Below are 124,081 nucleotides of genomic sequence, written 5' to 3' on the forward strand. Positions count from 1 at the left end.
TCTAGATATAGATGCTGCATGCTAACATAGCTCTTGCTTAGCTGCTACTGTATACATTTTAGTTTCTTATCTTATACTCTATGCATTGAAGTGGCACAAAATCACTGTAGTTCAGTTGTCATACTGTAGTTGTAAATGTAGCCAAGTCCCAAGCCTCTCTAGGCCTAATGGTGACCTCCAGAGTTGGGGACAGCTGACATCCTTCTGTGTAGAGTGGGTTACGAGGCATGGTGGGTGCAATGTAACGTAGATTAATGGGCGCCAGACACTTCTTGAATGCAAAGAGATTTATTTTTTCTTAAACACAACTGTGGGAGAGAGGGTTAAGACCAGGACACCCTTTAGTAGATGCAATGTTAATTGGCATACTCCGAGACTTCTACAGGTAGACAGCCATGCAGGGAAAGGCACCTAGCCGGACACCAAATCTGCATGTGTAGACAAGCTGTCTCGTATGGCAACAATCTTGAGCAGTTTCTAACAAAGGTTGCAATTAATTCTTTCACTTCCTCCACACACTCCTCTTTTGATCTGCACTCAACTGAGCTCCCAGTCTATCACCTAGACCCACTGATCCACTGCCACTGGATCTCCTGAGCTCTTCCAATCTTCTCACTAAGTATCTTCTTCAAGTGTCACTACCGCGTCCCTGCTGGGTCCCTAGATTGGCACTCAGATACTCCTCAAGCGTCACCCCACTGGCTTGCTTGGTCCCTGGCTTGACACACAAGACTGCTCTGCAAGCATCACCTTCGCTGGCTGGGTCCCTGGCTTAACAGCTGCCGAAGTTTCCCAATTCTTTACTATCCCTGGTTGATGAGAATGCTGCTCTGGTACTTGCTTCAGCTACTCATGATGGTCCCTGGTATCAAAGTGGATGGTCCCTTAGTGGCGACAGCTTCCCCTCTACCTTCGACCACCAACTTCTGGTTGGACTGCAAGCTGCAGTCCCAACCCTACGCTGCTCTCTTGCTTCTGGATAGGCCCTCAGACAGCCTAGCAGCCAGATGTCCCTGGGATAGGCCTCAGGCTCTGGTCTAGCAGCCCAGGGCAGTACTACACACGTCCACCCAGACAGCCGTCCAGGTGGCACAGACCCCAATCACCTGACCTCATCCAAATAAATAGGCTCTCCCAGCAGACCAAGGGACCCAAAAAGATCCCTGCCCATTGGCTGAGATACCTCATCTATTCCTAACCTGTCCTTGCAATGCCCTTGTCTTATCTAATGTCACCAGATACCCGGCCATCTAGTGACAGAAGAGAGAAGTGCAGCAATTCCAGAATTATGGTGGAATCAATTGATCTCCTATCAATTTTCCAAGGCAACTATACCTGGCAGGTAAATTTACTAGCAACCTTGCCTAAACATCAGAGTGCTACATCAATGCCTGTTATTAATATGTATATAAGGATGCTGCACAATACCACAGTTCTGGTTCTCAGTGTTTGAGCCTAGGCTCACACTGAGTGCGGGAATGAAATGGTGCTTAACTCGTACCATTTCATTCCTGTATGTCAGCCCCGATTTTGGCGGCGATTTCAGAGACATCTGTGTGGGTTTCTGCACAGATGTCAATGGAAATCGCACCCCTAAATGTTAAAAAGTAGTACAGAAACTACTTTTTGAAATCGGTGTGGCTCTGCAAATGCAGTGTTGCACCGATTAGGACAGTGCCATCGCCGGTAATTGCCTGACGATTTGAGATGTCAAATCACACCAATGTGAACCAGGGCTGAATGCTGCACAATATCCTCTTCCCTAGTTGTGTTGCCCTGGTGTAATTCTCAGTGTTTGCTTTTACTCTCCATGTATGGATTATTTACACTACCACTTCTCTAATTCTGTTACCATAATGCTCAGCATTTTTTTCTTATCTTTGAATGAACACAGCACAATCAGAGTTCTCCTGTTTTGTTGCCATAGTGTAATTCTCAGTGTTTGCATCCATTCTCCATGTATGGATTCTTTACACTACCCCTTCATTAGTTTGGTTGCCATGGTGCATTTCTCAGGGTCTTACTCGCTATGTATGGATGCTGCACAGTGCAACTTCTCATGTTTTGTTACCATGGTATGATGGTCAGCATGTTTTCCTTTTATCTATGTATGGATGGGGCACAATACTAGTTCTCTTCCTCTGTTGCCATGGTGTAATTCTCAGTTTTGGTTCAACTAGTTCAACCAAGAAAAAAATAAATAAATAGAAAACTACCGTTTACATTTACAAACATTCTACTCATTTACAAACTGAATTTTCTAAAGCCGAACATACATGCAATACAAGGCAATGGTGGTGCATTCCTGGCAATGGTGGGTGGGTGCATTCCTGGTAATGGTGAGTTCTGCATTCCTGGCAATGGTGGGTTCTGCATTCCTGGCAATGGTGGGTTCTGCATTCCTGGCAATGGTGGGTTCTGCATTCCTGGCAATGGTGGGTTCTGCATTCCTGGCCAGGGCCACCATCAGGGGGGTACAGGAAGTACTCCTGTAAGGGGCCCCAGTGTCCCAAGGGGCCCGGTCGGCCAGGCCCGCTCCTCCTTCAGCAACACATGAAATGAAATGGTAATGCACCGGCCAGGCCCGTGCGGCCTCCGCTATAGAGGAGGAGAGAGGAGCCTTGCTATAGGGAAGGAGAAGGGAGCTTAGTAGTCAGAGCCACTGCCGCCTTTCACTAGCTGCAACCCCCTCCCCCCTTCCACCAGTAAAGCAGGCTCTTTTCCTTAGCTCAGTCTGCCCAGTGAATACAAGCAGTGCTGTGAGAAGGGAGAGAGGCGAGCTGCAGGATGTCAGTGCATCTCTCCCGCTTGCCCCCTCCTTTCTCCTGTCAGCAGTGGAGAAGAGAGAGCGGCTCTCACCTGGTTCACCGCTTAGCTTGTTGCCCGGTCTGTTTCTCTTCCCATTGGCCACAGCAGAGCCAATCAGAAGAGACTAGGGTCTAGGGGAGCATCATGGGACATGAAGTCCCAGAAGATTGACTGCCCCATTGATGTACACAGGCAGCAGACTTCAGCCCCCAGCATGCACTCTGCTGGGGGAGAGAGAGAGTCTGGAACCCAGGAAGAAGCTGAGGGAGTGATTGCTACAGGACACAGGAAAAAGAGAGGACTGTGCTGGGGAAAGTCAGAGAGGGAGCCACGCTATATCATTGCCATCAGAGAGGGAGCCACGCTGTGCCCGTTCCATCGGAGAGGGAGCCACGCTGTGCCCGTGCCATCAGAGAGGGAGCCATGCTGTGCCCGTGCCATCAGAGAGGGAGCCACACTGTGCCCATGCCATCAGGGAGGGAGTCACGCTGTGCCCATGCCATCAGAGGGGGAGCCACGCTGTGCCCGTGCCATCAGAGAGGGAGCCACACTGTGCCTGTGTCATCAGAGACGAAAGCCACGCTGTACCATTGCCATCAGAGAGGGAGCCATGCTGTACCCATGCCATCAGAGAGGGAGCCACGCTGCCAAGCACCTCCAGAGAGGGAGAAAGACTGAGCCACTGCCATGGTACAGACATGCTACACTACTGACCAGAGTTGGCCTGGGAAACCCTGAGTTAGCAAATGTCCAGCCAGAGGGATCTCTGCTGCAGTTTCGCTGGGTCTGGTAAGAGGGCCTGTTGGCCATTATCCATTACTGCTCCTGGGGTATCTCTCCACAATGTATCTCCATCCACGCCCAGCATCACCCATCTTTCTCCAGGATGCTGGCCGTGGATGGGGATAAAGGTATTGTGCTTTAGTCCGTCAAGAGTTGTTATATTGATTTATTCATGTATCACACCACACCGAAGGACTGGAAAGACCTCCCAATTATTTATCACTGTCCCAGCCACCTTCTGAATGCCTCCTACCAAGGATTGGCTACAGCTTGATCAATATTCATACTGGTCATTTGACTCTCCCTGTCCTATATTCTGGAAGCTTCTTCCAAAATGGGTTGAGAGAAATCAACCACCCAGCTAGGAAACCCTGACCAGACCAAAAAAATAGATTTCTGCTCTGACTCCAGTGAAGCCAAAAGACTAAATTTAGCCCAGCAGCCTAACTAGAGGAGGGTACTACACAGTGAAGGTATTAGCATACAAATTGACTGTAAGTTACTTACCTTAAATGCAGCGTGCCAACACATAAATTACACATCCTCTTTCTGCATACATTCATTGCTGCCAAGCCAAAGGCACAGTATAAATCCTGTCTAAATATCTTGGCATGGCCCTTAGCAGCCTGAGTATGCCCTTCTTTAGGTGGGTAGTCAGGCAAGGTAAAACAACGTCTGAACTGCCCGGATTTCATCCTCCCCTGTCAGCCTATATGAACAAGCCCTTAAAAAGATTATAAGATGTATTCCATTGTCTCCAAGACAGTCTTTATTGACAACAATCAACTCATGGAAGTCCCTACATACAATTCTTTACAGCAGATGGCACAAATAGTATAAAACCAGTAATAATGTTAGAAATTTTGTATTATTGTATCTATTGTTTTTGATTGTATTTGAACTGAGTATTGCGCCTTACATCCACATGGGGTCAGCACTGTTCTCTTCTCTAGTTTCGGTTTAAGAAAAAAGAAAAATGTAATCGCCACAGAGGCTATGTTGTACCCTAATAAGATGAATTATGCTCCCTTGGTGAACTCCTTTCTTAAGGCTAGGATCTCGCTATCTTTTACAGTAAAACATAGCGTTTTACTGTGCAGGCTAATGTTGGCGTCAGCTCCAGCAGCATATCGCACTGCTTACTTTGTTTTTTTTAACTTGATCTGCTATGTGACACTTCATTCATGTACGTTGCATTGTGCTTCAGTGTAGTGACATCCAGTGCACTGTGGGAAAATGCAGACATTCTGCTATTTCCCACAGCTCACCGCATCACACCAGTGTTGTGGTGTAGACGGGACACATTTGTTTTCTATTTGTTCTTACAGTGACCTGTGTTTACCCAATGCAGAAAAACAAAAACAAAATAGTGTTATCACCTTTTTTATCTTTTTTTTACATCTTCGTGCTAGCTTCATGCACTAGCTTGAGACCTGAGACCAACAACCCAAAGTCCCAGCATGTCAGAGGACATGGTCACACCAAGCCCAGTGGTAGCTGCCTTGGTTAACAGGCAAGAATTCCCATGCCAGATTGACACTGTTCAGAAGTCATGGAATATGAGTTCTATGTGCAGAGATTTGGAGCAAGCGAGCAGATAGACCGCCTGGCTATCCCTCAGAATGGCCAATAAACTACCCATTCTGGTCAAGGGCATCACCTGGGTGAGGATCCAAATCGAAGGCCAAATGTTGGAGCGGGTGACCCATGACCCAGTCAACCCAGCAGTGCCTGTCGTGCTGGGCATGAATGTTTTGAAAAACCTGGACTTACCCAACCTGTTGGCCAAATATGAACATTCGGGCTGGTGGGCACGTGGCTGTGGCCTGCGGGCTGTGTGGCTCTGAGTACTCCAGGGCTACGAAGCCTAGTACAGGGCAAACAAGAAGCAACCAGAGCAAGTAGGAGTGGTTCGTACACCCCCAAGCAGAGGTTATTCTTTGCATTCTTAAAATAAATGGTCTGGTCACTCCCTGTGGGGGGGCCCACAAAAAATTACAGGGGGCCACCATTATGGTCGAACTCCGCAAGGACCCAGTGATGTCAGGAGAGTGGCAAGGTTCATCGAGGAAGGATCTTGGTGAAACTTGTCAACCTGGGAACCACACCAATATCATTGCCCAGACACCCCATCTTGGCTCATCTCTATGAGGTGCCTCACCACTGCATCTCCGAGGCCCAGCCAGTGGTAGAATTGATCTGTGCCCCTCTACAGGCAGCCATAGTCTCTTGGGATGAAACCCAATACAGGCCCCTACTAGAGCAGCTGGACATTCCCTTTAAAGACTTTTCCCTACTCCAACAGATTGCTTCATCAGCTGCTGGAAAAACACCCGTCACTAATCCAGAGGGCTATGGGTTCACCGAAGCCATCAACTACCCCATACATATGAGGGACGCACCTCCCATCCAGGAGCAGTTCTGTCAAACCCCCCCCCCCCCCCCCCCCCAGCATTGTGCTAAGAGGTTAAATAGTTACTCTGTAACATGCTCCAGAGTGGAGTGATCAAGGAAAGCCTCAGTCCTTGGGCCGCTCCTGTTGTCCTGGGGCGAAAGAAGGATGGAAGTCTACGGTTCTGTGTGGACTACCGTAAGTTCAGTGCATGCACCCACTGAGATGCCTACCCACTTCCTCGGGCTGAGGAATTTTCTGATGGCCCTGGGACAAGACAAGTTCTTCTCCACCCTGGATCTGGCCAGCGGCTACTGGCAGATCCCGGTGCTGGACCAAGATCCAGAGAAACAAAGACTTGGGGGGCACACCCTAACTATGCATCACACTAAAGATGGTGCTGCCATACAAACAGAACAAAAGATTATTGCGCACACATACTAAAATGTCGTTTAAATCCTACAAGGCTATTTAAAGCACCTGAACACAATAAGCAAATAAGCAGAAATGGGGATTTGATCACACAATATGGCCATACAGTGCTTAAGCCCACCACTGCCTTTCCACTGGGTTATTTGTGAACTGTCTTTGCATTAATTTAATACAAGTTCTTCCATAGCACTGGGACTGTGATATTGCCTCCGCACCACAAAGTACCCCACCTACAGCTATAAAATCCCCTAAAGTCGACCATACATGGATCGAAATCCAGCTGGTTCAGCAGGGACTGGCCAAATTTTCATCCATGTATGGGCAGGCTGGTTGTACACAGATCGATCTGTCTATCGATTATTGAACAGCTGCTCTGTTTGATTTTCCCAGCTCGATCAGCACCACAGACTATAGTCGGCAGCACTGACCAGTTTAATCTGATGGCGGGGGAAATCTCCCTGCTGAGAGAATTCCCCCCGTTCACATCGAGTGTGTGAATAAGGGAATCAAGTCTTCTTTTCTTTTTTTTATGTAACCTGCTGACTAATCTATGGGTTGCTTAAAGTGGTTGTAAACCCTGTTACAACACTGTTACCTACAGGTAAGCCTATAATAAGGCTTACCTGTAGGTACCGTGAATATCTCCTTAACAGTTTAGGAGATATTCACTGTATCCGCATGTGCCGACGTGATCGGCACATGCGCACTGAAGAAACGGCCCGCTCGTCCTGTTTCTTCAGTAGCCGTGCCGTGACCGGCAGCTCTTGCGCTCATGCTCGGGAGACATGTTGCCAGTAACAGCGGCGTGCGGGGACCCCTCCAACAGCTTTGATCTAAGGAAAGTATTTCATAATGAGCTAGCTCATTATGCCTCTGCAGGTTTTTTTATTGTTTGTTTTTTTTCTGAGTTTACAACCACTTTAAAGTGGTTGTAAACCCTAAAAAAAAAAAAAAAAAAAAACCTGCAAGATAAAGACATAATGAGCTAGTATGCATAGCATACTAGCTCATTATGAATTACTTACCTGAGATCAAAGCCCCTGCAGCGGTCCTCGTTCACCGCTCCATTAGCCGACATCTCTCCCAGGGGTCACTTCTGGGTATCGCGGCTCCGGCACTGTGATTGGCCGGAGCCGGGATGAGGTCACTTCCGCGATGATGGCACAGTCTAACTGAAGCAACGGCACGTACAGCACTTGCTTCAGTTTGCTTAAGTGCGCATGTGCCGATGACGCTGGCACATGCAAATACAGGGATATCTCCTAAACCGCGCAGGTTTAAGAGATATCCAGTGTAGCTACAGGAAAGCCTTATTATAGGGTTGCATTGTAGTAAAAAGTGGTTGTAAAGGGTTTACAACCACTTTAACAATTACACATCACTTTTACATTTTCATTATACTAACCACATTCCAGGTTATCCATTTCAATTTGCAGATATATATTTAATACATTATTGTTTTTCCTCTAATTCCTTACAAAGACCTTCTATAATCCATGGTATTGTTGTTATCTTGTGTTTCGTCCAGTACTGAAATAGTGCAATGTTAGATGGGAAACAGTAGCAGCGAGTATCATAACAAGCGTGTATAGACAAAACTATACTGAAAGGATGCAAAAGATTGGGGAAAGGTTCAAGGGTTTGCAAAGAATGCATGTAATACTCTCCACCCCCACCACTCACATTCCAGCTGCCTGCTGTGATGTCATCTGAGTCACAGGAAACAGCAGAGCAGGAAGGGGGAGGGGGGGCTCTTTAAATCCTGAATAATAAAAAATAAAATCCTGTCACATCGCAGACAGATGAAAGACGGTAAATTACCCATCCTTTTCTACTCTTAGTACCTAAGATAGGGTAAATGATGTCTGTGGGTGCTTGTAAATATGTACTGAGCAATGTATGTGAAGGTTCAAGATGTCTGTGTGTGTGGATGTACAGACTCCTTGCTGTAAACATCATAGGAAGTGTGCAGAAGTTTCAGCTCCTTCATGTATTTGTCTGCCTGTCTTGTGTGATTGTATGGGAAAAAAGCGACCATCTCTACCGAGACAGCAGAAAAGAGAAATAATGCTTGAGGATGTTAGTGCTTTGTTTACATGTTTATTTACAAGGATGTGTTGCTCTGTTAGGACTTTTTGAACAACCAGAATTGTGAGGATGGTGGGATTAAAATATGAAATAGTCAATTTCATAGAGAAATGTAATATTGCATCTGTTGTAGCATATGTCTGAGATGGATTTATGTTGTTCTTCGATTCGGGAGACCGTGTATTAACCATATGCTGATATTTACTTGGTATTAGTTACATTATTTCAGTAAACTAGTCAGTCTTGTGTGTGTGTGTGTGTATATGCGTGTATATATATATATATATATATATATATATATATATATATATATATATATATATATATATATATACACACGTTATGAAAAGCCAGCATCCGTATGTCAATGCCATACCTCTCCTGGGACCTTAGAATAGTGACTACAGCCAGGATTGGTAATCGACTGAATGATCAGACAGGGATTGAGACTGGCCATACATTATACAATTTTCTTGTTCAATTTTCCTTTAGATTTACCAAAACCATGTAATATGAGGTCAAACCTAAACCCTTTTAATTTGCATGCAATCAGACAGGTCCTTGTACTACATAGTGTAACATGCATCTAAAGGAAATTGAATAAGAAAATTGTATCTCTCTCTCCTCTTTCAATTTACTCTTTATATAGTTCTGGTAGCAGAACTTTTATTTCCTTGGTTTTCATTATACCAATTGTACATAGTTCCAACATGTAGTATAAGATTTTGGATTCTATAATAAATTATTTCTTTTTTTTTTCTATTTTTATTTAAAAACTATACTCTTGATAATAATTAAAACCTTTTTTTTTTTAATCTGAGGTCATCTTATATTAACCAGGTCTAAGTTGGTTTTATCCCCTCTTATACAATGTATGGCACAATCTTTTGAGTAGTTAGATCCATGCTAAAATTGTTTTAGTTAAACTACTTTTAGTTTATGTTGGAACTAAAACTCAATATTACCATATATGTGATCTTTTCTTTTGCTGCCAACATATTTACTTATGTATACTAACTGTTAAAATTAAACAATAAACAATAAACAAATTTGACAAGGAAAAAAAAAAAAAGAAAATTGTATAATGTATGACCAGCTTTACTGTAACTTTCAGTTTACTAAACAGGTGCAAAGTTGGAAGCAATAATTTAAAGCAGTGTCTGGATGGCAAGAACATACACCGCAACATAATAGTAGCAGAGAATAGACATTGCTTAATTTTCATTAGTCATCGATTAATGCAGAAAGTTCGGAATACAGCGGAACCTTGGATTACGAGCATAATCCGTTCCACGAGAATGCTTGAAATCCAAAGCACTCGCATATCAAAGCGAGTTGCCCCATAGAAGTCAATGGAAACAAAGAGAATTACCGGTAGTTCCGCATTGACTTCTATTGCACGTAATACTGCTTGTGGCCAGAGGAAATACTCGGGGACAGCTCGTCTGAACTCGGAAAGGCTCGGAAACAGTCGGGAACAGAGTATTTTTTTATCATTTACCAAGCTGTGGAGCAACTGCAAAGTGCACAGTCTCTTTGCCCTTAGTAAATCAACCCCATAGTCTCTATAAGAATCTAAAGGCTGAAAACCACTACTTTAGTAAAACAATAAAGAACACAGCTAAGAGCAATTATCCTCATAGAAAACATCCCTCACAGTGAAGTCAAAGGTAGCTCTGTTAACACAGATAAAGAGCCGGAAGGATCCAAGGAGAAAGGGCCACCCCAATGGAATTTGAGTACTCTGGTAGCAATTGGGGAGGTGCTCCTCAGAGTAGCTGAGTCTTCTAAACAATGTGTGAGCTATTAGGCTCCTGCCTGGCTGTCTGCATGCTGGTTCTGCCAGTGGAGGGCCACTCACCTGGCTGCAGATCACTTGCTACCTCAGTCTTATGAGGTGTGGCCTCTCTAAGCTGCTGAGGGAGTGAAGCAGAGGAATTTATACTTCCAGGGCATGTCCCGGAAACCAAGGAGTTGTGGTAAATGGCATTAAAGGGGCTTGCGCCTGCATATGAGTATGGTTTAGGAGGCCACAAAGCATGTTATCTGGGGAGTAGTTTGGCTTGACTGTGTGTGTTTGGTATGTCGCTGCCTCTCCGTGGCGCCGGCATTGCAAGTGTGGACACCCGGCTGTAACAGCTTTACAGCCGGGTGAGCACTGCGCATTCACGTGTCACACTGTGCTCTCTTAGTGGCTAAGCAATCTTCTGGGACCTGTGACGTGACCCAGAAGTAGGGATGAGCCGAACAACCCCCCCGGTTTGGTTCACATCCAGAACATGCGAACAGGCAAAAAATTTGTTCGAACACGCGAACACCGTTAAAGTCTATGGGACACGAACATGCATAATCAAAAGTGCTCATTTTAAAGGCTTATATGCAAGTTATTGTCATAAAAAGTGTTTGGGGACCTGGGTCTTCCCCCAGGGGACATGTATCAATGCAAAAAGAAGTTTTAGAAATGGACGTTTTTTCAGGAGCAGTGATTTTAATAATGCTTAAAGTGAAACAATAAAAGTGTAATATCCCTTTAAATTTCGTACCTGGTGGGTGTCCATAGTATGCCTGTAAAGGGGCGCATGTTTCCCGTGTTTAGAACAGTCTGAGAGCAAAATGACATTTCTAAAGGAAAAAAAGTCATGTAAAACTACTATCGCTACTATCACTACTAACTACTGTAAAACTACTATCTCTAGCGCCGGCTATAATAAATTGTAGGTTCGGCAATACACATAAAAGTTCATTGATAAAAACGGCATGGGATTCCCCCACAGGGGAACCCCGAACCAAAATTAAAAAAAAAAAGCGATTGAGACAAAACAAACTGAAACCAAACTTCTTTTGAGATGAAGGTTTTACATAAATAAATAAAAGCTGGTCATTGTAAGCATCCCTGCCAGTATTAAATGGTTTTTCTCATCCCTGTAACTGATACATTTGCAAGAGAGCTTGTCTTTTTGAAAAACAACAGACTTACTGGCTGGATCACCAGAGGAAAATAGATGAAAGAAAGCCTAAAAAAGAAAACAAATGCAGCCATCACATCTATGAATTGGTAAGCTGCAATATAATACAGGTTTGCTTTTGGGTTTAATATTGCTTTAAAGTTGTTGTAAAGGTGGAAGGTTTTTTTCTTAAAGTGGAGCTCCACCCAAAAGGGGAAGTTCTGCTATAAAGACTCGTTTCCGCTCCTCTTGAACAATTGCCACTTTTGGGGGGGAGCAGGTACCCGACTTTGACAGGTACCCACTTCCATTCTGACCGCTCCTCTCTCCCTCCTGCAAGTCTTCTGGGACACTGATGGGGTCCCAGAAGACTGCATCCAGCATTCACAATTTGCAGCATAAAGAATTTATACTCAACGCTGCCTCTGTGAACCACTAAACTACATATACATGCATCAAATATGTGTCATATAACAACATGTATAATAAAGTGCTTAGTGTCAATATAGTGCAAATAAAGTGCAATCAATAAAGTTCAACAGATGTGCAAAGTAAAGTGCAATCAATAAAGTTCATCAAGTGTGGGGTACAGGGTTGGTGACATGTTGATATAATCTTGGTGACTTTCTGTGCTCCCCTCCTGCGTCACCACTCACCAAATAAAGATGACAAATGCGCCTGTGTTATATATCAAGATGGTGCCTCCCGTCCAACGAATAGGTTGGTTGATCGTGCCTCAGAGAATGGGATCTCCTTTCCTCCACCACTTAGGATGTAAGTCCTACACACTTTACTCAGTCAAAGGACACAGATAATCTGCGAAGGCTGTTTGGATGCCAAGGCGTCAATTTTGCGCGTTTGTAAAGATTCTGATGTAGGTGTAATGATTTTAAACCTTTTAATAAATCTTGCAGTATTACACTATATGTTCCCTTTCCTTAATTTGTGCAAACTTTACTATCCTGACCATCCTTTGACTGAGTAAAGTGTGTAGAACTTACATCATGTGGTGGAGGAAAGGAGATCCCACTCTCTGAGGCATGATCAACCAACCTATTCGTTGGACGGGAGGCACCATCTTGATATATAACACAGGAGCATTTGTCATCTTTATCTGGTGAGTGGGGACCCAGGAGGGGAGCACAGGAAGCCACCAAGATTATATCAACGTGTCACCAACCCTGTACCCCACACTTGATGAACTTTATTGATTGCACTTTATTTGCACTATATTGACACTAAGCATTTTATTATACATGTTGTTATATGACACATATTTGATGCATGTATATGTATATTAGTGGTTCATAGAGGCAGCGCTGAGTATAAATTCTTTTTGTTACTTTTTTGGGGTACTTACCTTGCACTACAGCGGCAACCCAATCACATATATATGTATATGTAAACATATATATATATATATATATATATATATATATATATATATATATATATATATTTTTTTTTTTTTTCACTTTTTTCCACGACGCGGGTTTCATTTTCATTTTTACAATGTGCAGTATTACTCGCACATGCGCAGTGGGCACCCAGCTGTGAAGACGCAAGCTGTCACAGCCGGGTGCCCATGGGGACCAGAGACAGTGGGTGAGATCGACTGGGGTAACCATACCGCTGGATCGTGGGACAGGTAAGTGGCTGTTTATTAAAAGTCAGTAGCTACAGTTTTTGTAGCTGCTTACTTTTATTTTTTCCACAGGTGACTGGAACTCCGCTTTAATGCATCCTCTGCATTAGGCTACTTTCACACTGAGGCAGTTTTCGGGCATTTTGGTGCTAAAAGCCTGTAAAGCGCTTGAAAACTCTGCCTCTCGTGCCTCCTCAGTGTGAAAGTGCTCGGACGGTGCGCTTGCAGGACGGGAAAAAAAGTCCTGCAAGCAGCATCTATGGGGTGGTGTAGAAGCGCTGTATACAGCGCTCCTACACCGCCCCTGCCCATTGGAATAAAAAGGGATTCGGAAGCGCCACAACACGGGCGCTTGTAACCCCTTCCTTAACCCCTTCTTGGGGGTTAAAAGAGCCCCTCTAGTGGCCAAAAAGCGCCACTTAAACAGCGGCAAAAAAAACCTTCTATGTTCAATTCCCTCCTTACCCAGCCCTCCCTAAATACTTACCTGAGCCCGGTCTCTATCCAGCACTGTATCAAAGAGCAGCGGTTCTCTCTTCTCACTGAAGATCGAGGTAGCAGTGGGAGCGCTGTCAACCACAGCCCACAGCCAGTGAGGAGACAGAGCCATGCCCAGGGCCACGTCTATGGACACACAAAGCCTGGCTCAGCATCAAACCTGCACAAGTGCCCCCATATTTCAGAGACTATGGTCTTACAGAAGTGACCCAATGGGATCTTCATAGTATTAAGTCCACTTTGGACAATACCTAACTCTAAAGCCTCATACACACGATCAGACTTTATACAAACTTTCCCGTGGATTTCTATACAAAGGACGTTGGCCGTGAACTTGTTAAGCATACACATGACAGGACTTTTTAGGCAACAAACACGAACGTAGTGACGTTTCAACGTACTGACGACACTTCAAAAGAGGACGTTCAATTTTCTTCGGCGCCACCCTTTGGTCAACTTCTGTATTGTTGTCTGATCTTTTGCATTGGTTCTGAGCATGCGTGTTTGTACTTTGTACTAAAGTCCGATGGTTTTGTTCACACAATCGGACTTGCCGACGTCGGACTTTTGTTGCCGCCAAGTTTGTCTGTTCGCACCGAAAAAGTTTGTCCGATGGAGCGTACACACAGTCGGATGTTGCCTTAAAACAGCTAATTTGCATGTTTGAAAGTCTGACCGTGTGTATGCTCCATCGAACATTTGTTGTCGGACTTTCCACCAACAAAAGTTGGCTAGCAGGTTCTCAAATTTTCGGACAAAAGTCCACACATGCTCGGAACCAAGTACGAGCCGGAAGCGCTCAGTCTTGTAAAACTAGCATTCGTAATGGAGATATCACATGACTATTGAACTTCCTTTTTCTCGGCTCGTCGTATGTCTTGTATGTTACCACGTTCCCACGTTCGTAATTGTTGGCCAACATTTGAGTGACCGTGTGTATGCAAGACAAGTTGGTGCCAACAACCTTCGGACAAAAATCCACGGTTTTGTTGTCGGAAAGTCCGATTGAGTGTACGGGGCATTACTCTTAATATAAAACACAGGGTTTGTGCAATCTTTTAATGGTCTTGCTGTTTAATTATAATTAGAGGGTTACCATGCAAATATTTCAGCATATTTTCATGGTAACCCTCTAATTTTAATTAAACAGACCATTAAAAGATTAAACAAACCCTGTAATTTATATTAAATAGATTCTCGCCCAAGTGCTGTACAAAGACTCACATTCTATTGGAGTACTGCTGGATTAATGAAAGAGTTTTAAAATGTCACATTCTTTGTTGGTTGTGGCATTAGCAGGTAATCTGAATGCATTTCTCTTTAAAAATCCAGTGGAATCCCAATTTTGACATCTCTGAAGGTCATAAGGATATAAATAACGTTGTCATGCATTCTGTATAGTAGCCAGTATTGGGAAGATACCTATCTCCAAGCTTTGGTCCTAAGGTTGTTTATGAATTGGAGAGATACCAAACATTCAGAAACAGAAGGAATTGTTAGAGTAGTAAGCAATATTAATAAATGCAAGCTTACACAAAATCCATTGTGAGGAAATTAATACATGCCAAAAGTTGTCACCTAAAGCATGTAATATCCTCCATCCCATGAGATTGTTATATTTAAGGGATTTTTCTCTGACATCAGCAGGGACATAACTAAAAATTACAGGGCTTTGCTGTGTCTGTTCTATGTAAGAAGAATGGCCCCTCTTTCAGCCCTTGTTCACATTGAACGCGGCTTTGTAATCGTGCAATAGTGCCACTTGAAAGACACATGTACAGATGTCTATTGAAGTCGCACCCGAAGTTGCCAAAAGTAGTGCAGGAACTACTTTTGCAAATTGGGGGGGGCGCGCTGCAAAGTCAGCAGTAAACTGATTGGACCGGCGTAATTGCCGGCAATAGGATGCGACTTCTCATGCGATTTGACCTGTCAAATCACATGACAAATTGCTCCAATGTAAACGAGGGATTGTGGTCAGAAAGAAACTGGCTCAGGTGGTCTAATTAATACACAGAAAAGTAATCTGGGCATTTTAGTCCCTGAGCCAAAAATCACAGACGTTTTTAAAGCGAAATTCCGCTTAAAAAAAAAAAGAGAATTAAAAGTCAGCAGCTACAAATACTGCAGCTGCTGACTTTTAATAATCGGACACTTACCTGTCCCAGGGTCCAGCGATGCGGGGGATCGAAGCCCCACTCGTCTCCCCCTCCCTCGTATTGTAACTTCACAGCCGGCACCCACTGCGCATGCGCGAGCCACGCCACGCCCCGTGACTGGCCGTGCAATCATCTGGGACCTGTGACGTGTCCCAGATGATTGCCTAGAGGGGGGGGGCAGAGCTGATCTCCCTTCCGGCGTTGAGGGAAGTGACGTAAGGAGCCGAGGTGAGTAAGGAGGCAGATTAGCCCCCTAGCAACAGGCATTAAGAGGTGATTAATTTTTCAGTAGGTGAGTGTTTTTTTTTTAATTTATTTAATGAAATTTTTTTTTTTTTGGGTGAAACTCCACTTTAAAGTATGAAAAGAGGCAAAACTCTTTTTTTTGGTTTTAGATAAAGTGGAGATAGATTATGTTCTGACTCAACTACAAGGCCATAAGCTTTATCTCCAGCGATAAATAGAGCTTATACAACCTGGTGATCTATTTATCTCCTGCATCGATTCAGAGAGTTTAACTCGATGAATAAACTCACATGTTGAAGAAATCAGACAATGAAAGCCTTTCGAATGTACCGTTTAACCACTTGCTGACCGCTGCACGTTGATATACGTCGGCACAATGGCAGCGGTGGGCAAGCCGCATACAGCGTGACCATGCCCGCGAGACCCACGGGCTCGATGTCGGCCGGTCTCCCGGCGATCGTGTCACAGAGCCACAAAACGGGGATGTGCCTATGTAAACAAGGCATTTCCCCATTCTGCCTTGTGAAATGACATCGGGAGCAGTGATCGCTGTCACATGAGTGGAAGCCCATCCCCCCCACAGTTAGAATCACTCCCTAGGACACACTTAACCCCTTCATCACCCCCCTAGTGGTTAACCCTATCCCTGACAGTGTCATTTATACAGTAATCAGTGCATTTTTATAGCACTGATCGCTGTATAAATGACAGTGGTCCCAAAATAGTGTCAAAAGTGTCCGATGTGTCGGCCATAATGTCGCAGTCATGATAAAAATTGCAGATCGCCACTATAACCCTCCTTTACTAAAAAAAAAAAAAAAAATTAATAATAAAAATGCCATAAAACTATCCCCTATTTTGTAGACGCTATAACTTTTGCGCAAACCAATCAATATACACCTATTGCAAACTATTTTACCAAAATCGCTCTTTTTGTTTATAGCGCAAAAAAAAAAAAAATCGCAGAGGTGATCAAATACCACCAAAAGAAAGCTCTATTTGTGGGAAAAAAAGGATGTCAATTTTGTTTGGGTGTAACGTCGCACGGCCGCGCAATTGTCAGTTAAAACGACGCAGTGCCGAATCGCAAAAAGTGCTCTGGTCGGGAAGGGGGTAAAATCTTCTGGGGCTGGAACGGTAAATGGAGCATACTCATAGGTAGAAAAACGTTCATGTTGCAAGCCACATGGAAAGATGTCTACACCATGACAGGAAACAGTGGAATGATTCCAGAGAGTGTGAGGGGGCGGAGTATACCCCGTTAGGGAGATTTACCCTTTCTATTTGTCCTGGTTACCATTATCATTGAAGGTGAAAGTAAAAGATAACGCCAAATTTTGGGTTATCCCCAGAAAAGTAATGGAGGGGAAATCTTCCAATGGGAACACTAGTTCTGTGACCTGGGGGTCCCCAAGAAATTCCCTTAATTTGCAGGGATTTCATCTAACTTCCTGTTTGACTGTAGGACAGGAAGTGAAGGGACATCTCCACAATGGGACATAGATGGTGGAAAAAAATTTGACAGAGGCTATAACCCTCCCTTACTCTATCCAAAATAAGAAAAAAAGTTTTGCCTATACAGTGCCTTGAAAAAGAATTCATACCCCTTGAAATTTTACACATTTTGTCATGTTACAACCACAAATGTAAATGTATTTTATTGGGATTTTATGTGATAGACCAACACAAAGTGGCACATAATTGTGAAGTGGAAGGAAATGATAAATGGTTTTCATAATGCTTTACATATAAATATGTGAAAAGTGTGGCGTGCATTTTTTTCAGCTCCCCTGAGTCAATACTTTGTAAAACCACCTTTCACTGCAATTACAGCTGCAAGTATTTTTGGGTATATCTCCTCCAGCTTTGCATATCTAGAGAGTGAAATTTTTGCCCACTCTTCCTTGCAAAATAGCAAGAGTTCTGTCAGATTGGATAGAGAGTGTGTGTGAACTGACATTTTCAAGTCTTGCCACAGATTCTCAATTGGATTTAGGTCTGGACTTTGACTGGGCCATTCTAACATGAATATGTTTTGATCCAAACCATTCCATTGTAGCTCTGGCTGTATGTTTAGGGTCGTTGTCCTGCTGGAAGGTGAACCTCCACCCCAGTCTCAAGTCTTTTGCAGACTCTAATGTCGCGTACACATGGCCGGACTTGCCAACGGGCTAACCTCCATCGACATTTCCGACGGAAAGATTAGAACATGTTCTATATCTGAGTCCATCGGAAATGCCGACAGAAAAAGTCTGATGGGGCATACACACGGTCGGAATGTCTGACCGAATGCTCCCATTGGACTTTTTCTGTTGGGAAGTCCGGCCGTGTGTACGCGGCATAACAGGTTTTCTTCCAAGATTGTCCTGTATTTGGCTCCATCTATCTTCCCATCAACTCTGACCAGCTTCCCTGCTGAAGAAAAGCATCCCCACAACATGATGCTGCCACCACCATGTTTCATGGTGGGGATATTGTGTTCAGGGTGATGTGCAGTGTTAGTTTTCCGCTACACATAGCATTTTTCTTTTAGACCAAAAAGTTCAAATTTGGTCTTATCTGACCAGAGCACCTTCTTCCACATATTTGCTGTGTCCCCCACATGGCTTCTCGCAAACTGCAAACTGGACTTCTTATGGCTTTCTTTCAACAGTGGATTTCTTCTTGCCACTTTTCAATTAAGGCCAGATTTGTGGAGTGCACAACTAATAGTTGTCCTGTGGACAGATTCTCCTACCTTAGCTGTGGATCTCTGCAGCTCCCCCAGAGTTTCCATACACCTCTTGGCAGCTTCTCTGATTAATGCTCTCCTTGCCCAGCCTGTCAGTTTAGGTGGATGTCTATTTCTTGGTAGGTTTGCAGTTGTGCCATACTCTTTCCATTTTGGGATGATGGATTGAACAGTGCTCCGTGAGATGTTCAAAGCTTGGGATATTTTTTTTATAACCTAACCCTGCTTTTAACTTCTCCACAACTTTATCCCTGAGCTGTCAGGTGTGTTCCTTGGCCTTCATGATGCTGTTTGTTCACTAAGGTTCTCTAATAAACCTCTGACGGCTTCACAGAACAGCTGTATTTATACTGAGATTAAATTACACACAGGTGGGCTTTATTTACTAATTAGATGACTTATGAAGGCAATTGGTTCCACTAGATTTTAGTTAGGGTTATCAGAGTAAAGGGGCTGAATACAAATGCGCACCACACTTTTCAGATATTTATTTGTAAAAAAAAAATTGAAAACCATTTATCATTTTCCTTCTACTTCACAATTATGTGCCACTTTGTGTTGGTCTATCACATAAATGCCCAATAAAATTTTTACTTTTTTGGTTGTAAGAAGGCAAAATGTGGAACATTTCAAGGGGTAGGATTAATTTTTCAAGGCACTGTAGTTCTACTTAAAGGCTACAATCACATGAGAGTTCATGTGTGGCAAAGGGCGGTCACCTGCAAGAGTCAGTGGATTCTTGCCGGCGGTTGTAAACACATTTGCACACACTGTATGCGAACAGCTGTATGGTCAGGGGCAGCTGTCAGGTTTGTACTAATTCATGGCAGGTGCTGCTGATGTTCGCATGTAACCGATTGTTTGAATACTGACCCTGGACGTAGCCAGTGTGCATCTAGGGTGAGGGTCGGTTCACACTGAGGCAGCATGACTTACAGCGCGACTGCCTCAGGCGACCTGGACACGACTGAGCGGCGACTTGCAAAACAACTTCTGTATAGAAGTCAATGCAAGTCGCCCCCAAAGTCGTACAGGAACCTTTTTGTAAGTCGGAGCGACGACCATTGCAGAGAACGGGACACTACTCGTCAGGCGACTAGGTCGCCTGACAAGTCGTCCCAGTGTGAACCGAGGCTTAGTGTTTCTGTGGAATTTTGTTGGCAGACAAACTGGCCCCAGATAATTGGCCAGTTTGTATGTGGCCATAGCACAGAGTGTTACCGCATCCAGACATGGCATCTATCCACCTCTGAATGCATCAAACTAGCCACACATGAACTCCCATTTTAACCACTTCTGGACCGCTGCACGCAAATATACTGCAGCAGGGCGGTCCTCCTGTGCGAAATCACATACCTGTACGTGATTTCGTGCACTGGGTGTGGGGCGTGTGCAGGCGCTGCTCATGCTGTGATTGGACACATCCGAAGCCAATCGGTGGGTTTGGTGGACCCGATGTTCACCGGCACAACACGATCATTCTGAGGAGAGGCAGAATGGCAGTCTGCCTATGTAAACAAGGCAGACCGCTGTTCTTTGAGAGGGGAAGCTAGAGATCTTGTGTACCTGCTAAGCGGAAACACAGATCTCTGTCTTCCCCCAGTCAAAACACCTCCCACACAGTTAGAAAGCACTCCCTAGGAGCACATTTAACCCTTTGATCACCCCTTCCCTGCCAGTGTCATTAGTACAGTGACAGTCCATTTTTTTAGCACTGATCACAGTACTGGTGTCACTGGTCCCAAAAAAGTGTCACTTAGTGTCAGATTTGTCCGGACCAATGTTGCAGTCCTGCTAAAAATCGATGATCGCCGCCATTACTAGTAAAAACAATTAAAAAAAAAAATTCCATAAATATATCCCATAGTTTGTAGACAGTATAACTTTTGCACAAACCAATCAATATACGCTTATTGGGATTTTTTTTACCAAAAATATGTAGCAGAATACCTGTTGGCCTAAACTGATGAATACATTTTATTTTTAATTTTTTTTTTATTGAATATCTTTTATTGCAGAAAGTAAAAAATATTGTTTTTTGTTTCAAAGTTGTTTTTTGTTTATAGCGCAAAATATAAAAATCGCAAAGGTGATCAAATACTACCAAAAGAAAGCTCTAAAGCTCTATTTGTGGGAAAAAAGGACGTCAATTTTATTTGGGTACAGCGTCGCACAACCGCGCAATTGTCAGTTAAAGCATCAGAGTGCCATAATGCAAAAAATGACCTGATCATGAAGGGGCTAAACTTTCTGGGGCCGAAGAGGTTAAGGTAGCCTAAGAGGGGAAAACTGATTAAAGCTGGACATACACCATTCAGCCCGCAGGCTGAATGAAAGAAAACTAACAGATTTTTCCATCCACACAAACTGCCTGGATGGACAAATCCCTACTGCCAGGCTATTACATTTTAACAGCCATGAGTTCCGGCTGTCAGAATACATGAACAGTGCCTGCAGCCGATTGGCTACTGGTACTGTTCAGTGGTCAGTCAACAATTATAGGGCTGGCTACTTCAACAAATGTCAATTCAGCACTTGACTTTTGTCGAGGCTGCAATGCCACCTACTGTAAAGAAGCCCAAAAATATGCCATTTTTTTTGTTTATCCAAAAATGAAAAAAATGACTTAATTCTCCCCTATCCACATATTCCAGGGGGGTGGGGGAATCCTCCCTACTAAGCTATTGTATTCTGACAGCAGGGAGACTTTGCTGCTGTCAGAAGACACAGATCAGCATGTAAACAGGTTTAAATAACCAGATAGATGCTGTCCCGGCTGGGAGGGTAGGAGTTATTGCCTTCTCAGGTTCTCTGGTCTTTTGGCAGGTTCTTCTCAGAGTCCAGCCCACTCATCCTGTGGCAGTGTTAATTTTAGTCTTAGGACTAAAATGGCACTTTAGTTTTAGTCCCATTTTAGTCTTCTGCAATTGTTTTAGTTTTAGTTGTATTTAGTCGACTAAATCTCCAGTACATTTTAGTCGACTAAATCTCCACTACATTTTAGTCGACTAAAATCTCCAGTACATTTCAGTAATTGCAATTTAGTTTTAGTCATAGTCTTTTGACTAAAATGGCATTTTAATTTTAGTCTCATTTTAGTCTTTTGACTAAAATGGCTTATAGTTTTAGTCGTATTTTAGTCATCTCAATTGTTTTAGTTTTAGTCGTATTTTAGTCGACTAAAATAGTATTCATTTAGTCGACTAAAATGTTTTAGTCATTTTAGTCGACTAAAATGTTTTAGTCGTTTTAGTCGACTAAATTAACACTGTCCTGTAGTATATAAATATGGGAGAATGGCCCATTAAGAGAGTTCTGGGGTCCGAATTTAGTTGAATTAAGTTCTGACTGGGGGGACAGAGAGTTCAGGGAGTCGTAGCCCCCCCCCGTGGAGAGCCAAAGGGAGAGAAATAGCTGTAACTTCCGTCCATAAGGGAGAGAGGTGGAGAATGTTACCCACCAGGAGCAGAAGGAGGTCATCTATCACCATCTGAAGTCATCTGAACCTGGGGTTTGCCCTGAAGACACCAGCACTGGAGTATGCCTCTGAAGGACTTACATCTGCGTGAGAGTGTCTCTGAAGCACTGTAATTGTTTGGACTTCACCTTTTCAAGTATGCCGGAGCAGCACAGGCCTGCTGTTAGGAGTAGGGACATAGGAAAAACCTTGCACTTGTATGTTAGACTTTGGAATGTTCATGTTTCACTTTTCCCAAGTAAAGTATTTGAAATGTTGTTCTTGCATGGTCTGAAGTTGCTAAAGAGGTGTATTCCAAGTAACCCGCACACATAGTTCACCAAGTGGGTCTTATACACATTGGTGTACAAAGACATCGGAGTAGTGTGGAGTAGTGTAAAGACACGAGTGGTTACCTAGAGTAACGAAGTTTGACAAGCAGTCTATCGATAGCGTGTACCGTTTATAGGTCGAACGGCCTCTAGCAGCAAGGGGGATGCTGTCGGCACTCCTGCCAGCGATCTGTCTCCCAGAGCAATGAGAGCGGATTTGCACTGCATAGGTTCCCATCCTGTACAGAGGTACGGAGGCTCAAGTTAAGTGCACACGTGGAGCCCACTCTGCTACTGGGGAATGGTAGTGGAAAATGCTGGACAGGTGGATATGGACAGGGCTCAGCATGCCCCTCCTAAATGCAAGTCACAGAGAGGGTGTACATTGTCATGGGCCCTGAGAGGTAACTGGAGAACAGTTGCAGTGCAAGTGTACATGGTGTACGCTCATCTCTGAGAGTAGAGGCCCGCCTTAAGGTTGAGTATTCCCCGACAGCAGCCTCAGCCTTGTCCTAGGGCATTGGTGAAAACGGCACAAAGCAGAGGTACTCCATGTGTAGTAAAGTGACCCTGTACAAGGTACCTAGCATAGCCCAGAAGAACCCACCCTGGGGTAGGCCTTCCATGTGACCCTTGCTTGGCGCCCAGCTAGGAGGGAAACATGAAGGTCGTTACAAACAACTACCTACCTATACCCCTTCTTACAAGCCCTGCTGGCCTTGGTCTGTGACACTGTTCAAGCAGGGAAAATCAGATTTGCCCTCACTATTTGTCATGTTTACAGTTATCACCGAGAATGAATGCGAAAGAAAATCCCACATTTTGAGTTATCCGATCATGAAAAGATTGGAGATCTTCCAATGGGGGTCACTAGTTCTGGTGACAACCAGAGATTCCCTCACTTTGAGGGATTTCTTCTTACTTCCTGTTTTGGCTATGGGACAGGAAGTGAAAGGAAAATCTCCCCAATGGGATGCAGGTGGCAAAAAAAAAAAAATAAATCTGACAGGAGTTTTAACCTTCCATTACTTCATCCAAAATTTAAAGTGGTGTTCCGGCCGAAATTATACTTTTTAAATAAAAATACCCCTATAATACACAAGCTTAATGTATTCTAGTAAAGTTAGTCTGTAAACTAAGGTCTGTTTTGTTAGTTTATAGCAGTAGTTTGTTATTTTATAAACTTACAGCAGGCCGTGGCCATCTTAAGTCTGGGCATCTGAAGCCAGACTGTATTTCTTCCTGGATCTCATTCTTGCAGATCTCGCACATGCTCAGTGCAGCACAAGCAGTGTAATAGGTTTCAGGTCAGGTTTCCATAGCAACTACAGTGTCAGAGGAAGTTGCCGCCCCTTCCCAGAAGGCATTGCAAACAGGAAATGATGCGATGGGCCGCGGCCAGGGAGGAGAAAGTGAAAAATGAATACAGCAGATATACAGTAAGTGCTGAGAAAAAAAAAATTAAAAATATCCAATTCGTTTACAGTGCACAGTTTAGTGAGGGATGCTGAAGAGTTGTAAAAGTGGATGGAACTCCACTTTAAAAAAAAACTTGCTACATTAATATGAAAACTTTTAATATTTTATTTTGTAATGGTAATTCTAGGACTGTCACATTTTATAAACCTACTGTACTTGTACTGTACAGTATGTTGAGAGGCCAAAAGAGATGTGCAGTTCCCAATAGACTACTAATATGCTATATAATGTAATGTAGTGTAATGCATATGTTAAATTTGTTTTTTATTCCATAACATGACTGTGAATGTTGCTGTTTCTTCATTATTTTGTGTGTATTTTGCGTGTACAAAAGCACTTCTGTATAATAATGCAGCAGTTCTCAGCTGATGTTATCATGTGGTGTTTTGCAATGTTTGAAAGGCATTGTTAAATAATATGTGTATGTCGTGCTTGTCTACACCAATTTATACCACTTCCTTTATATTCTATGGTTGAAACTTTTTGGTTTTCACTTTAGTCTGTCTCATGTTGCTACCCGTCTGGCATCTGTAGCTGACAAGGAAGGATCTCTTGATCTATTGCTTCATCATTTACCATGTCTTTTTTTGAAAAATAAGCCGATAGTACATAGTATTGGGTGATTGAAGCACAGTGAGTAGAGAGACTATTCTGCAGTGCCAAATTTTCCACTATTCACTGATATTTGGTGATAGGGAGAAATGACACTGCTTCTCTTCTTCTTCTGGCCACTCTCAAAGGGACAAATTGATATAATTAGGGATTGATTTCATAGGTGTGCACAGCCTATTGGATTAGGCCTCAAAGCTCTAACACACACACACACACACATGCCCTTCTCTGCAGCCTCAGCTGCATGGGGCAGTGAATGAATTTGAAGTGCTCTGTGCTGAGTGGCTTCTTGGTCATTCACAAACTGAAGCATAGTAAACACAGTTTACTAGTCTTCAAATATGAATGGACACAGTAAACGAGTGTGTTCACTGTGTTCATTTAGAAAAGGAAGGGGCTGGTAAATTACATATTTACTAGCCTCTTCCCCTGCTCTCCATCCTGAAACATCCAGGGGAGAGAGGAAAAGAGGGAAGCCAGCAGCACTGCGAGGCAAACACGGTGGGAAGCCCAGGCAGAAGGAGGAATCGGCACTGCAGGTAGGGATTAGGGTGTACCCAGGCACATCTGGCTCACCACCTGCGCACACCTATGATTAATTTATAGGTGAATGGATATCACTAATCACTTTCCATTTGTCACAGTTTGCTTTCTTCAGAACTAACCAGTGTCACTGTTCGCAGTTGTTCTTGCTGCAGCTGAGTCTCTGCAGGATCAATCTGATGTTTTGCCCCTAGGTCCCATACTTAATTCCTGTTAGGCCCCATACATTTTTTTTGGCCTTTATCCCTGGCACATGAGACTCTGTTGTTTAGGTGCGGGTGTCTCATACATCAGAGCTAACTGGCCAATGTGCATGAGGCCTAAATCTTTGCATGTGTATTTATCTCTCTGCATCTGTCTATCTAGTGGTGCTAACGAAAAGTGCTACTAGACACTTCCTATGATGTCATGTCTACAAAAGCTATTTAAAGTCAAACTCTTGACACAGCTTTTTTTACAGTTTTTTTTTTCATCTCTAATTATACCATTACAGGTGTCTTTAATTTAGGAGCTCTAAAAACTCCATTGAGCATTGCCGCTATACAGTGAAACTTCTGGCTCCCCGCTGCTTTGGAACGATGTCTGTGAAGGACACCAGTTCCATGTTGTGCCTTCACGCCATCGCCCTGCAGTGCCAGTCTCAGAGCAAAGCACAAACGTTACCTTTGTGCTATGCTTTGTGAATAATATAGCAGAGGGGTGCAGAAGCCCTTCGTTCGTTCATAGACACTGTTCCGATGCAGTAGGGAGCTCCTGTTGTATAGCAGCAGTTTAGAAGGAACTCTGAAGGGAATAAAAATAATGACACTTTTGAGAATTGAAGATAAAAAAAAAAGTAGAAATAGCTGTGCCTTGAGTTGCCTATTCAGTTCACTTGGAATTTGCCCAAGCAAGACCACTCTGAGTATCTGTTCCCAGGCTCCTGCACTGAACATGATCTCTGTTCCATTTATGATAAACGCTTATGACCGCTGCCTGTTCCTTGTTATCCTCCTGCCTTGACATTTTGCCTGTTTGACCAAGACTTTGCCTGCTGATTTCATACCACACTTTATTTCTGCCTGTTTTCAGCTATTTCTGCTCTGAGTGTAGCTGAGAGACGCTTCCTGGAAGCCTTCTCCAGCAAAGCCCATTATCCTTTGTGTGATTCTCTGGTGAACATCGGGCACCTCCTTAGACCCTGCACCATGGCCCTCTTTAAGGCCTACTTTTGCCTGGTGGAACAGAAAGTCCACTACCTCTGTGACACCATTATACTCTGCAGTATTACTTAGAGCCCTTTCACACTGCCAGCGTCGGCAATTTTAGCTGCGCTTTGCGGGCACTAGCGGGGCGCTTTTACCCCCACTAGCGGCCGAATAAAGGGTTAAAAGCACCCGCAAAGCACCGCTGCTGAGGCGCTTTACAGGCGCTTCGGCGGCGCTGCCCATTGATTTCAAAGAAGCTGCTTGCAGGACTTTTTTTGACATCCTGCCAGCGTAGCGCCCCAGTGTAAAAGCACTCGGCCTTCACACTGGGATTGCAGATAAGGCTTTTTTCAGGCACTCTACATGTGCTATTTTTAGCGCTAAAGAGCCTGAAAAACACCTCCAGAGTGAAAGGGGTCTTAAAACGGTAGTAAACTGCTGGGTTATTTTTTTTTCTGACCTGAAAGGTCATGTCATAATGTGCTAGTATGCATTGCATACTAGCACATTATGTGAAACTTACTAAATAATAAAAGATCTTGCGAGCTACCATAAATATATACTGATTTTTTATCTAGACAGCTGCTAGCACTGATCACGTCCCAAATGACCGTGAAAACGTATAGAATCCAGAGGAAAGTGCTGCGCTATCTTAATCTTGGCATGTGATAACCATACTAAATTTCTATTTCCATATGTATTTCCACAAATCACTGTAAATTATATACTTAAATATTACAAATATACCCAATACATAAAGTGCCCTAGTGACAATAAAGTGACTCTGTGCAACAATATAAAGCAAGGTGAAACTCATATCATCATATATAATAAGAAAAACCTTATTTAAGTGCTCAAATACTATAACAAGGAAGTGTTCCAGTGCACTGAAGTGCAATGTGCAAAGTTCTATGTTGAAAAATTATTGTGAAGACATGCGTTGATAAAAAAATAATAAATATAAAGTCCATTCCAAAAATCAATAATCTGATCCAAAAAATAGTGGTGATAACAAGCGTGTTCCTGTGTACACTCTGGTGCTCCCCCCTTCAGTGTATGCGCTCACCTTAGAGCGTGTGACCTTGCCGTTAGGCTCGGTGAAAGCACGCATATGAACCTCTTTTGGGTTCAGTGTCTGTGATGGGATCCTGGGCTGATTGCTGGTACGTTTTCCACATATAAGTATAACAGAGGAAACTAGATAGTGTGATAGCACTCTCACCTAGCAGCAATAGGGTCGCTGGTTCAAATCCTGACCACGACACCATCTGCCTGGAGTTTGCATGTTCTCCCTGTGCCTGCGTGGGTTTCCTCCGGGTACTCCGGGTTCCTCCCACACTCCAAAGGCATGCTGGTAGGTTAATCAGATCCTGTCTATAAATTGGCCCTAGTATGTGTATGTGTTTCTAAGCGCGTCGGGACCCTGCGGGGTAAAGGACCGCGCTATATCAAGATGCAACTCAATATCGTTTAGACTATTTTTATTAATACAAAACACTAGCCCCTTTAATAGGGTACTCACATTTAGTAGGTGCTTCAGTGCACCACTCTTTACAGACCAAACAAAAGACTCTGTGACCGCTGAACTAGTGTGTCCTCCAGGAGACAGTAGATCGGGCTCAGCGCGGAAAGGACACACCAGTTCAGCGGTCACAGCTTTTTTCATTTGGTCTGTAAAGAGTGGTGCACGGAAGCACCTACTAAATGTGAGTATCCTATTAAAGAGGAAGTAAACCCTGATGGGTTTTACTTCCTCTTTATTTCCTTGCAAAGGTAAAGCGTAATGGGCTACTATGCATCGTATAGTAGCCCAATTTGTGTCACTTACCTGACACCGAAGCCCGCGTTGTCGCCATTGTCCCCATGAGCAGGGAGCTTCCATCTTCGCCCCTCATCCTTCCGGGGCAGCGAACTCCAGCTCTGTGACTGGCTAGAGTCGCGTGACGTCACTCCCGCGCATGCGCCGTAGTCATCGGCGCTTGTCTTTTTAGTTAATATCTCCTAAACCGTGGAGGTTTAGGAGATATTTCAAGCACCTACAGGTAAGCCTTAATATAGACTTACCTGTAGGTAAAAGTGGTTGTACAGGGTGTACAACCACTTTAAAGGGGCTGGTGTTTTGTATTAATAAAAATAGTTTAAACAATATCACACTTCTAGTTTCCTCTGTTATACTTATATGTGGAAAATGTACCAGCAATCAGCCCAGGATCCCATCACAGACACTTGACTGCTGGGAAGCATAGGCTCATTTATGACCAACTAATAAACCAATACCTTGCCCCCCAAAAAGACTCAGAAGCTGATTAAGTTGGAAATAGGGCAAGGCCACAGCTTTATTGAACTTTTCAAAAGTGCAACTTTCCAAATGTACCAAACAATGGCAGTCACAGTATACCATGAGCACCCATAAACTCACATAGTCTAAGAGGCTTGTCCTTACCATCAGTGCCAGACAGGCATTAGACTGACCCCAGAATTTACTAAACAACATGCCAGTCATAGTATACCTTGTGCACCCATAAACATAAACTCACATAGTCTAAGAGGCCTGTCCTTACCATCAGTGCCAGACAGGCATTAGACTAATCCCATAATTTAACTTGAGGGCATAGCCCATAGAGCAACATCAATTGCTGGCAAGGTCAAAACCGCCACACACAAGTCAGTGGTACACGGACGAGCGCCCCACAGCAGCCAGCACTTGCTCGACACCAAATTGTAGGCCGAGGTGAACATATTTAGGCCAATCATTTAAATTAACCCCATCAGGTCTTAATAAATACTGTTATCTCCCTCAAGACCCCAGCGGCAGACAACAATGCCACCAATCCTGTGGACAAATTTGAAAACCTAGGCATTCCCCTTGCGGCGAAACAGCTCCAAACAAGAACTAGAAACAAAAACAAAGTATGTGACGGGCCGAAACCAGAAAAGGGGGAACAATGTTGGATCAAACAATAGATAGGTAAAACTGGCACAACACGGAGCAATACCATACCTAATAGAGGAGGTGGAATCTACAGGCCGCTAATGCCCTACGTTATTATCCCATACATGAATGATAAGAATGAAGGGGCCTAAAACAAATTGTCACTGGTAATACCAGCAGCCAGTGTAGGCCATGAAAACTGCAACAACAAATTCTGCCAACTGCAAAGGAACATTCTCCCCACAGTATCAAAATTCGACATGGCAAGAGGCCCAATAAACGAAGGAGTCAGCGATGATCCAAAATTATTCTGGGGAGAGACATGAAATCAGACGAAGGTATAGCTATCAGGAACCATGAATCAGACCGAGACAGAAGTAAAGTTAAATCACACTTGTTTAATAATAATAATAATAAGGTAAACAGAGTAAGCATAGACAAAACAAGCCAGAGTTCAGTAACCGGATCGGGTAGTCAGCCAAGCAAATGTCAAGAGAGCCATAGATAAACGTAGTAGTACAGCAAGCAGGATCAGAAGCCAGAAGGAATGTCAGCCGAGCAAGTCTTCAACAGGAACGCAAGATAAAGTCTCTGTGATGTTGACAAAGGCGAAGGCAGAGATCAAGTGAGCTGGACGACTTTAAGTAGGCAGGACTGACAAGCAGAATCAACAACAGCTGGGTAACTGTGGAGAAAGATGGGAGCCTGCAATTAGCCAACAGATGAGCGGCCAGCTCAGAGAAGGAAGGGCTGAGGCCAGCCCTGACAGTACCCCCTCCTCAACGACCCCTCCCCCGGAGGGGAAAATGTCTATGGAAATCATGGAGGAGGACAGGGGCATGTACGTCCGAGGATGAGACCCAAAACCGTTCCTCCGGACCGTACCCCTTCCAATGCACCAGGTACTGTATGTGCCACAGAACCTACGGGAGTCAACAATGGATTGTACTTCATACTTCTCATGGTTCTCAACCTGTATAGGGTGAGGACATGGCACCGAGGTGGTAAAGCGATTGCAGACCAAAGGTTTCAATAAGGAGACATGAAACACATTTGAGATGTGCATACTAGGAGGAAGGTCCAAGGCATAAGCCACTGGGTTAATCCTGCGAAGGATACGGAAAGGCCCAATAAAACGAGGTGCGAACTTCAAAGAAGGAACACGAAGTCGGAGGTTGCGAGACTACAGCCAGACTCCCCAACCTGGTAGGAAGGTGCAGGCAGGTGTCTGCGGGTCAGCATGGAGTCTGTACCTATCGTTAGCATGTTGCAAAGCCTCCTGAACTTGTGCCCAAGTGGAACGAAGACCACGGAGATGCTCCTCTAACGCAGGAATACTCTGCGGAACAAACGAGTCAGGCAACATGGAAGGTTGGAAGCCATAATTCGCCGTAAACAGGGACAAATGGGAAGCAGATTCAAGGCACTGTTGTGAGCAAACTCTGCCCACGGTAATAGGTCTGACCAGTTGTTATGATGGTCAGAAATATAGCAATGTAAGAATTGCTCCAAGGACTGGTTGGCTTGTTCTGCGGCCCCATTAGACTGCGGGTGATACGCAGAGGAGAAAGCAAGCTGAATTCCCAACTGTGCACAAAAGGCTCGCCAGAACCGGGAGACAAACTAACTACCCCTATCTGAAACAATCACCTTGGGTAGTCTATGTAAGTGACAACCAATCCTTCAACGTGATGGCATAAAAACCATATGTGGGAAAAGGAAGGAGGAGTAAACCTCATAGGAAAAAAATGGAATTCATAATCAAATAAATGTCCATCAATTTAAACGACATGTGTTCTCCGGTGTCAAAAAAAAGGAGATAAGATGTGCATCATGGGTGCAATGTGAATCGCAAGAGTGATCTTCCTATGCAAATACGCTTACCGGAAAAGGTGGACACGTTCGCCGTATGGCTAGGTGTCATTCAGGCTTGTGGATTAGCCGATTCAGATGGGTGCTTGCGAAGAAGCGTGTGTGGCGGGTTCAAATGGTTCCTTTCAAACGACCATAGGCAACCTGGGGACTTCTGATGTTCAGGGTGTAGATGTAATCACCTTCCCGGCGAGTGGATGGCTGGAAAGTGTGGCTTTCACTCAGCCAATGTGGGGACATGAAAAAGGAGGAGAAGACTCTACATAGTGCTTGAATCCATAGGAACAGGTTTATTATAAACCGAAAAAAACAGGTACAAATATGAACAGCAACAGCGGTAGTTAAAAAGTGATCACAATTGGAATAAAACGGCGTGGTACCAGAGGACAGATAGCTATTGGCAACCCGACATGTTTCGGACAAAGGGTCCTTCTCAGGGCTTTTTTTCGCAAACAATAGGTTCTGGAACTCAACCACGAACTCCCAAAACCGCTCCCCTACACACACCTTCCAAATCATATCAAATAGTGGGTGTGGTCAGTCAAATTTTACAAACAGTAGGAGGGTCTTAAAGGTCATTAAATACCAGGATTGCATCACACACAGAGTGCAGAGCTGTCACTTGTAAACACAGAAACTGGACTTTTGTGTTTACAAGTGACAGTGGTGGGCAGGGAGCAGAGGGTCTGCGCCAGAGGTGGTGGAACTTAGTTCCACCAAGTTCCCCCTGAAAAAAAGCCCTGGTCCTTCTACTGGGGCATATAGCCTATTGTCCGGTATCACACTTACATATATAGACACATTAATTGTTTAAAATAATTATCAGCTGTGAACACCGCTGTAGAGTGGACTTCACAGCCAATGAGGAACCAGCAATGTGTGTTTGTCCTGCATCGCTGTCGCATGTGACCTAACCGACCAATCATGGCCCCTGATGCCAGGTCACATGTCGACGTCGTCCGGGATGACGTAATTGCGCGCTGACCCATGTGCTCCAAGTCTCGATTCCATATCAGGAAGAGGCAGATATGGTTACATGGTGTGGGACGGAGTAACTCCACCCCAAAACCAGATGACAGCGTCATTGCACAGTTGGGCCAGACACTCGTATCCCGGCAGCTTCCTGTGTCACCGGAAGTGCCGAAGAAGGACGCGGATATTCCGGCAGAGCGGGACAAGGAACAAATATGTTATGAAAGAATATTTAAATAAAAAATTTTTAAAAACCAGGGCATCGGGCAAAGAACTCCCCACAGGGATATATATAATAAGGAACCTGAATGTGCATAAACATCTCCAATGACAAATGTGCAAGGCACACAGGTATCATCACCTGGGGACATGTAAGGTTAACTGTGGCAAACATGTCACAAAATCATACAGAAAATCAGTCCTGTAAGAAATATTCATATAAAAAAGACATCTAAAAAAGCATAAAAAATACTGAAAAAAAAGAGGAATGGGCCAAGGTAACTGGGCATGCGGCTATTAGAACATTCATGTTATGAGCACATAGGTGGTAGTATATAGTGTTCTAACTATTCCAACTGTATTTAATCTAAATGCATTTGAGGGAATATCATGGCAAAAGACAACACCGGTGGATCGAATGTGAAGAAGGGGGCCAAATCAACAATAGATTATGATTTGTTGATAAACGCGTTTAGGTCCCATTCAACATTCAACCCATGGGGGAAATAACTCTTTAGTTGGAAAAAACAGTTGAACCCGCCACACACGCTTCTTCGCAAGCACCCATCTGGATCGGCTGATCCACAAGCCTGAATGACACCTAGCCATACGGCGAACGTGTCCACCTTTTCCGGTAAGCGTATTTGCTCCTTCTACTTTCACCTGTGGATGCCCAACATAGGAAGATCACTCTTGCGATTCACATTGCACCTATGATGCACATCTTATCTCCTTTTTTTTGACACCGGAGAACACATGTCGTTTAAATTGATGGACATTTATTTGATTATGAATTCCAATTTTTTCCTATGAGGTTTACTCCTCCTTCCTTTTCCCACATATGGTTTTTATGCCATCACGTTGAAGGATTGGTTGTCACATATATGTATTGTGGTAGCTAATATTGGTATTTGTGTTTAGCGCTGCATTTTTAGATATATTTAGGTTCTCTTCACATTGTCACTACACTGTTGATGCTGGCTGCTACTCTTATTTTCTGTTTTTTATAGTAGCGCAACAATATTTTGTTTATTTTTGAGTCCATGTAAGTGAAAGATCTCCCAAGCAAAAATGGAAGCCAGTTCCTTAGAAGTGGGTAGCTTCTTAAGTGGAATACCATGACACATCTTTGAGAACCGGTCAACCACCATAAGGATAACAGTGTTGCCTTGGGAGTTGGCTAACTCTACAATGAAATCCATAGAAAGGTGAGTCCAGGGCCTCTCTCCATTGGGTATGGGTTGTAGGAGGCCCACTGGAAGGTGTCGTGGAGTCTTACACGGAACAGGCAGCTACGATGGCAGTTACATCAGCTCGTAGACTAGGCCACCAGAATTGTTGGGAAATAGCCCAAACGAGTTGATTCTTCCCAGGGTGGCCAGCTACCTTGGGAGAATAGTAAGTCTGGAGCAGGGCAGTACGGAGACTCTCTGGGACAAAGCAGCGGTCACAAGGTTTCTCAGGAGGAGCATGGACCTGAGCAGCAAGAATTTTGTCACCCAAAGGAGAAGTAAGACTGGTGTGAGCCGTAGCCAGGATACAATCAGGAGGAATCACAGGAACCGGAACGGACTCCAACTTGGAAGTGGAGGAAAATTGTCGTGACAAGGCGTCAGCCCTTACATTCTTAGTACCGGGTAAGAATAAGACAATATAATTAAAACTCGACAAGAAAACAGCCCATCGAAAACAGCCCTTCTGGGAGCCTCAGACAAAAATGTGAGATTCTTATGGTCAGTAAGAATGAGAACCGGCACAGTGGTACCTTCAAGGAGATGTCTCCATTCTTTCAGGGCTAAAATGATCGCCAACAGCTCTCTGTCACCAATCTCATAATTGCATTCTGCAGGTGACAATTTCTTGGAAAAGTAGCCACACGATGCACAGCGCTCTCAGAGTTAGGACGTTGAGACAGAAGGGCACCAACTCTAGTCTCAGAAGAATCAACTTCTAGGATAAAAGGCAACGTAGGATCAGGATGTGCCAACACAGGAGCAGAAACAAAGGCAGCCTTGAGACTCTCAAAGGCTTTAATGGACTCCGGAGACCAACTCTGTGGGTTACCGTCCTTTCTGGTCATGTCAGTCAGGGGCTTGACCAGAGACAGGAAGTTACGAATAAACTTCCGATAATAGTTGGCAAAGCCCAGGAAACACTGCAGAGGACGTAAACCCACGGGTCGGGGCCACTGTAGGACTGCCAAAAGTTTCTCTGGGTCCATCGAAAAACCAGCAGTGGAAATGACATAGCCCAGGAATTTAACCTGTTCATGATGGAACTCGCACTTCTCTAGTTTACAATAGAGATTGTTTTCTCTTAGTTTCTGAAGCACACGACAGACATCTGTGTGGTGGCTCTCCAGGGACTTGGAAAATATGAGGATATCATCGAGATAAACCACCACACATAACTGCAACAAATCTCGGAGGACATCATTAATAAATTCCTGGAAAACTGCTGGGGTGTTGCAAAGGCCAAAAGGCATTACGAGGTACTCATAATGGCCTGTTCTGGTATTAAACGCAGTTTTCCACTCGTCGCCCTCCTTAATCCGCACAAGATTGTATGCCCCTCTCAAATCAAGCTTTGTGAATACCGTTGCTCCCTTGAGGCGGTCAAATAACTCTGTAATCAACGGAATCGGGTAAGCATTCTTAACGATTGAGACCCCTATAATCAATACAAGGTCTCAGTTCACCGCTCTTGTTCCTCACAAAGAAGAAACCAGCACCAGCAGGAGACGAGGATTTGCAGATGAAACCTTGAGAAAGTGCATCTGCAACATACTCCTCCATGACCTTATCCTCCAAGACCGACAAAGGGTAAACCCGGTCACGAGGGGGTATGGCACCAGGTTGAAGGTTAATTGCGCAATCATATGACCGGTGTGGAGGCAAACTACCGGCTTGACCTTTGTCAGAGACATTGCTAAAATCGCGATACTCCTCCGGCAGGGAGGAGAGTGAAGAGGTGCACAGGACCTTGGCTACCTTCTTGAAGCATGTCTTACTGCATTGTGGCGACCAAGAGAGAACCTTAGCACGGAGCCAAGGATAACCAATAACCAGCTGAAACTTAGGTGAGGAAATAACTTGGAATTGGATTATCTCATGGTGAAGAGCCCCTATGGCCATGGACAACGGAACAGTCTCATGAGTCTGTAGAGGTCTCGTCAAGAGCCTCAATGGCAAGTGGAGTGTCACGCAGCTGCAGCAGAATCAAGTGCTTCGATATAAAGGCAGCATCAATGAACAGGCCTGCAGCCCCAGAGTCAATTAGAGCCTGTATCTCGACGGACGACTCTCCCCAAGAAAGGGTAACCAAAACCAGGGGCTTATCCTTCTGGATAACTGAGGATGAAACAACGCCACCTAAGGTCTGTCCGTGACAGGACCTCAAGGTTCGGGCGTTCCCTGGACGGGTAGGACAAGACTTCGAAAAGTGACCTGCGTGGCGACAATAAAGGCACAATCTCTCCCTCCTCCTAAGGGTTCTCTCATCCGCAGAGAGATGCGTGAAGCCCAAGTGCATGGGTTCATCTTCACAGATCGACTCGGTACCAGGAGGCATGGAAGGTGAGGGAGGCAAGGGTGGGACTGCAAATTTCGGAGACAAATGTACAGAAGGCTTCCGCAAGCGCTTCTTAAAAGGGAGTCTTTCTCTTAGTCTGAAGTAAATGAGGATGGCAAACGTGATCAACTTCTCCAGGTCAGTGGGTATATCTCGGGCTGCTATCTCATCTTTGATGGTACCTGAGAGACCATGAGAAAAAGCAGCCACGAGGGCCTCATTGTTCCAAGCAATCTCTGCTGCCGGAGTATGGAATTGAATGGCATAATCAGCAACAGTTCTCGTACTCTGTTTGATGGACATGAGGCACTTGGCAGCAGAAGCGGAGCGTGCGTGAACGTCAAATATTCTTTTAAAAGGAGCCACAAACTCAGGGTAACTCAAGACAACAGGTTTTTGGGTCTCCCATAGAGGGTTTGCCCAGGCCAAGGCTCCCTCAGAAAGTAAAGATATCATGAAACCTACTTAGCTTCTGTCTGTGGGAAATGCCTGGGGCAGCATCTCAAAGTATATCTCAACCTAGTTGAGAAACCCTTTGCATTGGACTGGATCGCCCCCCAAATCACTGGGGAAGCAGAGCGGAACCAGACATACCACTTATTGAGGTAATATTCGAGGCAGGTGCCTGCACAGAGACTGGAGCAGCAGCAGGGATGGCCTGCAACACAGGTTGTACCAGAGCAGCCACAGTGAGAGATTCCAGGTGAGCCGCGCGACTCAGGAGCATTTGGAACACTATGGCAAACTGATCCACGTGCTGATCCTGCTCATCCAATCTGGAAATTATATTACCAACAAGTGGATTGACTGCATCTTCTGAATTCATGGCCTTCGCCTACTGTCAGAAACCATGAATCAGACTGAGACCGAAGTACAGTTAAATCACACTTGTTTAATAATAATAACAAAATGGTAAACATAGTCAAAACATAGCCAGAGTTCTGGAACTGGAACGGACAGTCAGACAAGCCAAAACATCAGGGAGCCAGAGAGGAGCGTAGTAGAACAGCAAGCAGGATCTGGAGCCAGAAGGAATGTCAGCCAAGCAATTCTTTAACAGGAACACAGGAGAGCGTCTCTAGAGATGTGACTAAGGTGAAGGCAGAGATCATCTGGACTGGACGGCTTAAGTGGGCAGGACTGACAAGCAGGATATCATCAACAGGTGAGTCACTGTTGAGAGATAGGAGCTGGCAATTAGCCGACAGCTGAGTGGCCAGCTTTGAGAAGAAAGGGCTGAGCCCAGCCCTGACATTTACATGTGATAGCTGCTAGATAGATTACATACGCCCGGGACCCCGCTGCGGTTCTTGCATGTAATCGCAGGTAGGGTGCATTCGCAAGTGCGAATGCACCCTTATGAGGTAAGAATCTACCCCAACATGATTACACCACTTAAATAGTTGGACACAAGAGGGTGTCCCCTAAATGGACTTTTAAGGACATAGATTACATGGACATAGATTAATAGAAAAAAGTGTGATTTATTAAACGTATACAAAATAAAAACGAAATATATTAGAATGAATACAGTTGCTGTGTACAAAATACAAAATCACCACAGAGATTGCACCTGAAATTCTCATAATTTATCCAACGCATTTCAGAGTATGAATGTCTCTTTTTTCAGGGGTGTAATGAGGAGGTCAATCATAAATCTACAATATAGTGGTTGCAAACAGTCAATGAAGTATATATATGTATAACAATCAACAATATATCATACATGCATCTCTAAATTAAATGTAAGTTGGGCAAACTCACATACAGTATATTGTAGTGGAATATTCCAATAGAACTATATTAAAAACAAATACCATAAGCAGAACTGTGTCTCCAAAATCTGCCTGATTTAGGTAGCTGGTCTTCACAGTATGCACTGATATTACAAAAACAGATGGTATTTGAATAATACAGAGCTTTCCCAGAGGGCATGTGGACAGCTGAAGACACTGAAGCCAAAGAGAGGGTACGGCTCTGTAACTGAAGGTAGTACAAGGTATAAAAAGAGGGGTTGTTCGTGTATATATGTATTGTGTAGATTGAAAAAATGGTTTTAAACATATAAGAACATATATATGTATACATATATATGTATCTATATATACATGTATCTCTCCTACCTGTACCAGGTGGACGCAGACTACTGGTGCGGGAATAGCTCAAAAACTGTTCAGCTGAAGTATACTGAAAAGTGATGAATACGTGACAGTGGGTCAGTTATGTATGTATGCATATTGGTATCTAAATTTTAATTACCCGTATTTATCGACGTATAACACGCACAGGTGTATAACACGAACATTAATTTTAAGAGGGAAGTTTCAAGAAAAAAAAATTAAATTTTAAATAAGGAACTTTGAAGCAAAATAAGGGTCAGTGCCCATCTGCAGCCTCACCATTGCCACCAATGCAGCCTCATCAATGCCCATCTGCAGCTTCACAAGTGCCATCAATACAACCTCATCAGTCCACATCATTGCAGTAACCTCACCATTGCCATCAATGCAGCAGCCTCACCATTGCCATCAATGCAGCAGCCTCACCATTGCCATCAATGCAGCAGCCTCACCATTGCCATCAGTGCAGCCTGATCGATGCCCATCTGCAGCCTAGAGGGGACAGGGAGGGGGGCGGCCCAGGAGATGGGACTTCCCTTTACAGAGGCCGCCAAGTAAACAGGAGATTCTCACTCTATGTAATCTGAGAGCACTCATCCCGCCCCCCTCCCTGTCCCCTCCGAGGCATCTAAAATTTAAGCATTGGCGTATAACACGCACGTGCTATTTGCACCCAATTTTTAGGGTGAAAAAGTGAGTGTTATACGCCCATAAATACAGTATTAATTCCATATGATGATTATCTTTATTTAATCATTTTAAAAAGGTCAAAAAAATCCTGAACATAATGAGATATCATATATATATTAAATGTGTATAGAACAAATGATATATATCAGCACCTATATATTAGTTATTAGTCTAATCTGTGTATACAATTAAGGCATGTCTATATAGGCAACCTGCTAAATGATATGGCTGTCCCAGAAAAGTAATAGAGGGGAAATAATAGAGGGGAAATCTTTCAATGGCGACTCTAGATCTGGTGACCTGGGGGTCCCCCAAAAATTCCCCTAATTTGCAAGGAATCTGTTTGACTATAGGACAAGAAGTGAAATGAAATATCCCCAATGGGACACAAATGGCAACAAAAAAATCTGACAGGGGTTATAACCCTCCCTTGCTCTGTCCAAAATTTAAAAAAAGCTTTGGGATGATTCTTTAGACAAGGCTCTGTCCAATATTTGCAAGCAATTGTTTAAGAATACCGGCAGGGTCCTTTCATCTTGCAGAGTAGCTTGGGAGGGGGTGTTCTTTCAGTTAGATGGGATGACTGGAATGATCTTTGGGATAATAATTTTTCCAGACTGGTTTCGGCTAGAGACCATCTCATTTAATACAAAATCCTGCATTGGATATACCTTACTCCAGCCAGATTGGCTAGAATTTTTACCTCCCAGTCGTCCTGCTTCTGGTGGTGCACCTCACCTAGGGCAGATTTTATACACATTTTTGGGGACTGTGTGGCTATATAGAAGTTTTGGCTAGAGGTCACTGAATATATTGAAGAAGTTACTACTCTGTGTTAGACTTACTGTAAAAGTGTGTCTCCTGGGACTAGTTGATGCCCTGGCCCCTAAGAGAGTAACATGTACACCTTTGACATTATTATTTTACTATGCTAGAAAGCTGATAGTTCTCACTTGCAAAAAGTCTACACTTCTTGTTGCTTCAGCCTGGAAGGCACTTATCAATAAAGCCCTTACCTTCTATGAAGCCACATATACTAGTAGGGGAATACCCAATAAATTTGATAAAGTGTGGGGTGGGTGGACTAATAGTGTGTCTACAGTGTCTGACTAAGTGGACATCATATACTGACTCCTGGTAATCATCATATTATATATCTGTGGAGTTTGCTATGGATATTTTGGCACTGTGTGTAGTGCATTCCTTAATCTGAGTTGGGTCCTTAACTGCTTGCCGCCCGCCCACCCTCAAATGACAGCGGGGCGGTGCGGCTCTCGTTCTGGGACGCCGTCATATGACGGCGTTCCAGAACGGCCGCTCTTGCGGACCCGCGCAGGTGCACAGCACGGTCGATTGTGGCCGAGCCGTGTTGCTAGGACACGGTGTGACCCCGATCACTGTAAAGAGCCGCATCCGGGGCTTTTTAACCATGTGATCAGCTGTGTCCAATCACAGCCGGTCACATGTAAACACGGAGATGCCGGTAATCGGCTCTCCTCGCCTCACACTGACAGAGTGTGTGGCGAGGAGAGCCGATCAGCGGCATCTCCACGCAGGGAGACATATAGGAATGTAATCAGGGCACTGATGATCAGTGCCCTGATTACAATATAGAGATACAGTGTCACCAATCAGTGCTCACCATTGCCCACCAATGCCAGCAATCACTGCCCACCAGTGGCAGCAATCAGTGCCCACAAGTGCCACCAATCAGTGCCCATTAGCGATGCCAGTCAGAGCTGGCAATCAGTGCCGCCTATCAGTGCTGCCCATCAATGCCCATCACTGCTGTCGATCAATGCCCATCAGTAATGCCCATCAGTGCCACCTTTTAATGCCCATCAGTACCGCCTATCCGTGCCGCCTATCAGTGCCCACCACTGCCGCCTATCAGTGCCCACCAGTGCCACCTAACAGTGCTCATCAGTGCCGCCTATCAGTGCTCATCAGTGCCACATATCAATGCCACCTATCAGTGCCCTTAAGTGCGGCATATTAGTGCCTCCTCATCAGTGCCACTAAATCAGTGCCCATAAGTGCCACCTCATCAGTGCCCATAAGTGCCACCTCATCAATGCCCACAGGTCAGCCTATCAGTGCCCATCAGTGCCGCCTCATCAACGCACATCAGTGAAGGCGAAAAATTACTTAGTTACAAAATTTACTGACAGAAAAAAAGTAAAAAACTTTTTTTTTCAAAATTTTTGGTCTTTTTTTGTAAAAAATAAAAAACCCAGCAGTGATTAAATACCTCCAAAAGAAAGCTCTATTTGTGTGAAGAAAATGATAAAAAATGTGTTTGGGTACAGTGTAGCACGACCGTGCAATTGTCATTCAAAGTGCGACAGCGCTGAAAAATGGCTTGGACAGGAAGGGGGTGTAAGTGCCCGGTAGGCAAGTGGTTAAGTATGTAATATCCCCAGGATATGCTGTTTATTCCTACAGATCCATAGACTGAAACCTGAATTGGTAAACAATAAAGGTCCTTTTATAAAACTTTAATTTTGGGGTTAAACTGAAATGGAAGTACTGTGCCACAGCTACAGTATCTATTAGCATTTGAGCTATACAGTTGGCCTTGTGCTGAGGTCTTGTTTGTAAGTGTTGCCTGGTTGATAGGCTGTTCAGTCTGTTAAGGCCTCATGCACACGAGACGCCGGTGCAAACTCTGCTGAACACATGTTTTTAAAAGCTGAAACCGGCGTTTAGAAATGCCCATCTTGCCTCGTTTAGCCGCGTTTAGGCGCGTTTGCATCTAGAAGCGTCTGCAGAGCAGAGAATGACATTTTGCGACCCAAATTTGGGGCCCCGTATCTCGGGGTCACTTGGTGTTAGCACACCAGATTTGGGGTTCCTAGCACACAGTGGCCCCGAGATATGGGGCCCCAAAGTCGGGTTGCAAAATGTCAAGCACTTTTCTGCAGCAGAGAATGACATTTTGTGACCCGATTTTGGGGCCCCATATCTTGGGGTCACTTTGTGCTAGGAACCCCAAATTAGGATATGTTATAGTGTTAGTCCAACTGTGTTAACACACCAAATTTGAGGTTCCTAGCAATAAGTGACCCCGGGATATGGGGCCCCAAATTTGGGTTGCAAAATGTCAAGCACTTCTGCAGCAGAGAATGACATTTTGTGGCCTGATTTTGGGGCCCCATATCTTGGGGTCACTTTGTGCTAGGAACCCCAAATTAGGATATGTTATAGTGTTAGTCCAACTGTGTTAACACACCAAATTTGGGGTTCCTAGCAATAAGTGACCCTGGGATATGGGGCCCCAAATTCGGGTCACAAAATGTCAAGCACTTTTCTGCAGCAGAGAATGACATTTTGTGACTCGAATTTGGGGCCCCATAGCTTGGGGTCACTTTGTGCTAGGAACCCCAAATTTGTATATGTTGTAGTGTGGTAGTGTAGTTCCACTGTGTTTGCATACCAAATTTTGGGTTCCTAGCACCAAGTGGCCCCGAGATATGGGGCCCCAAAGTCGGGTTGTAAAAAACACTTATAAATGCAAACGCGGCTAAACGAGGTACAGGCGTTTAGCTGCGTTTAGCCACGTTTGGCGTCTGAAATGTGGAAAACTTTTGCGTCTGAACCCATTTTTTTTTGCTTCTGGAAAAACGAGGTTAAACGCAACTGCCTAAAAACGCCAAAAAACGAGACTGTGTACATGGACACATAGGATAACATTGAATGGGTTCAGGGGCAGTTGAAAAAAGTGTCCAACTGCCTCTGAACACGAGTTTAACAGTGTCTCGTGTGCATGAGGCCTAAGTGTGTATATGTTTTCTTTATCTGTATTGTTAAGAAAACTTTAATAAAAAGAAAAAAAAAGTTTTGCCTATAGTTCTACTTTAATAGATCTGTGCATTACATGATCAGCTGTAATCTACTCATAATATACGCATATCACTGTGTCACTCTGCTACATATGCTTCCTTGTGATTTCTATAAAACTGCTACGTTCTATGAAGTAATTTTACTTCGTTTTTAATTATCATTTTGCAAATATTGATTCTGGCCTAAGTTTGTTACGTGAGATGCATTTCCATAGAACTGAATTGGCAAGCCTAAATGCAGAAATTGTTTACCACATGCAACTATGTCTTGTTCATTATTGCAGAAAGCCCACCTCGATCTCCATCTTCAGATGAGCAGAATTCAGGAACCCAACAATCTCAGGATACTGTGCATACTGTGGACTGCAAAATTTGTGGTGACATAGCATCTGGTTTCCATTATGGGGTACACGCATGTGAAGGCTGCAAGGTAACACATATCTTTTTTTTTCCCCTTAAAAAATGGACCAGTCATGGAAAATCTGTTTTGCTAAAGGGCAGTCATTCTAAAAATGAAATACTAAAAATAATTGTCGGGGCTCAGGGAACCCCTGCTAAAATTAATGCATCTGACGTCAGCAGGAGGCAAAATGCCCCTCAAATTGATGGTCAGTGTAAAGAAAGCCCCCTTACAGTGGTGGTTAGAATGGCACCCTTACAGATAGCTAAAAGATCATTGGTGTTGAAGCGCTACCCCCTTAAGGGTCGCTGTTTTTGTGGGTCCTCCCTTACTCACATAGTCAAGCAACAGGAAATTTTCAACACTTGCACAGACTTCAGGAACCAATCCAGGGTGTTTTTATTTTGGTTTGGTTTATTGGGGATGAACTTGGAAGGGGAAGTATAGGATGCCCAGAACTGTAACTTGAATACAAACTGAGGACTTGATGCTGTTTCTGGCTACTGAAAGTCACTATGCTGTCCTCCCATAGGATTGGCAAACCAGCTCAACTGGTAACAAAAAGTTGCAAACACTCCGCGCAGATGCAGCTTCCGTAGATAATAAAGGTTGGCTTTACAGGCTTTGTGAGCGTATTTGTTGTGAGGGTATTGCACCTTGCTGCTTCTCCCCTATCAGGCTCTGGGGTGTAGAGGTTGATGTTACTCACGCGGTCCTTTTGATGAACCTCAAAGCTCAAGTGACTGCTGCATAGGCCTCCTGCTGAACAGGTCCTGATCTTGGCTTCCAGGATGGCTTCAGCTACGCATAGCTGAAGCTGAAAGGGTGTGAGGCTTTAGCTCCCTCTGGTCTTTCTCTCTCTCTATGGTTCTCCTTCTCTGTCTTCTGCCTAGGGGCAGAGAGCCCCCCCCAGCACAGGCAACTGGACTCTGTACTTGCTGTCAGGCTCCAGGACATTTATGGCCTATCCCCCCACCTTATGAGCCATACCCACCCAGCGACGGGGGGGGGGGGGGGGGGAGACTCCATAAATATTCAGGCCTAATCTCTGTTCTTCCACCCTCTAAGTTCTAGAACCCTCCAGCCTTTTCCAGAAGCCAGGGGGAGGTAACAGAGACTCAGCCCTTGGAGCTCTGAAAGGCACAACAACAATTAACCCTAGCTCCTCTGCCTTCAACTAGAACTGCATTTTCCTACTCTGTACACCTGAGGATGCTACAGTGTCATAAAGATGGCTCTGCCAAGTAGTTTAAGAACTATACAGGTACCATCAGATAGGAGCCAAAACTCCTGGAACCCCCTAGAAACCTCTAGAGGAACCCTGGTTGAGCATGGCTGCTATAGTTTTTTTTTTTAACATACTTTTTAAAAATATTTTTTTCCAAAAATAATAGCAATTGTACAACCAAAGGAATACAAACTTGTCTAAAAGGCATATAGTATAATGCTATAGGATACTATTACAAGATAAGTGATAAGATCAGGAGCAGAGGGTGCTTTCCTGTACTAATATTAGCCCATCTCAGATGAGCTTCCCTGAGATAGTTTCTAATAGTTTACGCAGAAATTCTTTGGTTATGCAAACCGATTGTAGCAGCAGCTGTCCGGGTGGCTGGTCTCAGACTATCTTGGAGGTTAAGATGCTGGATGTGGAGGTCCTGGGCTGGTGTGGTTACACGTGGTCTGCGGTTGTGAGGCTGGTTGGATGTACTGCCAAATTCTCTCTTCAGTACTCTTCAGTCTACTGAATTCTCTCTTCAGTAGAGAAATGAACATTCAATTAAAGGGCAACAGCTCTGGTGGACATTCCTGCAGTCAGCATGCCAATTGCATGCTCCCTCAAAACTTGCGACATTAGTGGCATTGTACTGTGTGATAAAACTGCACAGTTTAGAGTGGCCTTTTATTGTGGCCAGCCTAAGGCACACTTGTGCAATAATCATGCTATCTAATCAGTATCTTGATATGCCACACCTGTGCGGTGGATGGATTATCTCGGCAAAGGAGAAGTGCTCACAAACATGGATTTAGACAGATTTGTGAACAATATTTGAGAGAAATAGGCCTTTTGTGTACATAGAAAAAGTCACTCAGCTCACGATAAATAGGGGCAAACACAAAAGTGTTGCATTTATAATTTTGCTCAGTGTAAAAGTAACATGCCATTGCTCAAGGCTGATTGATAAATGTTTCCTTCCGTGGATTCTGTGTCCTTCCCAAAGGTTTTATACTACTTCCTGAGCTTACGAACATAGTGGTGTAAAAGAAACTGCAATTCATCAGCCTAGGCTATGTTTTTCCCTGCCTCAGCAGCCCAGTGCTGTATTACCTAAGCCCACTGCAGATGCTTTTGAAATTTATCATGGCTAGGAGAGCTACCCAGCAGGCTATTCCACCAGGAATGCAATGCCTAGTATATTGTGATATAAATTGTTGTATCTTGGTATGGCTAGTTGCCAGTGTACCCTAGGTCAAACAATACAGTATCATATTCATCCACCAAATGTTGCCTCCCATGGAGCATAGATGAGGATGATACATTTTGAGTTTTGGTTTATCCAATGAGCACCTTCCAGACTGCCACGTTTATTAAGCCTAAAAATGTTTTAAATATTTAAACATACCCTTTTGACACCACTGTTCTTCCCATTTGAAAAGCAAGCTATATTTGTTTTCATTCTTTTTAATTTTAGTTTTTAGTTTATATTTTTTATGATGTTTTATATCAGAATTTTCTGCTTTCTTTGCTTTACAAACAAAAACATTGTATTCTGATTCTAAAGCCAATTTTTTTTTACCTTAATGCATTCCATTTAGGCATCGATTTTGGCCCCTCCCCGCTCCCTCTTTATATTTATCTGAGCCCTCATTCGATCTAGCGCTGCACACATCTGTAGCTCTTCTATCCCCTCACTTCTGGGTCTCACTAGCTTTGCTGGGGCACCTGGAGCCATTGGCTCCCAATGCAGTCACTCAAAGCCAGTGACGAGGGAGTGGGGGGGTGGGGCCGAGTGCCGCCGTCTGTGTCAATGGACGCAGCAGCAGGGTCTGGGAGCGAGCATGCACAAGTGCCCCCATGGGAAGCGGCTTCCTGTGGGGGCACTGGGAAGAGAGGAGGAGCCATGATGTTGTGTGAGATGTTCTGATAAACTTGGCAGGCTGCCTGTTTTTTTTTTTTGTGACAGCTGTCGGCTTGAGCAGATAACTCTCTGCAATTGAATCGAGTCTGATACACCGCAACACCGATCTCAGAAAAGAGCCTCTGACGTAGGCTCTTTACCATGTAATCAGCCGTGTCCAATCACGGCTGATCACAGTGTAAACAGGAAGAGCTGTTTATCAGCTTTTCCTCACTCGCGTCCCACAGACGCGAGTAGAGGAGAGACGATCAGCTGCTCTTCTGACAGGGTGGGTCTGTGCTGATTGTTTATCACCGCAGCCCCCCCTCCGATGCCCGCCCAGGGATGCTGCCAGGACCACCAGGGATGCCCACAATGGACGCCCACCAGGTATGCCACCCTGGACCACCAGGCATATGCCAATCAGTGCCCATCAGCAATGCCTGCCAGTGGCAGTGCCATCAGTGATGCCTATTAGTGCCATCTATCAGTGCCACCCATCAGTGCCCATCAGTGCCGCATATCAGTACCCATCAGTGTCGCCTATCAGTGCCCTTCAAAACCCATCAGTGCCGCCTATCAGTGCCACTCATAAGTACCCAGCAGTGCAGCCTTTCAGTGCCCATCAGTGTCGCCTATAAGTGCCCACCAGTGCTACCTATGTGTGCCCATCAGTGCCGTCTGTCAATGCCCATCAGTGCTGCATATCAGTGCCGCCTATCAGTGACCATCAGTGCCCCCTCATCAGTGCCACCTTATCGGTGCCGCCTTATCAGTGCCCGTCAGTGCAGCCTCATCAATGCATATCAGTGAAGGAGAAAACTAACTTATTTACAAAATTTTATAACAGAAACAAAGAAAAAAATTTTTTTTTCAAAATTTGTGGTCTTTTTTTTATTTGTTTAGCAAAAAATAAAAACCGCAGAGGTGATCAAATACCACCAAAAGAAAGCTCTATTTGTGGGAACAAAATTATAAAAATTTTGTTTGGGTACAGTGTAGCATGACCGCAATTGTCATTTAAAAGGCGACAGCGCTGAAAGCTGAAAATTGGGTAGGAAGGGGGGAAAGTGTCTGGTTATGAAGTGGTTAAAGATTAACCGTGCAGTGATTTTGCCATGATTTTTAGTACGATTATGTAGTGCGACTCTGATGCAACTTTGATGTAGCTCGGCTGCGTTATTTTCATACTCTATGGGGCCAAGTTGCATTGTAAATCGCAACAAAGTAGCACAGGAACCTTTTTTAAAACTTTTTTTTAAACTGTGCTGAGTCGCCTTAATGAGAATGGGCACCATTGAATATAATGTGATTTCCCTTGTCATGCGACTGAAGTTGCATCAGAAGTCACACCAGTGTGAACCAGCACTTGATGCACGACAAAGAATAGCTGTTGCTTAGATAAAGAGACAGTACACATTAGTTATCTCTATGCAGACAGGATCTCTCTCACTAAAACTTCACAATAAGATCTTTCATTAGGGGACAAGTCACTGTTCTAAGTCATTTAGTTTGCACAAGTTTTATTGATCTACGTATGTAAGCAACAGCTTTTATACTACATGTGGTAGATAAAGAGCACAATCTGAAAATAAGCTTAGTGTTCGATCCCATGGCTGGATATTAATGTTAATATTAATGTGCATTATTTTTTATTTACATGCCAATTTTTTAATTTTATTTTACTTTTTAAGAAGAAAAGATGTAATACATGCAGTGCCTTTTTTTTGTACCCGTGTGATATGGATCATCTCATTATCCTGTATTGCATAGCACCTATCTATTACACTCCATGCTCAATGGCTCTCCATTATGTGTTGTACCTCACTGCTGTTGATTTAGAAGCAGTGCTTCAAAATTCTGTTACCCGCAGTGCCCCATGCCACTCTGCCCCATGCCACTCTATTGCACAGAGGGCCTCATTTCTCTCAGCTGCATGCAGTGTTTTATTCCTTTTGTGTCACAACTTATGCCTGTCATATCCAGGCCTCAGCTTCCCCTGCTGGCAGGATGTAAGAATTCAAAATATTCATATGCAGTGTTTCAAACAGAATATTGTATTTAGTACTGACCACAATAAATACATAAATAATATATTTATTTATATAAGCCAGTAGGCATTACCTTCTCCCCCCTCTCAGCCATAAACCTTTCCCCTGTTATACCGTTGTCAAATGCCAGAGAGTTTCTTGCCCACTTAAAGCAAATCCATTTGACAGTTAAATGACAGGGGCATGGTTTAAAGCTGAAAGGGGCCAGACAATAATATCCAATTTGGAAGATGTCCTGATTGCATGTACAGTCTGGTGTAAAGTGTATCTTAAGCTAAAACTTTTTTGTCAGTTTTGTAAATAGTATGGAAAAGTTAAACCATCTGCCAAGCACAAAGAAACACAAAGAGCGCAACTAAGTGTAGTATTAGGTGCTATTATTAATTACTTGCCTACTGGGTCAATTTTTACACTTCTCTGATATATGTAAAATTCTGTGGTTTTTTGCTAGAAAATTACTTAAAAGAAGCCCCAGACATTTTATATATATATATATATATATATATATATATATATATATATATTTAGCAGAAGCCCTAGAGAATAAAATAGCAGTCGTTGCAATTTTTCTTGTCATACGGTATTTGCGCAGTGATTATTCATACACATTTTTTGGGGAAAAAAATACACTTTAATGAATTAGAAAAAAAAACAAAAACACAATGTATAACCCAATTGTTTTGTAAAATATGAAATATAATGTTACGCCAAGTAAATAGTTACCCAGTACGTTGTGCTTTAAAATTGTGCACGCTAGTGGAATGTGCCAAACTACAGTACCTAAAAATCTCCATAGACGACACTTAAAAAAGATTCTACAGTTTAGAGTTATAGAGAAGATCCAGTGCTAGAATTATTGCTCTTGTTCTGACGTTTGTGGTGATACCTCACATGCGTGATTTGAACACTGTTTACATATGTGGACGTGATCTTTGTATGCATTCATCACTGCACAGGGGGATGGGGGTACTTTAAAAAAAAAAAGAAAATGATTTATTTTATTACATTTTTTTATTTATTTTTACACTGTCCCTTAAATAAAAAAATAGTACTTTAATTCCACAAAGAAATGTAAACATCCCTTGTGATGGAAATAAGGAGTGGCAGGTGCTCTTTATGGAGAGATCCTGGATCAATAAGACCCCACACATTAGATCAAATAAAAATACTGGTCTAATGCTTTAAAAACAAAAAAACAAAACACTACTCCGTTCCTCTTAGATTGTAGAGATAAGCAGAGGCCATCTTTTCCCGGTCGCTCTGCTATTACGATCCAAGGCTACAGTGGGAGGAGCCAAGATCTCCCTCTGACATCGGCCGGGAGTCACGTGACCACTGTGCTGGCCGCTCCACACGGGAGCTGACAGGCAGGGAGGGAGGGGGGTGAGGAGGACAGAGGAGAAAGCAGATGACGGAGGCGCGTAAGCTGTCCACTCTAGTCAAGGCTCAGCAGCCATGATTATCGTGGTCAGCTCACAAAGGTGGACACAGGAAGTGGCAGGATCAGCCAAGTTTTTTATAGTTTAGAGAGGGGCAGATTAGACAGCACAAGCACTGTGCTGTTTAATCTGCTATACGGGAACAGGATCTCTTTTTTTTTTCTTTTAGGGTTACAAACACTTTAAAACATTTTTCCACAGAAAATTGGAGAATTTACTTTTGTAAACAACATCAAAGTGGCTAGCATTCAAACAGATTATTGACCATTATTCAATACTTATATGTCACAGTGCATGATTGCCATTGAATAAGACACAGTTCATTGAGGGAACCATGACTGCAAACATGTACTGTGACATACTGCATGATCCCCTCCCTTCGGAGACTGGGCCGCAGGGCAGTATTCCAACATGATAATGACCCCAAACACACCTCTGCTGACTACTGCCTTGCCTTCTTTAGAAGCTGAGAGTAAAGGTGATGGACTGGTCAAGCATGTCTCCAAACCTAAATCCTATTGAGCATCTGTGGGGCATCCTCAAACGGAAGGTGGAGGAGCGCAAGGTCTCTTCTAACATCCACCAGCTCCGTGATGTCATCATGGAGGAGTGAAAGAGGACTCCAGTGGCAACCTGTGAAGCTCTGGTGAACTCCATGCCCAAGAGGGTTAAGGCAGTGCTGGAAAATAATGGTGGCCACACAAAATATTGACACTTTGGGCCCAATTTGGACATTTTCACTTAGGGGTTTACTCACTTTTGTTGCCAGTGGTTTAGACATTAATGGCTGTGTGTTAAGTTATTTTGAGGGGACAGCAAATTTACACTGTTATAAAAGCTGTACACTCACTACTTTACATTGTAGTAAAGTGTCATTTCTTCAGTGTTGTCACATGAAAAGATAGAATAAAAATTTACAAAAATGTGAGGAGTGTACTCACTTTTGTGAGATACTGTATATGTAGGATCCTATGGAAGCTGGAAACCAGTGATTGCCACTGGCTTCGGGGTCCCATACCGAACGACTGATCAATCGCTCGGCACAGGTGCTATTCAGGTAAAACTTTGCATTTCCTAAATGAATATAAAGCATTCTGTGATTGGAGGAGGGGGAGAGGTGACGTGGTGAAGTAACAATCTCCACCTCGTCCAATCAGAGAACACTTTACATTCATTAACCGCTTGAATGAATACAAAGCATTCTGTGATTGGAGGAGGGGGAGAGGTGACGTGGTGAAATAACAATCTCCACCTCGTCCAATCAGAGAACACTTTGCATTCATTAACCGCTTGAGCCCCGAAAGATTTTACCCTCTTCCTGACCAGAGCACTTTTTGCGATTTAGCACTGCGTTGCTTTAACTGACAATTTTGCGGTCGTGTGATGTTGCACCCAAACAAAATTTAAGTCTTTTTTTTCCCACAAATAGAGCTTTCTTTTGGTGGTATTTGATCACCTCTGCGGTTTTTATTTTTTGCGCTATAAACAAAAAAAGAGCAACAATTTTGAAAAAAACGCAATATTTTTTACTTTTTGCTATAATAAATATCCCCCAAAAATATATTAAAAAACTATTTTTTTCCTCAGTTTAGGCCGATATGTATACTACATATATTTGGTAGAAAAAATTGCAATAAGCGTCTACAAAATACGGGATAGTTTTATGGAATTTTTATTATTAATGTTTTTTTACTAGTAATGGCAGCGATCTGCGATTTTTATCAGGACTGCGCCATTATGGCGGACACGTTGGACAATTTTGAGGACCATTGGCACTTATACAGCGATCAGTGCTATAAAAATGCAATGATTACTGTAAAAATGTCACTGGCAGGGAAGGGGTTAACACTAGGGGGCGATCAAGGGGTTAATTGTGTTCCCTAATGTGTGTTCTAACTGAAGGGGGGAGGGGACTGTGTAGGGGAGATAACAGATCGCTGTTCATACTCTGTATGAACAGACGATCTGTCTCTTCTCCCCTCAGAGAACTGGAAACTTTGTGTTTAGTGTGCCCCGAGCGATCGCGGAGCCTGGCGGTGATCGCGACCGCTGGGCACTCGCATCGGCTCCGTGGGTGAGCAGGGGGTGTGCGCCCCTACTGGCCAAAAAAAGGAAGCAACATAACATAAAGGCGATTCGCACAGCTGAGCCATGTTGCCGCAGTGCAACTACTGGTCAGCAAGCGGTTAAGAAAATGGAAAGTATTCTCTGAATGACACACGTGCCGAGCAGGCAACTTCCTGTGTTCATTAAGCAGCAGTGCAGCCTATCGGCACGGGACCCGAGAAATAGTAGCACAAAACCGGTCCCGTCGGCTCCTGCTACCTCACAGTCTTGTGCGGTGGAGTGTTGCTGATGTCATAATGCCCCTAGACCGGGTCTGGACGTAAAGACGTTAGCAACAGTCCACCACTGGACGTGGGGGAGCACGATTTTCTGGAGGATCAAAGGATGGGGCGAATATAGGTTCTGTGTTCACCCCTAGACAAAATGAGCAGTTAATCCATGCAGTGCAGGCACAACCCCACTGCATTGGAAAAAAAGTTGAGCTGATGTTTTTGAGATGTTCAGGGTTATGAAAGAGTGCCACTAAACACCAAAGCTGCCAAAACCTAGTATCCGTCTTTTAACTTTTACAGGGTTTCTTTCGCCGAACATTGCGGATGAGGCTTCAGTATGAATACTGTAATCGCAACTGCAAGATACAGAAGAAGAATCGAAACAAATGTCAGTACTGTCGATTTCACAAGTGTCTAAACCTTGGCATGTCCCATAATGGTAAGTAATGTGTACATGTTGCTAAGCATTATGTTCTCTGAAAGGTTTCCATTTATATATTTTCATAATCACAATGAAAGTCTGCATTTGGGCATCAAAGCATTTTCTATACACTGGAACAAATGGCTTGATTTTTGATATAACGAAATATCACATGTTTAAACATTCTCCAGTTGTTCACTAACCACCCTATATACCATGCTTCTCACACTTCTGTATGCTTTCCTGACTCCAAAATTACTTGATTTGTAATTAGCTATTGTAGAGCCAGTTGTTGGAAATAAGTATCCTATGCGGGTTCATGGCCCCTTTTTTGTGACAAAAGGGAAGGCAGCACAGGAGCCTTGAAGCAGCACTAGGAACACTTTGCACCTGGTACTTACAGTGCCTATTATGCTCATGTATGCTCTCTACAGTGTGAGTCTGTGTCTGCACAGTGCTGATTGGTGCTGTGCCAGTCATATGACTAAAAAACTGTTTTAGAAGAGAAATTTGAAATACATTATAAATATAAAAAAATGTTTTACAACTCCTTATAAATCTTTATTGAGCATTAAATGTGTATATTTTGTGCATTAATATGGTGTAGGCAGAGTCAGATGATTGACACTAGCTTTCAATTTGTTCAGACAGCATCTGCATCCAAGGCTCTATTTTTCTTTTTGCTTTACATGTATTAGCAGTTACATTTGATATATTTATAACCAATTTATATTAAACCACTTCAGCCGGAAGGATTTACCCACTTCCTGACCAGGCCATTTTTTGCGATTTGGCACTGCTTCGCTTTAACTGACAATTTTGCGGTTGTGCGACACTGTACGCAAACAAAATTTACATCCTTTTTTTTCCCACTAATAGAGCTTTCTTTTGGTGGTATTTGATTACCTCTGTGGTTTTTATTTTTGCGCTATAAACAAAAATAGAGTGACAATTTTGAAAAAAAAAACTTTCTTTTTTAATTTCTGCTATAATAAATATCCCAAAAAATATTTAAAAAAAAACTATTTATTCATCAGTTTAGGCCAATATATATTCTTCTAAATATTTTTGGTTAAAAAAATCGCAATAGGCGTATATTGATTGGTTTGGCAAAAGTTATCGCGTCTACAAACTATGGAATAAGTTTGATCTACTGGTAATGGCAGCGATCTGCGATTTTTAGGGGGACTGCGACATTGCGGTGAACAAATTACACTTTTTGGGGACCAGTGACATTATTACATTGATCAGTGCTAAAAAATGCACTATCAATAAAAAAATGACACTGGCAATGAAGGGGTTAACACTAGGGTGCGATCAAGGGGTTAAGTGTGTTCCCTCAGCATGTTCTAACTGTAGGGGGATGGGCTGCCAGGGACATGACAGAGATCACTGTTCCCGATCACTGGGAACAGAAGATCTCTGACATGTCATCTGGCAGAATGGGGATGCGCCTTGTTTACACTGGCAGATCCCCGTTCTGCCTCTGTACACTGCGATCAAGTCAGCTGGACCCATGGCGCGCAGCTATCTCCCATGCACGGACCGCCATACAGCTACGGCAGTTCACGCAGGAGAGCCAACCTGCCACAGTATAATGACGGCGGCTGGTGGGCAAGCGGTAAAAGTGTTTTTGTGAGTTTCTTAGTAAATGTATTCAATTAGAATACTATATTCCACTCTATAGTGTTTAGTAATAGGAGGGCAAGGAGTGGGAGTGTCATTTACCACTGCGTATACACCCACATGTGTCACTATAGTAATGTGGGCTGTACAGATAAGAAAAAGACGGAACTAAGGAGCTTAGAAGGGAACTGAAATTGAGCATGCTCAGTAAAGGAAACCCACTGGTCTACACAATCTCAGTCTGGAGTGGGGACCCAGAGAAGATGGGAGGGACAGCTGAATGCAGGATCAACCAGGTATGCTTCACTCTACACAAAACAAAAGCTTTAGTGGCTTTGTGAGTATGAACACTCTGTTATATAACATGTAATGAGAGTTTACCCATAGTCTGGGTTTAATGACACGTCATTGCGTCAAACGTCAAACCCGAAAAAAAAAAAAAGTCAAACCTGAAAAAAAAACCTGTAAGACAAAGGCATAATGAGCTAGTATGCATCGCTCTTTTGCTGGGTCTTCTCTGCTGTCTTCTCGCTCTGTTCTTCTTCCGATGTTGACTTGACACTCTCTACCACTCTAATGCTGGGTGCGCAGTGTGCCGATACTTATATTGGTATTAGAGGTCGACCGATATGGGTTTTTCTCTGGCCGATGCCGATATTTAGAAATCGCGGTGGCCGATGGCCGATATATGATGCCGATTTTTTTGGGCTGATATATTAGGCCGATTTTTTTTTTTTCTTTTTTTTTTTTTTTTTCCCCTTCATCTTATAAAATCTAACAGTTAGACCCCTTTCACACTGGGGTGTTTTTCAGGCGCTTTTGGGCTAAAAATAGCGCCTGTAAAGTGCCTGTAAAACGGCTTCCCTGCAGAATGTGTGAACGCTCGAGTGCTTTCACACTGAGGCGATGCGCTGGCAGGATGTTAAAAAAAAAGTCCTGCAAGCGGCATCTTTGGAGCGGTGTATACCGCTGCTCCACCACTCCTGCCCATTGAAATGAATGCGCACCGCTGCCGAAGTGCCTACAAAGTGTTTCTGCAGCAGCGCTTCAGGGGCGCATTTAACTCCTTCCTCGGCCGCTAGCTGGGTTATAAGCGCCCCGCTAGCAGCCGAATAGCGCCGCTAAAATGGCGGTAAAGCGCCGCTAAAACTAACAGCGTTTTACTGTCAACGCATGCCCGCTCCAGTGTGAAAGCAGCCTTAAGTAATAAGTGATACAGAAAATTTTTTACATTTAAACATTTATTAAACAAAACAAACCTCCAGTCAGTTCACTTGTATGTATAATTTAGATTAAAAAAAATAACTATATCTCAAATATTAAATACACAAAAACAGGTAATCAAAACTTTCGGACGAAAAAAAATGGGCTAACTTTACTGCTTTTTTTTTTTTTTTTCATTAGTGTATTTTTTTTTTTTTTAATTGCGTTTGAAAGACCGCTGTGCAAATACCGTGTGACATAAAATATTGCAACAACCGCTATTTTATTCCCTAGGGTCTCTGCTAAAAAAAATATATATATAATGTTTGGGGGTTCTAAGTGATTTTCTAGCAGAAAATGCAGGATTTTTACTTGTAAGCAACAAATGTCAGAAAAGATTTAGTCTTTAAATGGTTAAACGGAGAACTTCTACACACGGAGTTCAGTCTATTGATAAAAAAAAACCTGAAGAGATACAATGTTTCTTCTTATCAGATTTGGCAGGCTGCCCAGGGAGGAGAGAAGAAAACTTCAGACAACTTGCACTGACTTCTATTACAGAAGTCACTTGCAAGTCCCGCTGAAGTTATAATCGGCTTTTTTTATCAGCACAATCTGCCGATGCCGATTAAGTAAAAAAAGCCAAATATCGGCCGATATATCGGTTGACCTCTAATTGGTATAGGGCGGGGTCCGGTGATGTCTGGGGCAGTGATGTCATAAGGGGAGGGCCTTCGGATGACATCACACGGTGACCCCGCCCCATGCCAATATAAGTAGTGGCACACCGCGCACCCGACATTAGAGCGGGAGAGAGCGTTGAGTCAACATCGGAAGAAGAACGTTTTTTCGGCATGGGGGTTCCCCTTAAAATTCATATCAGACCAAAGGGCCTGGTATGCTCTTGGGAGGGGAAACCCATGGCGTTTTTCTTAATTTGGCGTGGAGTTCCCCTTCAAGATCATCAGAGCACAATTTGCATGCCAAAGTCGGATCAATTAAGACTGCGATCCAAATTTGTCCCTACTTCAGTGATATTCAGTGGGCTGAATTAGAATCAAAGTTGGACCAAAGTAGTGCAGGGAGCATTTTCAAAGTCGGACCGAACTTGTGTCGGACCAGTTAAGATGGCTCATATAGGGAAACATTGATTTTCACACGTCATGCGACATGAGCTCCCAATGTCGGAGCATTTGTCGTACCAGTGTGAACCCGGCCAAAACGATAAAATCCAAAAACAGAAAGCTGCTGTCCTAATTTTGATGAGTAATCAAATCCTAATGATGTAAGAAAATAAACAGCGCTACTCCATATATACCTATTTGTAATGTGTTACCACCTTACCACATTAAAACAAATATCCAATTGATGCAATGTGCAAAAATAAAAGAAATAAATATGCAAACAAAAAATTATAATTATACTAAGAAATTCATAAAGAATAAAGTGCTACTGCTATAAACTGTGCAATCAAATATGTTTACATAAATGTGCAAAAATACATGCATCCAGAAAACTATGTGCAAAAGAAGAAAAGTCCATATATTTCATACAAAAAGATGTCCCAAAAAGTGTAGTCTTAGATGTGATTCAGTTCTTCCAAAACAATTCCTTTCCAGTGTGCATCAAACACCCAGTGCAATCCTCCACCATTATCACTAGGTCAACTCACCAGAAATAAATGTTGGTCAAATTATAAACCAGCTACTGCCTTTCCCCCATAAACTCTGCGGCTGCTGATTCTACTTCAACAAGGCTCTTAACAATATTCAGTATCATGTACTCCACCAACACATGCAAGAGGAGGACAAAAAAAAGGAAGCTCCCAAAGTGTAAAATCATTTAAAAACAATGCAACGGAATGGATCTAGGGTACAAGGAACACACATACCAAAGGAATGATTGTTTTCAGCGGGAATTGCAAGGACGTCCCCCAAGAGGTTTTTTAAACCACAGGACACCCTACCATCAGAGAAGAGGGTACAGTGTCATCACATGCCGTACAGTGTCATCACATGCCTTACAGAGTCATTACATGCCGTACAGAGTCATCATATGCTGTAAAGTTTCATCACATGTTGTACAGAGCCATCGCTGCACATGCAGCAAAATGCCTTATTTGATGGGAGGCATTATTCAACAGGACACCTACAGTTGGCTACCAACTGTAAGTGGTACGCAAAAGTTTGCGTGTCCTACGTCGGCACATTTATTTATTTTTAAATAAGTTTATTAAGTATATAAATTGAGAACCCTTAATCCGCAATATGAGTGAATTTTGGTATTTTTACGTTTTTAAAAGTGATTGGAGATTGAATGTTTTGAAATGATTGAGAGATGGGGCCAGATGCCCTCTATAAAGATAGCATTGTTGCATTTGTACGTCCTTCTTCTCCTCGAAAACGTTGTATGACGAAATGCGAATGTGGGGACCAGGACACTGAGGTCACCACGCACACTGACATCACACTCACGGCTTGGAGCTCCAGCCGGAAGCGATAGAGCTATATGATGAAGCTGCTATACCAGTGTCGGGTAGGCACCTTAAAATGTGAGTGAATTATATATGTTTTAAATAAAGAGCATTGTTTTTAAATGATTTTACACTATGGGAGCTTCATTTTTTTGTCCTCCTACTGCATGTGATGTTGGAGTACATGAGACTGAATAAGAGCCTCGTTGGAGTGGAATCAGCAGCCACAGAATTTATGGGGGAAAGCGCAGTAGCTGGTTTATAATTTGATAAGCATTTATTTCTGGTGAGTTGACCTAGTGATAATGGTGGAGGATTGCACTGGGTGTTTGATGTACATTGGAAAGGAATTGTTTTGGAAGAACTGAATTACGTCCAAGACTACACTATTGGGAAAATCTCAGGATCTGTGATCTAAACCTCATATACCACTCATCCTACCATTGCGCCACATTAAATGGTCTAGAATCCGAGTTGAATTCAAATGAGCTATGAACAAGATATGCTAGACTACAATATTTCTACTATATGCCTGTTTGTATTGAAAAATTGTGAGTTAATAGTTGAAGATTTTTCTTAATAAATCAGAGCTCTACCTTTCTTTTTACACGTGAAAGACTTGTGATTCACTTCTAATGGCTGGAGATTGTTGTTGATGTCCTTGACCCTGAGGGGTACATTGCCTACTTTGCCAAACATGAGAATGTGAGGCAAATTAATTTGGTGAGTTTAAACCGAATGGGGAAGTGGTTGCACAGTCTCACATGGTGTGGTGTGAAGATATTCTAAAGACACATCTACCGAATGTTACAGATCATCAGTTTCACTGGGTGTGATTTCAGTCTACTTTTCATTTATTTTGAGAATATATAATATTTGTTTATTGTGTTCCATTTATGTTTAGGTGAGGGTGAGATCACTCTTTCACTTTGTAGTGCCGTTATTTACCTCACGTTTTAGGTGATTTTGGTTGCAAGACTACACTATTATTGGTCTTTTTGTATGAAATATATGGCCTTTTTTTCTTTTACACATAGTTTTCTGGATGCATATATTTTTTGCAAATTTATATAAACATATATGATTGCACAGTTTATTGCACTAGCACTTTATTGCATATGAATCTTTTAGTAGAATTAGTATTCTTTTGCATATTTATTGCTCTTATTTTTACACATTGGATTAGCTGGATATTTTAATGCGGTAAGGTTACAAATAGGTATATATGAAGTAGTGCTGTTCATTTTCTTACCCCATTTTTTAATTAGGAATAAAAGAGTTGCACTCGCAAAACTATTAGCAGGCGGGCAATAGATCCATCATAACTGATTTTTCATACTACACTATGAGCCCTGTGCTGGTTTTCTTTGTACTATATAAACATGTTCCTGAAGCTCCCCCTTCTGGCAACCTAGCAGCATTGATTCCCAGTTACTTTTGGAGAGATGCTTCTGTATACTGTAGTGTAGAGCAGTGGTTTTCAACCTCAGTCCTCGAGTACCCCCAACAAGCAATGTTTGTAGGTTTTCCTTTATCTTGCACAGGTGCTTTAAATCAGAGTCAATGGCTTGGTATTTTGGACAGCTATTTTATCTAAGGGAAATTCCCAAAACATGGCCTGCTGGGGGTACTTGAGGACTGAGGTTGAGAACCACTGCTATAAAGTATGGGTTACCCGTGACCTAGTGTGATCACTTTGCATTTATTGATTTCCTTTTAACTTCACTTATTGAATCATTGATTTATGAATCCACACACTAGTGTTCCTGTTCCTACATCATCACATATAAGTCAGGGCTGAGCGCTTGGTGAAGTTTTTGTTTGTTACATTCTCCATTAGGGGCCTTTCACACGTGTGGATCCGTTTTTACTCCTCCGCTTGCTCAGTGGAGATCGCTCCATTTATACCCGCTGAGCCGGCGGATGACAAGTCCGTCTCTGCACTCTGTGCAGGGACGAACCTGTCAGAGCGCCACTCTCCCCTATGGGGGGATCGGATGATTATGGACCACCTGTCCGTTTTCATCCGATTCGATCCTCAGATGGATGGAAAAATAGGGTTTTCCTCCGTCACACTTTTTCGGATCAGAGCGGATCGGATGTCAGAGGACCTGTCACCACTGACATCCGTCGCTCCATAGAGGTCTATGGAGCGCCCGTTCAGGTCCGCCTAAAAAACTGACAAGTGGACCCGACTGGTCCGCAGGTGTGAAAGGGCCCTTACATGTTAAACTCAAGTCCAAGGACGAGCCACAAAGGAGGTTGCACTTTTATCCATGGTCTGTTTTTTAACAGATAAATATGTTTTTTGGAAACCTTTAATATGAACTTTGGATTACCCACATTCGCAGAACAGCTTAAATTCACTGCACCTCTTTATGAGCAGTAATACAACTTCTATTGTTTTATTATATCAACTAATAGTTACAGTTCACTGACAGTAAATAGTTTATTCAACTTCTATTCTGGTTGGAGGGGGGGGTGCCTTGTAAACAGGGCCAGGACAGGTGGGGGGCAGGAATCATGAGAGGTGGGGGGGGGGCGCCACTTGGAGAGTTCCTGCCGCTACAAGCTAACGACAGCAGCATCACTACTCCTGTCAGATTAGCGGGGAAGTCACAAGCAGCTTGGCGTGGGATGTCACAAACAGTTTAGCTCGGGATGTCTCAAGCAGCACTGTCACAAGCCAAATCTGGAGAGCAGAAGAGAGTTAGGAGGTGAGTGATGTGCTCTCTCTGCCCTCCAGCTCCTCCACCTTCTGATCGCTCCTGCATCAAGATTGTGCAGGGTTTGCAAACCTGTAAAGTCTTGATCTGACAGTCAGGGGTGTCCCCGGCCACAATTCCATACCCCGCAGGAGCATCTCTCCCCACTAGCTGCCTGGCAGAAGTGTTGAATGTCCACTTGCCCTAGGCTACTCCTAAACTCTGGTGTGGCAAGATGAGGAGGAACCTGGGGGGTAGGGCATCACACAGCCATCTGCTGCACTGAATCTGAGGTCTGTGTGTTTGAAGGAGGGGAGAATTGCACTGGGGACAAGGGAGGAGGGGGGCAAAGTAAGAAAGTTGTGATAACAGTGTGCTAGGAAGGGGAGTTGGGGAGAGAGGATTTGTGTAGGGGGTGATTTGGGGGGAAGGGGTTGCTAGGAAGGGTACGTTGGGAGGGGTATTTGTGTTAGGAGGGAAAATTGGGGGGGGGGGGGTTGTGCTAGGAGGGGGGATTTGTGCTCATGGGGAAATTTGGGGAGGGGGGTGATTTGTGCTAGGAGGGGGGATTTTGGGGGAGGTGCCTTGTGCTAGGAAGGGAAATGTTTTGGCAGGGATTTGTGTTAGAAAGGGGCTTTTGAGGGGATTTGTGATGGGTAAGGATTTGTGCACATGAGGAAATTCGGTGGGGGGGGGGGTTGTGCTAGGAGGGGGGATTTGTCAGCTCTGGGGAAATTTGCAAGTTGTGTCACCAGTGGCTGCCATCCCCAGGCCCAAACATGGAATTAAGTTTGGCCAATTATTTTGGAAAATCCCTGAAATTTGATTCGAGTATGACCAGCTTATGTCTGCATGTCTAGTAACTCAAGTGCAGAAATCTCACCAATAAAGTCCCTGGGTGATAAAAAACTGTCAGGTAGTTCAACATCTTTCAAAACTGAAATATAAATTCTGGGTTTACTAACCCTTTATCATTAGACTATATATTCATCCAATTTTGTTATTCTTAGTCTTAGTTTTTACATTTCTCTGTTACTCTCTTTCAGCAATTAGATTTGGTCGAATGCCTGAAGCAGAGAAGAGGCGCCTGGTACAGACATCAGCAGTGGATTCGGAAACAACTGACTCCCAGGTGTCAGATCTGCTGGCACTATCACAGCAAATCCATTCTTCTTACATGAACACTTTCACTATGACAAAGAAAAGAGCACGGGACATTCTAACTGGCAGGAGTAGCATATCGGTGAGGACGAGAGAAATTTCCTGACTAAAAAGAAAATGCAAACTAACCTACTAACCATGGGGCAAGGTATTTACATAAATCAATAGTTGCATTGCTTAATTAATATATGAAAAACACCACTTCACTAGAATATATTTCTCTGTCTAGTTTAGTTTTTGTGTTCTTCAAATTGTCAGGGCACACAGAAGATTGGCAATTGGCAATTCTCAAACTGTGAAATCTGAAAGGCTTTCCATTTTACAACTTTGGTATTTTTATTATCTAGCCTTTATTACATGGTCTTTATTCTCTTTTCATTTTATAATGCATGTAATTCATAGTAACATGTAGTGTCACCTTTTGCCTTAGTTTAATTAGCTTTCACAAATGATGTTCAAGATAGAAGAGATCATCTGTGAGAGATTGGTGAGGCCCAGATGCAGATGTTTTCCATAAGAGATAGGTGAGGCTCAAGTGTCTTCTTTGATAGATAGGTGATGCCCAGATATCTTCTCTGAGAGATAGGTGAGGCCCTGGCGTCTTCTGTAAGAGACTGATGAGGCCCAGATGTCTTCCGTAAGACATAGTAGAGGTCCAAATATCTTCTAAGACAGATAGATGAGAGCCATGTCTGAAAGACTGGTAAGGCCCAGGTGTCGTTCATATGAGATAAGTGAGACCAAAGTGTCTTCTTTGTGAGGCTTGAGAGGCCCAAGTGTCTTCCTTAAGACATAGCTGAGGCCCAAAAATCTTCTGTAGAAGATAGGTGAGTCCTGGGTGTCCTCTGTTAGAGACTGATAAAGTTTATGAATCTTCCATAAGAAATAGGTGAGCCCCAAATGTTTTCTGTGAGAGAAAGGTGAGGCCCAGGAGTCATCTATTACAAGCATGAAACAATCTATTACAAGCATGAAAAGCCTTGTGAATTTTTTTAAGAAATGCTGTAGTAGATGACAATTCTGTCTATGGACATTTGAGTACTGAAACAAGATTGTTACATAAACTACATTTATTTTTTTTCAGCCCTTTGTAATACATGACATGGAGACCCTGTGGCAGGCTGAACGAGGGGCAGTGTGGGAGCAGTTACCAATGCAGGATCCTCCTGGAACAGAAATTGGAGTTCATGTATTTTATCGCTGCCAATGTACTTCAGTGGAGACTGTGCGTGCACTTACTGACTTTGCAAAAAATGTTCCAGGCTTCAGCTCTCTCTACCTCAATGATCAAGTCACACTACTAAAATACGGAGTCCATGAAGCAATATTTTGCATGATAGCCTCCCTTATGAACAAGGATGGGCTACTGGTAGCTGGAGGCCGTGGCTTTGTCACTCGTGAATTTCTACGCAGTCTACGTCTTCCGTTCTGCCATATAATGGAACCCAAATTTCACTTTGCCTCCAAGTTCAATGCACTGGAACTTAACGACAGTGATCTGGCACTCTTCGTAGCTGCTATCATCTTATGTGGTGGTTAGAACCCTCCCATTATTTAATCGTGTCCTAATGTTGTATTCCTCCCTCTATGTCATGTCTGTTTTCATCATATAAACAAAAAAAGGGTAAACCTATAGGATAGAAACTATTGGTTGTGATATATCATGTCAGTTTGCTGCATCTCAAAATGCTGACACCTGTGGAAATGCAGGTAATTTTAGTTTTGTGGCTTTCCAGTGAAAAGATGTAACAAGAGCAATATGTTTGTTTAACTGGTTTCCGGACATCCTTCCGCACTGTGGCAAGGCGGCCTGGCTACGCAAAACAATGTACCTGTACGTCGCTTTGTGCAGTAGCTTTGGGGGATCGTGCATGCTACTGGAGGTGCAATCGCGCGCTGATTGGCTAAAGGGGGGCCAATCAGTGGGTCCCCACCGGCAACCCGCAATCGTTCCCAGAAGAGGCAGAACACTGTTCTGCCTATGTAAACAAGGCAGATTGCCGTTCTGTCAGAGAGAAAAGAGAGAGATCTTGTGTTTTTGATAAGCAGGAACACAGATCTATTTCTTTCCCCTGTCAAACCATCCCCCACACAGTTAGAAAGCACTCCCTAAGGACACACTTAACCCTTTGATCACCCCTGGTGTTAACCCCTTCTCTGTCAGTGTCATTAGTACAGTAACAGTGCATATTTTTAGCACTGATCACTCTATTAGTGTCACTGGTCCCCAAAAAAGTGTCAAAAGTGTCATTTAGGGGTCCGATTTGTCCGCGGCAATGTCGCAGTCCAGCCAAAAATCGCTGATCACTGCCATTACTAGTAAAAAGGATAAATAAATAAAAATTCCAAAAAAATCCCATAGTTTGTAGACACAATAACTTTTGCTCAAACCAATCGATATACACATATTGGGATTTTTTTTACCAAAAATATGTAGCAGAATACATATTGACCTAAACTGATGAAGAAATTCGTGGTTATTTTTACATTTTTCTATTGGATATCTATTATAACTGAAAGTAAAAAATATTGTTTTTTTTTTTCAAAATTGTCGCTCTTTATTGGTTTATAAAGCAAAAAATAAAACCTGCAGAGATGATCAAATACCACCAAAAGAAAGCTTGATTTGTAGGGAAAAAAGGACATCAATTTAATTTGGGTACAGTGTCGCACAACCACGCAATTGTCAGTTAAAATAATGCAGTGCCAAAAATGGCCTGGTCATGAAGGTCATGAAGAGGGTAAAACCTTCCGGGACTGAAGTGGTTAAAACAGGTACTCAAAAGTTTGGTATTGTGCTTTATTGTTAATGATTTTTGTTTGCAACTGAATTGGGGGCATCCAGTTGCAGTTAATAAGAATTGCATGCTTGTGGCAATAGGTGCCCTACCACCTCCACAGACATAAACATGTACATTCTGTAAATCTGAATTTGCATGTTAATTCACAGCCTTGAAAATGTCCAGACCCTTTAATACCCTAAACCCGTGTACACACGGGCGGACTTTTCAGCATCAAGCGTCCGACGGTCTTTCCGACGGACTTTCGACGGAGTTATGACAGACTTTCGAACGACCGGACTTGCCCACACACGAATGGACTAAAGCCTGTTTGAAAGTCCGTTGGACTGAACGTGATGACGTACGAAGGGACTAGAATAAGGAAGTTCATAGCCAGTAGCCAATAGCTGCCCTAGCGTCCTTTTTTGCACGTCGGACTAGCATACAGACAAACTGATTTTTCGACTGGACTCGTCAGAAAGATTTGAAACATGTTCCAAATCTAAAGTCCATCTGATTTTCGACAGGAAAAGTGCCCTGCCCTAGCCCTAGTGCTGCCCTAGCGTCCTTTTTTGCACGTCGGACTAGCATACAGACGAACTGATTTTTCGACTGGACTTGTCAGAAAGATTTGAAACATGTTCCAAATCTAAAGTCCATCTGATTTTCGACAGAAAAAGTCCGCTGAAGGTCCGATGAAGCCCACACACGGTTGGATTCGTTCAGACCAGTCCGGTCGAAAAGTCCGCCCGTTTGTACGCGGCTTAAGTCAGCTTAGAATGAACCAGTCAGTGGCTCGGTTCTGTAGAACAGAAGGCACAAGATCCATTTGGTAAATTACTCATAATTACTAATGAAAGGTAAACCCTTATGAAATGCAAGCAAGAAAAGCAAACAACTGGCATTGAAACATTCATAAGAAAGTACCAATTAGTTAGAAGTCGTGAGGTACCAGACTGTTCTAGCCATACAAGAGTAGAATTATGCAACAAAATGTTCACTTTCAGAACATTTTTTTTTTCGATTTTCCACTTGTTGGGGGAGTCAAATTGACCTTAATTTTCCTCTGCAGTGACAGGAAAATTTTAAAAGAGCAAGATGGAAAACTTTTCTCAATTAATTAATTTCCTAACAGTGAAAGTGATTTTCACTCTGGAAAGTCCATGTATTCCAAAATGGAATGTTAAAAGCAAAAAAAACATTGTGAAGTACTTTCCAAATGACATTTGTTATGCACCAATCAGAATTTTCATATAAATGTTCGTGCAAACATTTGTTCTGAAATCTATTAGTGTATGGCAAGCTTTAGACTGCATGGCTGGAAGCAAAGAAAGAGAAATGTACCATTTTAAACATGAATAAAATATTAAAAGTATTTTCAGTGATACTTTTAGGTTTAGTTCACATAGGTGATAACCACAGAGTATGTCTGGCCCATGCTGAGTAACCCTAACTGATTTTTTTTTTTTGAATAGTGCAGTACACACCTAATGTAGTACTTTATTCTAAAAAACAAAGATGGGCGAACAGGCTGGATTTTTAATTCAGAAGAGACATGCTTTATCTCTTCTGTATTAAAGTTACTTACCTGCCTGTCTGCCCCAAATTCGGCAATGCTGCAGGCACGGTTGTGATGTCATCTCAGCTCAGCCAATGACAGAGGCCGACCAACAAGACCCGGAAGCTGGCGGTTACCTGAAGATCGCTGGACTGAAGGTAAGTATAGTTCTGCCTTATTAAACTTAATACTGTACTGTGCAACCAGTTTGGGTGTTATTTGCTGCAGAAACGAATCAGAATGGATTCTGTTAAAGTCAGGCCAGCACAAGATAGATTCAGATTTGTTACAATGATTACTAAATGCACCTAAAGTGTAAGTAAAACCACAGCTTTGTTTTCTTTTAAGTTATGGTACACTGAAGACATATTAGAACCCCTGTCAGGTTTTTAATGTTGAACTCTTTCAACCAGAAAACCTGTTTTGTTGACAAATATCTAAAAGAGGAATTGGAGAGATTGCCTCATAGTTTCTGTTGAGTCTCTGGGACAAGAAGTAAAGAATAACATCTGCAACCAGACTCAAGCAGTAAAACAAAACCCGACAGAAGTCTTTACCAATCCCTAATCTATCTAAATTTAAAAAAATATTTTTCTTTACATAAACTTTAAAGCTACACTCATGATAAATATTAAAAGAGAAGTATGTTTTGTTTTTCCCCATCATACTTACCTAGGTGGACGCAGCATCTGTCCCCTGGCACCTCTATACTGAGAACCGAGCCATCGAACACTGCCGATGGCTCAGTTCACTCGGCTGCCCGAGCAGAGAGCTGCTGCCTGTCAGTGAGCCCCTCCCCGCCCTTTACGCCCCCCCCCCCCCCCCCCGTGCATGCTCACTGGAGCGATAAACTGTGGAGGGATAGGGAGCGGCCGTCTCAGGCACTCAGCGGCTCACTGAGAGGGGTGTCAGTCCAGGCACCTGGGGGATCTAGATTTTATTGTCGTGATGACACGGTGCCTGGACTGATCTGATTCCTGTGATATCAGCAGAGAGCGGACTTCAGTCTGCTCTCTGCTGAAAACGGGTCACAAGGTTGCAAAACGGATTGCACTCCTGTGACCCATAGGAGAAGCCCAGCCAAATGAGCTCAGGCTGAACTTCTCCTTTAAAGCATTATTTAATGAAGTTTTGTAATCCTTTTAAAATAATTAAATGTTTTTACATACAACTAGCATATGTACTTGAATCTGTCTTGATATCAGACTCTGTCATCCCCTACATAGCAGCACTCAGACTGGGAGAGGGAGGAGTAGAACTAAGATCTATTCAGGGCTCTGCTGCACATGTGCTGACAGTAGGAGAGAGAATAGTGAGCAGAGGTGATGGCCTACCACTGTGTTGCTGCTCTGTAATTGTCCAATCAGCAGGCTGTAATGGTAAGCTAACACCGCTGTAGGTGTCTGTGTTAATGGGGCTTATGTTCGCATAAGACAGGTTTTGCATTCCCATTAAAGTCTATGGGAATGCAAAACCTTTTTGAATCAGGTCAAATGCAGATCAGAAGGTGGTCATCTGCAGATTAAAGGCACTTGTCTTTGAATTCTGAATAATTTCAGAAGTGTCTCAAACTAATTTCAAACTGGTGCCGTCAATAAAAACCCAAAGCCCTTCGACACAGGCTCCAACAGAGAAAGTGGAATCACTCTTTCAACTGTGCTGACTGATAAGGGTTGTAGGAATTACAAAAGTCTCTGAACAAATTGTTTAGCAGGTATGATAGGTCACCTGTGTGTATTTCATTGGTGTACTTTGCTGTTTGCCTAAAATATAGCTGTAAGAGTAGCAAAGCTTTATTGAATAAAGGCCCCAGCATGTGAGTGCTTGAGCATGTGCAGCATAAACTCCAGTGTATATCCTTGGCCCAGAAAGCCCAGGAGCAGAGTACAGCCACCCATAGACATAAATGATGGTGTGCAACGGTACTGGGGTATATGCCCGTGTTAGCGTAAGCACGAGTATATCATACAGGCAAATGCAAAAATAGAAATGTTTTTCAATTTTTGCATACTCCCGTACACTAGGATCGTGTTTATGCAACCACTAGTGTATACACCTGTACAGCTGTGCACAGCCATTCATGTTTATAGGCGGCTCTACATGGAAGCTGGGCATTGTGAGTGTGGGAAATATTATTATTATACTGGATTTATGTAGCGCCAACAGTTTACGCAGTGCTTCATTTACAATGCAAGGGCTCAGGCACCCGTGTGTAATAGGCCCAAGGATGACCGTGTACACCAGAGTTTCCTAGAAAACACTAGCACGTAATGCAGAAATGTATTTGCTGTCTCCATAGTCTCTTAAAATGGAGTGTCAGGACAATTCAGAAAACCACAGCATGAGATGCTGTTCCTTTCTTTCAAAATTCTCTTGGGAGATCAGCCAGAAAAGTAAAGATTCAGAAATGTGACTGGCATACATAATAATTATCCTGATTTGATAAAGGTTGTGACTTACTGCCATTTTGTTCCCCTTCAGTCGGAAACCTCTGGAAATATCACCTCTTCATTGTTATATAGGCATTTTACACCTTTGATGGTTTTTACAAGCTCATTTACTATTCTGCTTGCTGTCAGGTTCCTTTCTCTGATCTATTTTAAACATAGTTTGTTCTTCTGCATTCAATATTTCCCCACTCTTGTTTCAGTCCACTTTGTAACGTTGTTCTTTTCTCTTTTCTTTCTAGACCGTCCAGGCCTTATGAGCCCTCCCCAAGTGGAGAACATCCAAGAAAGAATTCTAAGTGCTCTTCGTAGTCATCTGCAGACATCTCACCCTGATGCACCTTTCCTCTTTCCAAAACTTCTTCACAAGATGGCTGATCTACGACAACTGGTGACAGAGCATGCTGAGCTTGTTCAGAGTATCAAACGTACCGAGTCCAGTGCATCACTGCATCCTCTTCTGCAGGAGATCTATAAAGACATGTATTGATCTTATTTAGACTTGCAACCTGTTATGACTACCTGCTAATTTAGAGAGTAACTTTATAATCTGTATAGATATTACTGATATATACCTTAGATTTTTTGTATGTTAAATCAAAAGGCACTTAAATATGTCATATTGATTCTTAAATTCCTGTTTAGCATAAATATATAGTTCAAGCTCACCTTAAAATGCAGTGAGACTTCAAGGAGAGCAATTCCACTCAAATTTCATATCTCTGTTTTGCTTGGAGTTAGGTGGATTTGATTCCTCAATGGAATTGCTGGTTGGGATGCTTGCCCCTACAAATAACACCACTTTCAATGGCCAAACATAGCTTCTCAGTTGCTCTACACTTGTCACCCGCCTTCTTGAGTTCTCCATTTATGCCTACTTAGAATGCACTACAGAGGGGTACAGAAATACTGCATCATGTGTCCTCTGATAGATTCTCCATAGAGATATATATAGAACTTACAGGCGAGTGACACAAGTAGCTTAACACAAAGGCAAGCTGTTAGCCTGGTACGGCCATTTTAAGTGTCAGTAGAGATCTTCTTGTCAGGAAAGACCCAGCAAAGTATCAGGTCTGGTTTTATTACAATCTACTGGTTCTAACTACAGTAGGTTCATTCTCCTTGGTGCTCCGGATAATTGCACTTTGTACCTCACCTTGGCAGCCCATAGACATTAGTGGATAGTTTGATGTATAAGCACTGTTGGAGAACCCCAAAACCACCTGAGATAAATGCAAAAAAATTACAATCTGACACTTGATTGGTTTGGTACTATAGAAAGTGGGGCCCACCTTACGACTCCTGTGTACACTCGAGGTTCTGAGTGGGCTGTGCAATAAAAAGCAGGGATTTCAAAACATTTGTGATGTAAAGCATTATAAGATGTATTGTTGCAAAGGCTAGTGCAACCATTCTTAACCGGGGTTCCTTTATAATTTTCTGGTGGTTCCCCGAGCAGTGGCAGACTTGATTTCCCACCTATGTCTATCACTATTGTTGGGGTAGAATTTTCCACTGACATCCATTGTAAGGGGACACTTTTCCACTGATCTCCAATACAGGTGGGCATCTCACCACTGTCCAAAAATGCAAATGCTCTTCTTCTGCTGAACACCAATGTAGGAGGACATTTCTTCACTAACCTCTAACAATAGGGGAAATTTTGCTACTGACCACTAGTAAGCGGGAACACTACAATTTCCATTGTCTGTGTTTCTTTTCTGATTATTATTCTTCATTACATTTCCGTATTTTTACTGAAGATAATTTTGATATATAGAGCAAGAGGGTATTAAAAAATTATTCACTCTGGGAGTCTAATACACTACGGTGTGGATTTACGTAAGGCAAAAAGACTGTGCTCTTTGGAAGTGCTGTTGCACTCATTTGTCCCAGAGCTTAGTAAATGCATTGAAACTCCACTGATTTCCATCATCCAATCATATGCAAGCAAAAAATGCATTCTTAAAAAAAAATCCTTGCACCCGATTGAGTATTCTTTACAAAGTGAAACTTCCCCACATTTATTAAGCACTGGGGAAATAGAGCGCAACTGCACTTGAAAAATGCAGTCTACTTGCCTTTAGTAAATCAACCCCCTATGTATGCCAGAATATTTATTGTTTTCTGGATCTTACTGAGAACACTTATGTACCTTCAGATATAATCATTTTAAGCAGGGTTTCCCTAAAACCTAAACATAATTGAAAGTGTTTCCCTGGGATGAAAAGGTTGTGAAAGACTAGGCTAAGGTGAAGGAGTTGATTAACATGTTATCTAACATACCCTTATTCTTTAACCACCTCAATACAAGGCACTTACACCCCCTTCCTGCCCAGGCCATTTTTTAGCTTTCAGCGCTGCCACAATTTGAATGACAATTGCGCGATCGTGCTACACTGGAACCATGTGAAATTTTTATAATTTTCTTCACACAAATAGAGCTTTCTTTTGGTGGTATCTAATCACTCCTGGGTTTTTAATTTTTTCCTAAATGACCAAAAATGTTGAAAAAGTTTTTCTGTCAGTACATTTTGTAAATAAGTAATTTTTCTCCTTCACTGATGGGCGCTGATGAGGCGGTACTGATGGGCACTGATAGGTTGCACTGATGGGAACTGATGAGGTGGCACTTATGGGCACTGATGAGGCGGCACTTATGGGCACTGATTAGGTGACACTGATGAGGAGGCACGAATATGCCGCACTTATGGGCAATGATAGATGGCACTGATAGGCGGCACTGGTGGGCACTGGGCACAGATAGAAAGCACTGGTGGGCACAGATAGGCAGCACTGGTGGGCACAGGCAGCACTATTGGGCACGGAAAGGTGGCACGGAGAGGCGGCACTGATGGGCATTGATGGGCAGCAGTGATGAGCATTGATGGGCAGCACTGACTGGCATCACTTGTAGGCACTGATTGCTGGCACTTGTGGGCACAGATTGGTGGCACTTGTGGGCACTGTTTGGCACTGATTGCTGGCAGTGGTAGGCAATCATTGCGGGCACTTAATTGTAATCAGGGCACTAATGATCAGTGCCCTGGTTACATACCTAGCTGTCCTCTGTGAGGAGATGCCGCTGATTGGCTCTCCTCTCCTCACACTCTGTCAGTGTGAGGCGAGAAGCGCCGATTACCGGCATCTCCGTGTTTACATGTGACCGGCTGTGATTGGACACAGCTGATCACATGGTTAAAGAGCCACGGCCGTGGCTCTTTACACAGATCTGGGTTGCGCCATGTCCTAGCAACATGTTGCTGCCGTGATCAGCGCACGAGAGCGGACGTTCTGGGAAGCTGTCATATGACATCCACCCAGAATGAAAGCCACCTGCCCAGCCATCATTTGACGGTGGGCCGGTGGCAAGTGGGTAAATAAGCCTGATAGAGTATATCCACTTAATGGTGACTTTCTATGTAATGTTTTCCCAATTCCAATATGTGGAATTGAAAACCGATACATCATCACCATCACCACCACCAATGATTTAGGCTTTTGATAAGCAACTTTTTTGAGGTTCCTATATCTTTATATATAACTATACGGACTAGAGTAAATAAACATACAAGATTTTATATGTTTCTCTACCCTAGTCCTTATAGTTATTTACCTAAACTATTTTAATTGTACTAATTACTGTTTACATTAGACTGGATCTATGTAGCACTTATTTTACATATATGTACATATACATTTACATACAAACACCGATTAAAGAATGTATATGTCTAGCATATACATACAGTATGTACTTATGTATCATGCAAAGGTGATAATGACAATATTTATATTGCATCATATATATAAATTGTACCTGTAGCAAAATAGTATTTTTCCTTTTTCTAAAGTAGTTTTTAAGAAGAACTTAAAAAAGTGAAAAATATAATTTCAGAAAACAACCCTTCCTGTGAAAAGCTTTCTTTTTTTACTTTTATCTTTTACATATAGAACCATTCTAAATATAAGAGGCTCTTTGTGTCCAATTCTCCTCAATCACTGTATGTGATAGCTGTCAATAATAGGGGACAAAGATGATCCCAAGGAAACAAAATGACATATAGAGAATAAGATAACTGTGGGCTCCTGGGTTGGAAAACAAGTTCATGTGCATTTTACCTTCCCTTTATGCTGGGTTCACACTGTTGTGAGGCGCGGCTCACAACAGGGAGTCCAGTGTGTCTCTGTTCACCATTTCAGGTCCGATTTCAGTCCGAATTTTTAGCTGAATTCAGACCAGAAGATGTACGGGACTCTTCTACAAACTGCTCTGCAGCCGTCCCGGAGCTGTGTGAACTGGCTCCATTGAGAGCCGTCACAGTCTCCTGACATGAGAATTCACAATAGTGTGAACCCAGCTTTAAAGTGGTTATAAACCCTCACATATACCCAGTGAAGTGTAGTGAATAGCCTCAGATGATACACAGAGATGAAACAAATCATCCTACATCTCTTCAAAAGTGCAGAATTGTGATAAAATCCTTCTTCATCAGGAGCACAAAGGAGGGGGCAGAGAGCTGCAGTTAAAGCTATTGTACAGTGTGTGAGAGCTGATTGGACGAAATGGACACACCCCCCTTTACACACGGCACAGAAAAAAAGGAACAATGCAGAGCTCTGTTGTGAATAGACAAGTTGTGTGCTGGGCTCTCTGCTTTATCACCATTTTATCTCTGGTGTCGGGATAGCTTGTCAGAAGTGACACATGCAGATAACAAAGGGACAAAGCACCAGAGAGAAATTACACTCAGAGCTTTGGAGAGAGACAAGTAAACACTACAGATATACTGTATGTGCTTTGTTCAGATTTCATGACTGATGTTTACAACCACTTTAAGCTTTAATAACTAAGATAAAATTGTCTAACCAGATCCACAATAACAGACAATATAAATGTTCCTCTGTAGACAGGGTTCTTCTTTAAAGAAAGCATATGTAAAATAAGAAGATAATGGGGTTGATGAGCTAAAACTGGAGAGTGCAGTACAAACCAATCAGCTTCCATTTTTTTTTTGTCAAAGCTTAATTGAAAAAAGCTGAAGTTAGAAGCAGGTTGACTACCATGCTGCACCAGATTTTACAGTCCCCAGTTTTAGTAAATCAACCCCAGTGTGTTCCAAAAGGAGACCTGGGGGCCGCTATTGCTGGTATCCCCATCTAACAATTCCTAACTGCCGGGCTGCCATACTGATGCTGTACCTTAAAGTATATGTGAACCCTAACCTTTTAAAACAACCCATTCAGTTTAAAATAGAAAGGAAAGGCAAAGCATGTGTGTATATATATTTAAAAAAACATTATAAATACATTTTTCCCCTTTTTATGTGATCACATAACCTCTGTTCTTAACTCCATAAGGAGCTCAGAGAGTTGGGGGAGGAGAAACAGCAGCACACGTGTCTTCCCAGTGAATAACTTTGCAGGAGGAAGGGGGGCATGTCAGGACAAGTCTGATCATTGGAGGAGAGCAGACTGAGTTCCCAGCACAGCTAGAGAACTGACCACGGTGAGCTCTCCTGCCTAATGCAGTCAGTTTTCATTAGGAAAGCAGAGGGACTGACAGGAACACCAGGAATTTAACATAAAGAAAGCAACACAAAGAGAACAGGATACTTTTTTCATACAAGTACATGATACAGCAGGCACATAGCAGGAATATGAAATGTTGGGTTTACATATTCTTTAAAGCGTTCTATGTCACTGATCCAAAAAATGTTTAGAGATGAGGAATGTTTCTCTGACTTTTGCTTGCTCCAGGTTTGAGGCTATAAATAACTAAAGTCACATACTTGCCAGCAATGGCAGTCTCTATATTCCCAGTGCAATGCAGTGTGACATGCTTGTAGTACACTAAGCACATTGCATTGCAATTTGAAAGCAATCAAAACTACAACAGTGCACACTAGCATTATATCTATGCTTCTGTGTTCTTCTGTGTTTTTTTTTAGTATTGTTTTTGGCTGGCGCGTTTTCTTATGATCATGTATGCTGCCATTCCCGATCAATATGTCCTCTACCACAGTTTGACTTCTCAAAATGCTCCTGAACTTCTGTCAGCACACATAAACACACAGCACACACAGCACAAATGCAAAAGGTAAAACAATGGCAAACTTGTACATGTGTTAATGTGTGTTAAAAGGAAAAGCTATAAATGGGCCTTTAAGGCATAGACAAATGGGTCCTTATGTACATATTACTGTGGTTCCTGTGCATTAGATCTGATTGTGCTAAAAAACTGTCATAATATTTCCAATGACGTATTATGTGATAGTATATACATTACTAACCCAATATGTTTCTAATGCACTGTTTTGCAAGGCCTTTTCTTCAATCAATGTAGACCTATTTCTTTGTACTCAGCATACGAATTGGTGTTTCTGGTGTACAGTACATCCTTTGTATTCCAAAGAGGTAAATGTAAGCTGTAGGAAAAACCTCAATATGCATGTTACAGCAATAGGCTGAAAATGTGTCTATAAATACACTTTTTATGGATGTGTCCAAAGGACCCATGTGCATACATTGCTGTTTAAATTGTTCAAAATTCAGAAGTTATATAAGAATAGAACTGATAAAACGAATAGAAGCGATATAAGAGTACACTGCTGCCTACAAACACAAGGACTACTGTGCTGAAATGCTGTGTAAGCAGGTCTTAGGTGGGCTTATGGCGACTTGAGAAAACTGGGCCACACACATTGCAATCTGAATGTACAATCTCTTTTATATTTTCCAATATCTCTGTGATATAAAATGTTCTACTTGCTTTGGTATAAAATAAATAGATTTTTTTGTGAGATTTCACACTTTTTGTAAGTGATTGTACAATCAGATTGCATTGTATCTGGCCAGCCCAAAAGGAACCTGTCATGAGAGAAATGTGCAGGCTACAATTGCTGACATCTTGCTTAGATATTTGGGTCGTTGACTTGAAATAAGTGTGTAGATAAGGTTTTTTTTTTTTTTTTTTACCCCAGATTTCCTTATCTGCAAACCTTTCCAGATCAGTGATTCAGAAAGTATTAAATTAATTTATATAGAAGAAAAAAACCTTTGCGCCAATGAAGAAAAAATAAAATAATAATAAATCAAATGATTGCCAGCAGCAGTGTGAATGTGAGCTGACTAGCGTCACAGTGACATGAAAGAGAAAAAACACAGTGCTTAACTAGTATGAATTTCAAACATACATCAATGTGTAAATTAACTGTAACTGTAAACATTTCAGTTAACAGTCCCACTTTGTTGTGAAATAAAGTGCTCGTGCATAGATCAATTAAAGATGCTCCAATATTCAATGTTCAGACAGAGGTGCCCCACATGGATGTACACTCACCCTAACACGTTGACCACCTATTGCTAGAGTGGTCACTTGAGCATTGTGAGAATATATGACCCCTGGATGGTGAATTCCAAGTTAGCTAATGCTTAGGAAGGTTCACCATGGATGGGGAGAAAGAATGACAGCCTGGGTGTATAAATGGCACTGGCAGTAGGATCATAGGCATAGGCAGGCACGCAAGTGCAGGGCCACTTAACCATCCCCGTACCGATCACATAGATGGGCTCCTCATTCACCTCCTCATCGGTTCACTGACACAGTGGGGGATGCAAGGATGGCGTCTGGGCAGAAGTGATGTCAACGCGTTTCGCTGTGCTATTGCGTAGCTTCATCTAGATTTTTTTTAAAATGACTTTTACACAATAAAGTGTTTAACCTGTACATAGTGCTCTGCGCCTCTATCACTTAGGTAGCCCCTCGTTTCTCTCCCCCCCCTTGGGATATTTTTTGCCTATATGCTTAAGGGTTGAGTAACAGGTCTAAATTGACTAAGGTGCTTGAGCATAATGTGGTCTTTGCATTAAGCCTTTTTAACAATATTTTTCTGCAAGACGCCACATCTGCATGTGCAAGAATGCTGTCTCCTATGGCAACAGTCTTTAACAGTTCCTAATACAAAGCTTAACAGTTCCTTCACGTTCACTACAATCACTCCTTGTAGTTCTTCAGCACACTGAGCTCCCGGTCTCTCACTAGACCCACTGATTCCCTGCCACTGAATCCCTTGAGCTCCTCCAATTTTCACAGTGGTATCTTCCTCAAGCATCACCCCCGCTTCTCTGCTGGCTCCCTAGCTTCGTACTCTAGATACCTCTCAAGCTTCACCCCCTGCTGGCCTGCTCGGTCCCTGACAAAGCTGCTCTGCAAGCGTCACCTACGCTGGCTGGGTCCCTGGCTTGATACCCACTGAAGTTTTCTGATTCTTCACCGTCCCCGGTTGGTGAGAATGCTGCTCCGATACTTCCTTCAGTTACTTACTGTGGTCCCTGGTAATTAGCTGGATAGTCCCTTACTAGCGACAGCTTCCCCTCTACCTACGACCACGACAGGTTCTCCGGCAGAACCGTCACTTTTGGTTGGACTGCAAGCTGCAGACTCAACCCTGCGCTGCTCTCTTGCTTCTGGATAGGCCTAGCATCCAGATGTACCCAGGATAGGCTCCATCTCCGGCCTAGCAGCCTGGGCAATATGACACACGTCCACCCAGACAGCCGTCCAGGTGGCACAGAACTTAGATCACCTGACTCCACCTGAATATATAGGCTCTCCCAGCAGGCTAAGGGATTCAAGAAAACCCCTGCCTATTGGCTGAGATACCCCATATACCCATAACCTGACCTTGCGTTGCCCTTCTTGTATCTAGTATCACCAAGTACCTGGCCACCTAGTGGTATAAGAGAAAAGTGCAACAAGGCCAAACCTAGGGAGAAATGAATAGATCTCTACCAATCAACCAGGATAATTAATCCAGGCAAGTGAATTTGTGAGGAGCAACCCTGCCTAAACCCAGGGTGCTACAGAACTAACATACAATTTTCCAGGACAAGCTTTTGGGGTATGTCCCCTTCTTCAAGGTCCAGGCAGTACTGACTCACACAATTTTTTAGCAGAATGTTAAAATGTTAAAACAAAAAAAGAAAAAACAAACAAAAAAAACCACACAATCTCTGAGGGGAAAAAAAAACACATACAAATCAATGTACATGGCAATAGTAATAAAGCTAGCAGCAGAGTTAGTGAGATAAGACAGATATAGACAGATATAGACAGAGATGACAGAGGTCATAAAACTGTAGTATAATGGGTAAGGAAACCATTATTTAAATTTAGGCCGTTATTTTTTGTGTCAAAAAGAAGTATCATTCTCAGTTACAGGAAAGGAAAACATTTGAACTAAGAATGATACTTAGTTCAAACTCCCCATGTTGAGGGCATGTGGCCTGGTACGGTTCAGGAGGGGTGGGGGCTTTCTCTCATCCCCCCCTCTTTTCCTGCGGCCTGCCAGGTTGCGTGCTCCGATAAGGGTACGGTGTGGATTTTTGGGGGAACCCCACACCATTTTTTTTTATATTTTGGCGCGGAGTTCCCATAAAAATCCTTTTGGGGGGAACCCCACGCTATTTTTTTTTTAATTTTGGCATGGAGTTCGCCTTAATATCCATACCAGACCTGAAGGGCCTGGTAATGGAATTTTGTGGGACCCCCACGCATTTTTATTTTTTAATGACTTTCAATGCCTTTTATGTGTATTGTCGGGACCGACAATTCATTAATAGCCGGGACTAGCACTAGCACTTTTAAATGACTTTTTTTTCCTTTAGAGATGTAATTTTGCTCTCGGACTGTTATAAACACGGGAAACATGCGCTACTTTACAGGCATACTATAAACACCCCCCAGGTACGAAATTTAAAGTAATATTTCAAGTTAATTATCTTACTTTAAGCATTATTAAAATCACTACTCCCGAAAAAACGTCAGTTTTTAAAACTTTTTTTTGCATTGATACATGTCCCCTGGGGCAGGACCCAGGTCCCCAAACACTTTTTATGACAATAACTTGCATATTAATCTTTAAAATTAGCACTTTTGATTTTTCATGTTCGTGTCCCATAGACATTAACTGTGTTCGCGTGTTTGAACAAATTTTTTGCCTGTTCACATGTTCTGGATGCGAACTGAACAAGAGGGTGTTCGGCCCATCCCTAGATTTGACATATCAAACCACATGCAAAATCGGAGCCTATTTCTGGCAACGGCACCATCCCAATCGGTGCAACTTTGCAGATTTCCAAAAGTAGTTCCTACACTACTTTTGGCGATTTTAATAGACATCTGTGCATGAACCCGTCCACTTTCAAACCCGTGTTCAGTGTGAAGTACCCTAAATGAGTCCTAAAAAAACTGTAATGCCGCGTACACACGTGCGGACTTTTCGACCGGACTGGTCCGACGGATCGGGTGTAGGCAAGTCCGTTTGTTCAAAAGTCCGTCAGAAGTCCGTCAAAAGTCCGTCAGAAAGTCCATCGGACCAGTCCGCCCGTGTGTACGTGGCATAAGACTCAATTATGCAAATTCGGCTTTGATGTTGCAACACTAGGCAGTTGAGGTTAAAGGCATTTTTTGGAACGCAAAAAAATGCGTTCAGAAGCTGAGTTTACAGGCATTTCAAGCCCCAAGTACTTCTAAACGTGGCTAAATGCAGTAACTCGCATTTAGCCGCGTTTCGTTTACAGGCATTTTTCATTTTTGACTAATTTTTTTTAAACGCTTCTAAACGCAAACACCGCAAAATGCTGCTAAACGCGGCATGTAAACGTGGCAAAACGGTTGTATGTGGGCTACTATCTGTCAAGGTAAATAATTCGGAGAGTTTGTAAAAACGTCCCGTGTACATGAAGCCTAAGCGCTACAGGAGGAATTATGCCCCACTGTTGGTGTCAGTGGAAAGAATGATGTCCCATTGTTGGAGTCAGTGGGAGGAATAGTGCCTCATGTCAGAGTGAAGAATAGTCCCCCAAGGGCTGGATGAAAAGCAAGCATTCTGCCCCCAGGCGACAGTTTGGAGACCACTGGGGGTATGTGATCTCAGTGAGCAGTGGTGTGATGCAAGAGGATATATTATGTGACATTTGCTACATCAGTGGCTATGTTGATGGCTGAACAGCAGCTACATTCAATCAGTTGCAGAAGCCATGCAGATGTTTTGACAGACGGCAGAATGCATGGAGTTTTTTTTTCCCACTCAGCCCATAGGCTGAATACAAAAATGAAGTGTGTATGGCCGAAATTAGTCTGGGTTCACACTACCGTGCTATGGTAAGGAATATTATGCTTTTGTAGCAAGGTCCCGGGTCGCCTTTGGTCTAATGAGAACCTCCAGAATTAGGGACAGCTGACATCCTTCTGTGTAGAAGGGGTTACAAGGCATGGTGGGTGTAATGCAAGGTAGATTCATGGGCACCAGACACTTCTTGAATGCAAAGAGATTTATTTTCTCTTGAACAGAACTGTGGGAAAGAGGGTTTGGGGCCAGAACACCCTTTAGTAGTTGCAATGATAATTAGCAGACTCCGAGACTTCTATTGGTAGACAGCCATGCAGGGAAAGGCACCCAGCAGGACACCATATGCATATGTAGGATTGCTGTCTCCTATGGCAACAGTCTTATAACAGTTTCTAACACAAGTTGTAACAAACCTCTGTACTTCCTCTACAATCACTTCTTGTAGATCTTCACTCCACTGAGCTCCCAGTCTCTCCTCACTAGACTTGCTTATCCACTGCCACTGGATCTCCTGAGCTCTTACAACCTTCTCACTGAGTATGTTCCTCAAGCATCACCTCCACTTCCCTGCTGGGTCCCTAGCTTGGCACTCACAGATACTCCTCAAGCGTCACCCCACTGGCCTGCTCGCTCCCTGGCTTGGCACACAAGACTGTTTTACAATCGTCACCTCCGTTGACTGGGTCCCTGGCTTGACACCTGCTGAAGTTTCCCAATTCTTCACCGTCCCCGGTTGGTGAGAATACTGCTCCGGTGCTTGCTTCAGCTACTCACTGTGGTCCCTGGTAATAAAGTGGATGGTCCCTTAATGGCGACAGCTTCCCTTCTACCTCCTACCATGACAGGTTCTCCGGCCGGCAGAACCGTCACTTATGGTTGGACTGCAAGCCGCAGTGTAGTAATATGACTGAACAGAGGTGACTCCATCTTGTGCGGCCATGGAGTCATGTGAATTCATATATCTTAACGGGCATATTCAGACTCTAGTTAAAGTTAACTAGTTCTGTTTTTCAGCTTTATAACAGTTTTTCTATAAAGCATACATATAAGAAAATATAACTTGCGTAAGCATTTTTATTCTGTCATGGCTAAATAAAGAATTGTGGCTCAATACATCTGGGCCACCTTTCCTGTGTAATGAGACATGAAACAGGGAAGCAGGACTCATGACTATGAGTCATGAAAGCAGATGGCATAATAATGATATGTAATGATGTGAAATGTACACCTCTGTATTAACCACGCCCATCTTCCATATAATGATTGGTTAATGATAACGTATGTAGCGCTTACCCCCGAAGGAGCGGCTGATTTAAATTGAGTCTTTGCCGTCACCCCCTTACCTGTATTTCCACCAGACACGGGACTTAGAGTCTGTATTAGGCCTTACGCCCACCAATGTATGCACCAGTCACTTCGTTATGTTTCCAATGCTTTATTGCAAAACTTTTGAAGAAGTAGCAGTAAAGAGGTAGAAAGGGAGTTGCAGGAGGGTTCAGACACCTTATGCAGATCACTGATGAATTTGAGATCCTGAAGACAAACACACCTTCAGTCAACAGATCTTTGCCCACCCGGATAGGCCTCTCTCACTGACCTAGCAGCCGCAATGGCGCACGGACGAAAAGTCTCTGCCACAGACTTGAGAAGAACAAAATGGTTGCACGATCCTCTGCCACAGGATTTAGTATTAGTTGAACGATCCTCTGCCACATGATTTAGTATTAGATGAACAGCAAATACAGTACCAGAAACTTTAAGCCGACCCGGCAGTATTGTGCTGTAGGTTGGTTAGGTATAGGTGCGTCCTCCAAGTAAGTTACCAGGCCCTCCCGAGAGACCAGCCTTCATCCTGGCTCTATCCAGCAAGGGTCCCCTGGATCTCCTCAGCTTGGCTCGGCTTCTTCCTAACAGGCAAGACAGCCTAAGTACCACCTCTGCGGTGGTAGGCCCCAGACAGACTTCTGGGCCTACTTGTAGTCACATAGCCTCAGGCCAGCGTGGCCCCGAGGCAGGAGAAAAGTCTGTTTTTTACAGACATGCAAGGCTGCCATTTATTCTTATTGGCACCCCCACGCCTCTGAAGATCCCACATCAGATGTGGGAAATCGCATGGTGCAAAAGCACCATGCGATTTCCCCACGGCTGTGTTTTCATGAAGGTGCAGGGACCTTTTTCCTGTGTTTCCTGCAGGTACAGCAGCCCATTTAAATGAACGGGCTACTGTACCCACACAAATGCAAGTCACAGCAAACACATTGGCGTGAATCTAACAATAGTCAGCTAAAAGGAAATACATAAAGCACAGTGCCTCCAACATAATTCACCTAATAGCACAAAGTCACTTTGCAAATATTTTCACAGAGTACTCTCCAATTTAGCAAACTTATCCACAGTGCTCAGCTGAAAAGAGCAGAACATAGTTGCTTTGTACCTGTAGTTCTTCTGTGTTCTTGGGTTTAGTCTCTGCATCTTCAGTCTGCTTTTGTCCCAGTCTGTCAGCCCGTCCACCACATGCATTGCTTTAGTATTCTTAGCTCTGTCAGGGATGCAGTCCCGACATTTTCTGCATCTTCTGACGGCTTCTATCCCTGCCCACTGACCCGCCCACCACCTGTAGCACTTTCCTAGACTATATTCTACAGGTCTGATAGAAGGTGGGCGGGCCAGTGGACAGGGACAGAAGATGCTGAAAATGCCGGGACTCAAACTAGACAGAGCTAAGTATTCTAAAGCAATGCAAACAGTGGGCGGGCTGACAGGCGGGGAGGAAAGCAAACAGAAGATGCAGAACTCAACTCGAGCAGAGCTAAGCCTTGCTGGTGGTGGGCGGGGACAGCAGCCGACAGTTTCGATCATGTCACTAAGATGCAGGAGGAACTGAAGCGGCCACTAAGCCCGGGGATAATTTGCGGGGCCCTATGCAGCTTGCGTAGTGTGCGTATAGGGCGAATCGGCTCTGCACGGGTGTCACCCCTCTGTCACCCCCCCGCACCCCCCCTAGCAACGCCTCTGTTGGACCCCATGGCTAACGGCATCAATAAAAAAGAAGACATGGCCGCACTCTGATCCTCTCAGTATGATCACGAGGCCTCTCTTCTTCTTTGGCGCCAGACACACACACACATGTCTCACGCAGCAACAAGCAGGTGTAGCTCCTCCCACTTGCTCCTCTGATCACGTAGCTCCCGGGCTTTTACTTCTACACCAGTAGCCTACGCAGTCAGAAATGTGAACTTGCAAATTAACCCTTCTTTTTCCTGGAGAAAGTGACAAAGTCCAGGAACCCCTCTTTTCGCATAGACTCTCGGTGAAATACTTCTCAGAGTTGCGTGAGGTAACGGCAAATAATCCCGAACAACGCCCCCACATGTAGCACTTACCCCCGAAGAAGCGGCTGATTTAAATTGGGTCTTTGCCGTTACCCCCTTACCTGTATTTTCACCAGACACGGGACTTAGAGTATGTATTAGGCCTTACGCCCACCAATGTATGCACCAGTCATTTTGTTATGTTTCCAATGCTTTATTGCAAAACTTTTGAAAAAGTAGCAGTAAAGAGGTAGAAAGGGAGTTGCAGGAGGGTTCAGATACCTTATACAGATCACTGAGGAATTTGAGATCCTGAAGACAAACACACCTTCAGTCACCAGATCTTTGCCCACCCGGATAGGCCTCTCTCACTGACCTAGCAGCCGGAATGGCGCACGGACCAGTGTTGCCAACTTACCAGATTGAAATTTACTGACATGACACCCAAAATTTACTGGCACAGCCAAGTTTTTACTGGCATTTCCAAAAGTTACTAAATTACAGTTTTAAGTGCAAATTTCGGTATTTGGGCTACAAAATAAGTATAATATGCCAGCAGCACAGATCACCTACACAATGCGTCCCCTCCTGAATCACAGTGATAGTCTCTCTCCATGCCAGGTAGTCCCTTCAGTCCCCTCCAGTCCAAACAGCACTGACAGTCCTGCTTTGGGCTTGCCTTGCTCTTGTCCCACAGACCCGCACATAAGGCTCTGGCTGCTCGGCTCGGCTCCCTTGCACCATGACATCACACAAAATACTCAGGCACCGCCTCCGCCAGACCAGCCCCCCACCAGTACTGCCCGAACACACTGTAGCAGACACTTTGATGGTCTCGGCCAGCTCTGGACCTGAGCTGCGCATGCCCAGTTCCGAGCCAAGCGTCACAGCCATATTTTGTACTGGCAAACTTTTCCTCTTACTGGCATTTACTGGCAGGAGAAAAGTGCCTGTTTTTTGCTGGCTGCCAGTAAAAATACTGACGGTTGGCAACACTGGCACGGATGAAAAGTCTCTGCCACAGACTTGAGAAGAACGAAATGGTTGCACGATCCTCTGCCACAGGATTTAGTATTAGATGAACAGCAAACACAGTACCAGAACCTTTAAGCCGACCCGGCAGTACTGTGCTGTAGGTTGGTTAGGTACAGGTGCGTCCTCCAAGAGCCTTCATCCTGGCTCTCTCCAGCAAGGGTCCTCCCCTGGATCTCCTCAGCTTGGCTCGGCTTCTTCCTAACAGGCAAGACAGCCTAAGGACTACCTCTGCAGTGGTAGGCCCCAGACAGACTTCTGGGCCTACTTGTAGTCACATATCCTCGGGCCAGCGTGGCCCCGAGGCAGGAGAAAAGTCACCACATACCTTAGGCCTGGAGGTAAGAGCGTGAAAAAATGGTGCCTGTTCTTAAGTACCCTCTCCCAGAATGCACAGCAGTGGACCACCCGCACTGGGTTACTTCTGAGAAAGAAGAGCACTCAATACACTTCAGCCTGTTGCTTTTCCAACACTGGCCTGTGGTGACAACGACACCTACAGACAACAGTGTGGAACTACACGCAACACAGCCAATGCTGGAACAGAAGCTAATTTAGCCACAGATTAAATGTGAACTATATACAGAACAGATAACCCCCTAAATTTACATGCAAGCGCCTGATCAACAGGAGCAGGGCGCTACACGTATATAAGTTGTATACCTGCCCAGAATTAAATCAGAAAGCTTAGAACATAACCTCTGCATCATCTCTTTTTGTGTTCACCAAGAAGATCTCCTCAGTACTGAGAGGGTCTTGTGAGTGTGATAATTGCTGTGATTATATCTAGCTGGTCTTGTCAGGTATACGGAAAAAACTGCTTGATTCTCTTCACGCAGTACCAACCCTACGCTGCTCTCTTGCTTCTGGATAGCCTAGCAGCCAGATGTTCCTGGGATAGGCCTCAGGCTCTGGCCTTGCAGCCCGAGGCAGCACAACACAGGTCCACCCAGACAGCCATCCTAGGACCCAGGTCACTTGACCTCACCCAAATAAACAGGCTCTCCCAGCAGGCCAAGAAGATCCCTGCCCATTGTCTGAGATACCACATCTTTTCCTAATCTGTCCTGCAATGCCCTTGTCTTATCTATTGTCACCAGATACCCGGCCATCTAGTGACAGAAGAGAGAAGTGCAGCAATTCCAAAATTAGGATGGAATCAATTAATCTCCTATCAATTGGCCAAGGCGACTATACCTGGCAGGTAAATGTACTAGCAACCCTGCCTAACCATCAGGGTGCTATACTTTTAATGCACATTTTATGCATTAAGGTGCAAAACCTTCTGTAGTGCAGCAGCCCCCCAGACCCCCCTTTTACTTACTCCTTACTTGCTCCAGCTGCTGTCTTGGGTCCTCATTGGATAAATTGATAGCAGCAGGAGCCATTGGCTCCCACTGCTGTCAATTAAATCCAGTGACACAGGGGGTGGGGCTGAGTCCTGCTGTCTGTGTCAATGGACGCAGCAGCAGGACTCGGGAGCGCGCCCGTACGAGTGGCCCCATGGAAAAGGGCTCTCCGTGGGGGCACATGAGAAGAGGAGGAGCCAGGAGCACCACTGGGGGACCCCAGAAAGGGCCACTCTGTGCAAAACCCTTGCACAGAGGAGGTAAGTATGACATGTTTTTTATTTAAAAAAAAAATAAACAAACCTATACAACTCCTTTAAACATGATCTCTCAGCTCTGTAATGCAGGGGAGCTGAAGTTACATCAGAGAGGAGAGCTCTGAGAGCTGATTGGAGGGAAGGGACACCCTCCCCCCTTCACACAGCACACAGGTACAGAGTTAAGGCTGTCAAATCACAGGTTGTGCCCTCCCCTGCCACTATTTTTCTCCTGGTGCCAGGAAAATTCATCAGTAGAGAGTCATTCAGATAGCAGAGGAATGAGGCAGGGGACAGAAATGACGCTTAGTGCTGTGGATGGAGAAGAGCACACACTATACAGGAATATGTTTTGTTAATATTTCATCACTGAGGTTTACAACTACTTTAATGCAATCCACATTAATAAGTGTGTGCATTAATGCACCACACAAGTGTGATTTTTGCCTAATGTGATATTTTTTATTTGTTTTTACCTACTTTACTGCACTAGCAATTTGTTACTTTTAAAGGATAACTGACTATACAAATGTAGCACAACCTCCTTGAGGACTGCTTGCATCCACCTGCTCATCTGCACCGCCATGACCTTGTGACCATTCCAACACACCTGACACTTTGGGTTCAGACATCTTTGCACCACCTTAAAGTAATAAGTCAAACCACTTAGTACGTTTATATTCTATTAACGTTTACTGAAATAATTCAAAGAGAATATTGTTACACAGAGGAGGTATTGGATCCACTGAGCTTTGGGTAACAGTCCTACCTCAGCATAGTAATTCCTCTTCAATAAGATAATTTGGTTGCAACAGTATATTATATACACGTATGTACAAAGGAATACCACTGGAACATGACCTGCGAGGATAAGCAAGAGTTAAGCTTTAATTTTGACAACACCTCTAAAGGGGGAACCCAGGCCGGCTTATATAACCTTTAATTCTAATGAGAGATCAAGTTTAACAAGAATGACTTGAGGGCCATTTAAGCAGTAATAACAGCAATGTCCACGTTGCAGTCCTGATGGTCTTCAACGGCAATCTAAACTCATTAACTATATCCAAAAGGGTGCAGTAACAAGGTAATCTATTGCTTTGTATGGATGAAGCTAAAGATGTCTATGTACAGTGTTCAAAGATAGGTGCAGTAAAGTATTCTCAAGTTAAAGCTGTCTGTACACAGTATCCCAGTGTAGTAACAAGAAAAGGTTTGCAAAGGTGGACAATTGCCCTCTCACCAAGGACCAGGCCGATTCAATGCCTTCTGGACAGCAGCTTCCGGAGCAACGTCCTTGCAGCGGATCCGCTGTGACGACCCCCCCGATGCAGAGCTCGAAGCACGGGTGCCGGATGACCTGGATGGATGTCTGACGAACAGCAAGCAGTGTTATGCCCTTCTCGTCCGGGTTGGAATGTTGTACCTGTCACGTACCTGGTGGAGATTGAGCTGTAGAGAGGGCTTCTCTTGCACCTCCTGTTCAACGCCCCTGATTAAGATGACAGGGAGTGAAGGACACAGAGTGGCACGAGGGCCGTTTTAGCAGGTGACACCAGCTGAGGCTTGACAGGAATGCGATAGCTGCAGATCACTGGACAGGTACTGGAAACTGGAACACCGTGTCGCTGGATCAGCAGGCAGAAGCGTTGCTGGAGCATAAGCCAGGGGGTCATCAACAGCCGGGCAGAGCAGGTACAGGAACGTGAGGCTGAGGTGGAGACAGGATACAGGCTGGGTTCGGTACACAATCGGGCAGCGAGGTACAGGAGCATGAGACAGGAGCGGAGTCAAACACAAGCCAAGGTCACAGGTAGGCAGGCGGAAGTCCAAAGGAAGGTACAGGAGAAGCCGGGTCAAACACAGATAAATGGAACAGATCAAAGCACAGGTTAACAGGAACAAGCTGAAAGACTACTCAGCAATGTGTGTGTGTCATTGCTTGGTTTAAATAGGCTGACTGGTGCCAGTGCGTGCCTGCGCGCTTGTCAACCGGGTTTCTCTTACAGTACCCTGCGTGGTAGGCCGCGACCTCACCCTCCCTGCACGAAGAGGTCTGTCACGCACGAGGCCCAGGACGAAGAGAGTGCAAGACTGGTCTCTGGCTTCTTTTATAGCTCCTCCCAGCAATCTCTCTGATGGTAGCAAAGATCACTGGGATATGTAGTCCAGTTGTATAGTCATGCAGAGCAATTGTCATTCTAAGGAACTACTAATCCCACAATCCCTTTGGTTTGGCTCACAGATATGATGTCAGTTAATGATACTGGGCAGTAGAGGGGCAACACAATATACAGAAACAACAAAGGATCACCGCACTTTGCAGTTGTAGTCTACATTGCTACATCCTCCCCCCACTTGAAAGTCTTTGGTCCCTGAAGACAGAACATAACCTGTGGGATCACCTTACTGTATCAAAAGAAATTGAATGGTTAATCACCTGACAAACCAGAAGTTGTAACAGCCAACAACTGACCCAAAGAAGGATCTTCTAATGCCGTGTACACATGATCAAAAATTCGGCCAGCAAAAGACAGATGAGAGCTTTTGGTCTGAAAATGCGACTGTGTATGCTCCATCGGACTTTTGCTGGCAGAACTCCCGCCAGCAAAAGATTGAGAGCAGATTCTCAATCTTTCGGTCGGAAAAAGTTCCTATCTGAAAATGCTATCGTCTGTACAAATTCCGACACGCAAAATTCCTACGCATGCTCGGAAACAATTCGACGCATGCTCGGAAGCATTAAACTTCATTTTCTCTGCTCGTCGTAGTGTTGTACGTCACTGCGTTCTTGACGGTCAAAAGTTCAGAGAACTTTTGTGTGACCGTGTGTATGCAAGGCAAGCTTGAGCGGAATTCCGTCGGAAAAACCATCCAAGTTTTTTCAGACGGAAAATCCACTCGTGTGTACGTGGCATAACAGTAAATTATATACAACATCAGGCAAAGTCATATTAATTTGGTGACAGGCAAATAACAAGTTAGTGGCCCACCCAGTAGTGTCAGGAGGTGGATCAAGGTCATACTTTACTAAAGGTTCAATAAAGGAGGCAAGTGCTTGACTAGAACGTTGAGCGGTAGGGATACGTTTGTCAGAGTTTTCTCCAAAGATATCATACGTCAGTCTTTTTGGAGAGCATATTTTCTGTCTCAACCTGGAGTAGATACTTTCCAGTGGCTCTGGGCCCCTATCTGTTCCCCAGAAACTACATTCGGATTCAGGTTCTGGTTCAGGAACAGTCTCTCTGTCTGCTTCATTAGTAGGAGGAATGGCAGTCTTCAACACATTAGATACTTCATTGGATTCCATCTTGACTTCCTCGTTTCCTCTTAGTGAGTGAAGGTCTAGTGTTTCAATTTCCAACAAGGGGAGATGTGTCTTCCTCCTAAAGGGTGTCCCCTGACTGTCTTCCTCCTCAATCCCGTGAGTGATGGGATTATCTTCCAAAGGCGAGACCCACAACCAATCAAGAGTTAATTTTTCATCATTGCTCTTCTCTTCAGGTGGCATGGGTGGGCAGGGTTTTCTGGCCCTAGGCCTCGGCGTAGGGGCCTGGTAAGTCTCTAGATTAGAGGATGGGGGTACTCGGACAGCCTCTGATATAGGCAGCAAGTGGTTTCGATGCCAGGTCTTCAAAGGTCCAGTCTTCCCTTAAGGCTGAATCTGGTATACAGGGAGCCCAGGTAATCATTTACAGACAATGTAGGGTTGGGAGCGCCATCGATCAGCCAGCTTATGTTTCCCAGGCACCCCTAGATTGCGCAACAATGCTCTGTCTCCAGGTTGTAGATCCTGGACCCTCACTCTGAGATCAAAGTTTTTCTTGTTTCTCTGTTCTCTGATGGTAGAGGCTTCCTTGGCTTTCTCATAGGCCACTTTTAAATTCTTCCAAAGTCTATCAACATACACCCGGCAGGAGGCCTGAGAGGTGTGATCTAATAATGTTCCAAAGACCAGCTCCACTGGCAAATGAGTTTCTCTTCTGAAAATTAATCGGTAGGGGGAGTATCCAGTAGAGTCATTCAAAGTGCTATTATAAGCATGAACCACAGCAGCTATATGGTCTCTCCAATGCTGTTTCTTCTCCAGAGGAAGGGTTCCCAACATGTTCAGTAGGGTACGGTTGAAACGCTCAGGTTGTGGATGCCCCTGTGGATGGTAAGGAGTAGTTTTGGATTTTTTTGTACTTAAGAGTTCAAATAATCTTCTGATCAGCTTGCTCTCAAAATCCCGACCTTGATCGGAGTGTAGTCGCTGAGGCAGCTCGTAATGAACCAAAAACGCCTCCACTGGAGTTTTTGCTACCGTACTGGCTTATTGGTCCCTAGTGGTGAAACGCTTGAGCGTATTGGGTAAAATGATCTGTCACAACCAGGACATTACTTCATCCACTCAGGTCAGGTTCCAAACACAAGAAATCAATGCACACCAACTCCATTGGTCCCTGGCTTTGAAGATAGCCCATTGGAGCTGCCCTGCCTGGTAAGATTTTCCTCTGAATGCATCTAATGTAAGAGCAACAGTAGCTTTCCACCTCAGTTCTAATAGACGGCTAGTAAAATCAATCCCTGACTAACTTGAAGGTTCTATCTGGGTCTAAGTGACCATGATCATCATGAAGAGCGGTCAACACTATTAGTCTGTGTTTCTCAGGTAGGAACAGTTGACGAACACCTCCTGGTTCTTCAGATCTCTCCTGTAAATGACTCCATCTTCCAACCGCATTCATTCCCACTCTCTATGGACTACTTTGGCCCCCTCATTGGGGCTATACAACAGTATCTGGGGGTCTTGGGTGGCTAACAATTTCCTTATAAGACTCCCCAACGGATCTTCCTGTTGGTCCCCTCTTATATCCTCTCTTGTCAGCTGAGGCAATTCTTGGCTGCGCACTTGGGTCAAATCACAATAATATCTTGGTATTCCTGCAGGGGTGACTCCCATAGCTTCGGCCCCTATGGCCCCTCTGTGTATATGCTCTACTCCTTGACACACAGCCATACTCCTTCCAAGGGTAAATGAACCCAACTCTTCTGGCCAGCGTTGGTGAAATGAGGCCTTCAGGAAAGAGCGTCAGCGTCTCGATTTCCCACTCATGGTCGGTATTTAAAACTGAACTGGAATTCAGACAGAGCTGCCAACCACCGATGTCCAGTAGCAACCAACTTGGCAGTGGACAGTCAAGGGGCTGTTGTCAGTCTTCACCACAAAGCTTGTTCAACGGCCGGGCAATCTGTGAGAAGGTCTTCACAAATCTTCTATAGTAAGAGCAGAAACCCAGAAACGACCTCAACTCTGTGACGGTGCTCAGGCGAGACCAGGAAGTAACAGCCTCCAACTTCTGAGGGTTAGTAGCAATTCCCTCAGCTGACACTACATGCCTAAGGTACGTGACCGAAGTCTGGTAGAATTGGCACTTCTCTAGCGACAGCTTCAGTCACTCGGTGTGTAATTGCTGGAAAACTTTCTCCAACCAAGCTTCATGCTCCTCCAACGTTCTACCAAACACGATGATATCATCAAGATACACTAGCACTTCTATCAAATTCATATCACCCACAGTGTTCTCCATCAGTCTCTGGAAAGTGGCAGGAGCCCCTGTCAATTCTTGTGGCATTCAGTCAAATTTAAAAAACCCTAGGGGGGCTGATCAAGGCCGTCTTTTCTTGGTCATCCGGTTGCTTGGGTATCTGGTAATGTCCACTCTTTAGATCCAGCACACTAAACCATTTAGCCCCTGATAAGCATTGCAGGGCCTCTTCTATGCAGGGGGTTGTGTACTGATCTGGGATAGCCCTTCAGTTCAATATTCGGTAGTCGATACACATCCGGAGGGACCCATTCTTCTTTCTCACTACCACAATCGGGGAAGCATCCTGGATTCCTTAATGACCCCTGTCTTCTTCAGTTCAGCCAACTGTTCTTGGAGATCCTCCAGATCACATAAGGGAAGTCACCTGGTGCTCTCACGAAGAGGTTTATCATCAAGTAGCCGAATTCGATGTTGAGTACTCCTGGCACAGCCCACATCAAAGTCATTTTTGGAGAACATTTTCTCCCATTGGGCTATTGGAGCTTTGATCCACTCCTCCCATCCGGAGGGCAGATTTGGGCAGTGGACAGTAGTCCCTCTTCCATCCCTCATCTGAACTAGCTCACCCCCCCCGCCACTGGGGTGGCAGCACTCACTTTGCCAATCACTATCCGGGGCTTTAGGCTGATTGGGTGACCAGTGACGTTCCTCACACTGACAGGAATTCGCCCCCTGCTTTTCAGTAAGGCCCTAGTGGGTATGATCTCTGGGACCAGTTCTATTTCAACCTCCTCCTCTATTGAATCAGCTTCCACCACCACGTAAGGACCCGGCTGGTCCCACGACAGCTTAACCGTGGCTTTCAGACAGGCCCTCTCACCAGGCTGCAACACCGCTTCATGGGTATCAAATCACTACAGTCTTCCTACTCCTTCTGCGGGTGCCTACTTCTCCTGCAACAATCGCTGGAACGCCTGCCTCAGCTGACGATGAATCTTCCCTACTGGGGCACCCTCCAAAGCCAGTAGAGTGAGTAGTCTCCTCACAAGGTTGGTCTTGGTGCCTATCAACAAGGAATTTCACCTGCCCCAGGAGGTGGGGGCAGACAACAGCCAATGTATCAAAAGTTTCTGCTTTTCCAGTCAGGGCAGTATCAAAGGTTATCTTGATTGGTATGTATCTGTCGTATGGGCACTTCTGAGTCCCTATGCCCCAAATCTCTAACTCCTCGAGCTTGCACAAAGGGATATGCTTCAAGTACTTGTGGTAAAAGTCTCGATACAGCAACGTCACCTGAGCTCCAGTATCCATTAGGGCTTGAGCATATATGCCCTCTACTTTTACCGAGACTATAGGGGAGGGCCCCACTAAGTTCTTCGGCAGGTTTCCAGCTGGAGACTCTATAGTTTATGCTCTAATCAGCCTCTTTGAAATGGAGGAGTTGGTCTAACTACTCGCTCAATAAGGTGTGCATTGATTTCCTGCACTGGTCTTCCTTTCCCTGAGTGTTTTGTTTCTTTTGTATTTCTGGGTAAGGAAGGGAGAGGGGCAGCAGGTGTGTCCCTTTTTCCTCTTATATCTTTTCTTGGTTTTGGAGCACGGTTTTCCCTCGGGACTCTCAACTAGCTCCTTTAGAGGTCCCCTGAAGTTTCCCGTCGGCTTTGGGATTTTTTGTAATTGAGTAATTGAGGGCTGATGCCAGTCTTGGGACACTCGGCCCGAAAGTGTCCAACCTCTCCACACCCTTAACATCTCTTTTCTCTCCCTTGGGACAGTTTTGGCTCCCCTTGACTAGTCTCTTGTGCTTGAACCTTTGTGGCCAACCCCGCCGGTTCAGACTCAGTTCCACTATCCTCATTCGAGAAACCCATTTCAGCATGAACAGCTCAAGCCACCACTTTCTCTCTATTCCCAGTAATAGAGATCAAATCTCTCAATCTATGGCTTTTCTCGTTTAACAGAGCCTCTTTGTTTTGTACTTCTCTTATCAATTCAGGGTACGTAGGCACCACCTGGGCTCTCTTCAGTAGCAACTTTAATACAATATGATGGTTTGGCCAGGCCTCTTGCAAAACCCAGTCTAGGCAAGCTTGGTCAACCTCCTTGGGATCAATACCCCTCTTGAGGATAATGTGATGCAGCATTCTGTCTACTCGAGATATTTATTCAGACAGACTGCTGCATTAAATTATCCCCGGGTCACTTTTTGAAGTTTTGTCCTACCTATCCAGGGACCGCCCGAACCTAGAGGTCCTGTCACGGACAGACCTTAGGTGGTATTGTTTCATCCCCAGCTATCCAGAAGGCTAAGCCCCTGGTTTTGGTTGCCCTTTCTTGGGCTGAGTCTTCCACCGAGATACAGGCTCTAATCGACTCTGGGGCTGCAGGCCTGTTCATTGATGCTGCCTTTGTATTGAAGCATTTCGCTGCAGCTGCGTGACACTCCACTTACCATTGGGGCTCTTGACAGGAGACCTCTATAGCCTGCCCATGTGACTCATGAGACAGTTCCATTGTCCATGGCCATAGGGGCTCTTCACCATGAGATAATCCAATTCCAAGTTATTTCCTCGCCTAATTTTCCACTGGTTATTGGTTATCCTTGGTTACAGAGGCACAGCCCCTCTTTTGATTAACTCCGTGCTGAGGTTCTCTCCTGGTCACCACAATGCAGTGAGACATGCTTCCAGAAGGTAGCCAAGGTTCTGTGCACCTCTTCACTCTCCTCCCACACCGCGATTTTAGCGATGTCTTTGACAAAGGTCAAGCCAGTAGTTTGCCTGCACACCGGCCATATAATTGCGCAATTGACCTTCAACCTCGTGGCCAATTTACCCTTTGTCGGTCTTGGAGTATGTTGTAGATGCACTTTCTCGATGTTTCATCCGCAAATCCTCATCTCCTGCTGGTGCTGGTTTCTTCTTTGTGAAGAAGAAGAGTGGTGAACTGAGACCTTGTATTGATTATAGGGGTCTCAATCGTTTCACGATTAAAGCGGGGTTCCACCCAAATTTTGAACAATATCTGTATGTATTCTCTTCCTTGCCTAGATGCTGACATGCCGTTTAAAAAAATTTAAATCGCCGTAATTACCTTTTATTTTTCTATTCTTCTTTGCACTTCCTGGTTCTCCTCCCGTGGGAGTAGGCGTGTTTCTAGCCTCTCCCAGACTCCTGGGAGCTAGTCTCAGGCTTCCCAGGATGCCACTGAACATGTGCGGGAACGAGCGGTGAATGCTGAGAGCACAGCATTCACCACATCCAGGAAATAAATGATTGTGGGCTTCAAATGCCCTCAATGAAGATGGAAACCGCCTGCAGTGAATAATATAAGTTATTCTTTCCGACGAAATCTGACACAGGCGGACATATTACACACAATATGTGAGTATGTAATGCTGAGAAGAAAAGTTTGTGAATGAACTAAAAAAAAACAAAAACGATAGATAGGTGGACCCCCGCTTTAAGAAGTTGCCCACTTCTAAGGAACTGGCTTCCATTTTTGCTCGGGAGATCTTTCGCTTACATGGACTACCCAAGGTGATTGTCTCAGACAGGGGTAGTCAGTTTGTGTCGCAGTTCTGGCGAGCCTTTTGTGCACAGTTGGGAATTCAGCTTGCTTTCTCCTCTGCGTATCACCCACAGTCTAATGGGGCCACAGAACGAGACAATCAGTCCTCGGAGCAATTCCTACTTTGCTATATTTATGACCATCATAACAACTGGTCAGACCTATTACCATGGGCAGAGTTTGCTCACAATAGTGCCTTGAATTCTGCTTCCTGATTGTCCCCTTTTATGGCAAATTATGGTTTCCAACCTTCCATGTTGCCTGACTCGTGTGCTCCGCAGAGTATTCCTGCATTAGCGGAGCATCTCCATGGTCTTCATTCCACTTGGGCACAAGTCCAGGAGGCTTTGCGTCATGCTAATGATAGGTACAGACTCCATGCTGACTGCAGACGCCTGCCTGCGCCTTCCTACCAGGTTGGGGACAGGGTCTGGCTGTCATCTCGCAACCTTCGACTTTGTGTTCCCACTCGCTGAAGTTCTCACCTCAGTTTATTGGGCGTTTCCGTATTCTTCACAGGATTAACCCAGTGGCTTACGCATTAGACCTTCCTTCTAATATGTGTATTTTGAATGTATTTAATGTCTCCTTATTAAAACCTTTGGTCTGCAACTGCTTTACCACCTCAGTGCCACGTCCTCAACCTGTACAGGTTGAGAACCATGAGGAGTATGAAGTACAGTCCATTGTTGACTCCCGTAGGTTCCGTGAGCGCATACAGTACCTGGTGCATTGGAAAGGGTACAGTCCGGAGGAACGCTCTCATCCTAGGACGTACATGCCCCTGTCCTCCTCCGTGATTTCCATAGATGTTTTCCCCTCAAGCCTGATGGTCCTCCGAGGGGGAGGGGTCGTTGAGAAGGGGGTACTGTCAGGGCCGGGCTCAGCCTTTCTTTCTCTGAGCTGGCCACTGAGCTGTCGGCTAATTGCCAGCTCCCATCTCAATCCACAGTTACTCAGCTATTGATGATATCCTGCTTGTCAGTCCTGCCTACTTAAGCTGTCCAGTCCAGAGGATCTCTGCCTTCGCCTTGGTCAACATCAGAGATAATCTCCTGTGTTCCTGTTTAAAGACTTGCTTTGCTGACATCCCTTCCGTCACGTATTACGCACGCCCACGGCAACTAGCTACCCGCGACGTGCGTTCCGTGACCAGGGTATATGAAGGACTAAGGGAATAAAGGGGAAATTATACTGAGCATGTAAGACTGGCTGTGGTACTTTCAGAGCCTGCACTACCCTTTGTCACCACTAGAGGGAGACTCCACTCCAATCCAGCTAGCTGAGCACACACAGGCAGATACGAATCTTACATACAATCTGGTGCACTCTAAGGGTTGGGGAGCAGTCTAGCAATTACTACACGCTTCTAGGGTTCCTCCAGCTATCCTGCAAGCTTGAACCCCGGTGTTAATCACTCTTCCCACTGTCCCCACACACCAGACACAGAATAAACGATAGCCTGCCACCACCCAACAGTTTGTCCGCAGACTGGTCTGCTGAGCCACCAAACACACAGATCTCTGTCTGGAAGATCTGTTAGCTTACAATCCGCATGCAATCTGCCAACACGCAGTGCAATTGCATACCAATTGGCACATAACTTAGACCGAGTGCTTAGGCACTAAAATACAACAACCTCTCCAGAGATATGAGTCCTAGCTTAGTACACAGAAGTCACTTATTAATTTTATCATTTAATATCCCGAAAATGGGCAGTGCATAAAAGATATACAAAGAAAGGATTTACCAAAAAAGATACAAAAAATACAGAAAGACACACAAATTGGCAATTTGCTATGAAAATAAAAAGGAATAAAAACAGAAATAAACTTTACAGGAGTCTATCCTTTTTGTAGAAGCATACTGGAACATGTGTGAACTCCCCAGTTTCGAACTGGCTTCATGGAAGAACGCTGTCCATATCTCAGGCTACCCAATTTATTGAAATATGGATGTGGGCTGGACTTTAGCCCCTGGCCAATCAACCCTGGGGGTGTTCCTGTATCAGCCCACAGAATGTTTTGTGTTCTGAATTTACCAGAGTGGAATTGGCCCAGAATGGCGCTGATTGCTGGGTCATGGACAGGATTTCCGATACCAGCGTATCAGTCCGATCGCGACAGTACCAATTACTGCCTGCCTGGCCCCAATCAGGTGCCATATAACGATTTTGTGTGGTTCTCCAGGATTCCACACCTGCTAAACATACAGAGTTACATGTACACGTAACCCATCACGTGTACGATCAAAAGGAATTATTTTTATCTCTCTGACGCTACTATTTTAGCTTTTATGAGAGATAAACTAGGTTCCTTAGATCTGTTGATATTAATCAAAATTTACAGAATGGCCGGGGCCTTGCGAATGCCCCTGCGGATCAATGTAGCCAAAATGACTAGCAGTTTTCTTTGGTGTCACTTCAATCCTAGAAAAAACTGGCTCTGTCCTTTTCAAATGCTAATGAACGAACATATGTGCATGACTGATATTGAATACTATATTTTTAATAACCCAGAACTACATCTACAATTACACTACTTCTACAGATCACACCACATCTTGTTAAAGTGGAGTTCCACCCAAAAGTGGAACTTCCACTCATCAGATTCCTCCCCCCCTCCGGTGACACAGTTGGCACCTTTCAGGGGGGAGGGGGGTACAGATACCTGTATATTACAGGTATCTGTACCCACTTCCGGCATAGATAGCCGCAGAATCTGCGGTTATTTACGCCACTTCCTGCTCCCTCCCCGCTGCCTGCTGGGAAACACACGGGTCCCAGAGGCAGCAGGGACCATCCGTATTGCGCTGCGCGACTCGCGCATGCGCAGTAGGGAACCGGGAAGTGAAGCCGCACGGCTTCACTTCCTGATTCCCTTACCGAAGATGGAGGCGGCAGCACCCGAGGACGGAGAGACGCTTCGGCCTCGGGTGCCGACATCGCGGGCGCCCTGGACAGGTAAGTGTCCATGTTTTAAAAGTCAGCAGCTGCAGTATTTGTAGCTGCTGACTTTTAAAAAAAAATTTTTCGGCGGCGCTCCGATTTAAGGCAAAACTATCCTACGCTTACATTTTTGTTACACCTTCTGGCTCCAGATCCTGCTTGCAGTTTCACTACGTTGATCCTTGACGTCTGGCTTGGCTGACTATCTGTTCTGGTTACTGAACTTTGGCTATGTTTTGACTACATTTGTTCTTTTTACTTTTATTATTAAACAAGTATGATTTAACTGTACTTCTATCTCAGTCTGATTTCATGGTTTCTGACACCTGGTCGATGGCTGCTTCTCAGCATGCTCTCCTCCCACTTTGAGGGTGATCATTCTAGCAATCACCCCTTCAGCCAGACATACCTCTTCATTCTAAAGACACACAGGTATCTCTTCCTGCCACTCCAATAGCACCCTGACTTGGTCTAGGTCGTATGTGGTTTCTGTTTCCACAATATAGGCCCAGTATCATGGGGCCAGAGCTCTCACCCACTTTCTAATCTCTCTCAGTGTGTTCACTTCCTGAGATCTCTAAAACAGTGCTCCTCTCCATTTGAGCTCCCTGACTTTTTCCCCAGGCAACTGCGGCCACTGAAGTGGCTTCCCACGCGGGTTGTGGCTCTTGTCTAGGTTGACTAGGACCAGCTGCAGATGGCATCCCGGAAGAGTCCCTAAATGTAGCAGGACCCCCTTGGAGACTGCTTGGATTCACCTGCTCATCTGCACCGCAATGACCTTGAGACCATTCCAACCTACCTGACACTCTGGGTTCAGACATCTTTCCACCACCTTAAAGTAATAAGTCAAACCACTCAGTTATATATTTATATTCTGTTAACATTTACAGAAATAATTCAAAGAGAACATTGTTACACAGAAGAGGCAATAGATCCACTGAGCTTTGGGTAACAGTCCTAGCTCAGCAGAGGAATTCCTCTTCAATAACACAAGTCAAGTTAATTTGGTTGTAACAGTATATTGTATACACGTATGTACAAAGGAATACCACTGGAACATGACCTGCAATGATAAGCAAGAGTTAAGCATTAATTTTGGCAACACCTCTAAAGGGGGAACCCTGGCCGGCCTATATAACCTTTAATCCCAATGAGAGATCAAGTTTAACAAGAATGACTTGGGAGCCCTTTAAGCAGTAATGACATCAATGTCCACATTGCAGGCCTGATGGTCTTCACTGGCAGTCGGAGCTCATTAATTATATCCAAAAGGGTGCAGTAACAATGTAATGGTATTTCTTGGTATGGATGGAGCTAAAGATGTAAAGTATTCCAAAGGTAAAGCTGTCTGTACACAGTGTCCCAGTGGAGTAACAAGAAAAGGTTTGCAAAGGTGGGCAATTGCCCTCTCACCAACCCCCACCCACCACCACCATTCCTTTTGCCCTCCTTGTGAGTTTTCATTATCCTGTCTGTGCAGGTCTGATTTCCAAAAGTTTTTGGTGATGGTGAATTACTCCTATGTGGGCACTTTAATCATGTCCCCCAAACATTTACTATGTGTCTGCAATATGTGTGCATAAACACAGCAGGCTACCATGTTTGTACCCCAACTTTATTACACAGTGTGATTTGCTATGTAGTATATACATTTCAGCAACTAAACATATCCAGCTACTGTAGGTGACTGTGTGCTTAAAACGCCTCATATGTGATTTTTACTAATGTCTATGTAACTGCTGTTAGGAGTTTTACATGCGCATCTCATGAAGGGTAAAAACTGCATAAAGTACATAGATATACAGTGCTGTGGAAAAGTAATTGCCCCATGCTGAATCATGAATGAAATGTGATTAACCACAATGTTTTGGAAAGTTGAGTTAAATTTCACTTGCCTCACCCAGGCCTGATTACTGCCAGACCAGTTGAATCAGGAAATCACATAAATAGAAGCTGTGTGACAAAGTGAACTTGGAACAGTGGTGAACCTTACCAGGAGTGGTCGGCCTACAAAAATTATTCCAAGAGCATGACGACGACTCATCTAGGAGGTCATAAAAGAACCCAGAACAACATCTAAAGAACTGCAGGCCTCACTTGCCTCAGGTAAGATCAGTGTTCATGACTCAACAATAAGAAAGAGACTGGGCTTCCAAGGCCAAGGCCAAAGCCACTGCTGATCAAAAAGAACACAAAGGCTCATTTCACATTTACCAAAAAACATCTCGATTATCTCCAAGACTTTTAGGCAAATATTCTGTGGACTGATGAGATAAAAATAAAATTTTTTGGAAGGTGTGCGTCCCGTTACATCTGGCATAAAACTAATGCAGCATTTCATAACAAGAACATCATACCAACAGTCAGACATGGTAGTGGTATCGTGATGGTCTGGGGCCTCTTTGCAGCTTCAGGACCTGGATGACTTACCATAACCGATGGAACCATGAATTCTGAGCTCTACTAGAAAATCCTAAAGGAAAATGTCCGGCCATCAGTTCGTGACCTCAAGTTCAGGTGCAGGTTATGCAGCAGGACAATGATCCGAAACATAACAGCAAGTCCACATCCAAATGGTTCAAACAAAGCAAAATTAAGGTTTTGGAGTGGCCTAGTCAAAGCCTGGACTTAAATCCAATTGAGATGCTTTTTTTTCACAGGCTGTTCATGCTGAAAAACCCTCCAATGTGGCTTAATTAAAACAATTCTGCAAAGAGTGGGCCAAAATTGCTCCACAGCAATGTTAAAGACTCATTGCCGGGGGCGTGTCCAAGATGGCAACTTGAGAGGACGTGGGTTTCAGAGCTCTGCTGGCCTTTGTCCATATATCCTGATTCCTGGACGATTTCTCCCTGCAAAAGCCTACCAAACTGATCCGGATGCCCTACCAGCCGAAAAAGGCGAGAAAGATTCGATTCCCGCACCCTCTTCCAGATACAGCCGAATTTGCGGAACAACACGTGGCGGAGTCCCCCAGACGGCTCACCAACATGACGTCGCAAACAGAAGACTCTGCGGCAGAGTCGCAACTTGGATTCCCGGAGTTGATGGCTGCTATCGCCTCTTGTCAAGCTAAACTTACTAATAAAATTGAGGCAGTACAATTAGAGATGGATATTGTGTGCCAAGACTTGGATAAATTTCGCTCGCAGGTGTCGGAGGTGGAGCAGCGAATGGGGCGGACAGAGGACACAGTTACGGAGCACACTGCGTCCATCCGAACCCTACAAACCAAGGTCCGGGCCTTGGAATATCAACTAACAAAGGGAGACAGGGAGTGGGGAGAGCCGCAGTTCGCTGCTTCTGTCGGCAATTGTCCCTACCCCCCACACACAGGAAAAAACTTCTGCACACTGGGTTCCAAACTTAGAGCTATCTTATGGGTACCCCTTTACTCTACCACGCTCTGTCTGCTTTGTGGGTTAGTGATCCACACTAAAATCAATTACTTAAATATTTTACCCACCAGAGGCTGTTCTGTTACCCCTGTGTTCGTCGCAGGGGGAATTGTTTGGGGCCCCACATACCTACAGAGAATACCTGAACGGGTGAGCCTGTCCTTTTTATATTCAATCTGTACCTTACTGTTTAATGTATTATTCAATGATTGCGCTGTAACCACCACAAAAACTCTATGCATCTGTGAATTGTTGTACATTCATTATTTGTCTCCTATGCTACATTATAGACTTTACTCTCCTAAGGAAGCGGTGAATACCGCGAAACCGGTCGAGAATCCAAGTCACTTTTGCAATCTCTGTTATTACTGGATGCAATTTATGTGGTTGTATACATTACCTTGTCCTGTATTAAACTGTATATGTTATTATTGTAATATCTATATATATATATCTTTTTTTTAAAATGGTTTTCTATTAAAAATATAGTTTTTATCTTACTATTTTCCTTCCATTTCTGTGTACTAATACTCAACTATCTTCAGTACCGAAATAGTCCCCTGTGTTTTTTCCTGTGTGTGGGGGGTAGGGACAATTGCCGACAGAAGCAGCGAACTGCGGCTCTCCCCACTCCCTGTCTCCCTTTGTTAGTAGATTTTTGGGATGATGGTACTCTACATTCGGTAACCCAACTTTTTGACTATAGGCGCTCCCCCCCCCCCCCCTTGGAATATCAAGTCGACGATGCAGAAAACAGGAATCGGAGGAACAACCTCCGGATTGTGGGCATGCCTGAAGGAGCCGAGGGGAAGAACCATTCGATCTTTATGGAGGAGACGCTTAGAGCCCTGCTTCCGAATTGCCCAATTCTCCCCGTACTTCACTGTGGAGCGCGCCAATCGGATCCCTCCGGTTCCTGGACCCCCGGGCTCTAACCAACGTACCTTGATATTTCGGATTTTCGAGATTCTCCGGGCAGCTCGCAGGGCTGGTGAAGTGAAGTTTCAAAACGCTAGCCTGCTTTTTTTCCCAGACTACTCCATGGAAACTCAAAAGCTTCGTAGGTCATTTGATCAGATTAAGATGGCACTGCGAGCAAGAAATATTAAATATAGTATCCTCTTTCCTGCCAGACTACGGGTACAAGACGGCAAGACTGAGAAGTTCTTTACCTCTCCCTGGGATGCTGCCGCCTGGTTGGAGTCCCTGCCGCCTCTCCGCTAACTGCTGGATCCGTCTGATGTCTATTGAACAAGCCTGTGTCTGCTCACTTATGGATGCCGGAAATGTTTTTATTTTGGTTCTGTTGGGGGTCCACGCTTGATGCTGCTTGCCGACACCTGCCTTGTGTGATAATACAGGCTAATCCGGTAAGACAATTAAATCTGTTGGGTACCCTCCTGGGTTTTCTGGGCTCACTCCCCCAAGTGCTTTATTATACCTGCATATTGTGCATGGCTGCCACGGGGTACTTGTGACATTATGTCTTGGAGAACTAACACTGTGTTTCCCGTAATGGCACCACTGTAACTGTCTTAGTCTGACTCCCAGATAATGGTATGGCTTCCTATCAGACTGTATTTTAAGTTCCCTACCCGGATCCCCCAAGTTTAATCCATCTGGGAAGTATATGAATATGAGCTGGACACTGGAATGAGAGACAGCCTCCACTCTCAGTATTCGGGCCACCGGGGGGAGTGAGGGGGGAGGGGGTCTGGTTTGCTGAAGTTGCTCCTATGTTTAACTCGCCCCTGTCTATTCTGGAACACTGTCTTGGGTGGGCTCCTCCTTGTCCGCACCTTTTGCTTCTGGGGCTGAACACTCTCTGCTCAGAACCAAACCCCTCCGATGGGAGTTCCAATGCTGCACTGCCCCTGTTTGCCATGTTTGTACCCAGCGGACCCATGACCTGCAGCATTCACAGGCTTTTGCTACGATCAGTTACTTGTTCTAATGATGTTACCTGTTAATCAGATTAATGAGTTTATACTTAAGTATTGTGCCCCTGGAGTTATCCAGGAGACCTAATCAAAATTTCATGCCAGGAGACCTGCTGGTTGTGCCTCTCTCACTGTTTTTTACTGTACTCAAGCTCACGCCCTCTTCTAAGGAACTGGAGTTTTTGGGTTGGAACCTCACTAGTCTGCATTAGCTACCAGGAATCTGACTATATTTTAAGGAGGGACTCAAGTACTGCGGCTCTGGAAGCCTGGAACTTATTTGTGTGGTGCTACACTGAGTAATTGTGCCCTTTCCTGGGGCCAAAGCCATGCACTATCTATCCAGCAAGTTACACTTCAGCTTAAGTTATAATCAAATGTTTTACAGTTGGAAGGTTGATTAGTAACTAAGTCGTGTACCCCTGGGGCCCCCTGGGAGAAAGTCTATGCAAATTTAACCAGCATCTCTGTTGCCCTGTTAGGTAACACCTCTCGCTATAAATGTTCGCCCTCTATAGATTACTGTTTTTGTTGGGGGTTTGGGGATATGATACATCATCAGATTTTGGTGGTGATGTGGGGAGGGAGGGGATTTTTTCTGCCGTTACAGACACTAGGGGAAGTTCTTGCTAATACGTGTTTTAATCTGGAGTTGCTTTATCATATTTGGAGTCTTGCTATTTCACATGAGCACTATATACATATTGATGTACTGCATGACCTGCTATTACACTTCACGATAAATGTACGATGGTTTGATTTTCTACCCTTGGGGGGCCGGTTGGGAGGGCGGGGGGACTTGCGGATCTTATTCAGTTATTTACACCCACTAATTCATGGCTTATCTATCTATCGTATCTTGGAATGTTCGGGGCCTAAATTCGGCCACTAAATGGTCGCTGGTTTTTAAATACTTGCAGAAATATAACCCCCACATATGTATCCTTCAGGAGACTCACTTGATGGGTACGCGTATTCTGGGTCTCCGGAGGGCATGGGTGGGAACCCATCTCCATTCTACCTATTCTAGTTATGCTAGGGGGGTAAGCATTCTGATCCGCAAGTCCCTTCCATTGCAGATATTGGATGTTCGAACGGACCCGGGGGGGGGGGGGGTAGATTTGTGATCATAAATGCCTTATTGTGTGATAAAGGATTGATGTTGGTGGGTCTGTACCTCCCTCCCCCCGCGGCTATACAACTTCTAAATTATATAATGCAAATTGTGATGGGTTTCAATACGCAAGAAGTATTTTTATTTGGTGATTTTAATATGGTGTCGTCTCAGGATCTGGACAGAATGCATGCAACAACCTGCCCCTCCTCAAACTTAAAAAACTGTTCTCACTGACGTATGGCGGCATTTTCACCCATGTGGGAGAGAGTATAGGTGTCATTCCACTTCTTATCAGACCCTTTCCCGTATAGACCTGGCTTATGCTTCCTCTGGGGCTTTGCGCTGGATAAAAGCGGTAAGGCACCTACCCCGAGGGTTCTCGGATCATGCCCCCCATCCATCTTACAATCTCCCTAGTCAAACCTCCGAGACTAAAATTATGGTGTCTGTCCCGGTTCTGGGCGAAGGATGACAGAATACAAGAGCCAATGATGGAAGCTATTTGTAATTTTTGGAATTTGAATGGGGATTCTGTTAATGCCGCTACACTGTGGGATGCATTTAAATCCTGGATAAGGGAAGAGTGTAGTGGGGCCGAATTTCCTCTTTGCAGTGAGGGGCCTCCTGGTTCCTGGAGGCTTTAGAGGGGGAGAATGCAAGGTGTGAGACAGAGTATATTCAGTCCCTCCATGATACTACCTACAAGGCGTGGCAGAGGACCCTTCGGGATCTCTCTTTACACAATGTTGAACAGACCAAAAAATCCATGCTATATTCCAAGCAGAGAGTATTTGAACATGGGAATAAAAATGGCCGACTGTTGGCATGGTTAGCAAAGAACCAGACAGTACCTACCCACATAGCTAGCATCCAGAACGCCCGAGGGCAACTGGTATCCTCTCCTGAGGATATTAGTGCTGGGTTCTTGGAGTTTTTCAGGGAAGTCTATACTTCTAGGACTCACTTCTCCTCAACTGAACTGAGGGAATATTTAGATGTTATCCCCTTTCCTACCTTGCCAGAGGACCATAGGACTTTATTGGAGGAGGATATCTCCCTGGAGGAGGTCCAGACTGCAATTGGGGGTCTACAGAGTGGTAAGACCCCAGGCGCAGATGGCCTGCCTACAGAATTTTACTCCCAGCATGAGGACCTTCTTGCCCCCAGATTTAAAACCCTCTTCTCTGGCCTCGCGGAGACAGGGGCTCTGCCTGAGTCCATGGAGGAGGGCGTAATTGTCTTGATCCCCAAGCCCAGTAAGGACCCTCAGGACTGTGCATCATTCAGACCCATCTCATTGCTTAATGTTGATGCGAAAATATTGGCGAAGATATTGGCCAATCGCCTGTCCTTAGTAATATCTACACTGATCCATGTCGATCAGACTGGGTTTATGCTGGGCAAAGGCACCGACATAAACATTAGACGCATATTTTTGAACCTGTCCCTAACCCATAGCAATGCTGGTTCCCGGGTGATCACCTCCCTAGATGCCAAAAAGGCGTTTGATTCTGTAGAGTGGGAATACCTATGGGGGTGCTGCAAAACTTTGGGTTTGGCCCCATTTTTATACGCTGGGTACAACTACTTTATAGAGCACTGAAGGCTAGGGTACTAACGACTAGATCTCAGAATCCTTTCCACTGAACAGGGGTACTCAACAGGGATGTCCTTTGTCTCCCGGTCTGTTTGCCCTGGCACTGGTGCCCCTGGCGATTCTGGTTCGGGAGTCTCGGGAGGTCAAGGTGCTGCGGGTTGGCAGTTTGGAGGAGAAAATATCCCTTTACGCAGACGATGCTCTGCTTTACCTGAATGATGCCGGCCCATCAATGTCTGCTGCTCTAGTGCTGTTTGACAAGTTTGGATTGCTATCAGGCATTCGTATTAATTGGACTAAGTCGGTCCTTTTCCCTCTGAATGGTCAACCCCAGGTCATGTGTAGTTCTGCACCATTGCAATGGGTTGTAGAGTTCAAATATTTCGGGATAAGGGTGGCTAGGGATACCAACCAATATTATACCTTGGATGTACTTCCCTTGCTCCAACTCCTGAATGAGAAATGCCAGTCTTGGTCCAGACTCCCCTTGAATTTACTGAGCCGTATAAATATCTTAAAAATGATCATCCTACCCAAATTCAATTATATCTTCCAGAACAGCCCGGTTTGGATACCGGTGTCATTTTTAAGGAGGTAGATAGATGTGTCACTTCCTTTATATGGAATGGATCCATCCCAAGACTGGCAAAATCTACACTATGCTCACCAACACACCTGGGGGGTCTCGCCCTTCCGAACCTTTGGGTTTACTATTGGACAGCAATGCAGGTCACGACATACTGGTGGTTTGAGGCGAAACGTTCTAATGCTGTGGTCTGTGTAGAAGCAGCCTGGCTGGGCTCACTGCAGGAATTACAAAATCTGGTGTATAGAGGAATGGGGGCATATGAGGATCTCCCTACTCCAACCAGGGCGACGATCAAAATATGGATCGCGGCTTGGCGCAGGTTTTCCCAAGCAGATCGCTGGTCTCCGGTTCAGCCTCTCTGGCAAAACCCTAATCTGCCCCATTTTAGGTCAATACCGGATCCTCAGGTATGGGCAAGATTCAGCATCAAGATATTGAGAGATATCATGCCTTCAGGTACCTGTCTTTCTCTCAATTAACTAGGAACTATGCCCTACCTGGATGGATGTTTTTCCGCTATGCCCAACTTCGTCACGCGACTAGGTCCCAATTTCCTATGCCCCCCACTTTACAATTGGACCCGGTAGAGGACCTCTTGTCCTGTGGTGATTTGAAGAAGCCTCTCTCTGCTCCCTATGGTACCCTGCTTTCCAAAGATATCCTCAAATTGGGCAGTTTCTGGGAAAAGTGGAAGGCTGATATCCCGGCACTGGAGAGGGAGGATTAGGAGGACAGCTTAGAACAAGGCCCCAAGCTAGTCATTTATGCAGGGGACAAACTCATACAAAGTTTCTCCACAGGGTGTATTTTACCCTGGTGCGTATGTCTAGAATATATCCTGATAGAGACTCACATTGTCCTAGATGTCTGGCGCACCTGGGCACCTATATACATATGTTCTGGGACTGCCCCATGTTGTCGACCTTTTGGGCAAGGGTATTTGAGCAATTGAATGTTCGTCTTGAACTGGCTGTTCCTATGATGCCTGAACTAGCTTTGCTGGGTATTCATGATGATGACCAAAGATCGCATCATAACAAATTGCTGATGTCATATCTGCTCCTCTATGCCAAAAAAGAAATATTGTGTAAATGGACCTCCTCTGCCCCTCCTGATGTAGCCACCTGGGAAAGTAAAGTTAATGCTGCCCTCCCTCTTTATAAGTTGACATACATTAGTCGTGGATGCCCCTGGAAATTCCACAAAGTATGGTTGCCATGGACAGCAATTTAGTCAATTGGGTATAGAGATCTGGGACCCTTCCGCCTTCCCTCCCCACTTACTACTATTTTCCCTCCATCTTCCCCCTCCTCCCCCCCCCCCCCTTTTTTTTTCCCTGTCGGTCCCCCCCCTCCTCATGGGATCCAATATCTGAACACAGGTTTGAGAAATGTACCTTTTCCTGTACTGACAAACAGTTTCACACTGCTGACTATATAATGTATATGTACCATGTGAAATGATCACACTACTGTTATACACTGTACTACTTTTACTTCACAAACTGAATGTATTTCTGCTATTATGTATTGTATTCTTTCCTTTAATAAAGCACTCCTGATTGTTAAAAAAAAAAAAAAAGACTCATTGCCAGTTATCGCAAACACTTGATTGCAGTTGTTGCCGCCAAGGGTGGCACAACCAGTTAATAAGTTCAGGAGGCAATTACCTTTTCACCATAGGCGTGCACACAGGGTGTGCCAGGTGTGCCTGGGCACACCCAAATCACCCCGTGTGGTGCAGATTACCCCTGTTTAGACCTCTAATAATTCACCAAAGACCCCTAAAGGCTCCTAAAAAAAATATAAGATAAAGTAAAAAATTGGAAAAAATAAAAACTACTGCAATCTCTTCCCTACTGACACCGTTCATTGCTCTGCCGACACCTTCAGTGCACATGCACACACATGCAAATGTGTTTGAGTTTTGGGGTGCACACCCTAATGCAATAGGCTGTGCACACCTATGCTTTTTACATAAAGCCAGGCAGGTTTGGACAGCTTTTTTGCCTTAATAAATGAAACCATCATTTAAAAACTGCATTTTGTATTTACTCGGGTTAACTTTGTGTAATAATAAAATTTGTTTGATGATCTGAGTCATTTAAGTGTGACAAATATGTAATAAAAAAAAATCATAAAGGGGGCTAATACTTTTTCACACAACTGTATAATGAAAGGCAACTGCAAAAAAATCACTGTGGGTGATGCAGCAAAACTCTCTTATTTTTCTGTGTAAAATATTATCTCAAGTAGAAATCATATGGAGCGCAGGCCCCCAGGTTCTCTTCCCATTTGGGTGTACAAGCACCCAGGCACACAACAACTCGGACGGCCTCGCAATTCAGTGACCAGGCAGGAAATGCCATTTTAGGCCCCTTTCAGAGCCTGCTATTCTCTATGGGGCAGTCGGATGGAAGCGAACTTCCTGTCCATTTCCATCTGACTGTCATCCGATCCGCCAGATGGATGGGGAACGGATCCCCATCTGTCTGTTTTTAGCGTACCGGATCGGCTACTGTCAGGTAGCGCTTTACAACATAAGGGCAGACAGTATATTATAATACAAGCTAATACAGTAGGAATCATAGGGCCCTGCTCGTTAGAGATTACAATCTAAGAATGCTCTTTGAACTTGGTTGGGGTGCAGGATGGGCTTTTAGGTTCTTCAAATCTAGTGAATTAAGGAACCAGAGGACACTTTCTGCCCTGTCTACACTCTTCAGGATAATTCCCAGCATGGCAAACAATAGGGGGACAGCAACCCTGAGATTCCAAGCAAATGAAAGGTCCCAATCCAACAGTACTGGAGCAAATGCCTAAGGGATTAGAGCAGTGGTCTCCAAACTGCGGCCCGGTGGCCAAATACGACCCTTAGCTTGTTTTTATCCGGCCCTTTGGGCATTACTCCCTCCATTGTCAGCAACAGTGGGGCATTGTTCCTGCCACTGACACAGACAATGGGGCACTATTCCTTCCACTGACACCAATGATGGGACACTATTCCTTCCACTGACACCAATGATGGGGCACTATTCAACCCACTGACACCAATGATGGGGCACTATTCCTCCCACTGACACCAATGATGGGACACTATTTTTTCCATTAATACCAATTATGGGACACTATTTCTCCCACTGACATTAACGATGGGGCACTATTTCTTACCCCTATAGCAAAGAGGGCACACTGTTTCCTATCAACGACACCATAACATTTTGTACTCCCGCTTTCCCCTGTTTAGCCCCCCTAAAGTTTGAAGAACAGTAAACTGACAATTTGTTTAGAAAGTTTGGAGACCCCTGGGTTAGAGCATCGAACAATCACTAGGATCCTATATCCAGGCCTATACTCACAATGTCCCCGTATACTTGAATGCCTTCAACCAATATCAGCCAGACACTTTTCCTGTGAAAATCCAGGCCAGGTCCTCAGTGAATCCCCTTGATTTGGCTCCAAATAGCCCCCCCCCCAGGTCTCACTGAGCTGGGACTTGATAAACCCTGCTGCTCCAGGCCTCTATTTATTTTAATTATTATCGATTAATTATAAATATTATTATAACTATTTATGCACTCATCAGTCACCTACTTGTGATTCTCCCACAAGGATTAGCTGAGACCACATAAATATTCAGGCCAAGATTTTATCTTTTCCAACCTACTTCATTCTAGAATCATTTTTGCATCAGGGCAGCAGCAAGGGTATACCCCCCATAAGGCTGACTTGGGGGGGGGGGGATACAGCTGATTATTACATACACAGGACCTATCAGTGGAGTCCGGCAGTACAGGTGTACCACAGCAAATTATGTATGTGCTTATTAATTTGCTTTGGCTACCCTAGGTTTACACCCATGCTTTTTTAGTTGTTTTGCATTTTCCTGAAATGCACTACAGTCCATTTAACATGGTTTCCTATGGTACACATTCACATCTATGCGTTTTGCGGCCGGTGCGTTTTTGAAAAGGGTCGGGACTTTTTTCCCGTGTTTTGCGTGTAATAGACTTCAATGGAATTGCATCAGAAACAATGTTGTGTTTGTGATTTGACTTTTGATGTGTTTTGCATTTTTCAGTTTTTATTTTTCCGTTTAAACACTGTATATAGCTGGTTGCTAAGGGACGCCGGGAAGCCGGCCACTGCATCCTTAACAACCGATGAGTCTTCAGCTGTCAGCGGGGTTGCCTGCTGATAGCTGAATGTGAAAAACAATTGCCGGCAAAAAAATTAAATCCTGAAAAAAAAACGGCATAGGGTGCCCCCGCAGGTCTATACCAGACCCTTCCGGTCTAGTATGGATTCAGAGGAGACCAACCCCCCGCCCCCCCAAGCCAAAATTAAAGAAAAAATCCATACCAGACCCTTATCCGAGCATGCAGCCCGGCAGGTCAGGAAAGGGAGGGGACACGCCAACCCCCCTCCTGAAGAACCATACCAGGCCGCAAGATCTCAACATAGTGGGATGGGGATGTTGATGGGGACAAGGGCCTCTTCCCCACAACCCTGCCCGGTAATTGTGGTGTCTGCAGGCAGGGGGCTTATCAGGATCTGGAAGCCCCCTTTAAGAAAGGGGACCCCACCGTATTCCTGCCCCCCCATGTGAATGAGTATGGGGTATGTTGTACCCCTACCCATTCACCCCAAAAAGCAGTAAAATGTTAAAAACAAGAGATAGTTTTTGGCAAGTCCTTTATGTCTTCTTTCTCCAATACCGATGTCTTCTTCCTCTGGTAGTTTCTTCTCCCTCCTGTGCAATCTTCTCCCCTGGTGCCGTCTTCTCCTTGTGCTGTCTTCTGCCTCACCGCTGCTTACCCGATAAAAACAAAAAAAGCTGATCTTCTTCTAAAGCTGTCGTCTTCCGTTGTGTTGTCTCCTGCTTTCTGCCGTTTCTTATATAGCCATGGGGCGTGGCCATCCGATGACATCAACTGAAGAACCGCCCCTTGTGACGTCATGTGGGAAAGAGAAGGAGAAGACAGCTTAAGGAGAAGATGGCACTAAGAGAAGACGGCTCAAGGAGAAGACAGCACCAGGGTGAGAAGACTGCAATGGAGGAAGAAGAAACTATCGGAGGAAGAAGACATAGGTACTGGAGAAAGAAGGCACGTTGGAGCTACGACGGGGGACAATTTTCATTTTTAATAAAGGACTTGTCAAAAGGTAAATTGGTAGGGGTTTCTTAAAGGGGGCTCTCATATTCCGATAAGCCCCCTGCCCGCAGACCCCCACAACCACCAGCCAGGGTTGTGGGGAAGATTGTGGGGAAGAGTACCATGTCTCCATCGACATGGGCAGGGCCCCCCACCCCAAAGCACCCATCCCGCTCGCTCGTCCCCTCCCTTTCCTGACCTGCTGGGCTGCATGCTCTGATAAGGGTCTGGTATGGATTTTGGGGGGGACCTCCACGTCATTATTTAAAAAATTTTGGCGTGGGGGGGTCCCTCCTCCGAATCCATACTAGACACGAAGGGCCTTGTATGGACCTGGGGGGGCCCCACGCCATTTTTTTCACTATTTTTTTTTTACATTCAGCTGTCAGCGGGGAATCCAGCTGATAGCTCATCAGTTGTTAAGGACCCGGCGGGCCAGCTTTCCGGCCCACCCCTTGTCAGCGGGGAATCCTGCTGACAGCTGATGGCTCATCAGTTGTTAAGGACCCGGTGGGCCAGCTTTCTGGCCCACTCCTTAACAACCAGCAATGTATAGTGTGATTAAAGAGAAAAAAATGTAAAACGCAAGATGTATGGAAACTGCATGCAAAAACGCATACAAAACGAGGGTTTAAAAAAGCAAAATGTACTGCAAAGTGTGCCTGAAAAATGCATCGAGCGCAGCCGCATAGGTGTGAACCTAGACTAAATCAGGCCATTGTCTTTGTCTATACATTATATTATTACAGGCACTTACATAGCTCCCAACCGTCCCTGATTTTGAGGGACTGTTCCTGATTTGGAGCAATGTCCCTCTGTCCCTCTTTCCTCCTCATTTGTCCCTTATTTTGGTCTGATCTATATAGATGTATATAAAATGCACTTTTTATCTATCAAAAAAAGTGTTTTCCAGCGCTAAGCCTTTCATCTGATTTCTAAATTGCTGCATTTGTAAATTCCAAAAGCCAATATAAAGGAATAGTAGTGGCAAAAAAAGCACTTGTGGGTTTAACCAATCTTTTATTTTTTGAACAATTCTCCTTTAAGGGGGCATGACAAGGAGTGTGTCCTATGCCTGCATACTTTTGCTGATAGGTGTCTCTCATTCCCATCTCAAAAAGTTGTGAGGTATGCGGTAGGATAGAGAGCCCCGTGGCTAAAATCTTGTTGAAAGGTTCCTATGACAACGTCCATTAGGACGAAACGTACGTCAGAAGGCAGACACGCTGACGTCATCATTTCCATTCCACTGTGAACGGGTGCATGCAGGCCGGCCGGCTGTTTTGTATACATGCTTTTAATCCTACTTTCTATGTAAGTGCAATCTTTCTTATTTTAATAAATTGAACATACGCATTTACACTATGGAGAATGTATTTTTCATTTCCTTGGGCTCCCCTTGCTGACCATTCGCTTTCCCTGGACGGAGAGTTCCTGTCATCCGTGTGCCTAGATGATACAGATGTTGGTGTCCCCGCTCAGTGGATTTGCAATATAAGCTGTCTAAAAAGCTTACTTCTGGTAAGCTTACATCTGTATAGGTGGTGGATCTCACTGGGTGTTTATTGATGAATTTTAATCACCTTCTGCGGATTTCACTGTTCTCAGAGACTGTCATTTAAGACACTATTCTAGTTATTTTTACCACCATTCACTTTTTAAAATTTTTTTTTTTTCATGTCACGTATGGTATCCTGGTAACCTTATCTGGGTCGGATACACACTGTGTTTTTGTTATTTTTTATACTTTATTTATGGATGTAATTTTTCATATTGTTTAGATCACCATTTGTATTCACATTTAATTATCTGCTAGCGCGGTTCTGTTGATTATCTTGCTTATGTATTTTTGTTACCTACAAATTTGAACTGCAGCATAGAACATTGGGAAGCGCAATAATTTTTGTATTTTCTGAAAAGTTTCAATAGCATGTTTTAATTAATTTAAAAATTAGTCATGATGTCGTTTATCTGCATTTGAAAAGTCATGTCAAACACAGGTCAACAGATTTCCATTTACCGCAATGGTGCAGTATGGATGACAGTTCCGAGACAGTATTTTACCTGCTTATTGATTTATTAGGCCTCATTCACATGGATGCTGAGTCCTGTAGTCCGTGAATGGGCCATGTGTTTATGTTGCATGCAGGCAGTTAATGTAAGTGTATGGGGAAACAGAAGCTTGTCCCAATTTGACAGGTGTGTGGGTGCGGGTGAGCGGCCTTAGGTCCCAGTTCACACATATGCGATGTGGGAACCAGCGCGATTCCAGTGCGGGATCCCGCATCGCATGTCACTTGCCGGCGGTTTACACTGACATCTGCGAACTGCTGTGGGTGTCAATGTAAAGTTAATGACACCCCCAGATCGGTTCACAGATCGCAGTGCGAACTGTCAAATGGTGCAGGAATCAGATCGCATAGGTGTGAACGTCCATGCGATCCAATTCCAGTGCAGACCAAAAAAAGGGTCCTGCACCATCTTGGTGCGAATGCAATGCAATTTCAGCCATACAGTTTGTATGGCTGAATTCGCATTGCACAAACATCGCATGTGATCTCTACAGCAATGCGGTGCGAAACACATGCAATGTGTCTGTGATCGCATTAGTGTGAACCCAGCCTGAACGTACATTTGGGGGCTCACCTGCACAACTGTCAAATTGGTACAAGCAGCTGCTGCTGCCCCATTCACTTGCATAGGCTGCCTTCACGCAACAGGCTGCAGAACCACACAGCCCATTCACAATGTATGGGCACTAAGGATAAGCTTGGGTGTGTTCGCACAGCCCACGTGCAGAGCCCGCCAGGAAGTCGGCACGGTGCTGCGCTAATCACAGGCAGTGAGACATTTTCCCGATGTGCGGCTGCAGAGATTGGGAAATGTCTCACTGCCTGTGATTAGCGCAGCGCAGTGAGACTTCCTGGTGGGCTCTGCACATGGGCTGTGCGAACACGCCCAAGCTCATCCTTAATGGGCACCAATGCCTGTGTGAATGAGGCCTTAGAGGTATTTATATAGCACTGAGAATTTATGCAGCACTGTATATACTAAACATCAGTCCTTGCCCTCAAAGTGCTTACAATCTATGGTCTCTACCTCACATTAGAGTTGAGTTTAGGCATCCTCAGAACTCAACTCCAGCCAAACTAAGGCTTCATGTACACGGGATGTTGTTTAACCTCACCTGAATGATATACCTTGACAGCTAAAACCCGACATTTAAAAACGTTGCCGCGTTTAGGGTTTAGGAGCGTTTTTAAAAAAAAGAAACATTTTAAAAAACAGCTGTAAATGGAATGCTGCTAAACGTGAGTTAACGCGTTTAGCAGCGTTTACAAGCTGTTACAGGCATTTGGCGTTTGAAATGCATCTGAACATTGGTCCTGAACACATTTTTTTTCATTCCAAAAAATGCTTCTAAACTCAACTGCCTAGAAACATGACCCTGTGTACATGTACTGATAAGATAACAACATAGAGGAGAGTTCAGGAGCAGCTGAAAAAAGAAACCCCAACTGCTCCTAAACGTCAGTTTACCAGCATCAGTGTACATTTGATTGACATGTACATAAGATTGAACAACAAAAATGGCGCATTTTCTAAACCAAATCCAGCATGTTGGATCAGGCGCTTTCGATTGCAGCACAAAAATTGCATGTCGCAGCTGGCACGCTAAAAATGCGAAAAATTAACGACCAAGAATTTTTTATGGTCTGCCTGCTTTCCGCTCTCTTTTTTTTTTATTACTTCAATAAGCTGTGGGCTGGGTCGTTCCTTGCAGCCCCCTTCTTTGTTTACCTGAGCCGTGGAATAGAAGCGCAAATTCAAAGTTCGGCTAAAGATGAGTTCAGAGGACGCCCAAGCTCATCTCTGCCTCACGTCCATACACATGCCAGAGCCAAGTAACCTACTGACTTATCTTTTGAATGTGGAAGGAAACCATTGCACCCAGCTTTGTGTTTAGTTTTTCTGGTGTGGATAATGGTTCAGAGGAAGTGTGCGACCTGCTTTGCATTTTTCTGGAACGGTTCAGAGGCAACGTTTGACCTTTTTGCGTTGCATTTTTCTGTCCTATGGGCAGTGCATTTGCAGGCAACGTAGGCCAGATGCACCCTCGTGCATTTGAATGCGTTAAAATGTAAACGCCTGCATTTGATAACAACGCCCTCATACACCAGCCCTGAGGCCGCCTTTCCTCATACACCCTAGAGTAGAAAAATCCAAACATTTGAAACCTTTACAATGACTGGAGTGATTTTATTGGTAAACGAATACTCAACAGGTATTACAAATATGAATCGTATCTTCCTACTGACTTCTTTTTGATATCCTGTACCTATAGATTTCAATGTTATTGTATTTAAGATAATATTTCATCTTATTAAAGCTAACAATGTATATTCACGTGACTATTTAACAAACATTCTAAGGCCCCATACACGCTATTAGATTTTCTGCAGATTTTTGTCATCAGATTTACCAAAATCATGTAGTGCAAGGGCCTGCCTGATTGCATACAAATTAAAACTCTTAGGATTTGACCTCATAATATATGGTTTTGGTAAATCTGAAGACAAAAATCTGCAGAAAAACTAATAGTGTGTATGGGGCTTAATATTGTGTGTGAGAGTCTATGTAGATTGGACACACATGTCTGTGATTAGTCAGGAGGGCGGAGGGAACTCATTAGTGGTTGTAAAGGGAGCCCCCTGCTGGTGAGGCTCATAAACAGCCTATTAGGGGGGGTGGGAAGGATAGAGAGTGCTTATTGGGTAGGGCGTCCTCTTGCGGGTGCACGGGCTAATAGTGAAGGGGTGTGTGTTGTGTCTCAAGGCAATGGCTACAGCGAGTGGCAGAGGAGTGGGTCATAGAGCCCCATGCAGGTAAGTACACACTATGAGACTGTTGCTACTTTTCCTATGAAGGCTCTCTGCTGCAAATTGTGTCCACTCCTTTCTGGTCCATATCTGGGTACAAAGTGATCACAGCTTGAAGGGTTGAACTGTGCAAACAGCTGGTTAATCCATAGGAAGCATGATCAGTTCAGCTGGGTTCACACTATTGTGAATTGGATGTAGGTTTCCCTGCATCCAACTTGCATGACAGGAGATTGTGACCGGCTCTCATTGGAGCTGGTTCACACATCACTGAGGCAGCTGTGGAGCCCATTGCGCAAGGGTCCTTTGCATCTTTTGGTTCCATTTCAGGTCTGAATTCAGACACAAATTTGGGCTGAAGGGTTGAACTGGGCAGGCAGCTGGGTTATTCATACAGCGAGAGTGACCAGTTCACATGAGACACTAATGGCTCTCTATGGGGGGGATTGGGAATAGGGCTGTCACTTTTAATGTAGGGGGATGGGTTTGGTATATTTTAATCATGGACTGCCAGGTGATCCTCCTGAAACCGTATGATGGTAATATACGTCTTCCCTAATAGTCCCAATGGTAGTGTAAGTATGATAGTTGCTCTTAGATCCACATTCCACCATCATGTAGAAACCCCCAAATTCACCCCCCCCCCATCAATGAAATCTAGAAACTCATTAGGCTATTGCAAGATTGCTGTCCAACCAAATCTTCCATACTTTGCCAAATTTCTTTGGACACCCTCTGCTCAGGTATGTTGCTTTTATCGAATGAAATCGCTCTATAGTAATATACCTTTCCCATACAAAATGCTATTATTTCAAAGTGACACTAAATGATATCCAAAACAAATTCACTACCTAATGGTCCTGTAATCCAAGTGTGTGTGTGTGTGTGTGTGTGTGTGTATATATATATATATATTTTCCTTCCTTCTAAAAAGTTTCATGCATACTGGGTTTATTGCTAGTTCTCCTGTGCTCCTTTCCTGCTGATAGTGTTTGTCAAGAGGGAAAAAAAACACCCTTGATGCTTGTAGATATGAGTGTCAAGTGCTTGGGCGCTCATTTTATTGGCTGGAAAAATTGTCTATTGAAATGACTTAATGCTCAAGCGCTAAACAGGCCGTGCATTTAGATGCATCAAGAATTTTTATTTTTTCCTGCCAAAGCGCCACTGCTGGATGTGCTGGTGTTTGGGGTGTTTTTTTTTTTTTTTTTTTTTTTTATTTCTGTCTCAACTCCTCCAAATCAGGTTTTTAACTCTGCTCCTAAGGGAAGTCTGGTGTTAATAATTTTTTCCTGCCTCTAAACGCTTCGCCCATGATAGCCTATGTCAATGTTTCTCAATTCCAGTCCTCAAGGTGCCCCAACAGGTCATATTTTCAGGATTGCCCTCAGATGAAGCGGCTGTTGTAATTACTAAGGCAGTGAAACAGATCAAATCACCTGTGCAAAAAATGGAAATCCTAAAAAACATGACCTGTGGGGGCGCGTTGAGGACTGGAGTTGAGAAACATTGACATAGGCTATCATGGCGAAGCGTTTAGAGGCAGGAAAAAATATTAACACCAGACTTCCCTTAGGAGCAGAGTTACAAACCTCCCAGTGTGCATGGGGGCCTGAATGTTTTGCTGCAGGAACAGAGCATGCTGACCCCACTCGGCTTCCTGCATTCCTCTTCCAAGTTTCCCCCTTAGAGGAGGTGACTGGCATGGGGGGGGGGGTTAAAAATGGGCGGTGGATGCATGGTTTTTAGCCCATCCACCTAAATCCTACCATGGCAGTCGGAGGGCAGGACACCTGCTGTGACTTGCTCAGCAATGTTTTTTATTGCCTTCAGGATTCTGAAGCCACAGGAGTGATATTAAAGGAGCGCAAACGTGTAGAGTCAATGGAATCATTACTGTATCCAGTTTCTGAATCAATAGGTTTCTTAAATTGCACCTAAACTGTGTGGCGCTGCAGTAAAAATGAGTCACCCATTTCTAGGGGGTTGGCTGGTGCATCCCACTTATGAATGATGCTCTGCACTAGCATTGACCGTGGCTCCCAAAGCTGCAGGCAGGGTTTTTAGCAATGGGTGTGGTGTGTAATTTCCCAGTGGGTTTCTATCCCCACTTTTTTTTCATACTTTTTCCGTAATAGTTATGTTGCCATCATCTGTGCTGTATCATACTGTAGTAACATCAGCTCCATAATACAGCGCTGTGTTCTAGGAGCATCACAGGTGACTTCCCGTCTGCTGCTGGAACACAATTGAGTGGGACTGAGTGCTTGTAAGCTCAAAGTATATCCCAGAACATGGGCTACAGGCTTATCCTGATACCAATTCAGAGTGCTAGGAAATTTAAAGGATCGCCACTACTCCCATCCTGCCCAGGTGAATAAATAAGGAGCCTACAGTCTCCCACACACCATTAGGTGTTTTTTCACCTGGGCTAGTTGGGAGTAGCAGCGATCCTATGTTTCCTTGCTCTCTGGATTGGGGTCAGGATAAGCCTGTATCCCATGTTCAGGGATATGCTTTCACCTCTGAGTGGCACCATACCCAATATAATGGGACTGGGTCCTTTTCGGCTTTAAAGGGGTTGTAAAACCTCATGTTTGGTGGGTTTTATTTATTTTTTTTTTTTATAGCAAACATATCAGCCTCCACTGTGCAGTTTCTTTTGCACAGTGTGGCCCCGATCCTCAACTTCTGGGGTCCCCCAACGGTGTTTGCGGCTCCTCCCCCGCATCGGGAAACTCACTAGGAGAAGCGCTTTCCCTGGGGGTTACTGTGCGGGCGCGCTCCCGAGTCCAGCATTTGCGTCCATAGACACAGGATGCTGGACTCGGCCCCGGCGCCTGCATCATTGGATTTGTTTGACAGCAGTGGGAGACAAATGCTGCATTGCTATCAATCCATCCAATCAAGAGCAGAGAGCGTGTGCACGTGGGAATGAACAGGCTCCGGTGAGTAAAATGGGGGGCTGCTCAGTGAGACGTTGTTTCACCTTAATGCATTAAGGTGAAAAAAACACAAGGATTTACAACCCCTTGAAGAAGCTTTGCATTTTTTTTGTTTAAAGTGGAACTTTAGAAATGTCCTGCTAAATCCCTTTAGGCTGGTGCATTTAGCTGGTATAGCTATGTAAAATATTAAAAATGAATGCCTATAATGTTTAAAATCCAGTAATACTGTCTCGCCTCGCTCTGCACATGCTCAGTTGCTCTATTTTTAGGCATCGTATTGAATTTGTAGGAGCTAATCTGCTAAAAGCCTAAAGATTTACTGCTGTTCAGGGGCTCTGGGCTTCAGCAAAATGGTAGTATCCAGCAGGAAGAAACCAGAGCAATGCTGGAGGCAATTTATAGCACACTCATTTTGGTAGCCCAATTATTAATGTGGAATATATGTTCCTTGCAAAAGAACATTATTTTTATCAAGTTTTGGGTAAAGTTCTACTTTAATACTAGGCTGCCTTTGAATGGCCGTGGTGGAGAGGTCCCACCTTGGCCAATCGGAGCGCCTTGCATTCATTGATTTAAAATACTTTAAATGATTTTAAGGCTTTATCTGAATGTTTGTCTGAGACGCACTTGCCACAACTCAATTTTTTTTTTTTTTTTTAAGTTGCTTGTAATGCTGCTGGAAAACCCCCTGGTCTTACTCAAGTAATTGGGAGACCATCAGAATCTAGAGGATTTGACCTCCGTTTGGGTATACTCTGCCAATATGTGTGCAAATGTGACAGAAGTGGACGCTGATCATAACCGCTACTGCAGTGGTACCTGGTTCTAGCCTGTATTTGAAAAGCCAGTCCATTTTAAACCAAGAACAGCTTCAGGGGTGGCTTCTCTCCTGACACCTTCAGCTACATGGTTGGGCTGTCCCAAAAGCATTTCTGGGTCTGTTATACAGTTCAGGGTAAACTTTCCTGCTGTAGTCTTGTCAAGGAAGCTTAGAGGTACCAGACGAACTGCCTAGTCTGAAAGCCCTCAATTATTTACATTTTCATAAGCGTTGAGTTTTTGGTTTTTGTTTTCTCCAAGGGAAATTCCATAAAGTAAACTACTGGGAGAGCTGCTTACACAGCAAAATTATGTTCTCTACAACTTAACTATTTTTTTTAGTCTGACTACTTCTGCTCACTCCACAGAGCATTCCTCAGGGGTGTTTGTCATTGGGGCGAGAACTGCCACTTCTCCCACGAAAGGAAGCCTGCTCCACTCTGCCGGCATTTTCAAAATGGGTTCTGTAGCTATGGTAACAAGTGCAGGTAAGTCATTTAAAAATAACTCTGAAGGATTGGTGTATATGGCTTCTGTTCACCTTTTGTACATTGTGTTCAATGGAAATGCAAAAGCTGTTTAATGTAGCTCAGGAGGAGGTTAAGTTCATGTCGGAAGCTTCTGTGAAGCCCAGATTTGCCCATCTCTACAAGCCTCAAGGGGGTGACCATGTACAGGTGATGAGATAACCCCCCCCCCCCAACCTCTGTAAAATATTCTAATGAGCTATTTGGTACCAACTGACACTAGATAATATATGGTCTCAAGCCTGATTGTTTGATGTTTTGTCTTTTAGGTGTATAAGTATGTTCTGCCTTACCTGCTGAGCTAAAAAGATGCCTCTAAATGACCTGATGTGCATGGACACATAGGATAACATTAGTTGCTTTTACAAGCAAATCATTAACTCCCATACGAGCAGCGGTTTTAATCCAGTGTACATGGACCCCAAGTCCCAGTTCCCGCTAGTGCAGTGACAGACATTGCATGTTCACACCGCATTGAGGTGCAGATCACATTCGGACCCTATATTTTGTTCTGCACTGGAATCGGCTCAAATTGGTGGTCACACCCATACCATCCAATTCCTGCGCCATTTTAGTTTGCTCTGCGAACCAATCTGGGGGTGTCATTAACTTTTACATTGACACCCCCAGCGGTTCGCAGATCTCATTGTGAACCACTGTGCAATGCGGGAACCTTCACTGGATTTACAGGGTTCCCACATCATACCAGTGTGAACCAAGCCTAAAGGGGTTCATTCCACTAAAAAAGCACCTCAACAGACAGGTGTGTTTTGTTTGTATAATTCAGATGCCATTTCAAAGCACAGGGGTGGCAGGCTGTCTACCTATGTTGTCTATGAACTGCAGGTTTTAGGCCATGCTTTGTGTCATTTATATTGTATCATGAGGCATGCTCACATACAATATCCCCAAAACCCTAACCCCCTACCTTACTGCTTTTTAAAAAAAAAAAAAAAAAAAAAGTGTGCATAGGCTGGGAACAGGTTAAGTCTAAGTTTCTTGTGCTGGCATGGGAACACATAAAAGACTTTGTAGTATATATGCATGGCACATATTCCTAAGGGGCATATATTGGTTCCCCTTCTGACAAAGTTTTGCTGAGTTTGACTAAAACGATTAACATTTTATCTTGTTACTGCAGTTTCCAGCACACAACAGCTTATCTGCCTTTTGATACTTCTCACTACCACTCTGGCCGCAGAGTTTCTGAGCCCTGCATTGTTCCGCATGTCAGTGAACCATCTACTGGACGAAGGGGCTCTGAGCCATCTCTTTCTCCCTTGCACGCACCTGGTTCAGAGGGCCGTACAAGATCTATCCACTCACCCACAGAAAACTGGGCCCTTGCTGCTGAATTTATACCTAGGAATGCAGGTAACAAATTAGTGTTGCACATAAGGGTGGTTCACTTTGGCACTGAGAACTCCCACTTTCTACACTGAACAGGTATACTAACAGGAACTGTCACAGAGCTTATCAATTATCAAAGGTATCGGGAGAGTTTGGTTTGCTCAAAGATCTTGCAACATGATGCTCTTTATTGCTGTGCCCCACATAATCACGCTGGTGTTCTGATTACAATTGCCTAAGCTTGTTCAATATGTCCTAATCAGAAAGGTAGTGGTGATCAGGAGGAGTGCCTGTTGGAGGCTATGCAAGACATCTTCATGTCCGTGCCTGAGGCTGTTCTCCATGACCATAAAATTGCTAGTATGCCATCAAAGCAATATTATGCAGCATCTTAACACCATAAATGCTATTTACTTCATTCTGAATATTCAAAGCAAACTTGCCCATCCTTCAATGTCTCCATGCTTTTGTAGCGAGGTCCCCGACCTCTAGAGGCCTAATGGTGACCTCCAGGGTCAGGGAGAGCTGACATCCTTCTGTGTAGAATGGGTTACAAGGCATGGTGGGTGTAATGCAAGCTGAGGTGATGTGCACCAGACACTTTTTGAATGTAAAGAGATTTCTTGTCTCGAATTGTGGGAGAGGGTTAGGGCCAGGAAAACCTTAAGTAGATGCAATGACAATTGGCAGACTCAGACTTCTATAGGTATACAGTGGAAGGCCTCCAGCCGGACACCACTTCTGTATAGATAAGACTGCTGTCTCCTATGACAACAAATCTTGTAACCGTCACTAACGATAATTGTACTTGGTAACACAGAATAGTTCTCCTTGCATGCTACAGTCTCTCTCTCACTGTAGGTCTTCACTCACTGAGCTCCAAGTTATCTCATTAGACTCTCAGACCCAATCGCCACTGGATCCCCTAAGCTCTTCCACTTCAATTACTCAGTATCTTCCTCAAGCGTCACCCCTGCTGTCCCGCTAGGTCCCTGCCTTGGCACTTACTGAAGTTTTTCCCACTTCTTCACTGTCCCTGGTTGGTGAGAAGTCTGCTCCGGTATTTGCTCCAGCTTACTCAGTGGTCTCGGTAACCAGGTGGATGGTCCCTTCTACCTCCGACCACAACTGGTTCCCTGTCTGGCGGCACCGTTACACTCAGTTGGACTCCAATCCTGCAGTCCCAACCCTGCGCTGCTTCTGGATAGATCTCAGACAGCCTAGCAGCCAGATGTCCACGGGATAGGCCTCAGACTTCCGGCCTAGCAGCCTGGGGCAGCATAACACGTGTTGACCCAGACAGCCATCCATGTGGCACAGAACCCTGATCACCTGACTTCACCCAAATAGGCTCTCCCAGCAGGCCAAAGTGTAAGGATATCACGTACTGGACATGAAAAGCTGTAGCTAGTGTCCATGTTTGAGAACCTTAGGGCAGCCATGACAGCTTGGCTAATCATTTAACCTTACAGAAAAAATCCAAACTCACTCCCTCCTCCCTTGTGTTAAGGAATTCATAGTTTTAGACTTCAAAGGAATGGTTATCTCAACAGAGAAAGCAGAACCAGCCTAGGTCTGTAAAAACAGCTCATGTTGGCCTGTCGTAAAACTGTCACCCTCTCAATTCAGAGAACCAGCAGATACCAGTTGTAAATACCTAAATGCACATAAAGCTTAAACAGTGGAATAAGTATGAAATTACAGCATGTTTCATAACTTCCAAAGTAATAATAGCACAGCCATAATATGGACATATTTAGTTTCCTCAGATAATTTGTAACATTTCAAGTCCAGACACCCTTATGTCCGGTCATATGGGAAATCACTGGTACCCCTTATTCCTCCTAGGTAAACTAGACAGTAGAGACATGGCATGTTTTTTTGTTTTGAAGGAAAACTCACGCTGAACAATAATATGGATATTTGGAGTCCTTAAACACTATAGATGCAGAGATATGACTATGTATCACAAAGTGTACCTGGGACATAGTCATGAGTGTTGACACCTCCCAGCAACCAACCCCTAAATATGATGACCAGACGATTGGTCGCTGTCAACACCCTTTTGATTTGACAGAAAAGAGAAGCCAAGACAATGGTCAGTTCTCCTTTTACCATCCAAGCAGGAACATCTGTTTGAGAACCGATTACCCAGTTAATCAATCGAACTCTGATCAACCCTCGGACATTAATTGCAAGTGTTCTTCCTCCCCAATTCTACCTCATTTCTTTGTGGCTGTATATTGTCTTTTTATCTTTTTGAAACCTCTGTAAATGTTTTATTTGCACCAACTTTGACCTTTTCATAATGAACCCTTATGTTGAAAAGTGCTAACCTTGTCTCTAAAGC

At 44.1% G+C, this 124,081-nt stretch overlaps 2 protein-coding genes across 2 annotated transcripts in view; both read left to right on the top strand.

Annotated features, from left to right (window-relative positions):
• The first annotated feature begins 8,098 nt into the window (after positions 1–8,098).
• PPARD (peroxisome proliferator activated receptor delta) lies at positions 8,099–75,384 on the top strand. The gene is made up of 6 exons (XM_073616021.1): positions 8,099–8,227; positions 42,839–42,984; positions 52,203–52,341; positions 61,377–61,573; positions 62,576–63,026; positions 68,519–75,384. Exons 1-6 carry the CDS (start codon positions 8,218–8,220, stop codon positions 68,764–68,766), a joined length of 1,191 nt encoding a protein of 396 aa, XP_073472122.1. The 5' UTR covers positions 8,099–8,217; the 3' UTR covers positions 68,767–75,384.
• A 29,248-nt stretch (positions 75,385–104,632) lies between these two features.
• LOC141127553 (uncharacterized) overlaps positions 104,633–124,081 on the top strand; it is a 26,958-nt gene continuing 7,509 nt past the window's right edge. Inside the window, exons 1-3 of the mRNA XM_073614126.1 lie at positions 104,633–105,384; positions 120,223–120,342; positions 121,523–121,755. Coding sequence (XP_073470227.1) covers positions 104,633–105,384; positions 120,223–120,342; positions 121,523–121,755 — 1,105 coding nt within the window. The remainder of the gene's footprint in view (positions 105,385–120,222; positions 120,343–121,522; positions 121,756–124,081) is intronic.

Source organism: Aquarana catesbeiana, linkage group LG02 (assembly GCF_042186555.1).
Source record: "Aquarana catesbeiana isolate 2022-GZ linkage group LG02, ASM4218655v1, whole genome shotgun sequence".
Lineage (NCBI taxonomy): Eukaryota > Metazoa > Chordata > Amphibia > Anura > Ranidae > Aquarana > Aquarana catesbeiana.

What these genes read in the sequence shown, in the direction of transcription:
- PPARD (XM_073616021.1), top strand. An exon ending in ACGCATGTGAAGGCTGCAAG is followed by an intron (nt 42,985 to 52,202) that starts GTAACACATATC and finishes TAACTTTTACAG; the next exon opens with GGTTTCTTTCGCCGAACATT. An exon ending in TGCTATCATCTTATGTGGTG is followed by an intron (nt 63,027 to 68,518) that starts GTTAGAACCCTC and finishes TTTTCTTTCTAG; the next exon opens with ACCGTCCAGGCCTTATGAGC.